Consider the following 128,599-nt stretch of genomic DNA (forward strand, 5'->3'; position numbering starts at 1 on the left):
GCTACCAACCAATCAGAAAACAGAATTGCTTCATAAATATTAAACCTTTTCTGGAGCAATTTCATTTGTCCCCCCCCCCGTCTCGACACGGTAAGAATATTTTGCTCTGTGGAACTGTCTACTGCAAACAAGTCACCTCTCAAAACTTGTTTAGAACAACAAACCATCGGAAACTGTTCTGTCTACTGCAAACCAGTCACCTCTCAAGACTTGTTTAAAACAACGAACCATCTGAAACTTTTATGAAACTAAACATGGCTTACACTTCTAGAATATGGTTTTAAGCAAGCCCGTTCAACAGCAGATATCTTAACTTTATATACCATTCACTGGACAAAACAGGGGAGGATAGAGCAGTAGCCCTTCATATATCTAAGGTTTTTGACAGGGTGTGGCACGATGGTCTTCTAAGGAAAATTAGATCATATTCATTGGAAGAACACATAATATAATTAAATCCTTCTTAAGTAAGAGAAAAATCCATCTTGTCCTTGACAGTCGTACATCGCAACAATATGATATAAATGCAGGAGTACCTCAGGGGTCTATCCTTGGACCTTTATTATTCCTGATATTCATAAATGACCTCCCTGATAAAATTGTTTCGGAAATGGGTATATTTGCCGATGACACCACTCTCTATAACAGGCATGAGGGGGAAACAAATGAACACATATCTAAGGAAATGGCAGAAACACTAGAGGATAACCTCCAATCTGTAGTGGAATGGGGACAGAAATGGATGGTTACATTCAAGGCTGCCAAGACTAAGCTTGTTTCCTTCAATAACTACAAGAAACCTTCTCTACCACCAATAGCAATGGCCAAGAACACATTACCTGAAAGTACTTCTTTTAAACTCCTTGGTCTAACATTTACAGGGAACATGAACTGGAATAGATACATTGAGAGCATTGCCAAGGCTGCTGTAAAGAAGGTGGGCTCTCTCTAACATGCTAGAAAATTACTTACACCTGAAAGTATCCTGTACCTCTATAAGGCCACCATTCGCCCATGTATGAAGTACTGTTGTCACATTTGGGCTGGTGCATCTGCTGCTTGTCTCTCACTCATGGACAGGGTTCAAAAGAGAGTCGCCAACCTGATAGGTCCTGAACAGTCATCTAGGCTTCAGCCTCTGTTGCATCGACGAAATGTTGCATCCCTCGGCCTGTTCTACAAATACTTTAATGGTGAATGCTCTGACGAACTGCAAGCACTTGTACCTCCTTGACGTGACTACCCCGACAAACCCGACAAGCAACTAAGTCCCACCCCTTTACAGTAGAGAGCCCTAGGTGTAAGAAAGCCTTTTACTCCAATAGTTTCTTCCCCAGAACTGCAAATCTTTGGAACTCCATTCCGGAATTCTGCTTTCCCAACTGTACTGATATGCAGAAGTTCAAGTGTAATGTGAACAAACATCTTGCTACTCATCTCCCTTCATAATGCCCCCACAAATTATATCCTCGATAGTAGTCCCCTACTTCAAAGTGGCACTGTGCCTTGTTTGGGGTGAAAATTGATTAAAAATAAAAAAATTAAAAAATATATATATCTGATACAGTAAGACAGAGTTAATCTATCGAGAACCACATCACTCTATGAAATATAACTGATATATACTCGAGAGTCAAAATAATGAAAAGAATATTCTCTTTTCATAGCACTAGTAATCAGTGACTCCTGCTCAGTTTGTGGAAATAGAATTGGGTGCAATTCAATTTTTTATAATACCTGTAAACATTCAGCACAAAAAAAGTGTGATGGATTTTTGGGTCGAGAGAAGATAAACAGTTTGTGTTCAAAAGATGAAAGGTAATGAAGATGGATTAAAACGCAGGTATAAACCAAGCATATCTGGATGGCAAGGCTATTGAGGTTGTTGACAAGTTTGGTTCTCTTAGTGATATTATTGGAGCAGATCGATAATTCTAAAATATAGAAAATATAAAGTTTAAGAATTTTATTGGTATGTTTTTTTTAATTCTTTTTTTCTATTTTTATTTTTTTATTTTTATTTTATTTATTTATTTATTTATTTTTTTATTTATTTTTTTTTATTTATTTTTTTTATTTTTTGTTGTTGTTGTTGTTGTTGTTGTTGTTGTTGTTGTTGTTGTTGTTGTTGTTGTTGTTGTTGTTGTTGTTGTTGTTGTTGTTCTTCTTCTTCTTCTTCTTCTTCTTCTTCTTCTTCTTCTTCTTCAGCCCCCCCCCCCCAGAGAGTTCCATATAAGTTGTCTAAAAGAGATGCTGTATGCTGATGATTTAGTATGTGACTGGAATAATGGATGACCTTTTTCTTTTTTTTTTTTACACAGGTATCACCACATTATCAAGGCCAATAGGCCACTCAAGGATAAGGGTTAAAGAGTGTACAGTAGAAATTGGAAAATATAGTAATCATTAGTAATGAAAATTCGGTAAATTTGTTAACTTATATGGAACGGCTCATCAAGAACTTATTTACGTTAGACTTGAGGACAACCATATTGTACTCAGCCGGAAAGCAGGAAAACGGAAGACAATTCCACAGGCGTACAGTTCTAAGAAAGAAGCTTTGTTCATGGAATCTACGTTTAGGTTTAGGCACAGATAAAGAGTGGGGGAATTATTGATAGTGTTTTCAGCCAGACGAGTGTTTCTTGTGAAAGTTTGGCGAGGGGGGACCATAGACTGAAGCTCAGTCGAACACTTTCCATGAAAATAACGATACATCAGAGACAAGCTCGCAACATCTCTTCTGTGAGATAAAGGTTGCAGGGAAGAGAAAGGACATCTCCTACGAGGAATTTTATGGAAAGTAAAGGCCTGACAGTGAATTTTACCAAGACCAAAGTGATGATCGGTTGTTGTAGTATTGCAAAACCAACATAAAGAGTAAAGGTCCTCTAATCAGAATAAGAAAAGGCTGTGAGTGCAGCTCAATTTTTCCATGATACTTGTAAGCATTGTGTACTCAAGAAGAAATGCAGTGAAACTAGTTGAAAGATGATGACTAGCGTGTGTGCAGGAAGTGTAAGACAATGGAGATGGATGAGCGTATTTTTAGATGGTGAATGTAACGAGGTTGTTCAGAAGTTTTGTTATCTTGGTGATACCATTGGAGCACGGGGTGGAGCTGATGGTAGGGTGATTGCAAGAGTTAGGATTGGATGGTATAAGTTCAAGAAACTTTTGCCATTACTGACCATCAGAGCGTTATCACTGTTGACCAAAGAAAGACTATCACACAATGTGATGGTGCATGAAGTGAAACATGGTCGATGAGGGTTGAGGATATGCTTTGCATGGACAGAAATGATGTGAGAATGAGACGATGAATGTGTAATGTAAGTCTTAAAGACAGACTCATATCTGATAACTTCAGAGGAAGATTAAATCTGGACAGTGTAGGGAAATGTCTGCAGAAAGGAGACTTTGATGGTATGGCCACATTGAAAGAATGCATGAGAGTTCTTGGGTTAGTAGATGCAGAACAGTTGGGATAGCAAGTTCAGATTACAGGAGAAAGGCCAAGGAAACCATAGAAGAGTGTGATAAAAACTGACTTGAAAAAAAAAAGATGAATAAATAGAGATCTGGCCAATGATAGGCTGGTTTAAAAGTATGTAAAACTGACATTAAACTGATGATGATGATGATGATGATGAAGAGTCAACCACATTGATTGAGGTGGTCCTCATCTGCTACAGAGCCGATGATTCACTATTATTGCAGATTAGTCTCTTTACTATACGTTTAACGACTGTAAAAAAATCAAAAATTATAAATAAAAAAATTCCTCCTTCTGATGCTGAATAATGTACCTCTTCATCTGTTATCAAGATAGTTCTATGGATCAGTTTCTTCATCCTTTGTGATATTTACGAGGAAGGAAGGTGTCACGTAGGAGAAGTCAGAACTTCCTATTTTTTTTCTTATGATTTCAAAATGATTTCATGAACTTGTTGGATATGCCCTTAAATTAAACTATTTTACTGACTTCTACAATTTACCAACCAAGGCAAAGAAAAAATAACAATTTCAGTGTTTCCATTGCATTTCAAATGATTAATAAAATATACAAATTTATACATGTGCATGAATATTCTATATACAGCAGTCACATACTTTAATGTACTATTTTCTAACAGTCACTTATTTTCTAGCAGTCACTTATTTTCTAGCAGTCACTTATTTTTTAACAGTCACTTATTTTCTAGCAGTCATTTATTTTTTAGCAGTCACTTATTTTCTAACAATCACTTATTTTTTAGCAGTCACTTATTTTCTAGCAGTCACTTATTTTCTAACAGTCACTTATTTTCTAGCAGTCACTTATTTTTTAGTGGTCACTTATTTTCTAGCAGTCACTTATTTTTTAGCAGTCACTTATTTTCTAGCAGTCACTTATTTTCTAACAGTCACTTATTTTCTAGCAATCACTTATTTTCTAACAGTTACTTATTTTCTAACAGTCACTTATTTTCTAACAGTCACTTATTTTCTAGCAGTCACTTATTTTCTCCGTCTAACCCGATAAGCAGCAAAATCCCACCCCTACACAGTAGAGATCCGTAGGTATAAGAAAGCCTTCTACTCTAATAGTTTCTATCCCAGAACTGCTAGACTTTGGAACTCCCTTCCGAGATTCTGCTTTCCCAACATTTAGAAGTTCAAGTGCAATGCGAACAGACATCTTGCTGCTCATCTCCCTTCATAATGTCGCTGCAACTTATGTCCCCGATAGCAGCCCCCTACTTCAAAGTAGCACTGTGCCTTGTTTAGGGTGAAAGTTGAATTAAAAAATAAAAAAAATGTGTAAACCGACAAACAATCAACCAAACTCTACTTCTTTTTGGAGCTGAGACCAAATCGAACCATTATAATAAGCAGAAGGTAATTAACATTGTTTTATTTTTTACATTCCTCCTCTCTTTGCAACAAGATTAGACATGAATTTGTTTAGGTAGCACCCTCAGCTAAATCACCCAACCCCTACAATATGAGATTCTACTTTTTGTTGGTGATTACGTGTTAACACACTGAAAATCTTGTCAGAAAATAAAAGAAAAATAGAAATATTTTAAATTTAGGTCGTGAGATTAGTTTTGCATATAAATGTAATGTAAAATGATCACCCATTTATAGTAATTGTCGAACTGGATAGCGTTTTAGAGCAGTTGACCTTTTTTCTTTTTTTTTTATTTAGTTATTTATTTATTTTCATTTATTTATTTTTTTCGCTAAGAGAGATCAATTCTGTACGTTTTTGTGTGGGTGAAGTGGATGAAAAAACTCCTTAGTCCTATCACCAACCCTAATTTCAAAATCTTATCGCATTTTGCCCCGTGTCCGAGTAGTAATGCCCCTCCCCCCACCCAAGATCTGATTAGCTGCCCTAAAACGCTATATCCGATGCGAGAATAATGGCCTGGGCTGGATAAAGATTCTACGTTGAATTTATATGCGAAACTGATCCCCCCTCTAAATTATAAAATAATAATTTTTTTGATTTATTTTTTCTGACGATTAGAATTTCATTTTAGGAAGCAGGGGTAACGGAGGGTGCTCATCAACAATAATACCGTGATAGCACTCGTTGATATCCTCCATCAATTAATAAAAATAATTTCTTTTCTTTTTTTTTCTTTTCAAGAAAAACAAAAAAGTTGGGCCTAATTACCTCCCCTTAATTTCTCGACTTCTCCACTACGTGTCGCAGCGATCAGCCGGCGTCATTAAAAAAAAATTTAAAAAAAGGGCGAAAAGGAAATCTCATGGCGTTTATTTTGATTCTTGACTTTTTCTCTCTCCCTCCAAAAATAAATAAATAACACACACAACAGCATAAAAAAACGGACTATCGCACCCTTTTTCTTCACTATTACCATTGTTAACAACCTTCATCATGATTTAAGAGATTTATTTGGTAAGTATGTAAATATTAATCAAAACAATAAAACGCAATGTTCGTTTTTTCTCTTTCTTTTCGATATTTATTTCTCATTTATATTTTTAAATGAAAAAGCATTTAATATTAAATTATTTTAATTCTGCAAGTTTTATTAGTTAATTATTAATACGTTATTTAACCAGCAGTTTCTATGCTCTTCTGTAATTTTATTTTTTTGAAACCTATTAGTTTACACCGTTTTGTTTTTTAAGGTAAAAAACAAAACAAAACAAAAACACCCTGAAATGGACATGTTGCTTTGTTTACGTAAAATTTCAAGTGAAATTCGTTTCGGTTGTTCAATTATACGATAGGGACTGTTAGAATATCACGCCCATTTTGTTTTCTATCTACTCGAAGTTGCCCAGTAGTCTTTTCGGTGCTTATGCATCTATGTTACGCGCTATTTTTTTAAAATAGTATTTTCAAGTTAAGTTCAATTTTTACGATATTTTTGTTCATTAAATTGTTAGGTGAAAGTACAGAATAGCGAGAAAACACATTTCCTTCCCATGTCAAGAATGACTTTTTAAATAATATTATTTTAGCGTGGCAGCATCATAGATGCACGAGTACCGTCTTAACTTTCATTTTTATTTTATTTACGTTACCGTGCTATTTTAAAAAATCTTATTTTCAAGTTAAATTCGAGTTTTTAGTTACAAAACTTCCTCTACTCGGGCATCTCTCCATATTAAGAATGTCTTTCTAAATAATTTTAGCACGGTAACAAAAGGTAAATTTTTAGATTAGGTCCACCTCCACAAATTTCTTTCAAATAACGACTTGGATAGGTTTTCGACTATGCTAAATACGGAAATCGCATTGAGATTTTGCAAAAATAAGTAATTATCGATATAAAAAGTTGTATTATGCATTGTATTCTTTGGCGGCCATCTTTTTTTACGCGCGTTCGCGCGCGCCATAAACAAATCTACGCGCGTAACAAAGATGGCCGACAAAGAATACAATGCATAAAACAACTTTTTATCTCGATAACTACTTATTTCTGCAAAATTTCAATCCGATTTCCGTATTCAGCATAGTCGAAAACCTTTAAAAGTCGTCATTTAAAAGAAAATTGTGGAGGTGTATCTAATCTAAAAAAAAATACCATTTATTTTTGTAATTGTAAAAAAAAAATGGGATAAATGTGTACTCAGAGACGATGGGTTTGTTTTACTGTACACATAGATTCGAAAAAGTTGTCACAAAACAAATATATAACATCAAAGGTAAGATACTTTTCTAACTAACTGGATATGTTTTTAGTGTTTATATTTAATGTAACATGTTTATTCAGCTCGAAAAACATAGTGTTTACCGATGTATTCGAAAATTTAAAATGGCAGCCGACTCTGTCTTTGAGGCGGTAAGTTTGGGAAAATTAGTTATAAATAAAAAAAAAACCTACAAAATACTGTTAGAAACTCGCTCAATATATGTTACCGTGACATAGGCTGAAATATATTCGGCGGGTTTTTAACAGTATTTTGACTGTTTTTTTTATTTATAACTCCTTTTCCCAAACTTACCGTCTCCGAGAGAGAGAGAATCGGTCGCCATTTTGAATTTTCCCATGTATCGGTAAACACTGTATGTTTTTCGAGCTGAATAAACATGTTACATTAAATATAAACACTAAAAACATATCCAGTTAGTTAGAAATGTAACTTATCTTGCCTTTGATAACATTTATTGTTCTATATTTGTTTTTTGACAACTTTTTCGAATCTGTGTACAGTAAAACAAACCCGCAGCAGCTACGTTTCAAAAACCACATTTTTATGAATTTTTTTTTTTGTTGCGTTTTTCTATAACTAAAAAAAAAGTAGTCTCATCTTTCTTTCCTTGCCATTCTTTGAAGTTGTGTTGGTTTCAGCGTCCTAAATTCTCGTATGAAAAAAAAAAAAAAAAAAATGAACGGTTATCTTCAAATTTCGTCTCCCATTGTTTACAAATGATTTCTGCTGCACGGTGAATACTCTAAGAAATCCCTCCCTAAATATTTTGGTAAATGTGAGGTGCAAGTGTGCACTGTTGGTGTTGTTGCAGCAGTATCTTTCTACCTTCAAAAAATCCTTTAAAATTACCACTGCTACAAGTTTTCGAGGGTGCTGAAAACGAAAATAACGTTTAAAATTCTGGGAAACTAATAGTTTTCAAAATATGAAGGAATTATAGTTTCAAAAGGTGGGGGATCACTTTTCTATATTTTTTTAACGTAAAATGAACACCCACTTTATGGCCACCTTATTTGGCGGGGGGGGCGTCTTTTTTCTTTTTTTTTTTTTAAAAGGGTGGTGTTTATTGTGGTCTGGTAGACCAACACAAAACCTACCTTAAAAAAACTTGTTTTATATTCGTTTTTGGGTGTGCTGAAAATGATTATTGCATTTAATTTTTCTGCAAATAAGTAGTTTTTCTATTATTAAGCAATGTAATTCTTTGTTATAAGTGGTAGTCATTGTTGTACGCGCAAGCGCGGCAAAATATGCGCGTACAACAATGGCCACCACTTATAAAGTAGGTATCTTTTTTACAAGAGTACCCAGCGTAGTATAAACACCCCCAACCTCCCCATATTAAGAACGGCTCTCGAGATTGGGGGTGTTTATTCCGAAAGCCGAGCATGAAGAGATCGAGGGTGTTTATACTACGTTTAATATCCCCATAAAAAAAAAAAAAATACCAAGAATTACATTGCTAATATACACGGAAAACTACTTTATGCGATATTCGTTTTCAGCATACCCGAAAACCTGTAAAAAAAAAAAAAGAAAAAAAAAAGAAAAAAAAAGTGGGTTTTGTGTTGGTCTACCAGCCACAATTACCAAATAAACACCAACACCACTCCTAAAAAAAAAAATAACAGACGCCCCCCCCCCCCCCCGCCAAAGATGGCAATAAAATGGGTGCTCATTTTACTTTAAATTAATATAGAAAAGTGATCTCCCACATTTTAAAACTATAATTTCTTTATACCTTGGAAACTACTCGTTTCCTAGAATTTTAAACGTTATTTTCGTTACAAGCACCTTTGAAAACTTATACAACTAATAAGTTTTCAATTTTAAAAGATTTTTGAGGGTGGAAAGATATTGTGCCTTTACCAATGTTTTTTATGGACACAGAAAAACTGATTTTTTTTTTTTTTTTTTTTTTTTTTTTTTTTACTTGGGAGTCACCACTTATCAAGACCCGAAGGCCACTCGAGGATAAGGGTTAATTAATGTAAGTAATCACTTATGGTGTAAAATGGATAGTTTGATTATTTATGAGGACGGCTCAACAAAAACTTGTTTACATTGGATTTGAAGGCTACCATGTTGTATTCAACCAGAAAGCATGCCAGTGGAACAGTGTTCCAAAGATGGGCAGTTCTGGGAAAGAAACTTTGTTCATGGATTCTGCATTTACATTTAGGCACAGATAGATATAGTCGAGTGTTTTTTGTGAAAGTTTGCCAAGGGGGGGACCATAGATTGGAGTTCAGTCGAGCACTTGCCATGAAAATAGCGATAGAACAGAGATAGGCCATGATCTCTTCTGTGGGGAAGAGGTTGCAGGGAATAGAAAAGGGGCATCACCTACTAGGTTTTGAAGCCAGTTTTGAACTCTGTGAAGGCAGTATAGGGCGTGCCGAACAGCTCCTGCCCAAATGTGGCAACAGTATTCCATTTTAGGATGTATCTGGCTCTTATACAGATTGCATTGGCAGTGGGATACTTACAGGAGTTATCCAACCATTTTTCCAGCGACCTTGGCAACAGATTTGATGTATGTGTTCCATTTCAAATCAGGAGTGAAGGTCAGTTCCAGAAGCTTCTCAAGACATGGGGCTTCGCCAAGATGAGTCGTTCATTTCAATTGGGGCGTCGTGGATTATGATGAAAGGAAAGAAGCTTGGTTTTCGATGCATTAAAAAGCAAAATAATATACATTTTAATTTTTTTTATAGAATGAAAAATTTTTCCAAAAAACGGGCAAGTGCCAATTTTCTGTTCTAAAAAACAAACAAAACTTTAAATATTTAAAAAAGAAAATGTTTTTGAATCCATTAAACTAATTTGTTATGTCTAAATAAGATTTAGGATGATTGAGATTTCTGGACTTAGACCAGATGAGGACTTATAATTAAAAAGTTGATTTTCAGGAGCATTTGGGTCGGTTTTGAATTTTTTTTTTTTTTTTTTTTTTTTTTTTTTAATTACATTTTCACCCCAAACAAGGTACTTTGCCATTTTGATGTAGGGGGCTACTATCAGGAATATAAGCAACAGGGGTACTATGAAGGGAGTTGGGCAGCAAGATGTCTGTTTATGTTACACTTGAACTTCTGCATGTCAGTACAGTTAGGGAAGCAGGGACTCGGAAGGGAATTCCAAAGTCTAGCAGTTCTGGGGAAGAAACTACCGGAGTAGAAAGCTGTCTTACATCTAGGGATCTCTACTGTGAAGGGGTGGGATTTAGCTGCTTGTCGGGTTTGTTGGGGGTATTTATGTCGAGGGGGTACAAGTGCTTGTAGTTCGTCAGAACATTCACCATTAAATACTTGTAGAACAGGCAGAGGGATGCAACATTTGGTACTTGTGCATTTAAACGAACCAGACGTAACTCAGCATTTGCTCGGCTTTGTCCGACGCATGACGTCAACAGCCGGATAAAACCGAGCGTTGCCGATTAAGCAGACGAGAATTTCGCTATCAATTGGAAGAGTGTCACAACTCAAGAAACGCTTATTTGAAGAGAGTTAAAAAAAAAAAAATTTTTGTTTTAAAAAGATAACTGACGAAATAATAATGTATATTACAAACCTTGCGGACCAGCTCCAGACCCCAGAGGCTGCACTAAACTTTTGCCAGCAACGGAAATTGTTGGCAGAAGAGAAAAGGTGTTTACATTTTGGCCAGGATTGTGTACTTGCAAAGAGAACAAGCCTTTCCGACGTTTACGGTTGGAGGTGTAGAAGTGTAACATGTCGTCAATGGACCTTCAATTGGGACCTTCTTCTCAAAATCCCGACTAACCATCGCATGTATAATAAAAATAATATATTTATGGGCGTTCGAGATGGTATCTACAAAAAATCTCCATCGCGAATGTGGGTTACGTTCTCGCCACACAATTGTGGATTGGAAAAATTTCCTGCGTGATATATGCAGGGACTATTTTCTTAGGAATCCCCGGCAGATTGGAGGCCCAGCAGGCCATACAGTAGAAACCGCCGAGTCCGTTTTTAACCGCAGAAAACACAACGTCGGCAGACTTCTGACACCGGTCTGGATACGACCCTGCCGAAAAGGAGGGTTTCTTGGTCACTGTACCAAATAGGAACGCCGAAACCCTCCTTTCACTAATGAATAAAAAGAAATCCTTGTTTCTGGTGAAAAAAAAATTTACAAATAATCCTTGTTCCCCCCCCCCCCTCCCAATGGTTTTTATTGCCCTTTTTTTTTTTTTTTTAGACTTTTTCCATTTATTTGACATAAAGAGTTGCAAAAAAAAAAAAAAATAAATAACTTTTACGTGTTTAAGACATAGACAATGTTTTATGTTAAAAATTGAAAAAAAAACAAAAAACAGTTTCCTATTATTTAACAAAAAAAACTTGTTTTATATGTATTTATTTTGAAAACAGAAAACAATTTCAAACAATAATAATAAAAAAACAAATGAACGGTAGGTTTCTGCTTTTTACTTATTTTTTTTTATGTTTCTACATTTTACAATTTCATTGTACAGTTATTTTGTTGTAGCATTGTTTTTATTTTATCGCCAACGCTCGGTTTTATCCGGCTGTTGACGTCATGCGCCGGACAAAGCCGAGCAAATGCTGAGTTACGTCTGGTTCGTTAAATGCACAAGTACCCAACATTTTGTCGATGGGATAGAGGCTGAAGCTTAGATGACACTTCAGGACCTATCAGGTTGGCGACTCCCTTTTGAACCTTGTTTAGGAGGGACCAGCCCAAATATGACAACAATACCCCATACATTGACGAATGGTGGCCTTGTAGAGGTACAGGATATTTTCGGGCGTTAGTAGCTTTCTAGCATGTTAGAGAGAGCTCACTTTCTTTGCAGCAGCCTTAGCAATACTCTCAATGTAATTGTTCCAACTTGTGTTTCCTGTGAACGTTAGGCCGAGGAGTTTAAAAGAAGTACTTTCAGATAATGAGTCTTGGGCCATTGCTATTGGTGGTAGAGAAGGTTTCTTGTAATTATTGAAGGAAACAAGTTTAGTCTTGGCAGCATTGAATGTGACCATCCATTTTTGTCCCCATTCCACTACACTTTGGAGGTCATCCTCTAGTGTTTCTGCCATTTCTTTAAATATGTGTTCATTTGTTTTCCTGTTGTGCCTGTTATAGAGCGTGGTATCATCAGCATATATACTCATGTCAGGGAAGTCATTTATGACTATCAGGAATAATAAAGGTCCAAGGATAGAGCCCTGAGGCACTCTCGCGTTTATATCATATTGTTTATATGTACGACCACAAAGCACAACCTGGATTTTTCTCTTATCTAAGAAGGATTTAATTATGTTAAGTATTCGTCCAGTGATACTGTATGATCTGATTTTCCTGAGCAGACCTTCATAACATACTCTGTCAAAAGCCTTAGATATATCTAGAGCTACCGCTCTACCCTCCCATGCTGCGTCCAGTGAATGATGTATACGTTCAGAGATTACAGTTAGGATATCTGCTGTGGAACGGGCTTGCCTAAATCCATGTTGTTGGTCGGTCAGAAGTTTAGCATCTGTAAGATGATGAACTAGAGCTTGGTTAATTATGGACTCAAATATTTTGGCGAAAAATGGGAGGAAGCTAATGGGGTGATAATTTACTGGGTAAGTTCTTTCGCCAGAATTCTTGAAAATTGGTACCACAGAAGCAGTTTTCCAGCAGTCAGGAAAGCAAGATTCATTAAGGCATTTGCTGTAAAGTTTGGAGAGAATTGGGGCTACTTTGGCAGAGTATTTTTTTTTAATAGCACAGCCGGGATGAGATCAGGTCCACATGCTTTTGAAGTGTCAAGGTTTTTTATGATAGCATGAGAAGGGGTGATTTTCAGATCGTCTAGTGTGACGTCTGTCTGCAAAAGAAAGTCAGGGATAGGGTGGTTAGCAGGGTCCAGTGTGGAGTTGGAGGCAGATCGACTGGCAAGCATGTTAGCCTTCTTGCTTGCTGTGCAAACAACCTCATGATTGTTGGATAGTGGGGGGGATTGTTGATTTCCCATTATTTATTACACTGTAGTAGATTTTCCAGAAATCATGAGTTCCTAATTTTGTGGGTCAATGCGTTTTTTGGTGGTTTCAGTAAATTCTCTCTTAGCTGTCGCTATTTCTTTCTTACAGTTACTTCTGCTTTCTATATACTTCTGTCTGTTTGAACTGGACTTATGTCGGTTGAATCTGCGGTACACATGCTGCCTTTACGCAATGGCAGTTGCACAACAAGTAGAAGTAAACCATTGGGGAGAGTGAGGCTTGCTATAAAATTTCTGCATGGGAACATGAGCTTCAGTTGCCATTTTGAATCATTCAGTGGTCTCGTTTGCACACTGTTCAGCAGAAAGAGAAAAGATATTTCCCCATGGGGCATCTCTGATGAGATTCCTGATGGCTTTTTATAATGTCAGCCTTTTTATAATATCTCTTTGTTTTGAGCAATGCCTTTTCAGGTTTGGCTCTAGAGTTTAAGGCGATTTCAACCATTATCATTGCATGATCAGCGTTCCAACGTGGGCTGTCGGCATTCGTTATACAATCATCGGGAACTGTGGTCAGAAACAGATCTAGAAGTGATGCATGTTGTTCTTGCTGGTTTGCGAAATGAGTTGGAAACGTAACCATCTGTAACGTAACCATAATGAATATCACATTTAAAATTGTTGCTGGCAAGTAGTTCTTATGATATTAAAGCCTTTATTTTCTGATGTTTCGCTCTATATATTACTTGGTTGCCATTTTGAATAATGTTGTTTACAAGTAAAATAAGTTAATACAGCCTCGTTTTCAAAAACAAGTCAACCCAGTTTTGTTTTCGATTTTCCAAAATTTTATTTTAGGAGGTGGTGAAATGCCATTGAAGAGTACTGTCCGCACTGGGAAAGTTTTTATTTATTAATTATTTTTTTTTTTCTTTTAGATGAAGGAGGGGGCATTTCTATTTTGCACTTTTTTTTGGGGGGGGGGGAGATTCAAATCTGCCTTTTTCTTTTGCTCTCATTTATGATTTAATTGGGGGGGGATGCACGGGGGAGGGGTACTTATGCATTTATGTGACCGTGCTGAAATTATAACATTATTTAGAAAGCCATTCTTAACATGGCGAGAATGTTTTGTAAGCATTCTGTATTTTCACTTAACAATTTAATAAAGAAAAATATAAAAATTAAATTTAACGCAAAAATACTTTTTCAAAAATAGTGCAGCAACATAGATGCATTAGCACCAAAAATATATTTATGAAGTGAGCTGTTAAATTTAAAAAAAAAAAATCAAACATTATAAAAAGTGGTATCCAACAAAATTTCTAAAATAGTTGTCTTTGATTCCCTGCCGCCAGAGAAATTCTTGTGTAAAATTATCAAAGTTTGCATCAGTAGTTCCTGTCATGGCCCTGAATTTAACTTTACAAAGATTTTGCTTATTTTAAAAATATTTTTAAAGTAAAAATAAAAAATATTTTTTATTACAATATGAAAAAGTCTCATTTCGTTTTAATATTGAGAAAAACAAAACTTGCAGTAAAAAAACAAAACATTTCAAATGGAGGGATTTGTCTTCACTGTGCAACTGAAAGTTCTGCAGAAATCGTTTGTAAACAATGGGAAGATTAAACTTAAAAATAACCAAACGAACGAATCTCAGTAAAATGGGATTACCTCCTGATTACCAATGATGAGTTATAAAAAAGCACCCTTTATATATTTTGAAGGCATTTTTAAGCACTTGTGCATTACTGTTTTTGAACAATTTTCTTGTTTTCATTTTTTAAGAACTCCCTTCAGAACAATTCAAGACCCTACGACTTTGACTTTTACCAGCAGTCACTGAAAATGGATTAAGCTGTTAACACAGAGCGTCCTGAATGAACAGACCATGCATGTCGGTCTGCAGTGGGCAAGATAGTTATGGACAATCAGTCCCAAGACCAGCGGCAAAGACTTGTGGACCGGAGATAATTTCAACATCATCTTTGATAGTGTGTAACCATATCCTCAGCTGGTCTTGTGGGAGTCTTCATCAGTCTTGGAGTGGTTCTGGGGTTTTTGCTTTGTGGATGAACTCTCCTGTGTTGTGGCTTAAAAAGCACTTGAGTAAGGGGAATGATCCTGCATTGCATTAAAATTTGTGTATTAGGGTACAAAATGATGCCAGCATGCCTGCAGAATTTGGTGAAGGCAGTATAGATCAAATACTACCAGTCTTTTGAGATCTGCTGCTCTCATTGGCTAGGTCTCTCAGCTGTAGAGAAAAATTGTCCAAGCAAGGGCCCTATAAATTCAGACTTTTGTGCCTATTGAAATCTTGGGACAAGACTACAGATGGGTTTGTATGTGACTGAAAGCATGCCGGGCATTGTTGATTCAAATGTTGATGTCCTCGTACCATTGACCTGTGGCGAGAAACATTGAACTCATTCATTTGAGGTGATCGATCTCTTTTAGGGTTTTTCCATTGAGAAGAATCATGATTTTTCTCAGAGGGTAGGAATCTTGCGGGGAGGATTTTTTTTTTTTTTTTTTTGTAGCATTTACATCCATGCCAAGCTTAGATGCAAAATTGTGCATTTTGTTTATAGTTGATAATGTCAGCAAAGTTTTCTTCACAATCATTAGTATACTCAAGGTCGATCAGGACAAAATTGAGGCCAACAGAGACACCAAGAGACTTGGCAAGTGATCCAGTCAATGGAATAATTAAACAGTGTGGGCGAAGAACACAACCATGTCTAATCCCAAATGGAAGTCAAAGAATTCCTATTCCCAAGTTTTTGTGCTTGTAGAGCAGTAATACACTTTGAGGAGGTCAAACAGATTGGGTGGAAATTCATCTGCATGCATTATCTCCCATAATATACCTTGGATCACAGGGTCAAATATTGCAATAAAATCTACAAAGCAAATGACTGTGCACAGTTGGTAGCACCAGCGTTGTTCAAGGGTTCTCTGTAGTGTAAAAATTTGATCCATGCAGCCTCTTCTAGGCTGAAAACCATATTGATTTAAAAAGGTCCTATAGTTACATTTGAGTTGAAATCTTAGTAGTACGGACGTGAACACCTTTGTTGTGATATTAATGCAACCGATGCCTTGTAATTATTTCACAGGCATCGAGCCCTTTTTTTTTTTTTTTTTTTTTTTTTTTAAAGGGGAAGGAGAACTGTATCACTGCAGTCATTACTCCATACTCATGCAATGTCATGATACAACCAGGGAGCAATGGTGTCTTGACACTGTTTAAAGATTTCCACAGGAAGACTATCTTTTCCGGGTGCTTTGCCATCCTTCAATTTGGTAATCATATTGCTTCTTTCATTGATAATGGAAGTATCTGTGTGACACTCTGATATAGATGAAGAGATATCCAATATCCAGGTGGACATAAACTTGTGTTTAAGGATGGTTATGGTTAAGTAGGGTCATGAAATGACCTTTCCAATGGTCTATATAGTCCTTAAGGTCAGTGATAACATTGCCAGTCAGAGTGAGGATCATTTTGCTGATGGCTGAGTTGTTTCCTGTGCACAATTTTAAAAGGTTGCAGATCTTGTGGAAGTTGCCAATTGATGCTGCTCATTCCATGTCCTGCAACTGAACACCAGTATTGTTGTGATCCGCCCAGGCTAAATGAATGGTGTCTCAACATAGGCATTTGTATTCTTCAGAGTTGACACCGCAAGCTTTCTTTATTTTATTTGTCAGTTCAATAGTCCTACTGAAAATCCAGTCTTTGAATGTTGCTTTGGTGTGTCGGTATTGCAGCCTCATATATATTGCATTTGAGAGATTATAAAACCTCCTTGGAGGCATTGCTCATCTGTATTGAAGTCAGCAAGACCTTGAAACCTATTTGATAGGCTGATGCTGAATCATTCGGATGTTGGTAGGAGCATAAGCTTTGAAATATTAAACTGTGCAGGGTTAGTTTGTTTTTTGGTTTTGAATTTAAAGCATAACTTTGCATGAACCATGACATGGTCGGAGCCATTTATGTTGCCGGTTTCAGCACCTTTATAAGCACAACAGTTAATGACACAGGAAGACCATTAGATTTTCACACGGATATGGTCAATCTGGTTAGTGCTCACATCATCATTTGAGTGCCAGTTTAGAAGATGTTATTTCTGATGTTGGAAATGAATGTTTGAGATTACCAACCTGTTAGTCTCATCAACTTCACTTTTACTATCTCCATTAGTGCATCGGTTACCTATTGCGAATGGGCCAACTATGTGGTTAGTGGAAGGGTATCTAGTGCCAGTACAAGCATTCCAGTCATCAACGATGAGAAGGAAATCAGAAGATGGATTACAGTAGACTGCTGACTGGAAGGTATTGTAAAAAGAGTCCTTGAACTAATTGTCAAAGTCAAGAGTTAGGGCATACACTGTGATGACAGATGTGAGCCATGCCCTTTAGATGAATCAAAACCAATAAAGTAGAGATGAGCTCCATGGAAAGTAAAGTCGCATTAGCTAGTCAGTCTGTGTGAGGCTTACATCGTGTTTAAAATTATTTATAGTTACATCGTGTTCAAAATTATGTATAAAGTTATATCGTGTTCAAAATTATTTATAAAGTTACATCGTGTTCAAAATTATTTATAAAGTTACATCGTGTCCAAAATTATTTATAAAGTTACATCGTGTCCAAAATTATTTATAAAGTTACATCGTGTCCAAAATTATTTATAAAGTTACATCGTGTCCAAAATTATTTATAAAGTTACATCGTGTTCAAAATTATTTATAAAGTTACATCGTGTCCAAAATTATTTATAAAGTTACATAGTGTCCAAAATTATTTATAAAGTTACATCGTGTCCAAAATTATTTATAAAGTTACATCGTGTCCAAAATTATTTATAAAGTTACATCGTGTCCAAAATTATTTATAAAGTTACATCGTGTCCAAAATTATTTATAAAGTTACATCGTGTCCAAAATTATTTATAAAGTTACATCGTGTCCAAAATTATTTATAAAGTTACATCGTGTCCAAAATTATTTATAAAGTTACATCGTGTCCAAAATTATTTATAAAGTTACATCGTGTCCAAAATTATTTATAAAGTTACATAGTGTCCAAAATTATTTATAAAGTTACATAGTGTCCAAAATTATTTATAAAGTTACATAGTGTCCAAAATTATTTATAAAGTTACATCGTGTCCAAAATTATTTATAAAGTTACATCGTGTCCAAAATTATTTATAAAGTTACATCGTGTCCAAAATTATGTATAAAGTTACATCGTGTCCAAAATTATTTATAAAGTTACATCGTGTCCAAAATTATTTATAAAGTTACATCGTGTCCAAAATTATTTATAAAGTTACATCGTGTCCAAAATTATTTATAAAGTTACATCGTGTCCAAAATTATTTATAAAGTTACATCGTGTCCAAAATTATTTATAAAGTTACATCGTGTCCAAAATTATTTATAAAGTTACATCGTGTCCAAAATTATTTATAAAGTTACATCGTGTCCAAAATTATTTATAAAGTTACATCGTGTCCAAAATTATTTATAAAGTTACATCGTGTCCAAAATTATTTATAAAGTTACATCGTGTCCAAAATTATTTATAAAGTTACATCGTGTCCAAAATTATTTATAAAGTTACATAGTGTCCAAAATTATTTATAAAGTTACATAGTGTCCAAAATTATTTATAAAGTTACATCGTGTCCAAAATTATTTATAAAGTTACATCGTGTCCAAAATTATTTATAAAGTTACATCGTGTCCAAAATTATTTATAAAGTTACATCGTGTCCAAAATTATTTATAAAGTTACATCGTGTCCAAAATTATGTATAAAGTTACATCGTGTCCAAAATTATGTATAAAGTTACATCGTGTCCAAAATTATTTATAAAGTTACATAGTGTCCAAAATTATTTATAAAGTTACATAGTGTCCAAAATTATTTATAAAGTTACATAGTGTCCAAAATTATTTATAAAGTTACATAGTGTCCAAAATTATTTATAAAGTTACATCGTGTCCAAAATTATTTATAAAGTTACATCGTGTCCAAAATTATGTATAAAGTTACATCGTGTCCAAAATTATGTATAAAGTTACATCGTGTCCAAAATTATGTATAAAGTTACATCGTGTCCAAAATTATGTATAAAGTTACATCGTGTCCAAAATTATGTATAAAGTTACATCGTGTCCAAAATTATGTATAAAGTTACATCGTGTCCAAAATTATGCATAAAGTTACATCGTGTCCAAAATTATTTATAAAGTTACATAGTGTCCAAAATTATTTATAAAGTTACATCGTGTCCAAAATTATTTATAAAGTTACATAGTGTCCAAAATTATTTATAAAGTTACATCGTGTCCAAAATTATTTATAAAGTTACATAGTGTCCAAAATTATTTATAAAGTTACATCGTGTCCAAAATTATGTATAAAGTTACATCGTGTCCAAAATTATGTATAAAGTTACATCGTGTCCAAAATTATGTATAAAGTTACATCGTGTCCAAAATTATTTATAAAGTTACATCGTGTCCAAAATTATGCATAAAGTTACATCGTGTCCAAAATTATGCATAAAGTTACATCGTGTCCAAAATTATGTATAAAGTTACATCGTGTCCAAAATTATGTATAAAGTTACATCGTGTCCAAAATTATGTATAAAGTTACATCGTGTCCAAAATTATGCATAAAGTTACATCGTGTCCAAAATTATGCATAAAGTTACATCGTGTCCAAAATTATTTATAAAGTTACATCGTGTCCAAAATTATGTATAAAGTTACATCGTGTCCAAAATTATGTATAAAGTTACATCGTGTCCAAAATTATTTATAAAGTTACATCGTGTCCAAAATTATGTATAAAGTTACATCGTGTCCAAAATTATGTATAAAGTTACATCGTGTCCAAAATACTTTATAAAGTTACGCAAAACTTTGACATTTTCGAATAAGGTCTTCTTGAGTCGTCTCCCCCGTTCTGAAGGAATTTCTTAAAAAAATGAAAACGAAACAATTGTCTAAAAAGCATTAATGCACAAAAGTGCCAAAAAATCATTAAGATTTAAATTGGCTTTCCTTTTCTTCTACTTGAATTCTTCAGAAAAAAATATTTCCGATATTCATAGTGCCAAAACTTTGTTTATTTGTGTTAGAAGAATGTTAAAAATGTATTTTCATGCCAAACTGTTTGATCCCCCCCCCCCAAAAAAAATTATCTATCTCATAATTATATACTATTCTTACAACTCTGAGTAAATTGTTTTTGGTATATTGTATGTTTGTTTATTTTCATGCACAATGGATAACATCACCTACTAAGATACATGGAAGACCTTAGCGAGAGAATTTTTATGTTGTGAAAAATAAATGCTGAAGAATGAGATCATTCATCAAATTAAAACAAAAAAATCATGTATTAGTATAGTATTAAATACTTGTAATGAATATCCAGGGGATATCTTAACAAACCATGAGTCAGCGAGTCCATCTTGGAGGTGGCTGAAGCAATTTATGATTTAAAAGCAGTGAAAAGGAATGCAAGAAAAAAAAGGGCAGATGACATTAAGCATGCGAAGAGTTAGAATATTTTAAAAATTTCTTGGACCTTGAAAAGTTGAAATTTCTTTAAAAAAAACAAAAGAGGAGGGTTTTTGAATCATGAATTGCTTCAGCCATTTCCGGGACAGGCTCTGGATTTTCTAATATACTGAAATTCTCTGGTTACCTCCTTCATTACAAGTACCTACTATTAAAACTGAATCTTGTCACCATACACAATGGATGACGTCATAAGCAGATGGATTTTCAATTATACACATCTCTTATTAGAGTTGCGTTACTCAACATTTGTTGTCCTAAGGCTTTTTGGTTCCCCAATAAAAGGAAGGTGGACTTGTAAATTCACCTTTGTTCGTTTGTCTGTTCGTCTGTCCTCACTTTTCTCAATAACTACACCTTGAATTTTTTTTAAAATTTTGCACAAGCATTAAACATATGAGGAAAAAAGTAACAGAACAGATTTTCCAGGAAAACTCCGGTTGCCCCCCCCCCTCCCCCACCCGGGGTGCCTTTCAGATTAAAATGGCGCAAAATTTACACTTTTGTGCTTCTTAAAAAAAAATTGAACCCTTGGATTTTTAATTTTGTTTGTCTATACTTCGCGATAACCCTTGAGTGTGCCCCAGGGGCTCTTTTTGGGCTAATAAAAACACTCCATTTTTGGGACAATTTTAACATATTTGTTCAAAATTTTCTGTGTATGTCTATTTAGCAGCTTTGCATGGTGCTGAACTCAAATTTAAATATGCTAAGGCCTTGGGGACTTTTGGGAGTCGGGGCAAATGATGGACTTGGTCATTTCTTTTTGCATGGTGCAGGACTCAAATTTACATATGTTAAGGCCTAAAACTGCACTGTTTGTTTATTTTACTTTTGGGGCTAAATGGTGGGAGGAGGGGGCAAATGTTGAACTTAGTCATTTTTTTTATGCCTTGTTCACTGTGCACTAACAGGGAACCATGCATGTTTCATTTGTTTTTAATATATTTCAATCACACGAAATACTATTGGTATTTTGTGTTGAGTTATATTTTAGGAGTTTTAATGCTTTTAGGGCACAACCTAAGAAAATAATTCTACACAAGCTTTTGAAATGACGAATGCAACAACTTAATAAAAGGTAACACAGAAAAGGTTTATTAATGACTAGCGGGGGTACCCGGCGTTGCCCGAGTGTTTGTTTCCGGGACGGTGGGTGGGGGGTTAAAAAATGTTATGGTAGGTAAGTAGGAAGGATCAAACCCGGAGTCATGAGTAAAAGTAGGAAAATAAAGTATGAAAAAAAAACATCTGCAATATATATATATATATATATATATACTAGCGGGGGTACCCGGCGTTGCCCGAGTGTTTGTTTCCGAGACGGGTGGGGGGGGGAGTTTTAAAAAATGTTATGGTAGGTAAGTAGGAAGGATCAAACCAGGAGTCATGAGTAAAAGTAGGAAAATAAAGTGTGAAAAAAAAAACAAACATCTGCAACGTTAACAGTTCGGCCACCAAGAAAAGTCCATTCCAGTTGTTTAGAAAAAAAAAAAAAAAAAAAAAAAAACGACTGCGGTAGGTCGGCGCGAACGTGAAAATATAATGTGAATTGTCCAGCACGCTAACCACTACGCCACAGAGCACTGCAGCTTAGTTTAGTGATTTTAAATAACTTCACATGAAAGAACTACGAAGCCAAACCGGTGTTCTCTTCTCAACTGTTCCTTGTGAACGATCCCCAAACGGTGTTAAGTGGTGGCAGGGGGAGGAGGAATTTATTAGAGAGAAAATATTTTACCACTTCCATTGATCTTAACCGATTTTGGCCGTGACTTCTCAGCAGAAAAAGTATAGAAATCTAAGATTATCGAGGAATTTGAGAAATAATAAGCCTATAACACACCTCAGATATTGTTCTGCGGTTTGTGCATATTATATTTGCATGAAATATCTTGATTTTTAATCCTATTAAGGTCAAAATCAGACGGGAAAAAATGAGTTCATTTTATTTATATAGAGATAATGTTCACCGGGTTATATGTTCCTAGTCAAAAGCTGGACTCCGGCTACCTGGTGCTATCACGGTAGTTATTCCCAGCGGAATCATCAATACCAGATGAAATAACACTGAGGTGGAGAGAGCGAAGAAAAAGGGGTCCATTCTGTCTGATGTCTCTCTCAGTAAGGAAGAGTTCTTATCCTTCAAACCGGATGCTGGCCGATTTCCTTAGGGGATAGAAAGGATCAATGCGCCGCACCTAAACATAAAAAAAATTGAAATGGCTTAAAATAGCTCAATTACATTACATAAAAATAGCTTGATAAGCTAAGAAAAAATCTTTTTAAATTTTTAAAATCTGCTTAAAATTAAGGAAGTTATAACTATTTTGTGCCTTTAATGTTTGGATATTTTCCCTTCTTTAACATCTTATGCATTTTGCCACATTTTTTACACTACTTTTTCAGTAAAAATGTTATATATTTGTTAAAATACAAGATTAAGCAATGAAATTTGCTATGCAAGTGTATTTCTGTGTAAGGAATTAGAATACACCACTGAAAATTGCAAGAAATTAATAGTTTCCAAATACTCTACTGTAAATTAGTTCTCGCGCGAAAGAGCAGGATACAAAATGTTTTAAATAATAATAGAACAATAACAAAGACTTTCACTGGTGAGAACTACTATTGACCGTAACCAGTTATACATTCCTTTTGAAATTTTCATCTATTTTTCTCATTATGTACTGAATATTTGTTAATGAAACCTATATGAAATATGTTCCTTATTAAATTTTAAAGATTTTCTATTCTGAAAGAAGTTTAAAAAAATGTAATCTAAAAAAGTTATTTTAAAGTTTTTGTTAAAAAAATCAAATTTTCTCATTATTCAGACCTGTATTACAAAGAGGGGGTTTCAAAAATGAGTTGTGGTGTGAGGAGAAATACAAACTGAAACAGAATATTCAGACCTGTAATAATACAAAGAGGGGGGTTGCAAAAATGAGTTGTGGTGTGAGGAGAAATACAAACTGAAATAGAGAGAAGGAGAGTTTTAAAATATAATCTTAAAAAGATAAGATACAAGTTAGAAAAGCATTTCATCCAAGGGATGAAAATTGTTAAACAAAATGTTTTTACTATAAGCTTTAAAAATAAAGGTACAAGATTCAATTTGAAATTTACTTATCTTCAAAGTGCACTTTTATAAATTTTACAACGTAAGGTATAAAAATTTAATTTAAATTGAATCAAAAAATTACCTTGGATTTATTTTATGTAATGTACATTTTGTTGCAATTTAAAAACATTATCTTTCATCTAGCAATTAATGATATATAGATATAAAATTTTCAATGATTTTTTTTTAAAACGTGCAACAGAATGTACATTACAGAAAATAAATCCAAGGTAATTTTTACAAAACCTTACCAGAAATGTTGTTTTATGATAACATTTTTATCACTTTATTTGCTTATTTGCTTTCAAGATATATAATGTACATTATTATTTATTAATTCATTTGAAAGTAAACGGTGGTATTTTGAGGAAGTGCTTTGGTTATGACTATTTTTAGCAGAACACCATTGAAATCTGTGATTATCCAAAGCGTTTTATCGTCAATGTGTATTGGTAAATGGATGTCAGCTCTACTATATAATCAAGTTACCTGAATTTATTTTTTTTTCAATAAAAATTTTAAAACAAAGCTGTAGTGTTGGTTTCTTTAGGATGACAACTTTTATCGTTCCACCCTTTAGAAAAAAAAAAAAATTCCAGACAAAGCTTCGATTAAATATTTTGAATTTTTTTTTTTTTTTTTTTTTTTCCAGCTGATGATCTACTTCCAATTGTTCCAACCTTGTCTGGATTGAATTCAGAAGAAGGGCTAACCCCAAGTTTTTGTTCACGTTTACTGTAACCACATGCTCCATGACGTTTACGTGTGGCGTGTGTGGTCGTAAACTTGCGTCATTGTTCAGTCTTATGGAACACAAACGCATTCACACAGGTGAACGCCCATATGCATGTCAAGTGTGTGCAAAACGTTTCACGCAGAAAGCGCATCTCGTCATCCATCGACGCACACACACAGGTGAGAAACCATATGCATGTCACGTTTGCCATAAACGATTTGCACAGTCGTCGCATCTCAACAACCACAAACGCATTCACACGGGTGAAAAGCCGTATTTTTGCAATGTGTGCAATCTCGGATTCAGTCGAAAGCAGCGTCTTGAGTTGCACGTCTTGCAACATGCAGCACAACAACAGCACGTGGCTAACAGCAGTGTGAATGCCGGCACGGGCGGCACTAACAACGGTGGGCAATCAAATGTTGATGACGTCAACAGTACCGTCACGGTTAATGCGAAGACGTCGTTTACATCGGAGGCTGAATATTCGCAATCTCAGGTTAGTTCCATTATTTTATAAAATCCTTTCTTTCTTCGTACAGCTAATATTCGTAAATAACCTCCCTGATGAAATTGTCTCTGAGATGGGTATATTTGCTGATGACACTACGCTCTATAACAGGCACGAGAGGAAAACAAATGATTTGAGGAAATGGCAGAAACACTAGAGGAAGACCTCCAATCCATAGTGGAATAGGGACAAAAATGGATTGTCACATTCAATGCTGCCAAGACTAAGCTTGTTTCCTTCAATAATTACAAAAACCTTAACCACCAATAGCAATGGCCAAAAACACATTACTTGAAAGTACTTTTAAACTCTTCGGCCTAACATTTACAGGGAACATGAGTTGGAACAGATACATTGAGAGCATTGTCAAGGCTGCTGCAAAGAAAGTGGGCTCTCTCTCTACCGTACTAGAAAATTACTTACATATGAAAGTATCCTGTACCTCTATAAGGCTACCATTCGTCCGTGTATGGAGTACTGTTGTCACATTTGGGCTGGTGCATCTGCTACTAGTCTCTCACTCCTGGACAGGGTTTAAAAGAGAGTCGCCAACCTGATAGGTCCTGAACTGTCATCTAAGCTTCAGCCTCTGTTCCAGCAATGAAATGTTGCATCCCTCTATCTGTTCTACAAGTATTTTAATGGTGAATGCTCTTCAAGTGAATTGCTCAAGCACTTGTACCCCCTCGACGTAAATACCCCCAACAAACCCGAGAAGCAGCTAAATCCCACCCCTACACAGTAGAGATCCCTAGATCTCTACTGTGTAAGTGTGCGAAAGCCTTCTACTCTAATAGTTTCTACCCCAGAACTGCTAGACTTTGGAACTCCCTTCTGGGATTCTACTTTCCCAATGGTACTGACATGCAGAAGTTCAAGTGTAACGTGAACAGACATCTTGCTAATCATCTCCCTTCATAATATCCCTGCGACTTATGTCCCCGATAGTAGCCCCCTACTTCAAAGTGGCACTGTGCCTTGTTTGGGGTGAAAATTGAATTTAAAAAAAAATAATTTCAGAATCCAAAAAAGTTAGAAAGTATAAAGTTGGACTCTGACTCAGTTTTACCTACCTTTCTGTTCTTATTTGAATTCTATTTTATTTATTACAAATCCACACAACACCTTACTTTTTCGTATAGTAACATCAGAGGTCTCAATCATTTCTCTTGTGCAAATTTCCTCACATCTTTGCACCATTAATGCCAAGAGAGCATTTACATCCAAAGCTGAATATTTGCAATCCTAGGTTTGTTCGTTCATTCGTTTTATATAATTTCTTTTCTCCCTTTTGTATAGCTAAATTAATAACAGGTTGTGCAATCAGAAAGTATAAGCCCTGACTCTAACTTCTAGCATTTTTACAAGTCGAGCTCTGACACTGCAACCCTGATTAATTGACTTTGTTTTCAAAATAGCAACATGTGGTTCTTTGTTTCCAAACTTAAATCTCCTCATCTCGGTTGCATTGGCTGCTGTTGTACATTTTATGAAGCCTTGAATGAACCGTTCCGACTTGAGACAACATTCACCCAGGATGAGTTGAACTAGCTACTCTCGTAGGACACACAGCATCCTAGATGAACACAGACCCTTTACAAAGGTCTGCAGTGGTTATGATAGTTATGGGCGACCAATCCCAGAATCGGCAGCGAACACTGTAGACCAGAGTTAGATTCGACATCTGCTTCGATATGTAACCACGTCTTCAGCTAGCACCCAGGCATTTTCACAAACCCTGGTGTGATTCTGGAGCTATTGCTTCATGGCTAAACTCTTCTGAGTTGCGGCCCGCAGCATGGCTGAACCAACAAAGTCTCTTCCTTAAAAGCATTTACTTAACGGCAATGACCCTACATTGTGCCTGATTTGGGTATTGGAGACAAAATGGTGCAAGGAGACCTGAAGAATTAATGTTTTTAGCCATTTTTTTGATATTTGTCGTTCAAAGGATCGAGCTTCAAAATGATACCGATCTTGTGAAAATCCCTCACCTCTGTCGAAAGTTTTAGGCTTTTAGGCATACATACATACATACATACATACATTTAAACAGACAGGTGAGATTTATATTATAGATATTCAGAGTCACTTCTCACTGGTAACTAGCTTCTTACTTAACCAAAATGCCTCTATGACATCATTCCTTATTCAGCACATTGGCTCTAATACGATCTCGCAAATCACACTCTTAGACCATTCATAGACATTTATGAAAACAATACCACAATCTGTGGTAACATTTCAAAGGCCAGCACTAACGAAGATCTTTTTGATTTTCTCTCTCTTCTGATCTTGAGAATGTGGTGCAATGGAGAAAAAGGTGGCTGGTTAATTTTTATGCATCGAAAACCAAGTCTCTCACCTTTCATCATCATCGTTCTGACCCCCATCAGGCCCCAATTGAAACTTGGAGAAGCTGCCCGTTTTGACAAGCTTCTGAGACTGACCCTCATTCCTCATCTGAAATGGAACACAGACATCAAATCTGTTACCAATATCGCTGGAAAAATAGTTGGATCACTATATCATTCCAGTAGATTCCATGAACAAGTTTCTTTCCTAGAACTGCCCATCTGTGGAACACTGTTCTGCTGTCCTGCTTCCTAGTTGAATACAACATAGCCTTCAGATCCAATGTAAACAAGTTCTTGTTGAGCTATCCTTATAATCAAATTCTACTCAATTTACACCATTAACGATTACTATGCTATCATATATTCATTAACCCTTATCCTCTAGTGGCCATTAGGCTTTGATAAGTGGTGACTCCCTAGTAAAACAAAAAACAAAAACTCCAGTTCCCATACTCTTTTTTAGACCTTTTAACTGTGCTAGACAGTTTCCTCTTCGAACATGTCAGCATAGTTGAACTAAATATTACCCATTAATCAAAACTGGCTAATTTACTCACCTTGATATCTTGTACGTGTAAACAAATGACATGATGAAAACAATGCTTTATAAAGCTTTATGTGAAGGCAACAACACAAGGTGAGAAGAAATTTTCTAATATTATCAATTCCATGTATAAATATCAGCATCCAGCACTTGAAATGAAAAAAATTAAAATGATAGTTTTTAAAATTAATTTTATTAAATTTGTTGCTTTTATTTATTAAAATTGTTTGTTTTATCTATATACTGTTAAGTTGTGAAGTGTGTCTGTGCAATGCCGATAGAAATGTGATTGGTTGGAAAAAAAGGACTAGGCAGAGTACACATTACTTAAATAGTAGATTTTGTGATGCGAATATCTGAGTTTGAACCTTATGTAAATCCAAGAACTTTTTGAAACTGGATACATGTCTTGTAAATTTAAAGAAATAAAGATAACATGATATAATTTTTTAAACTGTTTTTTTTTTGTTTTGTTTTATAATCTGAAAAAAAGAGGACATATAAGATATTTGGAATAAGTTAAGAGTGAATTATTTTTGCTTAAATATTTTTGTTCTTATATTTTAGCCAATAAAAACAATACTTGGATACATTCATTGTAGTTAATTACTCTCATATAAATATTTTTTCCTTCATGCTATCTATAAAGTGATAGAAGCTCGATAAAGATAGAAATTGATATACCAGATACTGTCACAAAACTGCTCAAGGTGCAGGTCTAAACTAGTTGAAAAATAGTTTCAACACTCAATAAAAAAAATGTTCAAGTTTAACTTAAAAATTAACATTATTTTCAGTATGTCATCATTTAAAGATGCTATTTTGAAACTGCTTATTGTTAATTCACTTTTTTTTTTTAATATTATTTGTGACTGTTTTTCATTTATCTTTTTTCTTGATCTTTATTTTTAATTTTCTTTATTTTTCTTATTGTTTGAAATTTTTTATTGATCTTTTGATTTTCTTGACTCTTTATATTTTTAATTTTTTTTTTTTTTTTTTTTTGGTACTCATGCAGAATATGAACTGTGCTATTTTTAAGATAGAATTTTCAAGTTAAATTTAATTTTTATGGTATCTTTTTTTTATTAATTTTTTAGGTAAAAGTCTAGAGTAGTTAAAAAAAGAAAAGGCAGCATACTCCCTATGTTAAAAACTGGTTTCTAAATAATATTATTTTAGCCCAATCCATATTCTGCATAAATACCATTTATTCTTATTGTTCTTTGTTTATTTTCTTCTATCTTCCCCACACTAATTATTAAAAATGTCTATAAAAAAATTGTCCAATGCTTCAAAAGCTTTTCTTGAAATATTTCAGGCACAAATCAACCAAAGTGACCCTAGCTTGCAGAATCTAAATTTCCCCCATCGTCGAAAACCAGTTTATGTGACAAGGCTGAATAATGATGAATACGACAATATGCAGACGCATTTTGACCCCCAGACTATGACGGACCAAGATGACGGCAACAGTTATGGCCTGTCCAACATCACATCAGGCCATCATATTACACTGATGAAGGCTGAACCAAAAGACTTTGAAGAATTTGAGGTGATGACACAAAAATTAGACACAATCAGTCATTCTAATATCAGCAACGTCCTGAGCTCAGAAGTTGTGCTCAATAATATTGATTGTGACATCCAAGGAGAGCCAAAAAATCTTGAAGATTCATTGGCAATGAATGTGGACGGGTCTAGTCACCAAGAAATAATCAGAGATGTACATTCCAGTTCCGACGCAGATGTAGGGGGTATGTGTGCGGTAAGTACAACAGATGGCCACCATGTTGCATCAGGGGATGACGGAGACGGTGCTAGCGTCACAAGTGAAAGCAACAACTCAAATAGTGAACAGATCGTCTCTAGTCGGATGGTACCGAAACGTCCAATGCTCGGACATCCGCTTGTAAAAATGTCCAAATCACCACTCTCTCAAATGCATGGGCACGTAAACCAACAACAGTTAGTGGTGCCGCATAAAGTAACGGTGGCTACAAGTTCGTCAGCCACATCATCATCTGCGTTCACCAGAATTAACAATCGTATGTGCTTGGTGGATTTTTCGACAGAGGAGCTCCTGGCACACCTGATGGCACGGGACGATGTCTACCGGTGTGATTTCTGTTGCCTCCTCTTTCAGGATGCCGCCATGTACCATTTGCACAGGAGCATGCATGACAAGATGGATTGCCGCTGCTGTAATATATGCGGAAAACTTTCCAAGGACAAGTACGACTTCATTGCTCATTTTCTGACGGAACACAAGTGACAGACAAAATAAAAAAAAATCAACAAAATAAAAACAAGTTTATCATTTATTCATTTCTTTTTAGTAGGGTTTCACAAACTAAAGCAATACAAGTATTTATTCTTAATGGGGAGATTACTGGTTCATGTCTTCATACTCTCTGCATCCATCCCTTTGTGTTTGATTCTTCAGCATTCGTTTATACACTGTATCGTATATATTAGAAAAAGGGGTGACCCATTTAGTCACCCATTGAATTCAGGTTGGTTGTTTGAATTGGAGTAAAGGTGAGTTTGCAAAGCCAGTTGATTAATAAAAAATAAATGAATGAAGGCAAAATTCAAAATTATTCTTTCTTTTCACTTTATTTCCTGTTTTCTCCTTCCAGCTATGGGTTAAATAGTATTGTTTCTTGTGGTGATATTTAGTGTTTATAGATTATTACAATCTTTTGTTTTATAGTTTTATTATGTGTAATCGATAGTGACAGAAACGAGTGGATAAATATTGTATAAAATAAGAGTGAGGGGGGGGGGCGATCAAACAACAGTGATAGAGGATGAGAGTAATAGATAGAAACAGTAGTAAATGTTCACTTGATGAGTAAATTGAAAATTATGGCTAATTAGAACAACTGAAATGGATTAAAAAAAATTATAACTCAATCCCAAAACCAAGGCCTATTTTAGCATGTATTTTATGAGATAAAAATATATAAGAAAGAAGCCTTAGGAAAACAAATTTTGATTAAGTCTGCTATAGTATATACTAGCAAAATCATGCATATTTTTATTAGTCTTGGAAATTTTTATCATGGTAAACAAACCTATAATGCACTGATGTCCTCAAAGGAGGAGGTTATAACTGGAAGGATTGTACGCTGATTAAGCCCCCCCCCCCTCCAAAAAAAAAAAAAAGGATGAGTTAATGCCTGGAAAAATTATATTACCCCCCCCCCACCGCACCCATTCAAAAGAGAAGATAATCATGGAAGAATGGTATCGTGTGGCCTTCCCCTCCTCAAAAAAAAAAGAGGTAGTAATACCTGGGAGGATTGCTCCATAAAAGGAGACACTGTTTGAATATGGTATCATAGCAAAAGAACCAGCTCTCTCCACCCCAGAAAAAAAGGACAAGTAACTTGGTCTCATGATAACAGAACAGATACTACATTATTCCTTGCCCAAGGGAGGATGCAATGCCTGCGAAGATTAACCTCATACTCTTAAAAAATAAAAAGGAGGTAATTCCTAGGTAGTAGATTTTATGACAACAAACCCATTACCACATTATCGGCCTTGACTAACTAAACAATGATATATATAATCCCTACAATTATATAAATGCAACTTTGTGTGTGAGTTTGTTCCTTATAGACTCCGAAATAGCTGAACAGATTTTCTTTAAAATTTACAGAACTTTAGTGTATCAAGTCTGGAAGTGAGCTTAGTTAAGTTTTGTCTCAGAATATCTCCGATAATTATTGATAATTGAAACCGTTATTTTAATTTATCTATCATCAGTAAAGCCATTTTTTCCACGTTGTCGCTTAGTAATGATGATAGAACAACAGGCCGTGAAAATTCGACTATGGATAAGTTGATAGCATGTTTTTTTATTTTTTTGCATAACTTGGTCTGTAGGTTCAAACCCCGCACATAAATTTCTTAATGTTTTTTTTTTTTTTTTTTAACTGGGAAGAAGTTTATATAAAATAATTTCATAAAAGAAACAGTAGGTTGCAATGTAGAATAACATATTTTGGACTAAGTTATTACATGTAGGCGATTTCATGGATTTTGATGTAGTAAAAATATAGGAGTGTGAAATATTTGTTGATTATCATTCAATCCCAGGCAACGTCGGGTCTCTTTGTTAGTATAATAAAGAATAGATTTTTTTAATTCATTATGCCTAGCTAGTCTTTCTTATACTTTCATTCCTTTTTTCTTGTCTTATTCTGTTTCTTTCATCAAGAGATTTTGTCTGATAAGCATTGTATGAATCGGATGCAAGTGATGAAGGTTGTTTAAATAATGTATAAAAATGCTCAGTTTAATTAACAGCACGTTAACTGCTTTACTATTAAATTAGTTGTATATCAGGAATCTCTACTAAGTCTGTTGCTTTTCATTTTTGTTTTCAAAGTCTTTTTGTATAGTTTATCCAGAAGACATGCTTTAATATTTGTGTTATGGTCTTGTCTGACAACATATAGTAGTTATAAAACAACAGATAAAAAATAGCAATAATGTATAATTCAAAGATATTTTTCTGTCTGTGTGCATGAGGTTGTAGTCACGAGAATGTGTGTGTGTGTGCAAACTTACAAGTTGCAGTAGAAAGATAAGTTTTTGCTGTTAATGTTTTGTAAAGAGGAACCAGAGAGTGGGGCCGAGTCAAGCATCTTCCATGCTATAGTTTGAAATGTAGTACACACCAGCGAGAAAGTTGGCTGAATTCATCCAGGATGAATACCACCACAAATACATCCAAATGGATGATCCCAGTTTCCCAATCAGATTCTATCCATCAAGTTAATTTATTAAGTTATGGGAGGCTCTAACATTTATGTTTTCCAGATCTTAACATTATTCCAGTTTAATAATACAAAACCAGCAGTAACATTAACTTATACTCTCAATGTTGTACCCTAGTCTATTTTTCTTATTTTCTTCCACACTTTTTATTGTCTTCTACTGGCGGCTTCTTCTAGTCATATTATGAGTCAGGATGCTGGTTTTAGAACTTGGATCACCTGCAAACCAGTTTGAGGTTAAAATAAAGAATTATTTTTTGAAAAAAAAATGAAGAAACGAAAACGTTCCTTGTCCATGACATAAGTAGCTTAAAGAGAACAACCAATAAAAGACTATTATCCGAGAAAACAGTGAGTCGAGAATTGGGTTGCAATTGTTGACCCTAGAGATGATGTAAACAAGTTATTCAACACATGCACTGTTGATGCCAGGAAAAACAAAGGGTCTGAGAACAAAGCTGTCTGGTAGAGAAAGGCATGGGATTGGTGTAACAATAGTTCGGGATTTGTGAATGAATTTAGATAAGAAATGAAAGCATTGTTTTTTGGGGGTTTTTTTTTAATGGGGGTGAGTACCATCAATCCAGTCCTAAAAGCCACTCAATGATAAGGGTAATTGAGTGTCAGTTAGTCGGTGAGCCAACATCGTGATTATCAAAATGATGGAACTTGTTCACATTAGATTTGAAAACAGCCATGATATAGTCAGCTGGGAAGCAGTTCTGCAATATTGTGTCTCACAGATGAGCAATTCTAGGAAAAAACATTGCTCATGGAATTTTGTTAGCTTTAAGCATAGATAGATAACAAGAGGAATTGTTAGTAGTTGTAATTAGACCAGCATCTACTGAAACTGTTCTACAGAGCAGGGAAGGAGGACCATACGTAGAAGCTCAGTTAAGCAACTGGCATGAAAATAATGATCGAGCAGAGAAAAACTGTATTGTAGAAAAACTGTATTTTATTTATTTATTTATTTATTTTATTTTTTTTTTTTTTTAAACCAACACATATGCAAATGCATGTTTTTAGCACCACATTTTAAAATATATATTCAATATCCTACACTTGTATTCTCATTGTCACAATTAGTATACTGTTATTAGGTAAGGGTAATGTTCATAAAATATGGAGAAAAATTTCAATAAGTACTTATAATATGATGAATATTTTTGAGATGAGGATTTACAATTATTTTTTTGTATTATTTGGACTATTATTCTCTTTTTTTTTTTTTTTTTTTTTTTTTTTTTCACGTTTCAATCGATGTAACCTCCGACCATTTTCACGTGTATTCACACTGGATGTTATTGGTGAATAGTGAAAAATGCTTGTTTTTTGCTTTCCCAACGAACATAGCCGTTATAAATTCAAAACACAAATAGTGCCAAATCTTTTTTTTTTATTACTTAATAACTCCGGGTCCATTTCGTTTTTTTAATGTGATGAATGAATATTTTTGAGATGAGGATTGATAATTACTTTTTTGTATTCACCAATAACATCCAGTGTGAATGCCCCTGAAGATGGTCGGAGGTTACATCGGCTGTAACATTATGAAAAAAAACAAAAAAACAACCAAGATGAGAATAATAATGCAAAAAAATAAGTACTTGTAATGTTGTCTAAGGAAAATCAAATGTTTCAGCATCCAAAAATGCCAAAGCTGATTCCAATTGAGTCTGTGAATTATACCTAATAACCTATTGCATTTAGCAATTTTAAAAGTACATGAGACCTGTGCAGAACTCTTTCCACAATACTTTGTCAGGGTCACCACTCTTGTAGAGGATGGATCATGTTAGCCATCCTTGTAGCGGGCGATAGGTGCTGCTATTAAGTAGGGGAATTAAGAAAGGTTGCATGTCCCCTATGCCATGAAATGAAGACACAAAATATGCCGGTATCACAAACATCACAAAATAAATTTATTTACGACAGATACAAAATAAATTTATTTACAACTGATACAAAATAAATCATAGTAAGAGTTTAGTGAGAAGAGATTATAAGTAACGTCACTTGCGTTTATAGTCTTTGATGAGAGGTCAGGGGCAGACTGGCATTCACCAGACTGGAGGGCGTTTATCGTCACATCTGTACTCTTTGATGTCCAACGAAGAAAAAGAATGAATAATACAAACCAGAAGTGAAGATGACTGTATCGCCCCCTGGTGACACAGCATAGTGTTACCAGAGTTGAAGGGTGATAATTGTGTTTACCTTAAAGTCATCCGTTTATGTGAGTTCGCTTGTGTAAAGAACTCGATTCCCACAGACCACCCATGATCCATTGAGTAAGTATTATTTATGTATATATATTCTAAACTCTTTAGCCCGTTAAAAAACAGGGAACATTGACTTAGAATGAGTGCTTTGTATCAAATTAATGGTTGAATATAGTTAAATTTGTGCTCATTTGGCATCAAATAGTAATCCCTATTAATCCTTCACTGTGGATCAAGCAGATACCATTATACTTAGTTTGCTGCACCTTATCATGACAAAGGTCCATACAAAATTTTAGCCCAGTAATTTCTGAGAAAAAGTGTAACAGATGGACAGATAAAGAGAAATAAAATATAGATCATTAAATATCTTCCCTCTTTCTTTTTCTTCTTTCTCTTCTCATCTTCCTTATTTCTTTCTTTCCCTTTGATTTTCCTCTCTTCCCTCTTTTCTGAATCTTTATTATCAGGAAAGAAATATATGTTGAAAATATGATGAAAATTATGGCAGTAATAATCCAACCTGATAGAAAATGAGACAAGGAAAAAACGAAAATTGTTTATATTCATCAACATTTTGTTTTTATTTTAAGACTTTCTCAAGATGATCGAGCTGAAGAAAAACAGAAGTCAGTATTTGAAAACAACACAATCATTCAACTTCATAAACAAAACACATTTTTTTGAATTTTAACATGTTTCATTTAAAATAAATTTTTTTCAGGTCATAGATGCACTATGTATTTTCTTCAAATCAACTTTGTGTGTGAGTTCCTGCCTCATAGATTCCAAAATGGCTGAGTCTATCTTTTTCAAATTTCACACAAAGCTAATTTATGTCTGGCAGTGTTCTTAGATGTTTTGTACAGAACTTCATCCGATAAGTATCGAAAATCGAATAAGTCCGATCTTAAAAATAACTTTTCTCGCTTATAGATAAAAAAGGGGAGTATTTTACATTACACGGCAAAGGGAAATAATTCAATTTCAGCAAATCATTTCTTCTTAAAAAAGAACAAAAAAATAACAAAAAAACAGTAGAGCATTTGACTACAGATCAAATGATTCCCTATACTTCACCATTTTATTTTATTGTTTTTTATTAATGAGTTCAATTTACAATAAAAGAGGTATCATCTAAAATTGGCGCAAATTATTTCATTGTTTGCAGGTTTTTAAAACTAAATATTAATCAGAAGTGACTTTTCCAGGGCATTCATCATTAAGCCCAAATATCAGCTGACAGAACACAGACAGAATTTGATGAACAACAGCATCATTATTATTTTAAAAAATTTTTTTGCAAATTAATCTACTAGGCAAATTATTCCTCGTGATATATAATAATCAATAGAGGATTGATTCTATAATACATATGCAATCTGCATAAATTAAAATATCATGTTTAAGCGTATTGTATGACAGAGCAATGCTGGACTGCTAGCTAGTATATAGATATGTGCGTGTGTACGAATTACCATTAGTGTATAAGCGATGCTCTTTGTGTAAACAAATCAAGCAGAGGTAGTTCGGACGATATCAAAACATCGTTAAACTCATGACTCATGCAGCAGCCGCCAATAGCGTAGTGGTTAGGAGTCTTGACTGTCATACAGACGGTCGGGTTTCAATCCTGGCTTGAGGTAGTTGCCTGTCTAGCCACACTGATGAGCTGTAAAACAGCGAAACAGTACTGTATGTGGATGACTATATATATATAAGAGCAAATAGTTAATAAAACCTTAAAAAACACTTTGAAAAAGAGTTAAAAACATAATTTGAAAAGGAAACACTAAATAAGTGGATAGTCCTTAATCCGCGGAGTTTCAAAGAAATACTTTCCTTCTTATCAGAGGGTAGGAATTAGCAAAATGTGGGATCGGATTTTGCATGCAAAAGTATTTGATGAAACTGCAATTAAGTCAAAGATCTTACTTGATAAAAAAAAGTGAAGCAGAGGGAATCGGGTGAAGAAAAAGGTGATTTCACGTGAATGGATAGTCTGGTGCAAGTTAAAGTATCCAATGATGGTAAAATCCAAAAATGTAAATCCAAGAAAGTTAGTTAAATTTCCATTCGCACAAGTAAAATCCAAGGAAATCACATAATTGGAAGATGGTTCAAAATAATCCAAAAGGCCGAAATCCGTGGAATAATTCACAAATAGGTACAAGGAAAAATGGGAAAGAATTCCAATAATATTATTAAAAGAAAAATAAGATATGCGTTAAACTCGGCTGCCGAGACAAAGTGTAATTAAGAAAAGTGAGTGAAGAAGAAGAGTAATGTGTGTGTTTGTATGTATATTAATGGTCTAGCAAGGCCACAGGAGAGACAACCAAGCAAATAAAAATTCAAAGCAAATTCATCCCATAGCAGCAAAACTAAAACTGGCTTGCTAGAACACTCTCTCTCTTATATATATATATATATATATACACACACACGCTCACTTTTTTTTTCTCTTCAAAAAAACTATAAAAGTTGCAAGTTCTCTAAAAAAGAAAAGAAAAAATGGAGAAATCGCATTTCAACTTTGTTAAAAAATTACCACAGCTGGATTTATAGAGAATATAAATTTAAAATGATTAAAGTGGGTCGTATTTTACTAGAACAGTGGATTGTGTTAGTGGGTGGAAGTGGGGGAAATTAAACTAGTCTGTTTATAAGCTAATTTTTGTATGTTGAAAAAAGGGGTTTGTAAATGTGTTCGTTAACACAAATCGCGTGTCAGAAAACGTTGAAGGTAAGGGAGAGAGAGTTTAATAATAAAACAAAAACTCGATATGATGAATAAAACTTCAGCGTTTCTAGACATATTCACAACGAGACATATCTATATTCGTGTGTGTGTGTATATATATATACATATATATATATATACACAAACACCTATATACATAAACAGCTGACGAGAGAAATTCTTCTTGCCTTTTATATTTCTTTAGAGGCTTGCAAAAAATAAGTTTTTTAAATCGAGCCCTGATTAGTAAAAAATTCATATTTTTTAATGAAAAAAAACGTGTTTTCAACTATGTTGGCTATTTCTCAAGCGTCCTGCTTTTTGACTCAAGAGGTTTGGTGTTGGTGAATGCTGTAATTCCCATGCAAATGAATTTATAAATTGTAATGTGTGTCTTAGAAAAATAAAATAAGAAACAGCACACATTCCACATTAGTATTTATAGAAAAGACAAACTAGTAACATCACGTCTATGAGAGAGAGGTGCTGAGAGGAAAGGATGGGGCCAATCAAATTACAAATATATTTTTGCACTTTATCAAGAACCCTCATATAGGACAGAGATTCATAAGCCCAATTGTGACAACAGTACTTCATATATGGTGTGACAGTAGATTTTAGAGATGGTGAATAGCCTCATGTGTGAGAAAATGTTTAGGGCAATAAAGTGAACCTAATTTAAGAGAAGCAGAAATGGTGCTGGATTTAATATATGAACTCTTAAAAAGATTTAATGAGAAAGAAAAACCAAGAAATTTCAGAATCGATTCATCAAGAGCAGTCATTCATGAGAATTCCAGAAAAACAAAAAAAAAAGGACACACGTATGATTGAAAGACACATGCTTAATAGGATTAAATGAAACAGGTCGTTTTTGTATCCCAATTCAGAACTGAAGCTAAGTCAATTTTTAGATTAGCTGCATTATTTCAATTGATGGAGGTGGGTGAGAAGCAACATCAGAATAGGGAGGAGTATCATGATTTTTTTTTTTTTTTTTTTTTTTTTTTAATAATATTTTCTGGAATAAACAGTGTTGAGCCTAGAATAGAGCCCTGAGGAAGACTGGCATTGATAGGAAAAGATAAGGAAGAGACACCATACAGAGTTACTTGCAAGTTTTGATCAGAAAGAAAAATCCTCATAATGTCAAGAGATCAATAACCTTAAAACCAATACCATAATCCTGAAGTTTGGTGAATGCTGAGAAATTTCTCCGAAATTAACTATAAACAGACAGATCTGCTCAATTACAACAGTTAAAACATCAGCTGTAGAACGAACATCACTAAAGAGGCCCAGACTTTCTAGAAAATGAATGAGCTGGCCATTGATTTATCTTTCAAAAGCTTTACTCATAACAGCAAGGAGACTAACAAGATGATACTTAGTTGGATGAGACTGATCACAACATCTATAATATAAATCTCACCTGTTTGTTTAAATGTATGTCTGCCTAAAACTTGCGACAGATTTTCACAAGAACGGAATCGTTTTGAACGTATTAGACAACAAATATTGAAAAATTGGCCAAAAACATTAATTCCTTCACCCTCAGCAGTTTTCTTTCACTTTCTTTTCCGCCTTCACATCACGGGTTCAAGTCTGCCTACTATCACTTGTTTTGCTCAGCACACACCTCCAAACACCTGGGCAAGCTAGGCACCCAGGCTAGTTTTTTTAATAAGGTCAACAGAGGACGCCTAACAAGAAGAGAAACAGGACTGAGACAAACAGAGACTGAATAATTTCAAGAGGAGGATAGAAAAAAAGTTCAAGAACACAATGTTTGAGAGGAATTGAATCGAGGACGGAAGTCTTAGACTTGTCAAAACTAGAAAAATTTTAGTAACCATCTTTGAGTGATAATTACAGAATCAAGAAATCAATCAGTTTTTAAAGGAAAATTCAGAAAGAACAGGACTAGAATCATCAATAGAATTGTCAGCAAAAAGACGAGCAAAGAAATTACCTTTATTCTTAGAAGATGAAGATCTTCAAAGTCTTTATCTGACCAAAAAAACAAAACCAAAAAACTTGTAGCTGTTAAATGGCAAAAGGCCCCAACAAATCAAAACAAATGACTTTTTTTTTTGTAAATCTTAAAAATACTAATAAAAATATTTAAATGTTTAAACAATTTTTAACTACATTCTTGAAAATGAAAAAAAAAAATATTAAAAAAATCGAATTTCGTTTCTATAGGCTCTTATATATTTCAGTTATGGGCCTAACCAATAATTGCCCTGAACGACTTTAGATGCAATTGAAGGAAAATTTCAACAGTGTCTTTTGAAAGAAAAGTTAAAACTAACATTTCTAATATGAAATCAAGAAATAAAAATGTCAACGCAGTAAGGGTTACTAAAAAAATGTTTCTTATGGACAGCTGTAAAGCAACAAATTTATTCTTTTTTTTTTAATTCATATATATATATATATATATATATATATATATAAAAAAAAAAAGAAGAATTTTATTTCTTTTCTTAAAATGAATGTCAGACAGATTATTTATTTTTTATTGTTTTTTATTAGATTGGAACAAATTCTTTCTTTCCGATCGTTTGATATTCGGTTGTGTAGAATCGCGGAACAGTCGTAATTGATTCGGCACTTGGTTCTGCAAAATAAACAAAAGTCATTAAACAATTTTAATAATATTTAATCAACAATAACAAAATTGGCAGTGAATGTTATTGTTACATATCGATTTTCAATGGTAGTTTCTTTCAACCAATCACAACACAAGGATTATTCAGTCTTGAAATCTTACACATACAAACACACAGCTTTCTTCCTCTCTTTCCTATTTATTTTCAACTGGTGGGGAGTACCCAGCGTTGCCTGGGTGGAGGATATTGGCACAAGGTCGAAGCGATGTTAAGAATGGCTTCCACATGGTTAAAATAAAAAAAAGATAGAGAGAGATGGGATCGAACTCGAAAATGTAGGGTTATTAGTCTTCCTCACTAACCATTAGGCCAAAGATGATAGTGAATTCAATGAGTTGGCAATTAACTTAAGAATCATAGGAGTTGCCACGCATGTACAGAAATGAACATTACTTTTAAACCTGGCCGGGGTCCAGGGAAGCTTCCCGCTTTATTAAATGCTGTTTTTAAACCTGCCCGGAGGCTAGGTAAGCTTCCCGCTTTCTGTCGTTTGCATTTGAATAGTTTCATTTTATTATATTAAAAAGACAAACAAACACTCAAGACAACGGCACGGTGGGAATTTTTTTAACCTGATACAAAAAAGAAACGGTGTCCGTTTGCAAATGTCAGATATTATGATCTCAGAAGTATAGGAAAACTTCTCGCAGAATTTAACCGACAGCGAAACCCCGATCTGAATAGTCTTTTGCGGACATATACATATACTCATGCCCATTTTGACGTTTATATGTATAGAAGAAGATGAAAAATCAACATTTTAGAAATGACCTTTTCCCTGTTGATTGCAGTAAGATGCTGGTCCTGTGCAATTCTATGAATTCCACTCTCCCAGGCTTTGACTTTTCTCTTTGAGAAGGAATTAGTTCATTGCTAGTCGCCTGAGGCGTCCATACTGGGGAATGCTGACGGGGCTGTCCAGGTATTTTTGCAGATCCAAATGCTTCTCCATAGGGGGCACTGCCTTTCTTATAATACCATGTTGCTATCACCTGTATCATGGTAAGGGAGGGTTGAATTTTAGTTAAAACACCAATAGCTATGATAGCTACTGCCAAGAGGCATCACTTTCCACTGAGCAGCAACTTACAATGTGTCCTTGAGAGAACAGCAATTTCTGCTGGCAAAAAGATGACCGACCATCCAGTGGAATCCAAAAGATTTCTGCATTAAGTCTTATTAATGTCTCGTAACGTTATTCCATTCCATTGCTGATTCCAGTTCATAAAGAGAGACACAATATCAAAAAAAAAAAAAAGAACAGCATCTATCCATGTTTTGGAATTTTTGAGATGAGAATAATTAAGTTGGATTATTCGGACTACTCCTCTATTATTTAGTGTCAATTTCACGTTTCAGTTAATGTAACCTTCGACCTTCTTCAGATGTATCTTGTCAAACTTGGGAATGTTTCTGTCAAACTTTAGAATTTGGATGGAATTTTGAATGGAACCCTTTATTTACTTCATGATCTCATTCCATAAGCCATGCCTGGATAAAATTCCTAAGTAATTCGCATTTATATTTTTCAGTCGCCCACACTGAGAATTGAACCTTCAACCTTCAAGAGAATATCACTTTTACAATTGATTTTTCCAAGTACTCTAACCACTGTGCCAGGGGTCCTTGCGGATGTTTTGACCATCTTGTCAAACTCCGGAGTCTACATGGAATTAAAATGTAAAATAAAAAAAAAAAACATATTCAAGATGGCATGACCACGTGTTCCCTCATATGAAGTAAAATCTGGCATCATCCTTATTTTAACAAACTTCCAAAATAATATTATAAAATCTGACTAAAACAATGACAAAAGGATTGAACCTGAAAAGCTTTGCAAGTCGATAGATTAATTTGTTTTGTGTTTGGTAAAAATTTGTTTTGTATTTGGTAAAAATTTGTTTTGTGCTTGGTAAAAATTTGTTTTGTGTTTGGTAAAAACTTGTTTTGCATTTGGTAAAAATTTGTTTTGTGTTTGGTAAAAATTTGTTTTGCATTTGGTAAAAATTTGTATTGCGTTTGGTAAAAATTTGTATTGTGTTTGGTAAAAATTTGTTTTGTGTTTGGTAAAAATTTGTTTTGCATTTGGTAAAAATTTGTATTGTGTTTGGTAAAAATTTGTTTTGCATTTGGTAAAAATTTGTTTTGTGTTTGGTAAAAATTTGTTTTGCATTTGGTAAAAATTTGTTTTGTGCTTGGTAAAAATTTGTTTTGCATTTGGTAAAAATTTGTTTTGTGTTTGGTAAAAATTTGTTTTGCATTTGGTAAAAATTTGTATTGTGTTTGGTAAAAATTTGTTTTGCATTTGGTAAAAATTATTTGTTCTACATTTATTCATTTCTTCATCATTGTTTTGTTGTTAACTATAATGCACCATTGCATAAGAATTTCTAATTAGAATAAAAAATAAAAATAAATATTTGTGTTTATTATCGACAAAAAAAGAATAAGTTGTATAATCACCCGAATTTGCTTAAAACTGAATATTTGTTTGTTGGGTGAGTGATAAATAATATAATAGCATTTATGTGGGTGGGTAGGGGCAATGGCAATTTGTCGTTTAATGAGGTTCACTCTGAAGTTCTGAGTATAAGTTTCATTTTATACGGCTACATCATGCAATTTGAATATTGTGTATTTAGGCAGCATGTGTTCATTCAGACAAGTATTGTTGAAAACCAAGCCTATAATTCTAAAAAATTATTACTAATATGTACAACCGAGGTCTCCTTTTATGATCATAAAGGCAACATTTACACCCAAATCGATGGGTCAGCAATGGGGTCCGTATTGGGACCCACCTTTAGCAATTTTTATATGTCTAACCTGAAAAATAAAATATTTAATACTATTAAAAAACCGTCAATTTACATTAGGTATGTCAATGATATTTTTATTCTTGCTGACAATAATAACGAAATAGGGAAACTAAAAGATCATTTTCAAACAAACTCTGTACTTGCTTTCACTTATGAATTAAATTCAAACAATAGTATTCTATTTCTTGACGTTTTCATAGACTCCAGCAAAGATGAATTCATTACTTTTCCGTATAAAAAAACTATTGCAACCAATTCCTATATCTAAACTTCAAAAGTGAATGTCCCTACTGATACAAGACCGCAATTATAAAAAAAACTTATTAATCGAACCAAATTTATCTCCTCAAATAAAAAAATATTGTACAGTGAATTAAAGAATTAGACCCTAAACCAAACTAATAATAACCACGTTAACAATCCCCATCTTATCAATATATTCTATCGCAACCAGTTATACCACAACTTTAAATCAGATGAAAACGTACTAAGAAATATAATACATCGATATATATCCCCAATCAATAATAATAAGATACGATTTGTCATCTACTACAAGAAATTAACTGCTAACCTAATAATTTAAAACAACACTTCCCTGACAACAAAATCAGTCGATGAAACCAATATAATCTACGAATTCAAATGCCCCTTGGGAGAATGCATCCTCAACACCAATAGCTACATTGGACACACGACCAATACATTGTCCAGACGATTGACCGTACACCTTTCCAATACAAGCTCAATTTGCGAACACCTAAAACAACATGGCTGCTCACATTCCCAGTTTTGAAAGGTTTTAGTTGAAAACACAAAAATCATCCATATGGATTCAAACGTTAAAAGATTAAAATTACTGGAAGTACTATATATAAGAGCTAAATAAATAAAAATAAACAATGTAAATTTTGAAAATTTAAGTAACATTTTGAAGTACCTGAGTACGTAACCGTTCAATATATATATATATACCAAAATTGGTTAAAGAGAAAATTATTCCCAACTTGTATTTAGGTAAAAATGCACTTTCGTATATATACTTGCATTCATTCAAAAAGTATCGCAAAACAAAAATAAACAACATCTACATATATATATATATATATATATATATATAAATTTTCAATGTTAAATCAATTTTCTACACAATACTATATATATATATATATATATATATACATATATATATATATATATATATATATATATATATATATACACACACACATATACATACTAGCTGTACCCTGCCACGTGTTGCAGTGGCTCAATTTGGTGTAATGGAAAAATTTAATAAAAATAGAAAATGCATGTTTCTTATATTAGTACTGCAATCCACTGCAAAAATTGAAAAAGAAGGCGAAAATAAAAAAAAATGGTACTCTTGCAGAATTTGATCTGGATCCTCGGGAGTTTCTGTCAATCATTCATGGTTTGGACTTGACCAACAATCAGTGGATGAAGCCGAACGTAGCAAAAATGTTGAAACGCTAAATGTTTTTTTTTTGTTGTTGTTTTACAAAAATGTGAGATAGAAATTAATATTTGGTTGATGGTGGGGGGAGGGGGGTTACTATACACAGATTCGAAAAAGTTGTCCAAAAACAAATAAATGAAAGCAAAGGTAAGGTAAGTTACGTTTCTACCTAATTGGATAATTGTTTAGTGTTTTTATGTAATGTAAAATGTTTAATTGGCTCAAAAAACAGAAATGGTCGCGGACTCTGTTGAATACGTTAAGTTTGGGAAAGTAAGTTGAAAACTAAAAACTATACAAAACAGTGTCTGAAACTCACCGAATATATGTTACCATGACATAGGCTGGAATAATCGGTGGGTTTCTGACAGAATTTTGTATAGTTTTTTTAGTTTTAACTCACTTTCTCTAACTTAAAATAATCAACAGTGTCCACCACCAGTTGTAGCTTTCAAATACCCTGATAAACACTGTTTTTCGAGCTGACTAAACGTTACATTAAATGAAAAGGGTTTTTATTACTAAACACAGATACAAAGAAGTTGTCAAAAAATAAATATATAACAAACAAATGTTATCAAAGGCAAGAAAAGTAAATGTTCTACCTAACTGGATAAGATTTTAGTGTTTTTATGTAATGTATAATCGATTCAAAAACATTCAATGTTTATTGGTATATCTGAAAAATACAAATGGTAGCAGACTATCGAACACGTTAAGTTTGGGGAAATTTTGGGAAAATGAGTTTAAACTAAAAAACTATACAAAATACTGTTAGGAACTCACTCAATATATGTTACCATGACGTAGGCTGGCATATAATCGGTGGTTTTAAACTTTTGCTCGATACAGGTGACGACTTTTAAAAGTCCCTTTTAGTGATTACCTGGTTTGAGGATATTTGTACAACTAAACGGCAAATCTGCTCCAAAAAATCCGGTATTATTTTACTTTAAGGCCCGTTTCACGTTCATATATAACGAAATATTTTATTGTAGATTTCGGTGTGCTAAAAACGAATCTGCAAACCGTTTCCGTAGCAAAAAGAAAGTTTTCATGATATTAAGGAAATTACTTTTTCGAAAAGTGGGTGATCACTTTGCAATGTAAATTTAACTTAAAATGAGCACCCACTTTCTGGCCACCTGAGAGAGGGGCATTTTTCTGTGTTTCTTGGCTAAAAAGTTTTTTTGTTTGATTTCTTTTGCATGGTAATAACCCCTGAACTCTAGGACTATTTTCCATTTCACAGCCGTAGCCTTCGTTTACGCTATGCGTGAGCATAAACGAAAGCTGTTTAGCCAATAAACATGGGAAAAAATCCCCCCTCTCTCAGGTGGCTAGAAAGTGGGTGCTCATTTTAAGTTAAATTTACATGGAAAAGTGATCGCCACTTTTTCGAAAAAGTAATTTCTTCATATCATAAAAACTATTTTTTTGCGACGGAAACGGTTTGCAGATTCGTTTTTAGCACACCAAAATCTACAAAAAAAATTTTGTTATTTACGAACGTGAGACGCACGGCCCTTAATGGAAAATTATATCAAAAATCCGGGGGAAAATAGTTTTCAATAAAAACAGCAAATGAATTCGATAGAAAAAAAAATGGATGCTATTTTTTTTTTCTTTTTTCTGTGTGTTTCTTGGCTAAAAAGTTTTTTGTTTGATTTCTTTTGCATGGTATTAACCCCTGAACTCTGGGACTATTTTCCATTTCACAGACGTAGCCTTTGTTTATGCTATGCGTGAGCATAAATGAAAACTGTTAAATATGCATTCGCGTACCAAACTGCCTTGTCAAAAAACCTTTAAGCCAATAAACACGAAAATAAATGCCCCTTCCTCAGGTGGCCAGAAAATGGGTGCTCATTTTAAGTTAAATTTACATGGAAAAGTGATCACCCACTTTTCGAAAAAAAATTTCTTCAGATCATGAAAACTATTTTGGTACTCCTTGGGCGTTGAGTTTCATGGCGACCCGCAGAATTATTTAATGGTTGTTCCCTTAGTACCCCCCCTAGTCAAGGCTAACGCATGTGCACGTAACATTTTTTATTTATTTACTTACGTGGTGGAGTTTCTAAACTGATAGGTTTTTTGAAATTTTTTCACTGGATTATTATTATTGATTGAACACTAACCAGATTATGAAAAAAAATTGAAAAAAAAAAAAAATCATTTCAACATTTGAAAGGGGTACTCACTTTTTAGTTACCACGTTCTGGTAAATCGGTCACTCATTTTTTTTTTTTTTTCTAAATACGGAAGGGTAAATTTTTAGATTAGGTCCACCTCCTTAATTTTCTTTTAAATGATGACTTGAAATGGTTTTCGACTATGCTGAATACGAAAATCGCATTGAAATTTTGCAAAAATAAGTAGTTATCAAGATATAAAAAGTTTTATTATGCATTGTAATCTTTGGTGGCCATCTTTTTTACGTGTGTGTATTTGTTTATGGCGCATGTGCACATAAAAAGATGGCCGCCGAAGAATACAATGCATAATACAACTATTTATTTCCGCAAAATTTCAATGTGATTTGCGTGTTCAGCATACTCGGAAACCTGTAAATGTCGTCATTGAAAGGAAAATTGTGGAGATGGACCTAATCTAAAAAAATACCAACTTATTAAACATTTCTCCAGCATGTTAGTGAAATTTATAATACTTTTAAAAAAACTTAAAAAAAAACAAAAGTTTTGAAAAAAAAACAAAAAACTCACCTTTCATAAAAACAATTTAAAAAAAAACACCCACAAACTGACTTTTAACTAAATAAGTAAAAAAAAAAAATTTTTTAACTCAAAACTTTATTTTCATAAAAACAATAAAAAAAGTCATGTTCAATCTATTTTCTTTTTCTTTGAGAAACAAATATATTTCTGACTTACAAATGCGCTAGAGGCTCATATTATTTTTACTTTCTATGGTTTTGATATACCGCATTTTTATTGCTTACAAAATGGGTGACTGATTTATCAGAACATTGTAACTAAAAAGTGAGCACCACTTTCAAATGTCGAAATAATGATTTATTTTTAATTTTTTTTTTTAATAATCTATTTAATTAGTGTCCAATCAATAATAATCCAGTGAAAAAAAATTCCAAAAACCTATAAGTATAGAAATTAAGCATGTTAACTCTTTTCATAAATAATTTAAAAAAAAAGTAACTAAACCATTTATTGATAATTTGTCACATGTACATACATTTATTTATTTACATAGGCTTAACTCTTTTCATGAATAAGAAAAGTTTTACTCTTTAAGAATAATAAAAGGAAAAAGTTACTGAACATTTATAAAAGGAAAAAATAATTTCTCACGTACTTACTTCTTTTCATGAAGGCCAGAGGAATAGTTGGCCGAAAAGTCGTGAAACAACAACTAATAAAGATGAGAATAATAGTCCGCAATAAATAAAAATGATGCTAATGCAGAGAGCGATCCGCGCTATTTTTTAAATCATATTTCCACGTTTAATTAAAGTTTTACGATATGTTTTTTTTTATTCAATTGTAAGGTTAAAGTACAGAATAGGTACAAAACATCCTCCCCTCCCCATGTTAAGAATGACTTTTTAAATAATAACATTATTTCAGCACGGATCACTCTCTGCATGAGTATCATAAAAATTAATACAAATAATACTTATCTCAATAAGTGAAAGGCTAATTTCTACCGGAAATAAAATGGCGATAATCTCGCAGTTACAAAAAATATTTTTTATTTAATTTAATATTTTTATAATTCGCAATGTTAAATTATTTTAATAACATGCAAACATTCCTTGACTTTAAAAATAGAATTTCTGAAAATTTAAATTAAATTGGTAACGTAGAAATATGGTTTATTCGCTTATAACGAACCAGGAATTACATTTTTATATATATATATAGATATATGTGTGTAGATGTTGTTTGTTTTTATTTGGCGATACTTTTTGAATGAATGCAAGTATATATACGAAAGTGCATTTTTACCTAAATAGAAGTTGGGAATAATTTTCTCTTTATATATATATACAGTGATGATCATATTTATTGGCACGGTAAAATAAAAGTTAAATTTTGTCTAATAAATTCTAAAAAAGGGATTAAATTAAAGAAAATAACAAAGTATATTATGTATTTTTAACTGGCCTTTCCGATGCAGCAATCGGATTTTAGAAAAAATAAATAACAAAGGAACAACAAACATAATTGCAAAAAACCCTTGTTCAAAATTATTGGCACGGCTTTGTTTTTCTTTTAGTATCAGTATAATATCAATCAATTTCCGGTTTACGTGCTTTCTGAACTTTTTTATAGCCATATTATGCTTGTTTAACGCTAATTCAGTGAATAATTTTTTTCAGATAATTTTTAGATAGCGATTTATTTAAACTATTATAAGTGACTAAATTATAATTTTCAATCGCCATGGTTAAAACTAAGGAACACAGCGAAGACGTCAGGAAGCTTGTTGTAGCATGCCATACCAATGGGGAGGGCTATGATAAGATTTCAAAGAAGCTAAACCTTCCCAAATCCACTGTTAGAGCCATAATAAACAAGTTCAAATCGCAAGGCCACGTTATGAGTTTAGAGGGTAGAGGGAGAAAAAGGATTCTTTCCCCAAGAGATGAACGGAAAATTGTTCGACAAGTAAAACAAAACCCAAGGATCTCTGTTGGGGAGATTGTTGATGAACAGAGCACCTCTGGAGTGAATGTATCTCGACATACAGTTGGTAGAGTTTTGAAGAGAGTTGGTTTAAAAGCATGTCGTCCGAGAAAGACTCCCTTATTGAAGCCTATGCACCTGAAAGCAAGGCTAGCCTTTGCAAAACGTCATATTGATAAAGATGTTGCATTCTGGAAACGTGTTCTATGGACTGACGAAACGAAAATAGAGTTATTTGGCCATAATAAAGTGTCTTATATTTACAGAAAATCTGGCGAAGCTTTCCTGCCTAAGAACACCATACCCACAGTGAAGCACGGTGGAGGCAGTTTGATGTTTTGGGGATCCTTTGCTGCCTCTGGACCAGGGCGACTTGTTAAGGTCACAGGTAGCATAAAAAAGGAAGATTATGTTAAAATATTGGATGAAAACCTGAAAGACTCTGCTAAAGAGCTCTCACTTGGTCGTCGTTGGTGGTTCATGCAAGATAATGACCCAAAGCATTCGGCTAAACTGACTAAGAAATGGCTTGAGGACAATACTATTAATGTTTTGGAGTGGCCATCACAAAGCCCAGACCTTAATCCAATTGAAAATTTATGGAGAACATTAAAATTGAGGGTAATGCAAAGGAAGCCTAAGAATCTTATTCAATTGGAGGATTATTGTCAGGAAGAGTGGGCTAAAATTACTACTGAAGAGTGCAACAACTCGGTTGTAAACTATGAAAAGCGACTGAGGAAGGTAATCAAGGCCAAAGACTATACAATTGATTATTAAATAAATCGTGCCAATAATTTTGAACAAGGGTTTTTTGCAATTATGTTTGTTGTTCCTTTGTTATTTATTTTTTCTAAAATCCGATTGCTGCATCGGAAAGGCCAGTTAAAAATACATAATATACTTTGTTATTTTCTTTAATTTAATCCCTTTTTTAGAATTTATTAGACAAAATTTAACTTTATAATACCGTGCCAATAAATATGATCATCACTGTATATATATATATATATATATAAATTTTCAATCTTAAATAAATTTTCTACACAATACTATATATATATATATATATATATATATATACTAGCATGTCAACCCGGTGTTGCCCGGGTGTTTGGAGATGTATGTTGAGCAAAAAAAAAAAAAAGCGGTCGATTTTTTAAACTTTGACCTCTATTGTGACCCCTTGACAGTTATTGTTTTGGGCTCAAATCAAGTTATTAAGTTAGATCAATGTCCAAGAAATCTATATCTAAAATTTCAAGTGTTTAGACCCAAAATTGGCTGAGGAGTTTTGTAGAGTTCTCAAAGGTCAAATCGTTGAACTTTGGCCCCTTAACAGACAAATTTCTGCCCGAAAACGGATTACAAACATTTTCCCAAATCTCAGTACCCTGTATATCAAATTTCGAGTCTGTAGACTGAAAATTAACAGAGTTATTGCGTTGGAAAATTTACACACACAGACACACAAACATGTTCACTTTTATATATATACTAGCAGTTCCGCCTGGCTTTGCTTGGGCCCGATGTACTGTTCATAAGGTTATGTGCATATGTATATATTAAATAGTGTGAATGCAAAATAATGCCTTTCTGTATAATAGTCTTCCTTAACTACCATAGAAAAAAGACAGACATTTTCACTTTTATAGATATATAAATAGATAGATAGATAGATTGGATGCAATATATAGTAATGATTTAAAAAATATTAAAAAAAAAGACTCATGCGCCACCACCGAGGATCGAAACCAAAACATTCAGCTCACAATTTATTTGCCTCCGCAGTCAATGACTGGGCTATGAAAACATGTTTACTGCAAGGCTAAAAATTAAAACATGAACCAATAGCTACTATATTAGTCGTTCGTAATGCCGCCGTTCGACCTTCACCTGGCAAATTTCATTTTTTTTTAATTTTCACACTTTTGCGCCGATTTTTCCGGGCTAAAACCCAAATATAAAGTTTTCATGGATTCAAATATCTTATATATGAAGTTTCATGTCTGTAGACCAAAAACTCTAGGAGGAGTTTGGTAGGCAAAATTTGTTAAACAAAAATATATATGTATACATAAATATATATAGAAACAATTTTGTGTTTACTATAAACTTTTTATGCAAATATTATGCAAGTATAAATCATGTAGAATATCTGCATGAATATAATTACACGTAATAGTTAACTAAAGATGATTATCCCATTAGAAAACTAATACGGAATTATTTACGAAAATGAATGTTTAAAAGAATATGCAAATTAGCTAGATCTTTTGCTAGTGAATGCAATTCCACAACCCATATATAAGAAAAGTGTATTTTCTTTTTAAATAAATAGAGGGTTTTAATATGAATATCAATACACACAAAAGAAAAAAGAATTTATAGGAGTATACATATATATATATATGTGTATATATATATATATATATATATATATATATATAAATATAAAAGCGAAAATGTATGTATGTATGTGTGTTCGCTTTTTCTGTATGTCTACAAAAGGCTTTTTTCAGAGAAGCGGTCGGTCGCTTCACAACTTTTTAAAACTTTTTATATCACATATAAATCGTAATATATCAGAGTTAACAATGAAGCTCGCCTGTCTATTTAATTTGCTCGATTTCAGGAAGATAAATATTCAACATTTGTCGCTCGCCGCATGTGGGTTAGTCTTTTTCCTATAACATCTTGGGGAAAAAAAAAAAAAAAAAAGCGTTCCGCAGTCAAACTTGACCTCATTAACTCATTAAGACGGGCACCTGCCAAATCCAAGTAATCAAATAAATTCAAACGTATTTCCGTTAGCATCTCGCGGTGGGGCAATGGTTAACGTTGCACATTTTTTTTTTTTCACACTTTAATTTACAACTTTGCCTCAAGGGTTTGGGTTCGATCCTCATACTTACTTTTTGTTTTTTAACCCCCACCCCCCACCCCGGAGTTTTCACACACACCTCCAAACACCCGGGCAACACCAGGTACCCCTTGCTAGTATATATATATATATATATATATATATATATATATATATATATATATATATAGTATTGATTTAACAAATTTTAAAAGGCAGAACAAACGTGTAAAACTAACTCGGTAATGTCCAAGGTGTATCTTCTGGGCAGTAAACATCCTGAGTATATTTCACATCTGATGGTCTTTGATATATTTCTTGATATTCTGTCAATTGGCCCCTGCAAAAAAATTGAACTGATTATTAAGCAAGAGTCAACAATTTAAAATAATCATCTTATACACTTATTATTTACTTCCTGGCACATTAGACACAAGGTCAGATGGAATTTTGAAAAGCCAATGCACAAGGTGAAGCGCACTCTAACCTGAAAAAATGCCTGCACAACCCCGTCGTCATTCTTTAAAAGAAGTGCCTCAGATGATTAGCTATAAACTAACTCTTCTAAAAGAGAAAGTAAAATCTGAGAGAGTGGACCTTCTAGGACTGAACAGAATCATAACTATCCAACAGAAGCAGAGATACCTTCAACTGATTGTCAAAGATTTATCCTTGACTGGTTTTTAAAGCTTGCAAAGGAAATAACTCTGTATTAATGTATACAGAGTTACTTCTATTTTTTTCTTAAGATGACATAATTTGAAAATTATTATATACTAGCACACTGCCCGGCATTACCCAGTTGTAAAATATGATTAAATATATTTAATTTATGCAGATTTCGTATTTATTATTTTAGAGCGAATTCTCTACTGATTATTATATTGTACCCAATAGTAGTGATTTCATGAGTTTAAAATAAAAATATAACTTGGGTGTCATTAGCTAGAATCAAAAGTAAAACATTTAGCTTTCCAGCGTGATTTGCTACAATAAAAGCTAAAGTCAGATGGACATCAAAACTTTATAAATTAATGCAGTGTAAGAGATATAAATGTACATTTGTGCATGTATAGAGGAGTACTTTAAGTCGACTTATGCCTGCCAAGTTCCAATTTTTCAATTCTGACTCCTTAACAGCTATTTTTACCGGCTAAAAACCAAATTTGTTCCACAGGTCTGAATACCCTATACATCAAATGTCTTTAAAATTGATCACACTCTCTTGTACTGATTGTTAAGGACGTTTCTTTGACTACAGCATGTTTTTCTAACGCTAATACTGTTATGGATCACTATTCATTTTGTATGAATCATGATTTTGTGGTACGTGTGCAGATTTTGAACCAGACATATCTAAGCTTCATTCGGTTTTGCCCAGAACATGACGTCCACCAACGGATTATGCTAAGTGTCGCCAATGATCAAATCTTCAGAATGATACAAAACAAAAAGCTTTGTCATTGTTTTCATAGCGAGTGCTCATCTGAGCGCCAGTCTATGGTCACCCCCCCCCCGTCCTGACTTCCATGAAAAACGCTCATCTATCTGAAACCACTATCAATAATTTCCCCCCACTCTTTATTTGTGCCTAAACCTAAATGTAGATTCCATGAACAAAGCTTCTTTCTGAGAACTGCACGCCTGTGAAACTCTCTTCCACTTTCCTGCTTTCCAACTGACTACGATATGGTTGTTTTCAAGTCCAATGTGAACAAATTCTTGATGAGCCATCCCCTTAAGTAATCAAATTTCCCAAATTTCCACTACTAACGATGATTATGACATGTTCTCCTTGACCACTGTACACTCATTAACACTTATTCTCGAGTGGCCTCCAGACCTTGATAAGTGGTCATGTTATAAAAAAAAAAAAATTAATAAATAAAAAAGATGGGGGCGGGGTTGTACTATAACCATTTTTTTTTTTTTCATTTTTATAGATAATGTTTTTTCAAATTTTTTGTCAAGAAAATTTGAAGTAAACATTTGTACACTTCCAGCCACACCCGTCACTTACAGAGCAATGATGCATCTAACACTGCATGTAATGCAGTTCTTTTAGGAATCCGATTAATTTCTTATTTAACAAAAAAAAAAAACTACTTCTTCGAACATCTGCAACTGTTTGTCCAACATTAATAAATTCATAGTGCTGTTAGTCTCGATGCTTTCTATGTAACATCTAGTTTTATTTTATTTTTTTTTTTCTTCCTCCAATATTTATTTGAAAGTTGTCTGCTTATTGCCCCACATTGTGATTGGCTGATCAGTATCTTACATCAGATTATAGGCAAACTAGAGTGGTTGACGTCATGTTCCAGGCAATAGCGAGCGGACGGTTAGATATGTTCAGTTTAAAATCTGCACTGTTATTGAGCATCATTCATTTCATATGAATCAGATGATTTTGTTGGCATTCATTTCCTCTATATCTTTTAAGTTAGAATTATTTCTAGAATGACATTAAGAGATATAACATGAAGGTTGCCAACATCCTTAAGTGAACGTGTTTGTTTGGAATGAACTGGATTCAGACTTGGCACACTCAGATTGTCAGTCTGTGTCATTAACCACTTAGCCATGGTCACTTCCCCGCTGCTAATGCAAACTGCATGACACACCCATAGTTAATTCTGAACTATTATTGCAGTTAAAAGTCACTTTGCAAACATCTGTGTTTGTAATCTTTCCTTGCTATTGCCGTATTTGTCATGTGTTTCTAATCAGTCATAGGATCAACCATCATCGATGTTTGCAACAAGCATTTTGGAATTATATGTTGAGCATTTTTCTGTAGTTTTTTTTTTTTTTTAATTTTTATTTTAAGTTGCAATGTTTTAATTAATTGGACGTTAAAAAATAGTGTAGCAAACATTAGAATTTTGTTTCCCATCAGTAAAGTTTTAAAATAAAATAAAAAAAAAAAGGAAAAACGACAAAAGAACTTACTTGTGAGGCACGTGTTTTATGGTTTTTGGTAATCTGGGTATTACTGTACGAAATTTGAATTGGGTGGTATCTCTCATTGGTTGTAGAGTCTTGGCAACTGGGCTGTGAAACAATTCCCTGAAGAAAAAAAGAGATCCATGGAGATTTATCAGTTAGAATATAAATTATCATTTAGATATCCATGAAGATTTATTGGTTAGAATATCTTATTTCACAGCTGATGTGCTAAACATATGTCCTATTCATATCTCTGGTGATGGAAGATCAGGCTGTCTGAAGATATCAGCTTCCTAACTTTAAGGCGCCAAACACTGATGCTAGTGTTTTATCCTTTCCCTTTGAAAAAGTCGATCATGTTCTGCAAAGCCAAAACAAAAAGAACAATTTTTCTCTACAAAACAACCAAACTAAAAATCATGAATAAATATTTGAAGATATAAAGAACTTCAAGCATAAAAAAACTTTTGCTAAAATGATTGAACCTGAAAAAGAGTTTTTCCTCTTCCTTTTAAGACATGAATATAGATATGCAGAGAACTCAGATATTCTTCATTCGGATCTTCATCAGAAATGTCCAGCATCATGAAGTCTTGATAATCAAATAAGCCGGCAGTGATCAGAACTAGTGGACCACCAGAATCAGTTTCTTACATCTATATTAAAAAACTGAACATCCTCTAGGTCACATTTTAACCAAAATATTTTATTTATTCATTTATTTTGCTTGGTAGGTCACCACTTATCAAGGCACAAAGGCCACTATAGGATAAGTCTAAGGTTGATGACAAGAAGGTCAGTCATAGACAGTTAGGTTATCTAAGAGAACAGCTTAATAGAATTTATTCACATTAAAGTTGAAAACTGTCATGTTATAGTAAGCCGAGAAGCAGACATACGGTATTGTGTTCCACAAATGGACAATTCTAGGAAAGAAACTCTTCTCATGGAATTTTCGTTTAGTTTTAGGTGCAGATAAGGAACGAAGGAAGTAGTTGGCAGTTGTTACAGCTAGACAAGTATTTGTTGAGCGATGAACAGTGAAGAACCAGAGATTGGAGCTCAGTCAAGTACATACCATAAAAGTAATGATAGAGCAGAGATAGACTGACAACATTCCTTCTGTGAGAAAGAAATAGGGAGGCAAAAAGGTCATCGTCCACTAAATTTTATTAGTTTTATTTAAAGTACGTGTGTGTATTTTGGGAAGAAGTGGTACGAATGGAATTGAGAGGAAGTGGAATAAAGACTTCTCATGGAAATTTTACGGAAAGCGTATATTTTTATGCAGGATACCTGCATACTAGGATTTAGCTTTAGGTCAAAGTTAATTGTAATGCATCTAAGACCAAGCTTCTATCTTTCCATCATCAACACTCTGATCCCCGTCTGGCATCAATGGAAATGAATGGCTATCGTCTTGGGGAGGTTCGATGTTTTGACAAGCTTCTGGGTCTGATCTTTACTCCTGATCTGAGATGGAACACGTTGCAGCTTGGGGGGGGGGGGATTGTTTTGCCGCTCAAGTGGATGTCTCGCTATGCTGTTATCATGCTAGGGGCAGCTTATCCTGCCTTGACAGAGTTCAAAGTGGACTTTGTAGCCTGGTGGACTGGACCTGTTACCTTAACTGCTCTACATCTATTAAACAAAGACCTCTCATCAATTCTTTCAATATCGTCATACCATTAATGTTTCCTATTTCGCATACATCTCCCTATACAATCCAGATTTAATCTTTCTTGGGGGTCATCAGAGCTAAGCCTGTTTTCAAGACTCATATTACACATTCATTGCATGATTCTTATATCATTTTCTCTCCATACAACGCATTTTCTCAACCCCCACTGGCTATGTTTCACTTTCAGTCATCGTCACATTGCATACATATGTCTGATAGACTCTTCCCTTTGTTTACCATGGTAAGAAACTGCTGGTTAGTAGTTCCTTGAATTTAATCCATCCACTCCCTAACTTTTGCAATCACACTAGAACCTGCTTCTCACTGTGCTACAATGTTGTCCACCACACCCTGATTAACAATCCTATTTTAGTTTTCTTTGTGTGCCCCGGTGAACAACTTCCTATACTTTTGTTCTGCTGATAAACTTATTTCTTCTTTTTCTGTTATATTTTTTCCCTCTATTTTTACTTCTCAACACTTGAGGTTGGGGCAACATTGACAGTATCACATTGGATCCAAGATAGCAAAACTTATGAACAAACTTCTTGATGAGGAAAAATCATTTAACTGTGTTTCACATGAAGACATCTTGTATGCTATACATATGTATGGTGTACTAGAAGAAATAGAGAACTGGTGTGGGACCATGTGCTCGCCTGTTCAACAACAAACACTGTTTCTGTACTTTTCTTCTCTTTCATCTTCTCTTCCAGCCATGTTATTGTCTCTCATATTAGGGATTGCTGAGGGAGTGCATACGAGTTCATAAGTATAAAATAATGAAACAACTCAAAAGAAAACATATTCTGTACATGTCAGTTGGGCTCTGGGTGCGTGTGTGACACCATCTCAGGAAACCACACTCTGAACGCTAGCATACACATTTATGTCTGTCAAGACTGTCAAGGCTGTGTTTATCAGTTGCTCTCAGCACATTTCGATCTGTTCTGAGCCACAACTTGCCTTCTACTGTATTAAACTGTCCTCAACTGTTTCAAATTCAAGATTGTCCATAAACTGTCCCTAACTGTTGTAAACTTTTGCAAAACTTACTCATTCTGTAAAAGAACTCAAATTTATCTACCTGTATGTTCAGTCTGTTGTCTACCACACCTTGATTAACAATCCTATTTTAGTTTTCTTTGTGTACCTCGGTGAACAACTTCCTATACCTTTGCACTGCTGATAAACTTATTTCCTCTTTTTTTGTTATATTTTTCCCTTTATTTTTACTCCCCACCATTTGGGGGTGGGGCAACATCGATAGTATCACATTGCATCCAAATCTATAATGAACTGAAGAATGAGATGTGATCGTTCACTGAAATGTGAAAGGTTACCTTGTTATGAATATTGTACTTCAGAGATCAATCTTTTTTATTTAATGTCGCCATGGATGCTGTTATCGCAGATCTTCAGTTGCCTGTTCCTTGGATGTTTCTGCGAACAATATCATACTGGTTTCTATTTTATTTCCTTCTTTTTCTTCTATTGATTTAACATCATTTTTCCAGGTTCAAAGCTCAGCCGTTTTCTGATCTTATGTAAGCACACTCTACAGTTCTCATGGTCGATTGTTTCCAGATTCCACTCTGTGGAGTCTTGCCTAATTGCTTGCTTCCAAATATTCCTAGTTCTTCCTGCAATTTAAGGCATTCATGTTTCTATAGCGGTTTATTCAAACACATGACCAGACCAGTAAATATATTTGGGGGATTAGCTGTCAAGAGGAGGTCGGTTTGGGAAGATCACTGAGAGAGTCAGAGAGTTAAGGATTCAGTTTTGAACAAAGAAGATTATCATAGAGGCTAATACAACAGTATTTTGGGTCACGGTATAATAGATACACACACACACCATTTAGCGCACGCACACACCATTTAGCGCGCGCACACACACACACACACACACGCACGCACCATTTAGTACAACTTGTCTTTTGTTGTTCTTATAGTGTAATCACTTCCACTCATTTAATGCTACTTTTCTCTTGTTCAGAGGTCAGGCTGTTAAATATTGGCAGGTAACCCTGGGAATGGGTTGCACACACACAAATGGATTCAATGTGAAGAATTTGGGACTTTCCACTATTGTCTAACGAGATACATAATTTGACTCAGAAATATGTGAGAGGATATCTGCCAAAAATTGAAACAATAGACAAAGGAAATACTAAACATTCCAATCGGAAAACAATGTTTTTATAAGTAAAATTGTCACAGAGAAAAAAGCAGTCAGTCGGTCAGAGAGAGAGCCAGATTGTGCCACTATTTCTTCACTGCCTGACATCCGACACAACCATCCACTCCACTCCACATGCCTTTCAGAAATGTCAAAACACAGAGCTGATTTATCAGTGTGAAATAAAAGCAATATATTTTTTGTGGATTAACTGTGTTGTGATTTTTACTTTGCTGTCAGTGTGTGTATATATTTGTACCAGCAACAAAAGTAGATGTTAACATTTATATAGACTGGACAAACACATTTTGAACAACCGGCCAAGATGTTTTCTGATCTTATTCAAATGCACTGTACAGTTTTCATGATTCAGTCAGTTAATTGTGTCCAGATTCCATTCTGTGGAGTCTTGCCTGATCACTTGTTTCTAAGTTTTCCTTGACCAGCGAATCTTCCTGCGATTTAAAGAATCCATGCTTCTCTGGTTCATTCATTTTCCAAAAAAAAACAAAAAAAAAAAACACTTGATCTGCAACAGAAAATGCAATCCTGAAATAATCACTTTGTAAAAGTTTATTTGAGATTGAACATAAAGAATAAGTATTTCACCAGGATCATTCTAGGAGTAGTGATTTCAGCTTTGACTCAGCAGTATACTCAGTGAAATCACCACTGAAACCAATGCTGTATGGTTGAAATGACATACTGTGATTGGTTTCACCTGTGGTGCATGCATTGTAGTATGACCTGTTTACATTGTATGTCTCCATGTGTTGACAATAGAATCAGAACGAAAACTATTGGTCATAGAAACGAAGATGTGCATTGGACTTTCAGGTTTGATCAGTCTTGGGTTCATTATCACATTATTGTTTTGATTGATGGCCTCCAGTTTTTCACTTTTGACTTTTATATTATTGCTGATGCCAATGAGGTTGTTGGTCGTCATTGATCTCCATGCCATAGGTTTTCATTGTCATTTATAGGTTTTCATAGTCTTTTATAGGCCTTCTATTAGGTTGAGCAGTTCTTGTTTAATAGCTGCAAGTCCATTGATTCAAAATGTAATTGTCCTGCCTCCAATGCTGAGTTATACTTTTATGTTCTTCTACTGCATCAGCCATGATTCCATGTAAGAAATTTTGATATTTGTCATCATTGTGATATGACACTAATCTCAGACAAAATAAAGGAAAATTATCTTTCCTCGTATGGACAAGTACCTAGACGAAATGGACAACGCTGCTCTGAAAATGGGATTCAGGCTGGAGGTCTCTGACAAAAAGCCAAAAACACGGCCAAAGCGAAAATGATTAGATTATCGGACTTCATCATAAGCTTTTGACCAGTAATGAGAGAAATCTGCTATGAACCCTGTGGTTTGGGATTCCCAAAGAATAGAGATAATTATGACAAATCTAATGGAAAATTTCGAATTTGCCATTTTCTTAGCAATTTATTATGGGAAGAGAGACTTTGCTTAATTATTATATTAGCTAAGACTAACCTTAACCGCATGACAAAAAAATAACATGACCGAAAAATACCCCTGTTTTGCTTAGTCAAAGTAACAATAACAATCAACACATGAACCGAATGGTTTCTTTTTTTAATTTATATTCTAAAATAACCAAAAACTAAATCAATTCTAAAATAACCAAAAACTAAATCAATTCTAAAATAACCAAAAACTAAATCAATTCTAAAATAACCAAAAACTAAATTAATTCTAAAATAACCAAAAACTAAATCAATTCTAAAATAACCAAAAACTAAATCAATTCTAAAATAACCAAAAACTAAATCAATTCTAAAATAACCAAAAACTAAATCAATTCTAAAATAACCAAAAACTAAATCAATTCTAAAATAACCAAAAACTAAATCAATTCTAAAATAACCAAAAACTAAATTAATTCTAAAATAACCAAAAACTAAATCAATTCTAAAATAACCAAAAACTAAATCAATTCTAAAATAACCAAAAACTAAATCAATTCTAAAATAACCAAAAACTAAATCAATTCTAAAATAACCAAAAACTAAATCAATTCTAAAATAACCAAAAACTAAGTTAATTCTAACATAACCAAAAACTAAATTAATTCTAAAATAACCAAAAACTAAATCAATTCTAAAATAACCAAAAACTAAATCAATTCTAAAATAACCAAAAACTAAATTAATTCTAACATAACCAAAAACTAAATTAATTCTAAAATAACCAAAAACTAAATCAATTCTAAAATAACCAAAAACTAAATTAATTCTAAAATAACCAAAAACTAAATCAATTCTAAAATAACCAAAAACTAAATCAATTCTAAAATAACCAAAAACTAAATCAATTCTAAAATAACCAAAAACTAAATCAATTCTAAAATAACCAAAAACTAAATCAATTCTAAAATAACCAAAAACTAAATCAATTCTAAAATAACCAAAAACTAAATCAATTCTAACATAACCAAAAACTAAATCAATTCTAAAATAACCAAAAACTAAATCAATTCTAAAATAACCAAAAACTAAATCAATTCTAAAATAACCAAAAACTAAATCAATTCTAAAATAACCAAAAACTAAATCAATTCTAAAATAACCAAAAACTAAATTAATTCTAAAATAACCAAAAACTAAATTAATTCTAAAATAACCAAAAACTAAATCAATTCTAAAATAACCAAAAACTAAATCAATTCTAAAATAACCAAAAACTAAATCAATTCTAAAATAACCAAAAACTAAATCAATTCTAAAATAACCAAAAACTAAATCAATTCTAAAATAACCAAAAACTAAATTAATTCTAAAATAACCAAAAACTAAATTAATTCTAAAATAACCAAAAACTAAATCAATTCTAAAATAACCAAAAACTAAATTAATTCTAAAATAACCAAAAACTAAATCAATTCTAAAATAACCAAAAACTAAATCAATTCTAAAATAACCAAAAACTAAATTAATTCTAAAATAACCAAAAACTAAATCAATTCTAAAATAACCAAAAACTAAATTAATTCTAAAATAACCAAAAACTAAATTAATTCTAAAATAACCAAAAACTAAATTAATTCTAACATAACCTTAACATAACACGAAACTAACATTAAAATAAGTTTTACTTTACAAAGACTTTTTACTTATGTTCTTATTATGAAGAAGCATCAAAACAAAACAAAAAATCTCACAAAAAATATAAATCCAGACAATCCATCCTAAAATATTTTACAAATATTTTTTATACTTAAATCAATGTTTTATATTCCATCCTGAGCAACGCCATGGACATATCTTGCTAGTAAAGAATATTTGGTAGCTATTAGGCACAGTTGGAATCTCAATTGCCACCTTTGCATATGAAGTAATACTAAATTTAAGGCTTTTAGTTCTAGTGTTTATATTGGTGCATATCTTACCTAGTATAAGTATTAGTTTAAAATATATTTCTTCAAGTAGATCTAGCTTCATGCGTAAGCAAGATATATGTTAGAAAAAAGGGTCATAACGGGATTACCGGGTTGACCTGCCAAGAAATAAACCAAATTTGTGAGAATTAGAAGCAATGACGTTTGGCTAGATATAATGTCAGACATGATTGGAGTGTGATCAATAATGTGAATATTATGTAGAAATTCGACACACAAAAATAAAAACGCATTTTGAGATTAGTTAAATTGACAGAGAATAATAAAGCCATGAGCTTATCAAATAAGTCTCTCTCTCTCTCTCTCTCTCTCTCTCTCTCTCTCTCTCTCTCTCTCTCTCTCTTTCTGTTTATCTGTTCTTTTCACCCTTTTTTGAACTTTCAGCACTAGACGACCAACATACTAATGCAATAGAATCTGCCGAATCAGGATAGGCTTGCATCATCAGCAACATACTGATCTGAGGTGTAGAACGCCAATGTTTCTCAACATAGACAAATGCCAAAATAAGCTGAACAATCGACAATGATAAAAAGGAGCTTGTGAGTGTATAAAATGATGAGGAAACAAGAAATAAAAAAAAAAGGCTGCTTACTTATTGACTGCGGCATTTTTGCTGAGTTCCTTTTCACGTGGCTTAAAACGGCGATGATAGACCTGGTTTGTGGTCAAGTAAGGCTCGTTAACATCAAAAATGCCCATATCCGATAGGTCGACGATTCTACTTTTCAGTTTTGGATTTATAGTTGATGCAGTTCCATGCTGTAAAAAAGTAAATCTGTTATGAAATCTGTTTCATAAAATAACAGATGTTCGGTACTTCTTTTATCAGAATATTCAGGGTGGTCACCCTCCCGCCAAATTTTAAATCACTTCACAGACAAATAATTTTGTCAATGTCTTAAAATAGAATACTGTTACTAAATCTGAGAAGGAACTGCTCAGAACACCCTTTCCTACCTTGACAGAATTATAAGCAGCTTTGAAACCTAGTAGGTGATGTCCTTTTTTCTCACAGAAGAGACGTTATGTATCTATTTCTGCTCTATCATTATTTTCATGGCAATCTATGCCTCCCTTCCTACAAAACTTTCCCGACAAGCACTTGTCTATTTATAACCACTGTCAACAATTTCCTCACTCTATATCTGTGCTTAAACCTAAATGCAAATTTCATGAACAAAGTTTCTTTCTTAGAACTACCCGCCTGTGAAATGCTGTTCAACTCATGCTCTCTACTGATCCAAGTTATGACAACAGGACTATTGCCAGCACCCTCAAAATCCAAATCTGGACGGTTCAACACTTGAGGGCACAGCTCAATGCATCTGACGGCCCTTTGGAGGTGGTGGGGGGAAGCCTAAGGTTGAGGATACCGTCAGGAAGTCCTGGATCAAGGTGTTCATCAAAAAGGACCAGGCAATCATTGATGAAACTCTCCAGCGGCCTATTTGGTAGATTGCCAGCGATTTCAACGTCTCACACACAACTGTGAATGCATATGTGAAGGAGGACTTCAGGTGCCAGACAAGTAAGATCTTGACTGAGAGGACAAAGAATGCCAGGTTAATCAAGTCCGTCAGGTTGCTAAACAAACTGAAGCATCCCAAGAAACCAAACATGCTCTGGTTCTTTTCAGCCGAAAAAACTTCTGCCAGATCCAGATGCACAACAGCCAGAACCATCGCTGGATTGCCATGAATAACAGGGGCGTGCCCAATGTGATGAAAACAAAGTTTCCAGACATAGTTATCATCTTTCAAGTGAGGGCCACATCATGCTACCTCACATTTTCGAAATCGGCTTGAAAGTCAACACCAAAGTGTACCTGGATGTGCTGAAGAGTGTGGTGATCCCATGGTGCAATCAGGTGGCCACTGGTAGAACCTGGATGTGGCAGCAGGACACAGCACCAGCCCACGTCCAAAGAGACCCGGGCTTGGCTTCAGGAGTGCTACGACTTTGTACTCTTGTTTCATCAATACCCATAGACGGATCAAGGTAGACACATAAAAGGACTGATTTTTGGATATTAACTGAAGTGAAAAATATGGGTCTTGCTTGCAGAGATGTGGAAAAGAAAAGTCGATCTTCTGATCTACCACTGGATTACTTAATGGTGAACAATAGACATAATATTGATAAGGAGGAAAAATGAGAAGAAAAATGTGAATTAATGTCAAGACTATAAGGTCGTCAACTCACTTTTCAAAATCTTAGAATATATATATATATATATATATATATATATATATATATATATATATATATATAATAATAATAATAATAATAATAATAGTAGAGATGTAAAGTAAAAATTTACAAAAAGTTTTTATTATTCAGCAGAATACTCCAAAGCTGGTAGCTATATATATATATATATATATATATATATATATATATATATATATATATATATAGTAGAAATGGTAATTAATAAAAACCCGAAGAAAGTGCTCAATACTGTTGTATGTAGAGTAAATATGTGTTTTATTTTTATTACCGTTTTTTTTCTGTTCAGTTACATTTTTGTTTCAGCTACGCGACCTTTTTTTGGCCATTATGTAGCCTCCTCAGACTTTACAGAAAAGTTCGTTTATGGTGGAATATCACCATAAACGAACTTTTCTGTAAACAATATAATATGTGCATATATTTTTGTATATTTTTAAGATTATCATAAAAACAACAATATAATATATGCATATATTTTTGTATATTATTAAGATTATCATAAAAACAACAATATAATATGTGCATATATTTTTGTATATTTTTAAGATTATCATAAAAACAACAATATAATATGTGCATATATTTTTGTATATTTTTAAGATTATCATAAAAACAACAATATAATATGTGCATATATTTTTGTATATTTTTAAGATTATCATAAAAACAACAATATAATATGTGCATATATTTTTGTATATTTTTAAGATTATCATAAAAACAACAATATAATATGTGTATATATTTTTGTATATTTTTAAGATCATCATAAAAACAACAATATAATATGTGTATATATTTTTGTACATTTTTAAGATTACCATAAAAACAACAATATAATATGTGTATATATTTTTGTACATTTTTAAGATTACCATAAAAACAACAATATGATATGTGTAGATATTTTTGTAAACGTAAAAATACACTTATCGGTGATATATAAATTTTAATTTGATTGGTAGTTTAAAATCAATAAAAATTTATTTTTTTTATTCATACCAAGAATGGAAAACTGTTTTAAACAAAAATAAGTATAAAAAAGAAAAGAAAAAAAGAGCAGTTAAAAAATCGTTTTTTGGAATTGGAAAATTAGCACAATTTGGTTCTTGGTTAGAGATAACCTAGGTATATTAATTAAAGGTGTGATTGTTTTTGGGAGCATCTTACCTTTGTTGAACTCGCTTGAAGACCATCATTCGGAAGAAATTGACCCTTTATGGAGATGTCATCAAAAAGATAATGGTCTTTGATTCCTTCTTTGGCATCAAATTCATCCTGTGTTTCTGTCTTCTGATAGCCCATAGATAATGGTTGTCGCCAGCTGCCGGGACCCAGCTATGTTCAAAATAATTAAGTGGAGACAAATTTGAGATAAATAAAATAAAAAAAAAATATTAAAAAAAAATCATCAACATCGTCGTCGTCGTCGTCGTCGTCGTCGTCATTGTTGTTGTCATCGTCATCCTCGTAGTTAAAAATTCTGATATTCTGAGCTTGCAATATTTCATCCTTTTATTGGTTTTAGCATTTATTTTACATCTGATGGTCAGCTTTTAATCCATTTGACTTCCAAAGTTACCCATCTCTAGCCACGTCTTTATTTATCCTTCTTTCTCTCAAATTCATCCTTATCACTTCTTCCTCTGTCCCTTGGGCTTCTTCTTCAAACTGATCCTGCTACCACAACTGTTCTACATCTACTAACCCAAGCACTCTTACCTATTCTTTCAATGTATAAACAATACCCTGATGCTAATAAAATTAATTCAATTAAAATCTTAAAGTAAAAAAATCTTATTGTAAAAATAAATAATTAAAATATTAAATCAGAATATTAACAATTTCTCTTATCCTTGTGTGGCCCCGGAACTTGATAAGTGGTGACCCATCAGAAAAAAAATTGATAATTGGTATTGTGCGTATATGTTACAGTGCTGAAATAATAACATCATTATTTAGAAACCCGTTCTTAACATAGGGAAGAGAGGGTGTTTTATAACTATTCTGTACTTTCACCTAACAATTTAATAAATAAAGATATCGTAAAAGGCCTTTTATCTGGTAGGTTGAGGTATTCATTCAAGTCTGGGAGGGTGGACCTTTTAGAGTCCTAAAAGGTCCACCTCTCAGACTTTATCTTCCGTCTTTCAGGTGGAGTAATATTGCTGGCTGCCTGAGACGCCCTAACTAAGAAATGCCAATGGAGCTGCCCAAATAATTTTTAAAAGGTCAGAGTGCTCCTCTTTTAGGAGTGCTGGCTTAACTCTTTCCATTTTCGGACCTTCTGTCATATCTTCCTGCAGTGGGAAGGAAGTAAATAATAGAAATTTATGGTAGTTATGGCTCCAGAATCATGATATGTACTTCATTAACATACCTTTGCTAATGCATAAAAAAGATGTGTTTGAAGGCGTGTTTATGCAGGAATTATTCAGTTGTTGGAAACAGATAAATAAATAAATAAATAAATAAATAATGATAAATAATTCAAAGAGTTCAATAATTTTCAGTAAATATTTATTTACCTTGACTATAGATGGTATACTTCCTCAAATATTTGGGGGGGGGGCATCCCCCATTTTCAAGAGGTAAGAAATTTTGATCAACTCTCCGTGCTTTTGTTTTTCATTTGATTTAAATTGGCTGTTATATTTTTTGTTTTGTTTTGAAACGCTTTTTTGAAAAATTATGCTAATTGTTGAGAGGAAATAATTCTGTTATTTTTTTATAATCTAAGTAATTCTGTCCAAGGAAGATAATTAATTCGTTTGTGTTGTATAAGGAAAATGTTGGAAATCTCTCCTCTATTGTTAATTTGTAGTTTTAATTTTTCTATCAGTAATGATTCTTTTATTCTCAGGTTTCCTTGATCTCTCTCGATTGCTAATACTTTAAAAATTATATTTCTATTGGGATCACGGGTGTGTGATATGTGTTTATAAAAAGACAAGGTCTTGGTGGTGATGTGTTCTTTGATTCTGATATGCAACGGCCTAATTGTACTTCCAATATGAGACATATTGCATATGGTGCGTTGGATTTGATACACTGAATATGGGCGTTTGCACAGTCCTGTGTTATTTATGGGACAGTTAGAGAATGAACATGGTTTGTTCCTAGGTGTAGATTTGGTTTTAGGTAGGTGTTGTTTTAACCTTGGATCGGTGTGTGTGAGCTGTATGCCCAATTGTTCTTTGCGAATGACTTTACGTATGGCTGTTGTTATCCTATCATTGAAATGTGGTATTTTGAGAAAGCATGTGTTAGATGGTGTGTGTGGGTGGTTTTCAGCTAGATGTCCAAATATGTTGTAAAGTTTAAAAGATTGAATGAATAATCTAATTTATAAAATATAATAAAAATATTTACATAAAATATAAGAAAGAGCATAACATTAATAATGGTGAGAAAAGTTACTGAAAAATCTTACTTTAAAAATACATAGCAAAAATATTAACAATGCCATTGTGATACTATCGACATCCCTCCAACCAAGTGTTGAGAAGTAAAAAGAAGAAAAAAAAATAGCAAAAATGAGGAAATAGGTTTGTCAGCAGAACAAAGGTATAAGAAGTTGTTCACAAACGAGCACAAAAGGAAGCTGAATAGAAGTGTTACTGAAGCTGTAGCAGTGATTAGAAAAAAGGACCGGACAATAAAAGAAGATATATTTAAAATTAGTTTGTAGGCATTTTTTGTTTTTTTAGTTTTGCCACAGTTTACAACAGTTGGAGACAGTTTTGGGTTGTGGTGGTTGATGACAGTGACAGTGAAGGGCAGTTGCAAGTTGGACATGGTAGAACACAGGTTGTGGCTCGGAACAAATGGGGAAAGGATTAGATTAATTGATGACAAAAAGGCCTGGACAAACAACTACTAAAATGTAAATCTTTGTGTGTAGAGGATCGATGGTGTCACACACATATCCAGGATTGTAATTTCATGTTAAGACCATCCTTAATGCTTTGCATTTGAAGAGGGACGTATTTAACAGATAAGTGGTTGAATTTGCGATATTTTTTATTGATGCAAATATTAATTTTATCTTTATTTCAGTTTGTAATTCATATATATATATATATGTATATATATATATATTTTGATTGTTTTATTAAATGTATACTAGATTTTAGGAGTGCGACTGATATTTGTAAAATTTATCAGAGTTTGTATTTTATTTGTTTGTTTTTTTACTTGTGAGCGCATGTAGCTGTCAATGTGTAAGGTAACGACATGGCCAGAAGAGAAGATGAAAGAAAAGAAATCCATAGCACACAATGTTTGGGTCGATGTTTGCTGTTAAGCGTGAGTACATGTGGTCTTACACCATTACATATATGAGGTGCGTCAAGTCATGAATTAAATGAAAATTCTTATTCAAAAAATACAACACATGCAAGTTATTGAACAGGTGTAAAACTTTTATTCTGGCCATCATTAATGGAGTAAATTGATTTCCTTAGCATGTGAACATGCACCGTGCTGCATGTTTATAATGCATGAGAATGGATGCGAGTGAAAAGTATTTAACCAAGGGAAGAGAAAACACACAAGAAATTGGAAATATATCTGGTTTAGGATTTGACTACTCAGAATTCCATTTGACCACTTGAAAAAAAGTAATCACGCTCTACAGATAGGCGGTCTCTTGTTGTACTTGTGATCCATTTGAGATTTTTCAAAATTAATGGTAGTAGACGTTGCGAGCCTGTCTTTATTTTATTTTCATAGCAAATGCTCATCTGAGCTCCAATCTACGGTCCCCCCCTCGCCAAACATTCACGAGAAACACTCGTTAGGCTGTAAACACCATCAATAATTTCCCCCACTCTTTATCTGTGCCTAAACCTAAACATAGATTCCATGAATAAAGCTTCTTTCTTAAAAACTGCACACCTGTGGAACTTCACGAGAAACACTCGTTAGGCTGTAAACACCATCAATAATTTCCCCCACTTTTTATCTGTGCCTAAACCTAAACGTAGATTCCATGAATAAAGCTTCTTTCTTAAAAACTGCACACCTGTGGAACTTTCTTCCGTTTACCTGCTTTTCAGCTGACTACCATATGGCCGTTTCAAGTCCAATGTAAACAAATTCTTGATGAGCAGTTCCTCTTAAGTAATCCAATTCACCAAATTTACGCTTCTAACGATTACTATGATATTGTCCTTTTGGCCACTGTACACTCTTTAACCCTTATCCTCGAGTGGCCTCTGGGCCTTGATAAGTGGTAATTCCTTTGTGGAAAAAAAGCATAAAATTGAAATACAAACAAAGCCATTACATAAATAAAGATGCACCCAGATAAAAAAAAAAACTATTGTTTTATTTAAAAACTATAATGTAAATATTAAATATAAACGAGCTCATGGCACTAATATTGCTGTGCCCATTTAAAAGGTTGAGTCAATAATCTTATTTAAATATCTGATGAAATTATCAAATTAGAATATTAAGCAATCCATAACACCAGTAAAGATGCGTCCAGTTGGAAACTTAAATGAAAAATCTAATTTAAATAAATTTGAATATAAATGAGGCACTAATGTGTCCAGTTAAACAGTTTGATGGAAAATCTGATTTCAAAAATATATTAGAATATAAACAATGTCATCTATTATATAAATCTCACCTGTCTGTTTAAATGTATGTATGTATGTATGTATGTATGTATGCCTTTTCAAAATTATAATAATCTCATTCTAACTGAACTTATTAATAAATACAAGAAAGCAACTGAAGCGGATCTATTTAGAATCAACTGTTAGCATTAAAAATATGTGAGAAAATGAACATTCAGGACAAAATAGAGGTTTAAACTCCACTTAACCCTCGATTTCTATTGAAGGACCATAAACCGGACTTCAATAATAAACCCAGTATTAGACTTATAGCCCCATGCGCATCCGACATAGGAAATAAAGGAATTTAGGAACCCAACAAGTGGGATATATATAAAAAATTTTTTTAAATGGCTTAGGGCTCTCTGTAGAAACTTCCCATAACTCTGTTCTTAAATAAGGATACGAAAATTAGGCGATACATTAATATTTAAATGGGCTTTTCTGTAACCACAACTAAGGTAAATGTTTCTCGCATGTTTTCCCGTTAGGGATTCCCCCCCCCCTTTTTCTTTCTCTTCAAAAAATGCTCCATTGCCAAAAATGTGTTTATTCATAAAGTCTGAAGAAATGCTGGGTTTTGAAAATTTTCAAACGATATAATGCTTGAAATTGTCGAACTAGACATTGAAACAATTGTAACGTAAAATGAAGTACACTTTTTGTTGCCATCAACACCTTGTTTTGAAGTCTTGATTTTGCATACACAGTATATTAATGCTCAATTGTGAAATGTTATAATTTTGTAGCTTACTCCTTAAGTCAACCACTTTTGGCTTTAAAACTATTGGTATATGAAAATTTACTGAATTACACGAACTCAGTATATTACATATAAGCATATATATATATATATATATATATATATATATATATATATATATAGGCTTATATGTAATATACTGAGTTCGTGTAATTCATATATATATATATATATATATATATATTTTGTGTACAGAAAGTTGTTAGTTGAGACAGGTCATTGGTACCGTCGGTTTCAAGCCCGATAATAAGGCCCGTTTAAGGTATCCTTATCGAGCTCTCTTCAGCCAATATTCGTCTGAAGAGAGCTCGAATATTGGCTGAAGAGAGCTCGATAAGGATACCTTAAACGGGCCTTATTATCGGGCTTGAAACCGACGGTACCAATGACCTGTCTCAACTAACAACTTTCTGTACACAAAATATAAGTACGCTCTTAAAATTTGGATTTTCCTTTTAATTGAGCACTCTGCTGGAATTCTTTTTCCAAAAAAACTAATCATATATATATATATATATATAGGCTTATATGTAATATACTGAGTTCGTGTAATTCAGTAAATTTTCATATACCAATAGTTTTAAAGCCAAAAGTGGTTGACTTAAGGAGTAAGCTACAAAATTATAACATTTCACAATTGAGCATTAATATACTGTGTATGCAAAATCAAGACTTCAAAACAAGGTGTTGATGGCAACAAAAAGTGTATTTCATTTTATGTTACAATTGTTTCAATGTCCAGTTCGACAATTTCAAGCATTATATCGATTGAAAATTATATATATATATATATATATATATATATATATATATATATATATATATATATATATATATATATACCTCTCTCTCTATGTGCATGTGGAAAGTACATATGTGTTTATTTATATAAATTTTAGGAACAGGTGCTTGGCTCCTGTCTAAGAGGTTAAAGTTCGATATAAGCAAACATTCTGATTTAATCAGTCCTAAACATTTAAATCAAGTAAAAAACGAATGATAAAATATCGTTTATCAACTGTTGTTTTTGTTGTTCTTAGGACACCATGACAATAATAATAAAACATCAAGTTAGAAAGTCAAAAGAAAACTCTAATGTAAACTCAAAATAGAAAATTAGGATTGCAATGTTGTGAGAGACCTATAACAGATTGGGGTCTTATGATAATGAAAACCGAGTACATTAACTAGTTAAATATGCAATTTATACAGCTATGATTGAGGAATTTAAAAATATACAGTTTTGAAACAAACAGATATAAATTAAATATTTGACAGACAACTAGATTAAATATTTGACAAAATATTTTGTCTAAATCCATAACAATCGAAACAATCACAAACATTCAAATGTCAAAGATGATGCAATTGTCTAGTATTGTTATAAGGAAAGCTCCCCTTTTCTTGTGAGTAAGAAAAACATTAGATAAGTAAAAAAAAAAAAAATGAGATTAGATAGACTGAGATACGAACTTTATAAGCAATGTTTGGAAATAGGTTCAAAAATAGGGTTAGAAATGGAATGTGGAATTTCGATTGTTCAGTTTTCACATAAAATAGTTTAGATATGTTGATTGTTCAATTCTTTTATGACAACGGAATTAAAATGAGGTCAATTAGAAGAACGAATAATAGAAAATTAAAAACATATTGAAAACAATGTTAGGTCGAAAAATAGGTTAGTAAGAATTCTTGTCTGCAGACATGTGCGAAGCACGAATGTTCAGGCCACGTGGGTCGTGCACGTTTTTGGACATGCATATGACGTCATAGCAGAAATGAATTCTCAATATAGGAGTGAGAGTCGAAGATGAGTTAGACAGATAGAAGACGGAGGCGAAGATAGGAGACAGAGCTGAGATTGGTCAAAAGGAGGGTCCCTTTGGAAGCGAGGGAGGAAGTTTTAATCATATAGTCAACTTTGAATTCCTGGATGTCATCATCATTGCGACCGGTCGAATGTAATAAAAGAACATCTCATATTTTGTAACTGCGTCTTTGTGTCATCAATTCTACCAAATTGAATGTAATGTGAAATAATCGTTAATATGAACTTTGTGTCCTCTCATCTTAATGAACTTTGTTCCCACTCATCGTTATAATGAACTTTGTGTATAACTCATCTAAGTAATGTGTCCCCCTCTCCATCTAAGTAATGACTGTCCCCTTCTTTGTCATAAGAACTGATAACCCTCCTCTCTAAATATATGTTATAAAAATCACAAACAGTAAAATGTATGAATGTCGTTCTCCTTCTCTCTTCTATGTCTTCCCCTCATCAATATGAATGTCCTCTATGCAACAAGTACAAATTTTAGAGAACAAGTCCAAATTTTAGAGAACAAAGAAAAACATTGTTATATAGTAGCTACAAATTGAGAGAAGTTAGTCAGAAAATCAGGGTAATTAACAACAGATGTTCAATCGTGTAGCCTGTCAAATAATCAGAAGAGTGAATTCTGGATACCAAAGTCAAAAAGTTATCAAAATGTAGCCGCAATGCAATCCAATCAGACGCAACATACATGTATTTGGAGATCAAAATAAAAATAGAACAAAAAGAAATTGTCTTACTGTTATTTTGCATGCATCGATATTGGAAAGAGCCACTTGTTCCAGATGAGAAAAAATTAGTGACAAGAAACGAAGATGGAGGAAATGCGACAAAAGGTGATAGAAGGTTGAGTCATTAAAAGAAATGAGTTTATACGTAATAAAACATACATAGGTAACAGTATACAAATGTCATTATTTGAATAGACACACATTGACACATTGTATATACACAGCATGCAACATATCATCATTTCATATCACCGAAAAAAAAAGATACATTTATATATACGTGATAACACGTGCGTTGATGGGTATATAATGCATTAATACACAACTCTTTCAATATCTATGAAGCCCATATGTTTATACATACATGCATAACACACAATGATGGGTATATAACAGACCAACGTGTTATCACTTGATTGGGTTGACAAGTATAAAATTAAAATAAAATAAAACACAAAAGAAAACACAGACTCCGACACTTCTTGTAAATATTGGTTGCATGCTGGTGTTTGCGTGACACCATTGATCCTCTACACACTAAAGTCCACATCTATATCCACTGTCAAAGCTGTATTCGTTAGTTAATCAATCCATTTCTTCATCGCCTCTGAGCCACGGTCTGTCTTTAACTGTGTCTGGCTCACAACTCTCGCCAACTGTGTTCCACTGGTAACTGCCCTCAACTAGACTGTTGTAAAATGTTGCAAACACACATTGAATGTTGACAAACTTCTCTAACGGTCATAAAACTCATTGTCACAAAACCTATCAAAACTGGCAAACTCTGTAACACTCATTGCCAATCTTAAAACAAATTCCATATATATCTCGGGGCCCTTTTGTTTCCATTCACGGCCATGCCTTAATTACAACAGCACTTCAGCTCTCCTTTGTCTACCTCGGTGAACAAATTCCTAACCATTGTCTTTACACCAACCACATTTTCCACACCTTTTTTCTATTTCCTCTTCTCTTGTTATATTTCTTTTTTCTTCTACTTCCTAGGGGAGGGCTCGATAGTATCACAGTTGCATCCCTGTGTATTTTCTAAATACTTTAATGGAATGTGCACTGATGAACTCATAGCACTTGTCCCTCCTCAACATACATACTCCCAACTAACTGAACAAGCGGCAAAATTCCACCCTTCACTGTTGAGGTTCCTGAATACGAGAAAGTCGTCTACTCTAATAATTTCTCCCCTTGCATTGCCAGACTTTGGAATTTGCTCACTGTTTCCTGCTTCCCTCACTGTACTGACACACAAAACTTTAAATATAATGTAAACAGACATGTTGGTACTCAACTCTCCACAATCTCCTGTTAAATATGATCCCAAATAGTATCCCTTTATCACCAATAACAATATGGCAATATTCCTTGTTTGTGGTGAAAAAGTAAACTAAACTATGCGTTAAACATTAATAATTATTTAGTTGAATTAAAAAATATGTCATATCCGAATCTAATAAGATTTCGAAAATTCAAGACTTACCTTCTCCATCAAATCTTTAACATAATGGCACTGCCTCAAGTTGGGCCCTTTCTCAAAGACTGGATGTGTCAGTTGACGTTGGATGAATTTTTTGTCATGGATGCTGCCCGTGGTGGTCGTGTACATCATGCTAGGTATCACTTGATTTGGTTTGACAAGAGACAAAGGTAATGGTTCGTGGATTGTCTGCAGGGAAAATCACAAGGAATTAGTCCATCTATTTAGGTTGAGAAGAAAGTGATTGTGGAATTTTTAATTTTGATTTCAAATAAGTTTTCGTTATAATACCTTGACTTTATATATCATTTTTAAGAACGTTTTTCACTCTATCTAATCGTTTAAATTACAATCATTTTAAAACAATTATGTCTTCTTTTCAGAACATTGAATACAAGATGGAGAAAAGAAAATTTGCACAATTTTCTTCTTTCAATTCAAGCTAGACCAAAAAGTTGCTAAAACAAGTTGTGATATCAACGAAGCATTTGGCCTAGGAACCACTACGGAACACATAGGGAAAAAAAAAACAAAAAAACAAATTCGCACCATTTTCTTATGTCAATTCAAGCTAGGCTGAAAAGCTGCTGAAACAGCTATCAACAAAGGTTTTGGCCAATGAACCACTACTGCACAATGGTGGTTTAAGAAATTTCATGGCGGCGATGAGGCTTGAAGATAATAAGCGTAGTAGTTGACCATCGGCTGTTGACAACAATCAATTAAGAGCCTTAGTCAAAGCCAATTCACACACAACTGTTTGAGAACTTGCTTCTGAATTAGATGTAACGTATACGACGATTTCCAACCATTTGAGAGAGATTGGAAAAACAAAAAAACTTGATAAATGGAGGCCTCATGGAATTGCATGACAACCAAATGAAACGCCATTATGAAGTGTCATCTTCCCTTTTTTTAATCAACAAGAATGACTAATTTCTTGACCAGTAATGAAATTTCTTGACCAATAATGAAATTTCTTGACTTGTAATGAAAACTGGGTTCTTTATGACAACCGGTGATTCTCAACTCATTGGTTAGAGGCCAATGATGCTCCACAAAACTTCCCGAAGCCAGAGTTGCACCAAAAGAAGGTCATGCTGACTGTTTGATGGTCTGTGACCGATCTCATCCATTACAATTTTTTGAATGCAGGCGAAACAATTACGGCAGAAAAGTACTATCGACAAATGGATAAAATGCATGAGAAACTTCGACAACAACACCCAGCATTAGTCAACAGAAAAGGCCCAATTCTCCTCTATGACAATGCCCAACTGCATGTTGCTAAACTGACCATGTAATGGATAAAATTGGTCGCAGACCACCAAACATTTGAACAAATCAGGCTATAAAGCTCTGCCTCATCCACCATATTCTTCAGACCTCTCACCTACCAACTACCAGTTTTTCAAACATCTCGACAACTTTCTGTATGAGAAATGCTTCAAAATCCCAAGCAATATCAAAAACGCCTTTTTACATTACTGTCATAAATACACTTGTTTTGCATTGGCGAAAGTGTGTAGATTCTAGTGATGCTTATTTTGATCGATAAATTTTTGTTTGAGCTGAGATATGTATATCTGAATTTAAAAGTCAAGAACTTTCTTGTCAACCTGATCAGTTCATTGTGGCGCAATGGCTAGAAAACTGGCAAGATAAATTCAAACTAACATCAGATCTGATAAAATTTCAGATAGACATGTGCATATAAAATGGAAATGAAACATTAAGAGAATAGAAGGGTCACCATTAGCAAGTGCTATCTAAAACAAACAGTTTCGTAAAATAAAAATGAAGAAAAACGAAATTTTACAACAAAATATTTTTTTACAAGAGATAAGAATATAAAAGTTCCTATTCTATAAACATGTGTTTAGTGAAGAAAGTTGAGTTAGTCACAGTCAGAATGTTCATAGTTTGAATATTTGTGAGTATTTGGCAGTGTCGCGTTATGTACATGTGTGTGTGTTAGTTATCGTTGTTCTTCTTAATGCTTGTATACGAGGGGCGTGCAATAAGTAATGCCCCTGACTCACTTCCAGTTGTCTGATCTAGCTAAAATTTTGCATGTGCAATGATTTTTATCTCTGGCAAATTACAGCTCTGAACTAATTCTGGTTTCTGTTTTACAGGTGTTTGAAGTGAGTCAGGTGTGAAATGGAGCCTGTTGAATGTCAAGCAGCGATCTGGTTTTTGTATTTGAAAGAGACGCACACCACAGGAGACTTTTAATGAAATTAAAGAAACTTATGGTGATAATGCCCCATCGTATGACCTTGTAAAACGCTGGCATCGTGAATTCAAACATGGCTGGAAGTCTGTGGAAACAGCTCCCAGACCTGGTCGACCCCCCCTTTCTGCCATTGATGAGGCATCTGTCCGTCAAGTTGAGGCTGCCATTTTGGAAGATCGGCGCATTACTATTCGCCAAATAGCTCAAGATGTCAAGATTAGTACAGGGTCTGTGGAAACTATCATTCATGACCATTTGCATATGCATAAGGTGTCTGCCAGATGGATTCCCAGGTTGCTCACACCATTCCAGAAGTGAGAATGTGTCGAGTGCTCGAGGATGTGCCAAGAAGATGAGTCAAATTTTTTCAAAAGACTGATTACACAGGATGAAACCTGAGTCCATCACTATGATCCAGAGACCAAAGCTCAGTCAATGCAATGGAAGCACTTGGACTCACCACCTCCAAAGAAGGCAAGAGTGCAGCCCTCCACTGGCAAGGTCATGCTCACAGTCTTCTGGGACCAGGACAGAGTAGTGATGACGGATTTGCTGGCAAAGGGTACCACAATTACAGGAACCTATTATGCTTCACTTTTGAGGAAATTAAGGGAAGCTATCAAAATCAAGAGGCAGGGCAAGATCAGCAAAGGTACTCTCCTCCTGCAGGACAACGCTCCGGTCCACAACTCGCATGTTGTCAGATCAGAAGCATGGGCGTGTGGTTATGAAATCCTCCCCCATCTTATCTACTCTCCTGACCTTGCACGCTCTGACTTTCACCTCTTCCCAGCCATCAAGTTGTTTTTGAAAGGAAAGCATTTCCCAGATGATGATTTCTGAAGTCACATGGTGGTTGGAGGACCAACCTGGGGTGTTCTAAAAAAACGGTCCCCAGAACTGCATTAAACGATGGGAGAAATGCATAACTTGCATAACTCTGGGTGGTTCCTATGTAGAGAAAGACTAATAACTGTGCCAAGTTTCGTTGCTCTACTGCTGTGGGTCAGGAGCATTACTTATTGCACACCCCTTGTAGATGTGAGTAACAGTTTATTTCTGTTCGCCTGACTTTATTAGTGTGTAGAAATGCATGTGCGAGATAAAGTAGGCTGGTAGGCGAGTCATTGAGTCTTTTTCATTTTTTTTCCTCTCCATGCCTTTGGTACGGGGGTAAGGGTTGAGCGACGTTCTTGTATTCTTTCATGTACAGCCCAATGATGGAGTCTCTGTTTTCCAAGCTTTTGGCTGTTTTTTTTTTATTTTATAGGAGTTATTTTTTGTATTGGCTTACTACTTTCACATGTATGTGTTACTTTTTAAGGTTTGAAAGGTTTCCATTTGTTGAAAATGCTTAGTTTTAGGAAGTGACATGGAGTGTGAATCGAAACGAAGCAGAGAAAGAAAGAGGGCAACTTATTAGAGTCATTTATGTTTTAGCATTCGTCGGAATCGCTTCTCAGTCTTATTACAACATTTTCATCCGAATGTCTACTCAGGACACTAGTACGACGATTTAAACAAGGATAAAATTTAAATTAAATTTCAACTTGAAAATCATTAGCCTACATGTCCCTCCTTAACACTCACCCTAAATACAAAAAATATACGTAATCTTTACTTATATGTAAAAGATACTCTGTGTGTGTGTGTGTGCGTTCATTCCCTATGAACTCTGAAACAGCTGGGCCGATTTTTATGTAAATTCCATACAAATATATTTTATGTGTCTGGAAGTGTTTTTAGATCCGATTTGTATCAAAATGCCCCTGATAAGTATCCAAAATGGTTAATCATCAATTGAAAACTAATTAAAGAAGTAACAGTCCGATTTTAAACAAAGTTAACAACTTATACAGCCTAACATCACAAGTGCATTTGATAAATTTTATCACCGCACAAGCAAAAGGGCTTGGCGTATAAAATCAATAGTAGACTCTTTGATAAGACAGGGGTGCATTCAAAATGAATGTTCTGTTTAGGGCACAACTGAAACATGATACTTGACTTTTAAATTTTAAACTTTAATTAAGCCATTATATAAAAATAATTTTATAAAATCAACAGTACGCTCTCTACATTGCAATGTAGATTATAATATATTATGGACTAAATCACTGCGGCAAGTCATGTGGAGTTTCCTCCGGATGTACGCAGTAGTGGATCCCCAACTAGAGCAGGCAATCAATTGATTTGATTGAAAAATGGACAATTTCACCAATTTTGATGACAATTAAAGTATGGTGTGGAACATTCGTTGATTCTCATTCAATCCCGGCAATGTCGGATCTCCCTGCTAATAATTAAAAACAAACAAAAAATGGAAAACGTGTGTCTAACAGGACCATTAAAAGTCAATTTTATAGTCTGTAAAACTCAATTTCGAGTGTCTTAAGAAACGTTTGCTGTTTGAATATACTTTGACGCATACGTATGTGTATATTTTCATTTATTTAAAGAAAGAGAGAAAAAAAATAAAACAATTTTTAAAAACTTGCATAATGACCTGATCTTTGGAATCGTAGAAATCGATTCCTGGTCGATACTGATGGCCAACCCCTGAGCTCGTGAGGTGCCAGTCTTGTCTGGGTGTCGAGTTCACTTCACTGAATAAAGTTGCCATTTTGTCGAAAAAGAATCTAATAAAAAAAATATATATATAAAATCTAAGAATCCGTTTGTTTTAAATTGATTTGTTCTGATTATTCGGCAAAGAAAATATTATTGCTTACCGTTGCTAAGCGACATAGTCATTTGTTATTTTCAAGGGAGGTTACTCTACATTGCTTAATATCGTGCAAGGGACGTCACTCATTATCACTGTGTTGAATAAATACCTAAAAATAATTTTGGCTACCCATTTCATACTTGACAAGGATTAATTGTCGGCACTCAATCCGACAGAACAGGGATCGCCGTCAGAATGAAATAGGATGCAGTCGGCGCTTTTGTATAAAAAGTCACCGATGCAAAGGAAATAACTGTTTGACTTAGAGATTTGTTGTTGTCTTCTTCTATCTATCTATCTATCTATCTATCTATCTATCTATCTATATATATATATATATATATATATATATATATATATATATATATATATATATATATAAGTAGCAGGAATGTGGAGGTGGTGTAGTAAGGAACCCCTGGAGGGAGGGACTCAAAACAACCGTAGCGAAGGTGCCTGGCGTTGGCTGGATGTGGGTAGGAGAACCCCGGGTTGAGGGTGGGGGGTAAAAAATGGTAGTAGCTGAGAGGGGGGGGATCAAAACAACAATAGGCAGTTTGAGTAGAGAGAGAGGTGCTAAAAAAAATGGTAGTAAGCAGGCAGTCTTGAACCTCTAAGGCAAAGGAGGAAAAGAAGGTTAAAAAAAAAAACGTGAAGTCTTAGCCGATGTCTCCATCGCGCAAAGGGGAAGTGCTGAGCGTTGAAATTGAGTGTAGTCAATCCAACCAAGACAATGTCTTTGCGAAAATGTCGATGCAAAAACCGACCCCTCCTTGTAGAGAACTGTCCAGCTGAGGGTGAAGAAATTAATGTTTTTGGCCAATTTTTCGATATTTGTCGTCCAAGACGTTGAGCTTCAAAAGGATACTGATCTTGTCAGGATCCGTTGTGTCTGTTGAAAGTTTTTGGCAGACATACAAACATACATACATACATACATACATTCACACAAACCGACGATTGAGATTTATATCATAGAAGGGCAAAATATGTGTGTGTATGTTTGTATGTCTTGCAAAAACTTCGGACTGAAAGTGAAGAAACCAGTATCGTTTTAAACCTCAATCTTTCGGACGACAAATATTAAAAAAATTGGCCAAAAATATTAATTCCTTCACCTTCAACTGGGCAGTTTTATACAAGGAGGGGTAAGTTTTTCGTAGACATTTTTGCAAAGTCATAATACGCACTTGCAATGACTAGCCTTAATCTGAACGGCAGTAAAGTTGCATGCCGCGGGGGGGGGTTAAGTGGTTTGCTTTTCTTTTCACCTTCTTTTCCTATTTTGCATTACAAGTTCGAGCCTGTCTGCCTACCTACTCCTTTTTTTCTTATTTCAAAGCTTACGTAATAGAACTTTTTCCTTTTAAAACAAAAGCTGAATTATTTTACTGTTTGCTTAAACTTTTTTTTTCACACCTCTCTCCACCCAGGCTGTGTCTTTTTTTTTTCTGGTTGTATTGACTCCTTGCTACACCACCTCTCCAATCATAAATAAAATAAGGACTTATTTTCTCTTAAATCAGCATCCATGCTAAGCGATTTGGCCACACACAGTGGAGGGCGCATTGATTTCATCTGGCCTCTAAAGGACTCTTTAGCCCCTTTGAGTCAGCAAAGAAAACCCAAGAAGCATCAAAGGAAGACATCTTTAGGAGCGTTTTCTTGTTAGCACCCCTAATAAAATAATTGGTACTCTTGTAGAATTTGACCCGGATCCTCAGAATTTTCTATCAATTATGGCTTGGGCTTGACCAGCAATTACCGGATTAAGCTGAGCATTGTTCAAATGTTGAAATGTTAAATCAACATTTTTTTGTTTGTATAAAAAATGTAATTTTTAAAAATTATATTTTGGGTGCTGGGGGATATTTTTGGTATTTTTTTCTGTTTATTTATTTTTTTAAACATTTGTTGACAAAAATAATTTGTAAATTTTCTTGAAAAAAACTTTTCTGTACTTTCACCTAACAATTTACGGTTGTAATAAAAATTCATTCATCTTTTCTTAACTTATGTTGACAAAAAAAAAATGTTTTCTTCGAATATTCTTAAAAAAAAAGGTAAATTTATACAAATACCGTGACAGCGAATTAGTAGAAAAAAATGTACCCTAACCCTAACCCTAACCCAGTTTTCAGATTCGTGTTCAGCACACCGAAACGTAACAGAATACTACGTAAAAGATTTTACTAATTCGCTGTCACGGTGTTTGTATAATAATACCAAAAAAAAAACCCAAAATGTAAGTTTAAAAAAAACAAAAAAAAAAAAAACTGTACTTTCATCTAATAATTTACGGCTTAAAAATAAACATTCATCTTTTCTTGAAAAAAACAAACAAAACTTTTGTTGATAAAAAAATTGCAAAGAGACCGAATTCCACTGATCGCAGTTGGATGTTACCTGGCGTTCAGGTTTCGAATTTCAGTATGCTACATCTTATTTCTAACCGGAAAATATAACCGTTTTTTTTTATTAACATGCCTTAGGACAATAAACTCATGTTCATTGTTTTTAGTTGAGAGCAGGTGACTATTTTTTTTTTAAATGTTTAATACAAAAGCAAAGAAAAACTAAATTTTATCATTTTGTTTTGATTGAATCAACCAAAAATATACTAAAATATTGTTTTACTTGAAAACAATGTTTTCAGTTTTTGTCCGAAATTTTTGCTGAAACAAAAATATCATATTCTAAAAATCACGTAAATTGATCAAGTGGTTTTATTTTTATAAAGAAAATCAAATTTTATGAATATCCAAGAAGTGATTATTGTCTTGTTTGCTGTTTTGAATATACTATAAAAAAAAAACAAAAAAAAAAAACAAACAAACAAACAAAAAACCCCCCAAAAAACAAAGAAAAAACAGAGGAGATAACTCAACAATAATTCATACTAGATTTTTGTTGTAATGCCTATGAATTCCTATTAATAGCTTTAAACGATTTTTTTTTTGTAAAAATAAACTATATGGTTAATTTATATGATTTTTGGAATATGATATTTCGTTTCGTCACGTACATTTCTCTCATGCTCTCAAGTCTTCACTTTCTTCCTCCCTTCCTTCTTTCATACAGATTGCCATCATGGCGCACACAAAAAAGTAATTTCTTTTCTTTTAACGAAAATAAACAAAAATTTATTTTACATTATTTCGTAGCGTATTTTTTAAATATTTATTTATTTCAGGGGATTTATGCAAGTCCCCAACAGGCTCAACAAACCATTCGCTTCCAAATTTGTCTGTGCTGACAGAAACCACACTCGATAATCTGAAAATCGCCCATCTCATGTTCAATCTCATCCATGCTATACTATTAAAATGTGCTATGCTCACTGTTTTCCTTCTATCTATAATCTTGGTCAGGTCAAGAAACATCTCCTGTCTTTTCGATAATCATCTTTCGTTCTTGTTAACTCCTTACATCAAGTGGCTTCATGCCTTGTCTTGATCAATTTCAATAAAAAATAATAAAATTCACACAATAATAAAAGAAACCCCTCAAAAAGATAGGAAAAGTCATTAAAAGAAAAAAAAAACGATTTTTTTTTACAAAGGAGTCACCACTTATCAAGGCCCGGAGGCCACTTGAGGATAAAGGTTAATGAGTGTACAATGCTTTGGAGGTCTTCATAATTTTATTTGGATGATTTCAGTAGTGCTCTAGAGACCTTAGTTTTATTTTTTCACTATATGTGTCTATTAGAAAGAAGGGGTTGAAAAGACAAGGGAAGGGGAAGAAAGATAGGACATTGAATAGAAAAATGTTATACATTTTAACCTCTTGCCGATTCTCCCATAACCATATTTTTGTTCAATTCGCTTAGACATTTATAAAGTGTAGCTACCCGGTGTTGCCCGGTGCTCTTTTTACTTTTATTTTAAAATTTTTTTTATTTCTTCTCTTTTTTCTTCAAACAGCTTTCAGAAATAGACTTCGAAAGTAACCTATCTCTGGCTAGGTTTTTGTTTATCCTTCTTTCTTTCAAGTACATCTTTATCACTCCTCCCCCTCTATGTTTTCCTTGGCAACCTTATGTGAACTGGACATGCTACCTCAACTGTTCTACATCTAACACAAGAACTCTCATTCATTTTTTCAACATGACCATGCAATCAGAATCTTTTCTTTGCACACAGTTCACTATATTATATAAATTTAATCTTCCTCTGTCATCAGATCTAAGTCTGTATTTAAGACTAATGGTTACACATCCATTGTATTATTTCTCTCGTTGTTTTTTTAAATTTTGAACAGTTTTTATTATTTAAATAGGATTTTTTTGGATTTGAATAAAATTATCACTTTATCATTAAATCATTAATGGAACCAAATTGTTTATACCTATTTGTTATTTAGCTAATATAGTTTTAACCTCTATTTATAAAATTATTGAATGTAAATATCTTCATAAACTGTTAATCTTTTAAATGTGCTAATAATTTTAAGGCCAGTTTTAATGACTTTTTATTTGGAGGTTTAAAGGTTTCCAAATTCTTTTTGTTTTAAAGGATCACAAAGTAATTTAGTTTATTTTTCATTGAGTAACAATTTAACAAAAGATTGAAAGTTAATGATGAGTTTGAAAAGTTAAATATTAAAAAAAAATTCGAATAAAATTAGTGCATGGTCGATAATATGGCTATCTTTACAATTACTGTTTTTAATTGATTTTTTATGGTAGCTTTATTTATTAAATTGTGAAGTGAAAGTACACAAGGAAGCCCCTTCACCCTATATTAAGTGTCATGGTCTCATGTTACTGCTCCTTTGTTTACAATTAAAACGAAGCAAACACAAACATGCCATTGGCAAAAACGTGACAATACCAGAAATACACCACGATCACATGTGTTAAAAATAGCAACAACTTTTTCTTCAACAGCAAAGAGAAAACAAAACTTCATCGTTCAAAGACTAAACAAAAAGAACTATTAATTTGAACCTAGATTAAATTAAATACAGTAAATAAACATCAAAGACACTTTTAACTGTAAGTAATATGGCATGAAATTAATTATAGTCATTCATTGTTTAGTGACACACATTACTAGCCGTGAAGCCTGTGGCATGAATGGCTCTCCATAAAGCTAGTAGTATTCACAGCAAATCACCAGTTCAGAAGCATTTCCATCCTAACTTAACTTTTGTTAAGTGGTGTTCCCAGTCGTTGTGGGGACCAGGGGTGGCAGAATGCGATGCACACTTCACTCTCTATTGCTGCATGCCTCCTAGAACTTCCCTTCACAGGCTGCCATTCCAGTTCCTGCTTCAACCCTGGCTCATTTCCAGCGACTCCAACTCATTCCTGTAGCTTCCAGTGACTCCAGCTTACTCCTGCTGCAACCTCAGCTCACTCCTATAGTTTCAACACTTCCATCCACCAGTTCTTATGGCTCAGCTACCTGTACCAGTGCCCCACTGATGTCCAGCTACCCGTTCACATGCCCACTAATATCCAGCTATCCTTACCAATACCCACTTATATCCAGCTACCAGCTATCTCAAGAACATAAAAATCTCAACCTTGCTCCAGTTGATCCTGAATCATTGCCATACACTTTACCTCTTTCTTGGTAAACAAGAAACCACGATACGCATCGTCTTTAACCTAACATCTGCATTTGTCATCCTTCTTTGCTATTGCAGTTACCTCTTCATAACTTTCAGCAGACTTCAACATAACAAGTGTTTTCGTAATCTTAACGTTATTATTATTACTCACTAGGAGTTTTCACACAGGTGATAAAAAATTTCTTTTTGAGAACAACTTGTGGTGTTTTCTTGAGTCTGAGTAACAAGTTTTCCCCATATTTCCAGTACTCTCCACCTCTTTTGATAACCTTTGAAAATGAATTTGCGTTATTGCAAAAGTTGGTTTCTCATATGTAGCAACTATTGGTCTTCCTTGGAATTTGGACAACAATAAACCTCCTTTGGCCTTCGGGTCAAGATCAAAGTGCAGTATCTATTCTTCAGATGCTACACTTCAAGTTCTTGTTCTCTGTCAGTGGAGGAGAAATCCTTCACAACTGAGACAATTTTTATTTTTGTTCCTTTTCTCCACGTTAAAAAACGACCCTTTTTTTTAAACCTTAATTTACTTGATTCCTCCAGCCTTGACAGACGTGTTTTAAATATTCTCTCCTGTGCTTTTTCTTTTAATGATTTGGAATTCATTCCATTTGCGCTTTTTTCCAAGGAACTCTGCCTTTTGGATCATTTTGGACCATTTGGAATTTACCCATTGGATTGGAGATTTTAAATTCCACCGTTTTGGATTTTACCATTCTTGGATTTTTACCCTTCACCGGACTACCAATTCATGTGAAATCTTTTTATCTTTTTTCTTTTACCTCCTATTCCCCTTACCTCACCCTTTTTTTTTTAACCAAGTAAGATCTGTGACTTACTTGTAGTTTCATTAAATACTTTTATATGCAAAATCCGATCTTGCATTTTGCTAATTCCTGCCCTCTGATGAGAAGGAGAGTATTTCTTCGAAACTCCGCGGATTAAGGACTATCCACTTATCTTGTGCTTCCTTTTTTAAAATTAAATATGTTTTTAACTCTTTTTCAAGACGTCTTTTAACATGTTTTATTAATCATTTGTTCATATATATATATATATATATATATATATATATATATATATATATATATATAAAAGCAAATAGTTAATAAAACACGTTAAAAAACACTTTGAAAAAGAGTTAAAAACATATTTAATCTAAAAAGGAAACACTTAATAAGTGGATAGTTTTGAAGAAATACTTTCCTTTTCATCAGAGGGTAGGAATTAGCAAAATGCGGGATCGGATTTTGCATACAAAAGTATTTAATGAAACTGAAAGTAAGTCAAAGATCTTATTTGATAACAAAAAGTGAAGCAGAGGGAATATGGTGAAGAAAAAGGTGAGTTCACGTGAATGGATAGTCTGGTGAAAGATAAACTATCCAATGACGGTAAAATCCAAATATATATATATATATATATATATATATATATATATATATATATATATATATATATATATATATATATATATATATATATATAAACAAACAAAAACATGGCAACATAAACAATACAACACTTCGGTTCTGTAAGACTCCGTTTAGCCCATTTACACAGTTTAAGCGTTTTTTCTTCGGATTGGTTTTACTAAATAGATTTTATGAAAAAATAGTTTCGAATTAAAAAATTAAGATTGACTTAAAAATAAAAAATTACACAAAATACTGTGAGAAACCCATCCACTATATATCATCGCGCCATATATTGGGTGACTGAGGTTCTGACAGTATTTTGTATATAATTTATTTTTTTATTTTTAAGTCATTTTCAAAACTGTAAACATTTAGGTGTCAACTCGCGGCCATTTTCTTGTTCTCACATAACGCTCGACACTGTTTTTCGGGCCGAATAAACGTTTTAAAGTGAGTTAAGCAAACCCAATTTTTTTATCACGTTAAATTAACCCTTTACAACAATAATTTTCTACATTAAAATGACTGACTGATTTACCACTAAATCGAAATGCATTGTGGTGGATTTAATTTTGCAAACAAATTATTTTTTGAAATAAAATGTTTTGAATCATTTTAATTTAGAATTATTTAAAAAAATTATTTTTAATATTTATATTTAACATTTATTTAAAAATAATAATTTTAAATTCTTTGCCGTTACGTTTAAAATAAAGTGCGAATTATCTGCCCTTGTTTATTTCTAGATTTTGTTTGCGATTTGACCAGACGACAGAAGCTGAAAAGTCGCGACAGGAAAATCGAGAAACGTTGAAGAAATTTAGTTCTTGGAGATTTGCCGATTGAAACGAATTCCAGAAAAATAATTCAATTTTGAATCCCCTTAGAAAGAACATTCACCCGACAATGCCAAAAGCCAAGAAAGCCCTTCCGAAAAAGTCGTCTCCTGTCGTTTGTAGCAGTAATGAAGATTCGCCGGTTGGTTCAATTGTAAACAGCCAGTCCCCGCCATTAAGAGGTTCGCATCGCCTATTTTTTTTTTTTTTTTTACTTTTTTTTGTTTTTTAAACTTTTTAAATTAATTTTTTATTATCATTTTAAACTTTTTCTTTAATTAATTTCATTGAAAATTATTCGATCTTTAATATAGTCGATATTTATTAAAACATTTCATTAAAAAATGTTTTTGCCGTTTTTTTTTTTAAATTTAATTAAAAACAGTTGCAGAAATTTGGATCTTGAAAAGGTGCTCTAGTGCACTTACTGATCCGCGCTATTTTTTAAAATAATATTTCCAAGTTTAATTAAAGTTTTATATATTTTTTTATTCAATTGTAAGGTTAAAGTATAGAATAGGTACAAAACAACCTCCTCTCCCCATGTTAAGAATGGCTTTTTAAATAATAACGTTATTATTTCAGCACGGATTGCATGAGTACCCTTGAAAAAAAAAATTTTTAATTTAATTAAAAAAACTATTTTTATTAAATTAAAAAAAATTATAATTTGTTTAATCGAATTCTAATTTGTTTAATGAAATTTATTCCGAAAAAATAATTTTTAAAGGAATTTTTATTAAAAATGTATAATTTATTAAATGTTTTATTTTAAAAGTTAAAAAGAATTTTAAACATTTTAAGATTTTAGGTTGATTAATTTAATAAAAATAATTTTATTTTGGATCTATTTAAAATTTAATCAAAATTATTTGTCAAAAAATTATTGAACCAAACACTTTGATTTAATAAATTTGTTTTATCTTTAAAAATTCAAAATTATTTATTTTAAATATTTTGATGAAATTTTTAATTTGATTCATATCATACAATGTAGTTTTTAAATCTATTCTAAATTAATTAAAAATATTTCTATAAAAATGATTGTAATTTGAAAAAAACAAAACAAATATAAAATTTTATCTAAAAGGTAAAAAAAACTGGGCTTTTTTTTTAGAATTTCACTTAAAATCAATTTCAAATAAATGAAAAAAAAATTAAATCATTTAAAAAAATAGCAAAATAATTGGCAAAAGATGATTAAATTATTTTAAAAAAAATTATAAAATTATTTCAAATAAAAAAAATTAGATTTAAAAGAAATATGAAATTTAAGTAAATATTTTCCATCTTAAAAAAACTTCTTTTCAAATTCATTTTTTGATATTGAAGAGAAAAATTGATTGAATTATTTCAAATAAATAAAAAATAATTATTTAGAAAAATTGATTTAAAATAGAATTAAATTAGTTTTTATAAATTAATAAAAAAATATTTACATTCAAAAAAAATTATACAATTAATCTGGAGAGAGTCTCACAACGAGAAATGAATTTAAAATGTATACGTAAAATAAATTGATTAAATTGAAATAATACATTTATTTTGATTAAATTATTTTAAATAAAATTGAAAAATTTGGAAAACTGATTTTAATCATATTTTGAAAAAAAATGTTGAAATTTATTTGGAAGTGAAATTATTTCAGATGATTTCACAAAATGGAAATCAATTTTTGAACTGAAAATTTTTTTCAAAATTGATTAAAATGTATTTAAAAATTAAATTATTTTTAATTTGTTTATAATTTCATTGAAAGGAAATGGAAATTAAAAAAATATTAAATTGAAATATCTGTTGTTACTCAGGAATTATTTAATTTTAATTGTTTAATGATTTTTATTAAAGAAAAAAATCGCTTGTGAAGTTTTAAAATACATTTCGCTGAGGGGGGGGGGGGGGCGGTGTGTTTTTCTTGCCACGGACGGAACTTTGCAAAAATGAAAAGAAAACGATTTTGCTGGGGATGTTAAACTGTATAAGCGATAAAAAATATTTTTATTATTATTATTTTTTTTTCAATCCTAAAGCTTTATTTTTTTATTTTTTAAATTCAAAATGTTTCGTCGATTTTTCATTAATTTAATTTTGATAAAAATCATAAAAATTCTTTTCACTTTCATGAGTTTTTTTTTTTTTACAATAAAAAGTATCGGCGCCCACCCCACCCCTAAAAATGATGTTGTTCACACTTTTTTTAAAATATTTTTTTTTTGTTAGTTTTTCCGACGATTATCGTAGATTACAGACTTAAGTATTATATTAGCAGAAAAAAAAAAAATGAAAAAAATAAAATAAAATAATGACTTTTAAGAAGGGTTTCTTATGACACGCCGGTAAAGAAATGGACATTAAGTCAGGTAGCAATGAATTAGAACGTTATAACGAGAAAGCGAACCCTCTTCTCAAAAGTCATAATTTTTTAACAAAAATTTTTTCTGCTATTATGATGCTTTAGTCTATAATCTATGATTATCGTTGGGAAAAAGTTTTTTAAAAATTGTAAAACATGCATTTTTAGGGGGTGGGCACTCTTGTACAAGTCCGCCAAATCTTTTTGTTAAACTTGTGCAGTTTACCGACCGTGCTATTTTTTTTCGTGTCGATTTGCAGTTGATTTGCAATTCAACTTTAAAATGATCTAAAAGTTTTCGATTTTGCTGAAAACGAATTTCACATTTTTAAAATTGGCGCCGACTAGTTTTTCTGATATTAAGACATTTTTTTTTTTTTTTTTTCAATATTTTTCGGTATTTTTACTACGGCGCATATAAATAAATAGCGTTATTTCGAAAGCCATTCTTAACATGGGGAGGGGGTGTTTTGTGACTATTCTGTGCTTCCACCTAATAGTTTTATATAAAAAAAGGTAAATATCCAGATCCGCTACTACAGAACACCGACCACTCTAATTTGTTTTTTATAGGTAATTGAGGTCGCTGACAACGAACTGGTTTATTAATTGTAGAAAACAAAAACAAACGGGAGGAAAAAGGAGCTCAAAATGAAAGAAAAATAAAACAAATTATTTTTACAATTGTAGCTATCCGTATTATAAGATTTGTGTGACGTCACTTCCGAGGTAAACAAAGGAGTGCGGAGCGTCAGGATAACCCTTTTTATAATAATTTAACGTAAAATGAGCACCCACTTTGTGGCCACGATATTTTTGGGGAGTGGGGGGGGCTTTGTTTCCACCCTCGGAAAATCATTTAAAATTACCACTAACGGTTAAAATTCCAAGAAACAAGTAGTTTCCAAGATATGAAGAAATGAATGCACTCACTTTATGGTCACTTTTTTTTTTGGGGGGGGGGCTGCCGGTTTGTTTTTCGTTCCTTTTTTGGAGGGGGATATTCAATTATAGAACTTGTATAGTTTTTAACAGGTGCTTATGCAGTTTAACATAAGTAACGCGCTGACATTATCCGAGCAGAACTATTTAATATTTCATAAAAATTCTTGTTTACATTTGGTGGGAGGCGGTGGAGCGGCTGGGGCGGGGGGTAGTGTGGCGGTGGAGCGGCTGGGGCGGGGGGGTAGTGTTGCGGGCCACAAATGAATGACACACATGGACAGAGACTGAGGCAACATTCTGTTTAGATTATTTTTTTATATTATTAGTGGGATTTCATTTGCACGACTTCTATGGAGAGTCTGATTTAAAAAGCTTCTTTTTTTTTTTCACTCAAAAAACATGTCATTCATTATATCCTATTTTGTTTATAGAGTTTGAACTGTTGCCCTCTGCTCCAACTTTATCTCACTCGTATCTGCGAACAATTCCTTTCTGCAAATCTGGGTTATCATTATGCACTCACTGTGGTCCTTGTCAAAATTTACACTGACTTAATCTATATTTGCATAGGATCCCTAGTATATGACATGTCTTTTGATTTCATTTCTTTCATACAATAATCCATCTAGAAACTAATTTCAAATAGACACCATCACAATGATATAAAATAGCAGCAGAAGAGGTCTTAGTGAATTTAAAAGGATTAGAATTAGAAACCATGGCCTGCCTAAATAGTTCAGTTGTTAGGGAAATATTCATCTTTCAAACTCCTCGGCCAAACATTAGTAGGCAATATGAATTGGAACAAATACATTGAGGATATTGCCAAACCTGCTGCAAAGAAGGTGGGTTCCCTCTACCATACTAGAAAATTACTCTCACCAGAGAGCATCCTATATCTTTACAAAGCCACAATTCGCCTATGGACTGATGCATCTACCACTAATTTCTCTCTGTTAGTGTTCAAAAAAGTGTCTCTGTTAGTGTTCAAAAAAGTGTCTCTGTTAGTGTTCAAAAAAGTGTCTCTGTTAGTGTTCAAAAAAGTGTCTCTGTTAGTGTTCAAAAAAGTGTCTCTGTTAGTGTTCAAAAAACAGTCTCTGTTAGTGTTCAAAAAACAGTCTCTGTTAGTGTTCAAAAAACAGTCTCTGTTAGTGTTCAAAAAAATGTCTCTCTTAGTGTTCTCCAATCTAATAGCTTGCACATTATCAGCCAAGCTCCACCCTTTGTTCCATCACTACAATGTCACATCTGTTTCTATTTTATAAGTAGTTTAATGGAATGTGCTCTGATGAACTCATAGCACTTGTGTCCCTTCAACGTACATACTCCTAACTAACCTGACAAGCAGTAAAATCCCACCTCTTCACTGTAGATGACGGAAAGGTTTTCTCTTCAATAATTTCTTACTTTGAGCAGCTCGAATTTGAAATTCCTTCTTTGTTTCCTGCTTCCTTGACTATACTAACCTGCAGAAGTTTAAATGTAATGTGAACAGATATCTTGCTGCTCAACTCCCCACAGTACTCTATAAGACACAATCCCAAATAGTAGCCCTTTACGATCTAAGATATATTGCTAGATATGAAAAAGAGAAAAAAAAAAAAGAAAATTATATCACTAGTTTTAAAATTCTTAGATCCTCATGTAATTATGATTTAAAAAACCAGTTCAATTTCCTGAAGAAGGAGGTAATGGCCGGGAAGATGGTCTCCAGTGAAGTTTCAAAATATATTCAAAACTGGCTTTGGAACCTAGTAAGTAATGCACTTTTTTCTTTCCTGTGGCCTCTTTCTCACAGAAGAGACATTGAGAGCCTGTCTCTGCTCTATCGTTATTTTCATAGCAAGTGCTCGCCTGTGCTCCAATCTATGGTCTCCCTTTGTCAAACTTTAAAAAAAAAATCATCCGACTAGCTACAATCACTATCAACAGTTCCCCACTATATATCTGTGCCTAAATCTAAATGCAGATTTCACAAACGCAGCTTCTTTTCTAGAATCCTCGCCTGTTGAACACTGTTTCATTGGCCTGCTTCCCAGTTGACTACAGCATGGTAGCCTTCAAATTAATTTCTTGTCGAACCATCCCCTTAAATAATCAAATTCTACCCAATGTACACCATTAGCGATTACTACACTACTACCTTACATTCACTAACCCTTATCCTTGAGTGGCCTTCAGACCTTGATAAGTGGTGACTCCCTTGTAAAAAAAAAAGAAAAAAAGTGATTATGAGTCTCTATCTCCATTTCCAAGTTAGAAATACAATATAATAAAATTGTTTGACATGAACGTAAGTCACCAAATACTCTTTTCTCCTTTGATCAAAATAAAACCTTCAAGTATCCTGGTTAATGGGAGCAGTCCATCTCCAAAATCTATAAAGAAAGTATAGAAGTAAAGAGTCCTATTATTTTTCTATCTAATTTACATGTGCACAAACATACTATGTAAATTAGTTGAAAAAAAAAAAGTGATAATCAAACTTTCTCTTATTGCCCACAGAAACCTCAAACCTATTAAATACTAGTTTAAGCAGCATAGAAAAGGTGAAAGAAACACATAGTGACTTGTTTAGTTCATTACAAATTACAGTTAATTTGAAGCATTGAAATAGACTTTTTTCCAAAACAAAGATGTTTTAGAATGTATTTTGTGTAATTAAAGTGTAGAAGAAAAAAAAGACTTAAGGAAACAAATGTTGATTAACTCTGTTTCAGTATAATAGAATTACTTGAAAATAGATAACATCATCATTCAAACATGCTAGTGTAGTGATTGAATATATGGTTAAGTGGCAGGTTTAGTCATTTAGAACTGCTTTAAAGCTTCACCGCTCACTCATTTTTCGACCAAATTTCAAACAATTATTACAGTTTATAGATCACCTTCTTGGCTATATTGGGAAAAAAGATTTTCAATTTTCATTCAGTAAAACAAAAGTTATGAATTTTCTAGTGTTCAAAATCGTAAAAATATGTAAGGAGTTGAGCAACACTTTTTATGACTTGTTTCCATAGCAACCATATTGTTCAGCGACTACTGTTGTTACTTATTCGAAAAGAGAAGTAACAAGTGAAACAAAAAGAATGAAAGAGAGATAACTGGGGGGGGGGGGTTATTGAAAGTAGGTTAAAAACCAACCTTGTGTTGAACTTTACCTTGGTGGTAAATAAGAACTCAGTCCACAGAATTTTCGTATTCTAAAGCTAAGCACATATTTTTTTATTGATTATTATTGTATGTATACTTTCTTTTGTGAAAAGACTTTAAAAATTATTTTTCGTATTCAGATAATGAGACTCCAGTTGTATCGCGTGGGATCAAAAGGCGAGACAATGAAGATGTTAAAGAAGAAGAATTTGGGTAAAATCTTTTTGAAACTCTTTTAAATTCACAGATTGAACACTGCCATTATTGTAGCTATTAACTTTCTGTAAATTGCATCCTCATCTAAAGATTTAAACAATAATAGCTTTGTACCATAGATAAGTTTAACCTGAGTACAAGTATAACTTTCAGTTAGCATATGCAAGGCATTATAAGATGTGCAGCTCCTTGAAAAGTTTAGAAAGATAATTTCAATGACTCATTAGTATAAACTGTTTCTGACTCTTACAATACCACATTGTCTTTGGAGCCGTTGGACAAGGTGTTTGTCTCTCACTCCACCAACACCTGAAATTTATATTTCTCAACTCTTTCTACTTTATTTCTTCTGCCCATCTTATTTCCCAACCTTATTAGCTATTCTCTGCCTCCCTCCCTCCACCTACAACCATCCTAAGTATGACACAAAATAGCATTCATTAGTGAGGCTCTAAGTGAAACTCTTGGTAGTGTGGAATCACCTGTGAGTTACCATTACCCCAACAAAGTCATTTTATTGTTTTGAATTTTAGAGATAAGGAATGATTGCTTGTATTATTCGGATTAATCAGACTAATGTTCTCATATTGAGTGTTATTTGCACACCATTTCAATGTAACCTCTGACCTTCTTCAGGTGTCTTTGTTAAAAAAGTAAGTCTATCCTATGTTATTTGCATAATGTTTTGGTTGATGTAACCTCTGACTTTCTTCAGGTGTATAAGTCACCATGTTGACATATAGAATAGGGAAGGGGGGTAATTCTACACTTTTAAGGTTTCGTATTTAGGTTTCAGTTGAAAATAAATTTTAAAAAACTATAAAGATTATTAAATCAAACTATGAGATATTTTATATTAAAGTCTTTTAGTTTTGTTTTTTTGTTTGCACATTAAAAAAATTTCTACAGAAAAAAAATAGAATTTTAGTTGTAATGTAGACAACTATTCATTTAAAATAAGTTATTACTAATTTTTGTTTTTAGGTACTTTATTAAAAATGTTTTGTATTTACTATCATTTGATCTAAACTAATTTTTGTAATTAAATTGTGATGAAGTATGTTTTCTTTCCAATAACATGGTACACCAATGACAAATAAAAATTGACTACTCAGGAGCAAAGTTTAATTTGTCAGCTTAAACGCTCCTTTCAAAAATAAATTAAGCATAAACTTTTATGTCTGTTTTAAATATTATATCTCAAGTATTTTTTCTTCCTGTGGATGTGCAGACTCACATAAAGATAATCATCTTTATTAAATGACAAGAATTCCTTTATTATTGCAATACAACACAAAAATAAAGTCAGTTTAATATGGGGAAGTAATCCAGTTTCACCAAAGATGCACTTTAAAAGAGGGCGAAAATAATGGTGAACAAACTCTTGGCATTCATCAGAAGGCGGTGTCTCAGACGATGAGCAATGATCCAACCCGTCCTATTGAAGGAGGTAATGTCTGGAAGGAAGCATCTTATATGATCAAACCAGACCATATCTCATCTTGACCTTGGCTTAATTTCATTTATAAATTGTTTTGTATATAAAAAATGTATATTTGATTGAAATATTTGTTTCATTATGTCCATCTTTCTATCTCCCACCCCATCACATGAAGACTTTTTTGTGTAAAAAAAGTAAATCTGTTTTTCTTATATGCAATAAACTTTATGCCAAGCTTATGAGTTATACCCCTTTGACCGTACAATAAAACGGGGGAGGGTATTTTTATTTTTGCTTCACAAAATACAATAATTATTATTTTATTTTACTTTTTTTGAAAGATGCTCTTACCTTACACAAGGTTTCAAGATCAATTTTTAAATTTTTTTCTCTCATACTTCATTTTCTGTTTTTTATTTAGTATCCATTTTATAGGGAAGCCATTCACACTCTCGTGTTTCAAGGAAAAGAATTAATTTTTGTTCAAATTTGCCAATTTTTCCTTGTCTAGTAATTTCAGTGTAGGAGTCGGAATGAATACACTTCCCTAATAATGTCCTAATAAACTAACGTAAATCACTATCAACGACATACAGTATAGATCTAATATACATATATATACATATAAAAGTGACCTTGTCTGAGGAACAGTCTCTACCAAACTCTTCTGTCAATTTTTGGTCTACAGACTTGAGATAGGGGATTTGGAACTGTGGAACAAATTGGATTTAGTCTTTAGCTGGTAAAAATAGCTGCTAAGAGTTCAAAATTGAAAGAAAATTGGAACTTGACAGGCATAAGTCAATTTAAAGTGTTTCTATGCATGCACAAATATACATTTATGTTAAAGTTGGTTCATTTTTAACTATTTTTTCTTATCCATATGATAACTCAAATGGTAACGATTAAGGCTGTTGTACTATTTTGGTTTGGATTCTACCTGATCCAAGTCATATTTTTTTAAAACTTAAAATAACTACTATATATTAGGTACAATATAATAACCAGTAACGTATTGACTCTATAATAATAAATATGAAATTTGCATAAATATCATATTGAAGCATATTTTATGTCTGAGCAATGTTGAAAAGACTGCTAGTTAGGGTTATAATTATTAATAAAATAAATGACTTTTAACAAAATATTATGTTTGTATGTTTATTTATTACCATGTTTAACAAACTGGCAGACAGTTAACGAGTTTTGAAAGAATAAAAAAAAAAAACGTTTAAAAAAAAAGGATTAGTTTGTTATTTCTTATTGAAAATGCATACAAAAATAGACCTTCTGTTATTCTGCAATTTGATTCAAATGGAAAATTGATCCTCCCACTATTGGATTCATCACCTCCAAAATTGGTCTATTTTAAAAAAAATATTTCTTTAATGAGGCAGTAATTCTAAATAAACACCTTAACTGCAGATACTGTTTTAATTTGCATAAGAAAATAGAAAAGTGTCGTCTCTGTTCTGATACTCCACTACATTTTTGTTGTTGGTCTATAAGAGAAATTGTTCTAGATTGTGGCGATTTCTATTTTTGCCCATTTTTTGGAGAGCTAGATTTTCCCCAAATTAAAAACCGACATATACAAGCAAGTAAATCAGGACACATTTTAATAATTCATATTGAAAATGTATTATCTTATTAATTCAGATTAAAATAGCAATGTTTACTGCTTGTAAAACTTCATTAAAAAAAGGCATTTTGAATCGAGTCTATTGAAAAAAAACTCATAAAAGCACTACAAACCCATAAAATCCTGTCAAACCAAAAGAAATTGAGGTTTAACAGTTAAAAAGGGAAGACTAGTGTGAAATTGTTTTTTAATAAGTATTGCTATTTATTAAAATAAAATTGAATTTTTTTTTTTTTTTTTTTCAAATAAAATATTCATCTTCAAGACTTACCACCACCATCTATAATATAAATCTCACCTGTCTCTTTAAATGTACGTATGCTTGTATGTCTGCCTAAAGCTTTCAACAGAGGAAATGGATTTTCACAATCAGTATCGTTTTGAACCTCGAGCCTTTGGACAACAAATATCGAAAAATTGGCTAAAAACATTAATTCCTTCACCTTCAACTGGGCACTTTTCTATGGGGAAGGGTTGCTTTTTTTGCCGATATTTTCGAAAGTCATTGCCTCTTTTCGATTGACGTTACTTCCGATTTGGCGATGGGTGCAACAGCAAAGACGTCACATTTTTTTTTTTTTTCACATTCTTTTTCCTCCTTCACGGTACGGTTTTCAGCCTGCTTGCCTACTACTACTTTTTTTTTTTTGCTCAACACACACCTCCCAAAACCCAGGCAACGCCAGGCACCCTGGCTAGTAGAGAAAGAAATAGAAAAAAAAAACGAAAAACAAAAGAACTGTCCAATTTCCTGAAGATAAATATTTTATTATTTGAAAAAAAATTTCAATTTTATTTTTAATAAATAGCAATATTTATTAAAAATAATTCCACACATCTTGTCTTTCCAACTGTTAAATTTTAAATTATCGAATGTTTCCAACAGTGTATCCATTTTAAAAAGAAATTGATTTATCTATAAGTTTATCAATGTTATGTGTATTTTGCTTTTCGTTTTATTGCAGATGTGAAATGAAGAAATTACTGGAATCATTTGAAGGTAATTTTCAATCTTGTTAATTTCTTTATATTTAAAACATTTGCTGCAATTTTTATTGTCCTTTGATAACAATAAAGCAAAAATTTAATGAATGGTTTCGCTCTTGCTATTCTGTCAAATCACTATAATTTATTTTTTTCCTTATTTGGCTGTATTTTATTTCTCTCTCTCTTTCTTCCTCTCTTTCAATTCAATTGAATCCAATAAATTTGGCAAAAAATAAATCCAACATGCTTCAGTTGCTATGTAGGGAAAGGGTGGTTGAAATTTATGCAGAAGAACCATCATCCGTCTAATTTCACCTTGAATAGCTGTGACATTGGCAAATTTACTACATTTCCTGAAAGTTAGTTCCAAGTTTCAGAAATTCTGAGTGAGAAAGCATCTCTCTCCTCGGGTTCGATTGAAATCGGCGGTGAAACAATTTGGGTCAAGATCAAAGTGTAGTATCTGTTCAGATGTTACACTTCAATTTCTTGTTCTCTGTTAGTGGAAGAGAAATCCTTCATAACTGAGGCAATTTTTTATTTTTTTGTTCCTTTTCTCCACATTAAAAAACGACCCTGGTGTCTAACTCAGTCCCATGGGGAGGCATTGTAAATAGGAACAATTTCTGGTGATGTCCATGTAGATCTCTATCTGATACAGAAATTAAAGATTCTGAGGGATATTTTAGTACTGCTTCTGACTACATGTAGTGTGTGCTTTGGAAAGTGCTAACAATTAATAAGTCATGTACTTAAGATGGATAAAGACCTGAATTGATCACCAGTTAGCAAGTGCCAACGTAACAAGATTTTTGGAATGCGATTAAAAAAACCTGAATTAACAAACAAAATATAATTATGTCAAGTTTTACAGAAAGACCAAAGTTTGTTTTAAGTTTTAAAGTTCTTGAATAGAAAAAAAGTTTGTTTAAAAGTTCCATTGTGGGTATGTGTGTGTGTGTGTTTGAGCGAGTTTATCTTCTGGGTGACATGTGTTCACTGGAGATCAAACATCAGACTTAGAGTGTCTCTTATTCCAATCTTGGGATGGGCATTTGGAAAGTTGAGGCAGGCGTCATAGGTATCCAGGTAGAACTCAATTTCTGTTCATCAAGTCACTGTTTTATAGGATTTCACACTAGATTGTTAAGTTTGGAGTTTGAAACAATTTTTATTGGTTCAAAAATATTTTAAGTTCACATGTTTCTGTGAAAATTTCTTGTTTTTGGGAGTGACAGAAAAACTCAATGAATCGGAGAAAGAAAAAGGTAGCAATTAAAGCCATTTGCATCCGAATCGCATTTCAATGTAAAAATCTGATAAAAGAAGTGAAAAGAAAAGAAGGAAGAAAAGTGACAGCTTATAATGCTCATTCATTTTGTCTTGCACATAAATTTTCAATCTATGTAATGGTCATTGTGAAGATTGTAGACCAAAATGAGATTACCATTTGATCATTGGCACTCAAAGGAGAAAAGATGAAACTTCTTGTGTCGGCTTTTGCAGAGCAATCTGAATTCTCTTCATATGCTAAATATAACATAGATAATGAAGCAGAGGGCTGGACGATACTTTAACAGTGGTTTGATAAGGGAGACCTGAAGTAGAGAAAATTAGTGAGTTTACAGAAGGAGGATCAGATGAGAAATCATATTACATGAATGACCTTTGTTGTAAATTTATGTTTTTTGTTGTTGTTTTTTTTTATCAAGATTGGTATTTCACTAATTTAATATTTTAAAAATTTATGTTTGTAGTTTTTTTTTGTTTTTATTTGTGCAAGTCCAGAGTTCAACCTAATTGAAAAAGAAAACAAATACAGAAAAATCTTTGATATACTTATCCGTCACATAATAAAACTGTCATATTCCAAAAATAATGTAAATTTATCAAATAGATTTTTTATAAGTACAATTTTTTACAACTTTTAGCAATTTTTAATCGTAAATTGTAGCCATCATGAGGCTGATTTTGATCTTGGGAGTTCAAATTGAGTTATCTCTCTTTATATATTAAACAGGGCAGATCAAAACATGCCTTGCTTCCTCATAAAATTTGATTTTTTTTCTTTAAAAATTTACTTCATCAATTTACGTGATTCTTGGAATATAACATTTTTATTCTGTACCGCCTACGTACATCATACAGATTTTTGTTTTAATTAGTTTGAACTCGGGATTTACACCTTTTATTTATCATCCAGGTTAATTTTAGTTGCTTTTGCTTTATCTTCTCCACATGCACATTAGGGCAGGTCGATTTTGGAATCCTGGTGAGGCAATGGTGATGATAGTTGGGGTTTGACATAGAAAAGACCTATACGAAATATTTTTCTCAAAATCGTTATCTTTGCTTGAGGAAATGACTTTAAAAGTTGAAAAATTGAAGCGATTAAAAGTTTTTCGGTGAATTGTCAAGAACGTCCCGTCATCAAAACAATCCGTACTGTTAAGAAAACAGAATCATTATTTAGAATATGTTTTAAATAACATTTTTAAATAAAACGAGTGAGGATAATGAATTAATAAAATAAATATTAAGTGTAAAGGCAAAATTATGTTGTTTAAATAATAACGACTAAAGTTCACTTTTTCATTTCAGGAACTTTTTTGGGTGGAAACATTTTAGATTTCACCGTCGCAAAATACGCTCGTTATTGATATTGAAAATTAACGTCTGTTTATTATTTAATTTGAAAACATTACAATTTAGGCTTAATTATTTCGAAAGGAAAAATGAAAAAGACTTGTTTAAAATATATATTATTATATTTCAAGTGTCTGCAGTGAATTTAAACATATTTGTTTTATCTTTTTTAATTTGTTTTTCTATTAGGTTGACACAAAAACAATATCAGTTTTTGATGTTCAGATGAACGTCAAAAGCATTATTTTTGCACCAACCTAATATTTCACATCAAATTCTATTTGAAATTTTTATTAAAATCTGGTAATACTGCAGTTTTATATTAAAACAACAACAAAAATATAGTCCATACAATTTTATTCTACACATTCTTTACGAAACATAACCACGTAAATTTTCAAGTTTTTCTACTTAAAAAATACTTTGCAGAAAATTAGTGTCAAATTTTTATTTTTTCATTTTTATGGAGTAATTGTTTTTAAGCAGTGTTTTTCTTTCAAAATTATAGTTTTAAAATCAGATAACCCACAAAGATTAATACAAGTAAATAAGGAAACTCCTTTAAAGGTTTTTCGTTATGTGTGCATCTATGTTATTGTGCTAAAATAACTGTTATTTAGAAAGCCATTCTTAATATGGGAAGGAGGTTGTATTGTAACTATTCTGTACTTTCACCTTAAAATTTAATAAACAAAAATTTCATAAAAATTAAATTTAACTTGAAAATACTATTAAAAATAGCATAGTAACAGATGCACAAGCACTGGTTTTTTCAAACTTTAAACACTCGTTTAAAATGGCACAGCTACAGCAAGAATGAATCACTTTATGGATAAATTCATGTTATCGAAGGCGGAGCTTAAATCTGCTAAAAATGTCTAAACTAAACGCTACTATGCCTCTGATTTGGTTTGGTCCTCTCTCTTCAATACATCTAATTCAACTCTACAAAGTTTTTCATTATTTCTTATAACTAGCACTTATGTATGAAACTGGAAGATAGCCTAATACAGTTTCCTGCAGTTATAATCCATTTATTTATTTTACTTTTCAGATTAGAATATCAATAAAAGCACGGCGTTCAGTTTTAACTCGTGGTTCACAAAATTTGCTGGTCCACCTTGTCATTTGGATGAAACAGCACCCCCAACTTCACAACAAGTCATCCAGTTTAGTCATTTTCTCGAAAACAGTTATCCCCACTTAAAAAAAAATAGTGAGATTTCTAAGTTAATTGCCAGCCCTTGTTAAGGAAACGTTACATAGGACAGAAGGTCAATATATTTTGCTATAAGAGGGCCAAACAAATTGACAGGAAATCTCTTGCAGCAATCAAAGTGTAAAGAATGAAGGAACAGCTAGACAGACTGTTTGATATATTTTCTTGCAGCTGTAAACTTTCTGTCTTGAGATATGATGACTTTGCTGTAAAGTGCAAGATAGAAAATTATCAAACAAGGCACATAATCTGCACTTGTCCTCCTAACAAGGAGGTAAAATTAATTCTATAGATTCACCTGCAATTATGTTCCTTTTTTGTGGAAAATAAAATAATATATTGCTATTTATTATGTAATCTGGCTCTATTATTAAACATGCAAATTTTCCAATTTTCAGGTTCCACTAGAAGAACTGCCATTTACAGCAATTTTTAAATTAATTAATGGAACAACAAAAAGCCTAACAACATTTACTGGTCCTTTGGGGAAACTTTGTATCAATAATTATCAAGATTTGCCTCAAGTAGAATTCTAAATTAGTGTCCCTCCCGATCATCATTATCTGACAGCAGAACAAACAAATAATTTAAGTGTGAAGACCAGAGGCTACTTTTTGAGTATGCTGTTATCATTTCTTGTGGAGAAGTTAACTTAGAAAATTGGGCCCTTGAATCAAGGAAGATGACTAACATAAGCCACAAGATTAATGTGTTTATGGACTAGAGTTGTCTATCCTCAAACACTATGATAAATTAAACATTTTGGTCAAATTTATCATCCAAGTGTTTGGGATCAAAATCAACAATATTTTTTTTAAACCAACAACAGTATATTTTAATATGATTCAGAGAACAAAACAGTTAACTGAAATCCAAATTACTGTTTTAAACAGTTAAAAATATAGCGCTTTTGCACTACTTCTGGAAAATATAATATTGATGATAAACTCAGATGAATTGGATGTGAGAGAAGAGGGCATTAAAACGATTTTGTTCATTAGGTAAATATATTTATCCATTAAATTTTATTAGGTTTCTTAATTTATCCAAACAATAGTTAGTTTTATTCATATTACATCGCAAAAATATGAAAAAAAAATAAGTGTTTTCAAATTTTTTTTTGTGTTGTTTTTTCCAGATATAGTGAACAACTCAAAAAAAAAAAAAAAAATGGAAAGGTTACTGCTATCAATTTTGCAGCCACACACTGGTCAAATTTGATTGATTTTTCTCAAAAAAATTGTATATGGGCAGGAAGCAAGACAGACACATTATTACAAAGTCATCATGCTAGCAAATTAAACCTTCATTTTCCTCGAAAGGAAAGTATACAGAACAATTTAGTTCTATAACAGTTTATATTATTGCATTTAATAAAAAATTAAAATACATGGTTCTGTAACTTGTATCAAGTTGTTATATTGTGTAATACATCTCCACATATCTTTTTGAATTGTGAAATTTAAAAGACTTAGTTGCTAATTAGCTTTCTTTACAATTTTTGTTTAATCAATGCAGTAAAAGTTTAGATATTTAGCTAGTTGTGATTCATAATTAAAATTATAATTCATGTATTTATTTTTCTTTCAATGTATTTCATATAAATATATCAATTTTAATTGAATATTTTATAAAAATAGTGAAATTTCAAAGTCAGTGTTGTGAAAAATGCTATGAAAATGAAGGATTTTTCAGCATTTTTCTACACGATTTTTAAAATTAAATACTCAATTTTCTGTTCAAGATAGGAATCTAATTTTTGGTATATGTTCTTATCACATCAAATCCCAACTATCATCACCAGTACCATGTTGATTTTCTGAAAAAAGTTGCAAATCGACCTGCCCTAATGCACATATGAGGGGGATGGGACTCCCCAGGTTTCATCAATTCATCTTGATTTATTTATTTATTTATTTTTTTGCTATTGATTACTCACCTCCCTGATAATTTTTGTTATTTCTTACATTTCTTTTTCTTTTGCGGCTAATGACTGTGCAGCTGACATCACAAAAACGTTGGCATGTAAACGTAAGCGTCTGGAATCGTTCACGCAGAGTAAAATGAAGAACAGCAACAAGAAAGTAGAAGAAATCTGGAAAGTACAACAGGTGGAAAGGTAAGAGAAACATTTTTTTTTTCTCAAAGCATATAAAATGCATATTTTTGGAATTAGAATATGAATTATGAGCAATTTGTTGTATACAAGTTGCTAATTTATGTATATGTGAAAGGAAATTGTCATTTCATCTCGTTAACTGTTAACAAGCAAAACGCAAATTACTGAAAAAATGAGTTCCAATTGTTTAAAAAATTATTTGCTGACAAGGTTCGTACAGACTTGAAAAGTCTTTGAATTTTAACTTTTGCCTTGAAAAGGTCTTACTTCTATTATTACTTTGAAAATATGGAAAATGTTTTGAAAGGCTTTGAAAATTGTATTCTTCATGTTCAATAAAAATGTGTTGAAAGAAATGCTTTTAAGGGTTGTAAGTTTAAATCTCATTTGAGGCATGATTACTTTTACTCTGATTTATTTCTCAAACAAACTTTAACAATTGAAAATTATAACAGTAAGCAGATTGTTTACTTTTATCTTTTTCTATAATCTATGTAATTACGTAAATTAGGACCCCCTGCATTACACCAAGTAGTTCTACTAGTAACATATAAAACAAATGACTTGATTTAACTTGAGAATGAGGAAACTTTTGACTAGGCGCAAAGTGTAGTATTTGTACTGATAGTATATTTAATCTTTTCTGTCCTTGGTCAGTGAAGGAGAAATCCTTCTAGACTTGGGTAATTTCTATTTTTGTCTCACTTCAGAGTACCCCTTTTTGGGAAACTTGATTTTGTGTCTAACTCTGCCCTCGTGGGGAGGCAAGTAAATAGGAACTAGAAAACAAACAAGAGTCAGAATATGAATGCATATGCTGATAACATTGTATAATTTAATAAGTATATACATGAAGAACTCGAGGGCATTGCCTAAATTTAACAGATACATTCAAACTTTTCATATGTACCCCCACTTCCCGAAGAGGTCCAGCAAGCGATGCAACCCGGCTTGTCTGCTCTGGTCATGAGTGGCTGCTGGAACTATGCTATCTCTATGGCGAAGGTCCTGGCTGATAAGACAATTTGGTTGCATAGGTTGCCACTCTCCTCACGTTGCTTTTGATAGTGTGCAATCCGTTCAGCTCTGGTCTCCCAAGTCAGCATCACTGGAAAGTAGAGGTCCTTTCAAAACAAAGGAAGAGAAGAAAGACAACTCTGCTTGTTGTATAACAAAAACAGATAATTATTCAGGGGTACTTACAAATTCTGACTGTTTCTGACTCCAGATACAAATACTCGGAGACTGATGGCTTTTGTTAATAAAGTTGGAGCGACCAACACTAAGTCTGAGGGGCCTGTCTCTTCACAGAGAGAGACCCAAGTGAAATGTGTTTTCTCTCAGAGGTCTGGGTCTCCTGGTAGTCGGGCAGAGGTGTCTCTGAGGCTAATGTTGCCTCTCATTATATTCAGAACCAGGTAGCTTAGCCCCACTTCCCTGATCAACAGAACTTTATTTCATGGACCAATCTCAAAAAGGATTATTTCTCAAGTTTTTGAGGGACTTTTTCTTTTTTCTCCTCCTCCCTCCATCACTAAAGTGGGAGAGCCCCAGTGCCTTCACCCCTCACTCCTGTTGTTTTTACTTTTTCTTTTACCATCAGTCGTGGAATGCTCTTCCTATATAAGGCACCATGACAAAATTGGTTATCTAGATGACCACTTTTCCAAAAAGGGCTTCACGGCCAATTACAAATTAACTGACCACTTGACAGCTACCTACTTAACTTGATTTATTTTTAATTGTATTCACTTTCACTGATATTAAACACTTACACCTCAAAGCGTTTCTATTTTTGTGCGCAGGCAGAAATTATATGATGAATACTGCATCCAGGTGAACAACATTTTGCAACTTTGGGACAGTGACATGAATAAAAGCAAGGAACAAGAAGAGAAATTCATGGTGAGTGAAGGTCAAGAGTATTCACTTGGAAGGAGAGGAGAGTTATACTTTGGGAATTTGTGAAACATTTTGAACCGTATATGGTATGTTGAACTAGTGTAATATGATGGGCTTGGGTTTACTATTTGTCTGTGTAATCTGAAATGTCATATATACAAGAAATAATTCAATTAACTTTTTCATTTATTGTCAGTGCAAAGGTGCTTCATTTCGTATAAAACATGAGAAAGATGAAACAAAGTTTTACTACTTTAACTCTATAAAAGCTTTTCTTTCTTAGTTAAATTCATTTACAAATTGACAAACGGGTCTTTGACTCTAGTAGTTGTAGCACACTTACCCTTACAAGAAGACTTTCTGTCAGGCTCATTGTTCTCATAGCAGCAAGAGTGCACATGTTAAAAAACACTTCTGTCAGGTAAACAACTGTGATCCAATTCCCAATCACTGCTTTCTCGAACGATACCATTCTTTTGCTGATTGTATTATTCAATCTCGTGATGCCATGGACAAAAAAAGTTTTCATTTCTTTCCAAAATAATTCTCTCTTTTGGTACTTATGTAGAAAACGACCTATTTTTCCATGTTGCCTTGGCAGATTATGTAAACTGCCAGCATATGGCAAAAACACTCAGCCAATCCAGAAGATGCCACTTAAAAGAAAGTATTAGTTTTAAATTATTAAAAATAAATAATTTCAGTAAAACTGTCACAATGAATCTAGCAGATTTGTGCTGGAGAAAAGTTCTTTCATTTTGTCAAAAAGAGATAATCGGAAGCAGTATGAGATGTCGAACATGTGCCAGAAAATTTCATAAAAAAGATTCACTTAGACGTGTGCAAATGGCCAATGTAGGCAGTGAACCTTATGGGACATTTTTCCAAGTCGCATTCTGAAAATGGAAAAAATAAAGATTATATACATATGGTCCCATGACATTGCAACAGTTTGAAATTTACAATGTGGTCATTGGTTTGGAACACACCATGGCCAATTTGAAAAATTTCCCATGAGACATTTGCCAAGAGTACTTCTTTAGGAATCTCTGGTAGATAATCAAAAATCTTAAAAAAAAAAAAAAAAAAAAAATTAAATAAATAAAAAGCATACCTTCTAGCCTTAACGGATAAAAAACAAAATAGACCAAAAAACTATTTAGTCATAAAAATTTAAAAAAACAAAAAAAACTTGCAACAAACTTTTTTTTACAAAAAAACAAAACCATTTTCATTTGTTGCTACACCTTATTTTACCCCCAAAATATTTATCCATTAAACTTAGCATAGATTGATTTAAAAAAAAAAAAAACTTTTTTCCGTATTTCCATTTTTCTTCATTGAAATTACTCTATGATAAATGTTTTAATCATGGTTTTTATTTTCTAATGTTTTAAAATTTGATCAGTGCTTGGCATATTCCGGCAATTTATGCAACCTGCTGGAACATGTCAGCGCAACATCTACAGAAAAACGGGTCATTCTCTACATAAGTACCCTTTTTTCTTTTTATTTTGACCCTAAATTCATCTGCAGATGATTCACATTAAAAACTTGCACCTTGCCCAATAACATAACTAGTGTTTATGATATTAACATCTTGCCCTTCCCACTCAGAGACGATGTTATCCATCTCCAAGCCTTCTAATTCTGGCAACATATGTAAATATAATTTCCTCTTGTTGTCCATGGCGAGTTTGTTGACATTATGGTGTGGTTGAGTTTAAATGTGGTTGTGACTACGCTTGCTACATTTGCCCACGCTGATCCGACAATGAAACTGCGATCTGTGGGTGATATATATAATATGTATAGGCATGTGTGTATATATATATATATATATATATATATATATATATATATATATAATGCCTATCTGGTAGAGAAAATAATTTCTACTTGGTGTAAAGTAATAATCTTCTGTAAAGAATAGATTTTTGCAGTTACTGATAACATGGTAAAAAGTGATGTAAACAATGTATAATATAATGCTATAATTTCTACTGATGGTGGCAAGCTTGTTAGCACAGTGGATTAGGTACTTGACATTTGATTGTGACTGAATGTTTATGCTTTGAATGTTAGTACGGATATACTTGCTACGTCTAGCCACACACTAATGAGTCTAACTGTCTATTGATGACTATATATATATATATATATATATATGATGTGTACAAATACTCAGTCACACACTCCCCGAAGAGAAAATATTAATACTATAAATATGTATTTCTTCTATTTTTAGGATGTCCATATAACTTTATATTTTACTATTTCATAGAAAAAGTTTCATGTTTTGTTGTAATCATCAGAAGTCTTGGTAGCAAAATTAGAGAAATTGCAAATTTGTTGTTTAGCATCCTTGTCTTTGAGTTGTTTGCATTTCTATAACCTGACCAGAATACTTTGCAGGAAAATAAGTTTCAATGTTTTTTGAATCCCTAAAAATGAAAAGTGAAAAAAACATAAAACTGAGCTTTTTTGCTTTATTTTTCAACCTCCATATTCGTTACTAACGTAGAACCATTTAAAAGTATAGATATTACAAAAATTGAAGAGATGATTTTAATAAGGGTGAAAAATGTATATTATCTAAAAATGATTATAAATCAAAACTTTTCTTAAAGACTATTCCAGAATCTTAAAAAGTCAATGTGGAATAATTCAACAATATTTCAAAGAAGAAAAACCTCTTCATTAAACAAAAACATCAGTGAAATTTACAAGCAAATATTTAACTTCATTGAAACAAGGCTCTTAACAATTGAAAAATTGTATAAAAAATAATTTGCTGCTGTGTGTAGTCACAAAGGACAGTTACATGGGAAATGATCAAGCAATTGCATTAAAGATAGAAATGAGATACAAGTTAAGCAGATGCAAGTTATCCCTCTCCACCCTTAGATCTAAAAGAGTAAATAAGCCCTATTCAACTAGACTAGATACAGCCAATGATAAGTGCTGTCTTTTAATCCAGAATCTTTGTCTTGTACAGCCTTCAAATTTGTCCCTATCATTTTCAAGATGCATCTCAGAATGCTATTAAAAAAGAACCAGCATTCTAACAAATAAAAAAACTCCAACTTTTCTTAAAGCAAAATAAAAAAGGAACTCTGCTAAGTTGAACATGCAACTTCACTGTGGTTTATAAGAACTCATTTTGTTATTGTGTTGTTTTATACAAATGCTGTTTTGCAATTATTGTTTGGTGTTTCAGTGTTTTGTTGGTGTCAATAACACCTGCCACTTCATTGTGTCATTTGAATACATTGATGCATCTTCATTTTGCCTTTTAGATGCTGTTTCGGCAGCAGCAGAAACTTTTCCAACAAAACGTGGTGATCCAACAACAGAGAATGAAGACTCTAAAAGAATTACAGGAACATTTCAATAAGGTAAATGTTATATTAATCTTTATTTTCTTTGTTTAAGTAAACACATCGCTGCAATTAATTAAGCTTCTCTCTGTATTTATTAGTATTGGAAAAATTTCAACCCAATTTTCTATATAAAAACAATTCTCTTTAATATTATTTAATTAGGATTCATTATTGAGATGAGTTTTATTAATTTATTTCTGGTGCTACCAGATCAGGCTGTCTTTTGGCTCCCCGAGACAAAATACACTTACATTGAATTTGTTTTTGTTTTCTATCCTCTTTTGTAAAATGCAATATCTTCTGCAAAAGCAAAAACAGCTCCCCCGACTTCCTTACTTCGCCCTGTCGGTGGGGCTTTAGAATACACCATCTACCCCCCTGCAGAGAGTAAAAGTCCCTCAATGGGGCCACCTGTTTGCGTGGCGACCCATGAGACCTTGGAACGGAATCCTGGTGGTTGAGGGTTGCGAAGGATAGAAATGAGTTCCTCCCCTTCCCAACACACCACTTTGGCCCTTACCTTGGCTAGACAGGCGGTCGGAGAGGCCTGCTCCGATCAATTGGCTGGTCACGCCTAGCCCTAAATCAGACAAACATAACAAGAAAATACGCTCGCGCTCCCCACATTAGACAATAAACTGATTTGGTAAGCGGTGGCTGAAGCGTCAATCAACTTGCTGAGTACGGACGAAACATGGCTGGAAAACCCACATCCCTTCCAAAAATAAGGCTCTTGGAGGGGATGAATGAAACACAGGTGCTGGAATCCAACAGTAAGCTGTATCCCTGTTGTGTTGGGGCAAATGCCCCCCCCCCAAAAAAAAAAAACCCTTCCCACATAGGGCTCTGAGGCGGGTGGGGAGCAGCAGAAATGAAAAATAATCAAAAATAGAAATGTAAAAAAAGAAAAAGCCTCCCAAAAGATATCATGCAGAAATATAGGATATTTCCAGCTCAGAGGAAGAAGAACTACAAAATCCAAACTTTCCAAGATTTATTATCCTGGAAGCTGAAGATGACAACCTCCTGACAAGACTGTCCCCATTCTTGATACAGAAAGAAATCGCTGCAAGAATATCACCCAAAGCAGTTAAGAATTTAAGAAATGGAACAATTCTAGTAGAAGTGAATAAAAAAAAAAGATGCCAATATCCTTCTAAAAATGGAAAAATTCCATAATAAAAAGATCAAAGCATATCCCCATGGTAAAATGAATTCATCAAAGGGTCTTATAAGAAGCAAAGAACTATCATACTGTTCAATTGATGAAATAAAAACCGAACTAAGATTCCAAGGACTAACAGACATAAAAAGAATATCCATTAAAAAAAATGGAAACTCAATTTTAACTAACACATATATCATAACGTTTAACACCCCAAAGACCCCAAAAGAAATAAAAATTGGTTATGCAATTTGTTGCAATATTTTTGATTCATAATGGGGTATGATCCCACACAGTCGGGCGATTCTATTTATAAACAATGCTGCTAGGAACTGACGAATCGAATTAATTCACGTTCTGCTTCCAACCAATCAGAAACCAGAATTGCTCCATAATATTAAACCTTTTCTGTAGCAATTTTGCATGTTTTTTTCCGCCTCGACACAGTAAAAATCTTTTGCTCTGTGGAAACCAGTCACCTCTCAAGACTTGTTTAGAACAACAAACCATTGGAAACTGTTCTGAAACTAAACATGTCTTACACTTCTAGAGGAGCCCAGCGTGGTCTTTATTTTGATGGATCCGAATCAAAATTCGAATTCTGGCAATTTAAATTTCTAGGATATCTACAAATCCAAAAGCTACACAAAGTACTTCAAACACAACCTGGAAACAGAAACGACCCCGATTTCATTGAAAAGAACGCAACTGTCTTTGCGGAATTAATACAGTGTTTAGATGACCAAAGTCATCTAAACACTGTAATGAGAGAAGTAATGAGAGAAGCCCTGGACGTTGGCTGCAAAGCATTGAACATATTGAGAGAGCATTAATTATCGAAAGGAAAACCCAAAATTATTTCTTTATACACTGAACTGACCTCTCTAAAACGAATGGAAGCCGAAACTATTACTGATTATAAGAGCCGAAACGACTGCAAATTCTTTAAAAATGTCTGGTGAAGTTATAAATGGCAGTCTGTTAATTTCTATGGTCCTTAAGGGATTACCGAGTGATTTCAAGCCATTTACCACTGTGATAACCCAGAAAGAAAAACCCATGACTTTTAGCCAATTCAAGGTAGCACTCAGAAGTTACCAGGAAACTGAAAAAATGATCACAGAAAAAAACGAATACACAAATATCATAATTTAAAAATACACACATAAAAACACCAAAATTAAATTATATTCATGCCAGGAATAAAAACCGCAACTTTGCCAAAAACAATTTTTCTCCTAAGAAAAGTACAAAAATTATATGCTATAATTGTGGACGACCTAATCACAAGAGTTTCCAATGTAGATACAGGACCCAAAATGGCGACTCCATTAAAAATGTGGAGAGCTCTGTTAGCGAACATACATTTTTATTTTTGTGTACGTTTAATGTTTCAACAAATAATAATTTTTTTGTCAATTGTGGTGCCATGGCACATGTGATTACAAAGGAATCTGATTTTATCAATTTTGATCCCAACTTTAAGCCACAAAATCATTTTGTAGAACTATCTGACGGGAGTCGAGTAAATGATATCGTTTTGAAAAGAGGCGATGCTAAAATCTCGCTAAGGAACAATAAAGGTGACTTATGTTTCTTGTATTCTAGAAAACGCTCTTCTAATCCCAAAATTTAAACAAAATATATTTTCTGTACAAGCTGCCACTAAACAAGGTGCAAATATAAACTTTAGCCCCAATAAATCAAAACTGGTGTACCCGAATGGAACTGTATTCGACATTAAAGAAAATGGACGACTATATTATTTAAATAGCGTAGTCCCATCAAAAACCGCTTGCCATGATCTACAGACATGGCATAAAATTCTTGGACATTGCAATATTCCTGATATCAAAAAGTTGCTGACTGTAGTTGATAGAGTGAAAATACAAACATCAAAAAGCTTCAACTGCGATGTCTGTATGCCAGGGAAAATAACAAACTATTAAAGCAAGATACCAGACAAGAAGGCTAAAAAAAATCCTATCAATGGTGCATTGTGACTTGAACGGTCCCGTGGAACCGATGACCAGAGAACATTATAGATATGTGTTGAATTTCGTAGACGACCATTCAGGTTTAATAATGGTTTACTTTTTAAAGAACAAATCTGATACCCTGCTAGCAACTAAAAAATATTTAGCCGACATGGATCCCTACGATGAAGTAAAGTGTATTCGATCTGACAACGGTACGGAATTCACCCATAAAGACTTTGAACTTTTACTAATTAACCATCATATCAAGCATGAAAAATCAGCTCCTAGATCGCCACACCAAAACGGGACTGCTGAAAGAGTGTGACGAACACTTTTTGAAATGGCAAGATGCCTACTCATTGAATCAAAACTCCCCCAAAACCTCTGGACGTACGCACTTATGGCGGCAGCCTATATACGCAACAGGTGCTTTAACAAAACACTATCTAAAACTCTATATGAATCTTTCTGTGGTAAAAAAACAAATTTAAGCAGAACGCATATATTTGGTTCAACTTGCTTCGCATATATAGATAAAGAGTAAATTGAATATTAAAGCCGACAGAGGTATATTTCTTGGATACGATGAAAACAGTCCAGCCAATTTAGTATTTTTTCCAGAGAAAAATAAAATAAAAAGAATCCGATGTGTAAAATTTTAAAGACAAAAACCCATCATATGAAGAGGATGAAATTATATTTCCTCAAATTATTAAAACAAACAAGATAATAAAAATGATGGAGACAAGAGTATCCATGATGATGATGATAAAGTCGAAAGATATCCCAAAAGAAATAGAAGGCGATCCGATTTTTTTGTGGTCGACAATATAAAAGATTATCAAATCGACTATTGCTATTCAATGGAAAATGTGCCAAAAAGCTTTCAATGAAGCAATTAATTCAGAAAATTGTGATGAATGGAAAATTGCCATGAAAAAAGAAATAGATGCTTTAATTGAAAATGATAACTATACGGTAGTGCCTCTCCCAAAAGATAAACATATTATTTCTACAAGATGGGTCGTTACAAAAAAGACTACAGCATCAGGCGTAGAACAGTACAAAGCTAGATTTGTTGCTAAAGGATACTCTCAGATTTACGGTATAGAATATTTTTTTACGTTTTCACCGACCACAAACCTAACGACAATCAGAATTTTATTGCATATCGCATCGCAATATGACATAAACATCCATCAAATGAACATAAAAAATGCTTATTTGAATGCCCCAATAGATTGTGAAATTTATATTACCCCTCCAGAGGGATTTATAATGAAAAATAAAAATAGCGTGTGGCAACTTAACAAGTTATTATATGGTCTAAAGCAGAGTGCTCAGTGTTGGAATACAGTATTTCATGATTACATTATTAAACAACAATTTAGGCAATGCACTGCAGAGGGGTCTGCGTTATTTAAAAGGAACTAAAGAACAGAAGTTAGTATTTAGAAAGTTGGCCGAAACGTTGTGAAACAACAACTAAGAAAGATGAAAATAAGAATCCGCAATAAATTAATTCTCTTGAAGTTTTTAACGTAATTTTCTATTGTTTGTATTAATGATAAATATTTAAAGATTTTAACTATCAGTAAAAAATATTTAAAGATTTTAACTATCAGTAAAAAATATTTAAAGATTTTAACTATCAGTAAAAAATATTTAAAAATTTAAACTTTCAGTAAAAAATATTTAAAGATTTAAACTTTCAGTAAAAAATATTTAAAGATTTAAACTTTCAGTAAAAAATATTTAAAAATTTAAACTTTCAGTAAAAAATATTTAAAGATTTAAACTTTCAGTAAAAAATATTTAAAGATTTAAACTTTCAGTAAAAAATATTTAAAGATTTAAACTTTCAGTAAAAAATATTTAAAAATTTAAACTTTCAGTAAAAAATATTTAAAAATTTAAACTTTCAGTAAAAAATATTTAAAGATTTAAACTTTCAGTAAAAAATATTTAAAGATTTAAACTTTCAGTAAAAAATATTTAAAGATTTAAACTTTCAGTAAAAAATATTTAAAGATTTAAACTTTCAGTAAAAAATATTTAAAGATTTAAACTTTCAGTAAAAAATATTTAAAGATTTAAACTTTCAGTAAAAAATATTTAAAGATTTAAACTTTCAGTAAAAAATATTTAAAAATTTAAACTTTCAGTAAAAAATATTTAAAGATTTTAACTTTCAGTAAAAAATATTTAAAGATTTAAACTTTCAGTAAAAAATATTTAAAGATTTAAACTTTCAGTAAAAAATATTTAAAGATTTAAACTTTCAGTAAAAAATATTTAAAGATTTAAACTTTCAGTAAAAAATGCCATCATGTATTTCTACTATTTTATTAAATGGTTTTAGAATTGGAATCGTATCTGAATCAAGGACAATATTAGAATTGTCCCATCACTAGTAGATATGACCTCTAATTCAGAGTAGCCCTTACATCTCAGTAGCAATTCGTGCTTTGTTTGGGGTGAACCAAAATCGAAAGAAAAATATGCTCAAAAACTCATTGTAAAATCTTAATGTAGGGTACATTCAATCACATTTGTTCCAGCTATTGTGTTAACCTTTTACCAGAGGTCTTAATCGTGAATCCCGGTTTCATGACTTACATGTAGTACATGTGTAAACAATTTACACTTTGTTTAAGATTGACATAATAATGCTAAATATTAACATTCCAAACCTGATTGAATCTGGTCAGATCTGAAATTCAATGCAATATCTACCCCGTCACTAACATAGTCTTGTTTTGCTTCCTTTGTTGATGTCCAACACTTTGAGCCATACAAAGCAGTAGTTTGTATCAGTTTGATAGATTTTAGACTTCAGTCAAACACTGATCCATGAATCACAGAGGATATGGCAGTGTACTATTTCAATAATAGTGATTTGTTGAGAATGCTGCAGCTGATGCCATGCAAATTGTGTAGAGAAAAGTGGATTCATAAAGACAAATCAACTTAATTTTCTTTTCTGATCATTTTTTTCGTTTCCAGAATTTAATGTAAGATTTATGAAGATTAGCTTCACAAATATCAGAATACTGAATGTTTTAAGTGCATATATTTCAAGGATGTGAGTTCTCTTTTTTTTTTTTTTTTTTTTTTTTACGGAAATCCTCTTTATGAAAAATATGTGAAATTCCACTTAAATTGCTCAAGCCTTTCATTTATGCGAGTTTTTAGTTTTTCTTTTTTTTATTGAAATCCATTTTTTTTTCTTTTTAAACTAAGAAGCTGATATGGCAGTTAATAAGAAACTCTTATAACAGTTCTCACTGAAAACTGAAATTTAATTTTACCATGAATCAAATGATTCTCAATAGGAATAAAGGAAGTTAAATGGAGTTTTCATCAAACAATGACTTCCTGTTCCTTTTTCTTCCACATACAAATTTGGTGGCTTTCAATTAATTTTGACTTTTAGTTGAAACTGATTAGAGATGCTTAGGAAAATAAGTTTTTTTTTTTTTTTGCTGCCCTCTCTTTTCCGCACGCACGCACGTTGAGAAATTCATCTTAATTTCAGTTTTTTTTTTTTTTTTTTTTTTTTGCAATTGGCTACTCACATCCATGAAATGTATGAATTGAATAAAAAGTCCATCTATAATGTATATGCAAACACTGGGGTTGTAATTGAAAACAAAACCCTATACCAAGAGTAAACAGCAAATTTTCTCAAGTAAATATAATTTTATATTTGATTTTTTTTTCAACAATATCATTTATATATCATTTATATATCATATATTTATTTTATGTTGGCATTCATAAATAACAAAGAGGTTTTACTATATTTTATTTATAACTTGAAAATGATAAAAATTAAAAAGAATAAAACTGGTAATATGAGGTTTCCTAGCCATGGTGATGGGGCAGAGATTAGGTCTGTTATGAAGAGATAACTGATGAAAAGTAAGCGTTAGGTGATTCAACTATTTTTTTTTTATTTGTGTAGGGTCTGAAGGATTTGGAAAAATGTCATCAGGATCAGCAAACCTGTGTCCAGACGGAACTCCGAAAGGAAATGGCTTTGTTACAAAAAAAAATCCTAATGGATACTGTAAGTACATTTCTCCATTATTTTTTTAAAATTATACTTTTATGAAATTTTCTTATCAAACATTTCAAACATTTCCAAGATGCCAAACATTCACTCGCTATCTCATATTCCAACCAAGAGATCTTTTTAAGATTCTGACCATCCCTTTAATTGCAATTGGTTGAATTTCTTTTGCACTTGGTTCACTGAGTATATTTGCCAGGTAGTTTTTGAAATTCTGTTTCATGAGTCTAGTTGCTCCTATAATTACTGGAATGATAGAGATCTTCCTAAGATTTCAGTTTCTTTTTATGTCATACATAAGATTTTGGTATTTCCTTATCTTTTCCCTCTCAGCTCTGTTTAACCCAGCATAATTGAAGACACTAACTTTTAAGGTTGTTACTTTCTCCTTCTTATCCCATATCATGTCAGGTTTTATAGTTTCATTTTCTATCTATGTAGCTGTGAAAATTGTATAGTCATAGTGGATGGTGTATGACTTTCTTCCAACTGTTTTTTCTGATGCATGTTCCCAGGATTTGTTGTTGCATGTTCCCAGGATTTGCTGTTTGTTCCCAGGATTTGCTGTTGCATGTTCCCAGGATTTGCTGTTGCATTCGATATTCAACTTTTTACAGATTGTCCAGTGGAGATATTTACATACTCCATTGTGTCGCATCATATAGTAGACGTCTCCCAGCAGTACTTACCTCTACTTTTGTGTGGCAGAACCTGCACTTGTCATTGCTTAGATCACATGTGTGTTATATGAATTTATAGTTGGATTACTTTGTGTTACTGATATTATGTGACTGAGTACTACTAACATTACAAGTTGATTTTTTTCTTTTTAGATAATTATTTTATCAACTTGCATGAAAAGAGCTATGTAAAAGATGCTTAAAATCGTTTGAATTATGCAAATACCATCAGTAGTTCAAACGTTATGAGAATTTTAAGTGTCAAAATTTATGCTTTTCTGTGGACATTTTTCTTTAGAAAAAGTGGGTAAATTACGGACCTCAACATTTCAAGAAATTCGGTAATTTTGCCACCTTTTATTTCTTTTTCCAGCTATTCTCATGAAACTTGACACTCTTATGTAAAATTGTGTGCTCTTTTTGATTATGCAGTCAAATCTGATGTATCTCTTTATCATAAGCCATGAATTATAAATTAAGATGTACAAATTTCAATTTTTTTTAAACTGGCGCATGAATTTTGTTTTTATTTTGTGTTCTGCTATCAACTTTAATTACAGTTTTTAAATGTGTATCAATCCTGGCAATATATTGTTTTTTTTTTGTTTTTTTTTTACTTTCTCCCTAACCTAATTCTTTGTTTTCTTGATCAGTGCATTTCATAATTCTTTGATCTATATTTTGGATTAAATTCCTCAGTTCTAAAAATTGTGTCAGATTTTATTTTCAAAGTTTGAAATTTCTAGCATCACCATTGCATTTAAGTTTTCCTCATTTTTCTTGTCTCACTTTATAATGTTACTTTCCAAACACATCTGTAGAGTCAGAAAAATATTGTATTTGACAGTAAATGATTAGAGATTAAAGTAGTTTGCTCAAAGCATTATTTAATATGTGTATATATAGAGGAAATTTACATTTATAGAAGACAATACAATGCAGATGTGTAACAGATCGACACAAACTGAATCAAGACATAATAGTGGAACAAGTTACGCAGTTTCACCTTTATCGATCCAATATACATGTGTGTATAAATCAATAAATATTTTTTAAAACTTATACACATATATTGCGTTTTACTTGCATTTTAAAACATCTACACATGTATTGCGTTTTACTTGCATCAGGTGGTCATGTGGAGTATCTATGCTGCAATATTTCGGGAAATACTCTCTTCGTCACATGGATGTTTGACTTTCAGACGTGCATGTTGGATCTATACAAATATGAGCTATGGCTGTCTGGCCATCTTTTTGTATAACTGTTAACTACTTTTAATTTATTAGAGTTAAGACATTAAACTATTTGTGCAGATTGTCTTAGCATTTTTATTATAAAAGCCTCTTTGAGGAATTATTAAGCTTCCTTAAATTTGTTATTTACTTCCGATTTTAATGACATTTCAATAATAATAAAAAATACAATTTTATTGACTTGTTGCGATAATTCTAGTTATGCATTTGTATTACATAGCATTTTTAGAATTCTGCATTAAAAGTGATCATGATAATACATAAAGTATTCCGCCACCTGCTTTAATTAAATTCCTCTCACAAGGAGAAGTCTCTGCTACATTGACTTTCAAACGTTATTATTTATAATGCTTCCTCAAATTCAAGGGGAGTAACTCCATACATCTTAACTTATCTTTATCGATTTTACAACCTCTAATAATTGTCTTAAATTTCTTTTTCCAGCAACAACAAGAGATGGCAAATGTGCGCAAATCCCTGCAGTCCATGTTGTACTGAAGAAAGGCACAATAAAACGCATCATGGTTCTTTTATAGAATAGTGTGTCCTTTGTTTAGCAGCATAAATGAAAAATGAACCATAATATTTGACTTTGACCTGAAACTACTTCCAAATTTGCATTTTAAAGGCTTTCAGATCACTTTAAATTTTCCATAGTAAACATTGTCAGAATTTTTTCATTATGTATAAAAAGTAACTGTTTCACAGATTTCTTTGTAGATTCTATTCGATTCTTAACAGTATCCAGTTTCCTATGGCATCTACCTTACCTTTAGCTTAAGATGGACACTAGACGAGGCTATACTGTAATGTACATACATATATATATATATATATATATATATATATATATATATATATATAGGTCTTTGTGAAAATGTATGTTTTTGCTTATATTTTCTAGTCTTTGTGTATACCAATTCTTTTTAAATCAAAAGCTCGATGTTTAAGATATAGCACACATATATAAAAAAAATAATAATTTTGCTATGTTCCAAAGTTCAAGGTTTTATTCATCTTATTTTCTTTTCTTTTTTTTTTTTCAAAATCAAAACTTTGGTACATTTTACATATTGGTTCATGGAGAGCAATTAATATTTGTATTTCTTCTGTGGACTCCTCAGAAAAAACCAAATTCTCAGAGAAAAATACATATTGTAATAGATAAAATTCAGAAGGAACCAAAATAACTCGCATAGATCCATTTTTAGTGGACTGCCATATTGTCATATGAAGAAAAGCTATCACATTTACTACTATTGTATTCAATTCTGTATGATTTATTTTGGGTTGCAGGTTTTAAATGTTTTATATAAAATGCATTTATTGATTTTCTTTTAATTTTTTTTTCATATATCATATGCAATTTGGTGTTTAAATATATGTAAAATAAGTAAATATAACTGAAAAGCACATTGTAAAAAGGCATTTAGCTTAACACATTTTAGAAACAAACCAGCAAGAATTTTTCAACACAAAGAAATCAGTGGTACTGCCATTTTTGATATCTATAATAATAGAAACAAATATATCAATGTTTACTGTGGTTATGGAAAAATCCAAAGTGATTTGTAAGCCTTTTACATTGGAGAATAAAAAATAGTGACTGGCTATAAGGAGTATTAGGGTTCATTGGTGACTGAAGACGCTGATGAAAGACATTATTTCTCAGTAGAGCTGCTATTCAAGAAAAGAATTGGCTTCAAAATGACGCACATATTCCTGGCTATATTTGTATGTTGTCACATTTTTATTCTTTCATTAAACATTCATATTTTTTATGGATATTTTAAAAAAACAAAAACTAAATTATTTTTTTTTTAATTTATGAATTAAAATAAAATTTTTTCATTCAAATGAAGTGTTATTATTTATAATTTGTAGAGTTGTTATGCATATAAGATTCGCAATTCCCTGAAGGCAATGCAGGTGATTGATAAAACTATGAAGTTACTTTCATATATGCAATTTAAAGAAAAAAGAAATTCACTCTTTGATCTTAGATGCGTTTTTTACTAAGTGCCCTAGAAAGATTCTAAGTATCAAATGGAGCAATCAAACTACCAACCAACTAACCAACATGTAGCATTGTAAATAATCTATAAAGATGGCTAGATTTGTGCGAAAATTTTTTGTTTGTTTCTGTCTGTCAGAGAGTATAAAAATGAAATGTTTTTAGGCAATAAGTTTTGGAAGGAGAAAAGAAAAGAAATATCACGTTTTTTATAGTCGATGGTATCCTGGAAATTCTCTCCTTATTGTTAAAATAGCACCTGAAGGGTGTGGGGTAATCAGTATGCAGTTCAACTCTGAGAACAAGCTGCAACATAGTGTTTTTGTTCCAATCCTCAACTTCCCGTGTCGCTATTCAGAAACTACAACGTATAGTTAAAATCTCAATAAAAGATATGAGGGGTGGGGTATGTACATCAGACATAGAAGGTAAAACATTAACAAAACGTATAATAATTAACAGATGTATAAAGATTGTTGCGGTGGGTCGAAAGGTGTAATGGTACCACTCGACTGTACAACTAATAAAGCAGACACAAGGCAAAGAAAGGTGACAAACACAGATAAACATGGTTAAAGATGATAGGCTATCATATTTTATTTTTGCCAAGAAATATGACAAAAATGTATGGCAATGGATTCAGGATCAGCCGGAGGGAGAACGGACGTCTTGAAATGTTTGTGTCCTTGAGGTAGGAACTGGTAGCTGGCGTCAGTAGGCACTGGCACGAGTACCCGGACGTCAGTGGGCACTGGAACGAGCAGCTGGGTGTCAGTGGGCTCTGGAGCTGGTAGCTAGGCGTCAGTGGGCACTGGTCCGGGTAGTTGAACGTCAATGGGCATTGGGACAGGTAACTGGACATCAGTTGGTACTGGTACGAGTAACTTGACATCAGTGGGCCGCAGGAGTTAGTGGTTGGAAACGTTGGAGTTGCAGGAGGGAGTTGGGGAGTCGCTGGAGTAAACTGGAGTCGCCAGAATTGAAGCAGGTGCAAGAATTCAGGAACTGAAACGGCAGGCTGTGAGAGGAGACACAGGAGGCAGGCAGCAGTAGAGCATGCCCTTAGTCCCCACGGCGACAACGCAGACTTGACTCTCATCAAGTGGAGATGGGAGCACTCCTAGCCCCCAAGTTGAACTGAAGATTTACTGTGAAGGCCGCTAGCTCTGTAGACAGCCATTTGTGATACAGACTCCACAGCCAGTGATGGTGTCGTTAAACAATGAATAACTATAATTAATTTTACACCATATTGCTTACAGTTAAAAGTGTCTTCAGTGTTTATTAATTGTATTTATTTTAATTTAGGTTTGAAAAAGTAGCCTTTTGTTTTTGTTTAGTTTGTGAAAGATAAAATTTTTGTGCTTTCTCTTTGTTGTTTGAAAACGGTCGTTGCTTCACATTTCTCCCTACAGTGACTTACTCGACCCTACTGTAAATAAATAAACCCTACTTTAAATAATTAAACCCTACTTAAAACAATCAAACACTTCTTTCAAAAAATTAAACCTATTATAAATAATAAACCCTACTTTAAATAATTATACATACTAAAACTAATAAAACCTACTTTAAATAATTAAACCTTACTTAAAAAAAACAAACCGACTTTAATAAATTATACCTAATTTAAAAATAAAACCGTACTTTAAATAATTAAACCCATTATAAATATTTAAACTCTACTTAAAATAATAAAATCTACTATAAAAAATTAAATCTACTACAAATAATTAAACACTAATTAAAAGAATTAAGTGCTAGTTTAATTACTTAAACACTACATTAAATAATTAAACCCTACTTTAAAACATTGGAGAATAGTTTAAATAATTAAACCTACTATAAATAATGAAACCCTACTTTTAATAACAAAACCTACTTGAAATAATTATAGTTTCTTTAGATAATTTCACCTATTTTAAATAATAGACTCCACTTTAAATAATTTAACCATAATTCAAATAATAAAACCCACTTTAAATAATTAAAATGCTTTTAATAATTATACCTACTTTAAATAATTAAACCCTACTTATATCTACTTAAAATGTAAAACCTTATTTTGAATATTAAATAATGAAACCACATTTTAATAACAAAATCTACTTTAAATAAATATAGGTTCTTTAAATAATTTAACCTATTTTAAATAATAAAACCTTATTTACATAATTAAACCTACCTTAAATAATTAAGTCATACTTAAAAAAATTCGACCTACTTTACATAATTAAACCCAATTTAAAGATTTTAGTCAACTTTGAATAATTAAACCTACTTTATAAAATTAAACCCTACTTTGAAAATAATTAAACCTACATTAAATAATTTTATTTACTTTTAATAATTAAACCGTACATTAAATAATTATACCTACTTTAATAGTTAACCCTACTTTAAATAATTGTGTCTACTTTAAATAAACACTATTTGAAATAATTAAACTCACCTTTAATAATAAACCTTCTTTAGATAATAAAGCGTACTTTACATAATTTAACCCTACTATATATTATTAAACCCTCCTTTAAATAATACTTAAAAATAATTAAATCTACTTTAATTTATTACACCTACTTTAAATAATTAATCCCTATTTTAAGTTATTAAACCATACTTTAAATAATTGATCTTACTTTAAATAATTAAACACTACTTAAAATAATTCAACCTTCTTTTAATAATTAAACCAAACTAAAGATAATTATACATACTTTAAATAATTAAACCCGACTTTAAATTATAATACATAATTTCAATAGTAAAACCCTACTGTAAACAATGCTTTTCTTTAAAATAATTGAACTCTACTAAAAATAATTATACTTACTTTTAATAATCGAAACCTACTTAAAATAATAAAACTTTACTTTAAATAATTAAACCTACTTTTAATAATTACACATTCTTTTAATAATTGCCCCTTCTTTTAATAATTACACTCTACTTTAAATAATTAAATCTACTTTTAATAATTGCACCCTACTAACCATTAAACCCTATTTTTCAAATTAAATAAAGAAAATAATTATACCTATTTTTAATAATTAATCCTTCTTTAAATAATTACACTCTCTTATTTAATGATTAAACTCTACTTTAAAATCATTACACCTACTTTAAACAATAAAACTCTTTAAATAACTAAACTCTTTACATAATAAAATTATACTTTAAATAATTGAATCCTATTTACATTATTTTTTACCACACTTTAAATAATTAAACCTTACTTAAATACGCAAAACTTATATTAATTAATTAAATCATACTTTAATTATTTAAATTTTAATCTTAATGATTAAATCTTCTCTAAATAATAAAAACGTACCGTAAGTAATTGTACCTACTTCCAATAATTTTTCCTTCTTTTAATAATTAAACCTATTAAAAAAAATTTAACTTACTTTTAATTAAGAAAACCTACTTTAAAATATATGTACATAATGTAAATAATAATAATAATACCTACTTTAAATAATTCAACCCTACTTTAATGAGCCCATTTTAAAGAGTTATACCTTCTTTAATAAATTGAACTATACTTTTAATAATTAAACCTACTTTAGTTATAAAACATACGTTAAATAATTAAACAATACCTTGAATAATAAACCATACTTAAAAAATTTAACCTATTTAAATAAATTTCCCTACTTTAAATAATTATACCTACTTTAAATACTAAAAACCTACTTCAAATAATTAAACCTACTATCAAAACACTACTTTAATTTTTTTTACCATAGTTAAATAATTAAACCTTACTTTTTATTATTGAACCCATTTTGATAATTAAACCTACTTCAAATACTTAAACCCTACTTAAAAAATTATACCTACTTTAGATTATTATATATATTTAAATAATTAAACATACTTAAAATAATTATATCTACTTTAAAAATAAAACTCTTCTTTTAAAAATTTATACCTACTTTAATAATTAAATCTTTTAACTCTACTTTAAAAATGAAAACTTAAAATAATTAAAGCCTACTTTAAATAATTTCACCTCGCATTAAAAATTCTAACATACTTTAATCAATTAAACCCTACTTTAAATAGTAAACCTTACTTCAAATAATTATACCTACTTAAAAAATTAAACCGTACTTTAATTAATAAAATTTACTTTTATGAATTATACGTAATTAAATTAATTATACATAATTTAAAGGAAAACCTACTTAAAAAATTAAACTTACTTTAAATGATAAAAAACCCATATATATAATAAAACCGACTTCAAATAATTAAATCCTACCTTAAATACTTATACCTATTTTCGATAATTAAACAATACTCAAAATAATTAAACTTAGCTTTAATAATAAAACAATACTTTAAATAATAAAACCAACTTAAAATAATTATCCCTACTTTGAATAATAAAACTTTACTTATATAATTTAACCCATTTACATAATAAAACTGTCTTTTTAATAATTAAACCCTACTTTAAATAATAAAACTAACTTATAGTATTCAAACATACTTTAAATAATTAAACCTACTTTAAAAAATAACCTCGTTTAAAAAAATTTAACCTACTTTAAATAATTAAACCCACTTTTAATAATGAAACCTAAATAAATATTGGGACCTAATTCAAATATTTAAACCTACTTTAAATAAAATACCTACTTTAAATGATAAAACCATACTTTAAATAATAGGATCTACTTTAATTAATTATACTTTCTTTAAAAAGTAAAAACCTACTTTAAATGGTTAAACCCACTTTTAATAATTATACATACTTAAAATAATGAAACCTACTTTAAATATTTATACCGGCTTTACATAATAAAATCATACTTTAAGTAATTAAACTATATTTTAAATAATTAAGCGTACTTTAAATAATATAACCCCAATTTAAATAATTAAACCTACTTTTAATAATTAAACATTGTTTTAATAATTTAAATTACTTTCAATAATTAAACCGTACTTTAAAGTATTATACTTTAAATAATTTAACCTTTCTTTAAATAATTAAACCCTACTGTAAATAATTAATCTTATTTCAATGATTAAACTCTTTTTTAATGGTAAAACCCTACTTTAAAAAATAAATCTACTTTGAAAAATGTAATCCTACTTGTAATAATTAAACCCTACTTAAAATAATTAAACATACTTTTACTAATTTTACCCTATATTTAATTATAACCCTACTTTAATTATTTATACCCACTTAAAATAATTATAACCTACTTAAAATAATTAAACCCTATTAAAATAATTAAAACATACTATAAATAACTAAAATAAATTTAAATTATTAAACCATACTTTCAATGATTATACCTTCTTTTAATAATTAAACCCTATTTTCAATAATTAAACCCACTTTTAATAATTAAGAATATATTAAAACCTACTTTTAATAATGCATACTTTAAATAATATGAATATAATTAACCTAATTTTAATAATGCCTACTCTAAAGAATTCTACCTTCTTTAAATAATTACACCTACTTTTAAAAATTAAAAAAAGTATTAAAATACTTCTAAAAATTAAACCCCACTATAAATAGTTAAACCCACTATTAATAATTATACATACTTTTATAAATAAACCTACTTTAAATAATTAAACCTACTTTCAACAACTAAACCCTACTTTAATTAATTACACTTTACTTTAAATAATTAAAACCTACATTAAATAAGTAAACCCACTTTTAATAATCTAACCTTGCTTTTAATAATTAACCTTTACTTTTAATAATCATACCCACCTTAAAAATTAAACCCTGCTTTAAAAAAATTAAACTCTATTTAAATGTTTTTACTCTAAGTAAAATAATTATGCCTACTTTAACTAATGAAACCTCTTTTAAAATAATCAAACCTACTTTAAATAATCAAACCTACTTAAAACAATTACGCATACTTCAAATAATTAAACTCTTTAAATAATTCAGCTATACAAAGAATTAAACTCTAATTTTAATAATTCAACCCTACTTTAAATAACTAAAACCTATATTTAATAATTAAACTTACTTGAAATACTTAAACCTACTTGAAGTAATTAAACTCTATTTAAAAAATTAAACCGTACTTCTATATATAAAACGCTACTTTAAATAATTAAACTTGGTATGAATAATTAAACCTCTACTTTAAATAAATAATTAAACTTACTTTAAATAACTCTCCATACTTCAAATAATTATACTTACTTTAAATAATTAAACTCAACTGTAAATGATAAAAACTACTTTAAATAATTAAACCCCCTAGTAAATAATTAAACGTACTTTTAATAATTTAACCCTACTTTAAATAATTCAACCCTACTTTAAATAATTAAATCATACTTTAAATAATTAAACCTACTGCATATAATTACACCTTAGTTTTTTTAAAATAAACATTACTTTAAATAATTCAACCCTACTTTAAATAATTAAATCATACTTTAAATAATTAAACCTACTGCATATAATTACACCTTAGTTTTTTTAAAATAAACATTACTTTAAATAATTAAATCTACTTTAAATAATTAAACCTACTATAAATCTTAAATCCTAATCGAAATAATTAAACATACTTTAAATATTTAAACCTGCTTTTATTAATTAAACTCTATTTTAAATAATTAAACCTGCTTTAAATATTTAAATGCTACCCAAGTTCTACAATTACTTGTCATTTCAATCATTTGTCTTACCATCTACCTTACAGTCATGAAACCGTATCCATGAGTAGCTGCTTGATCTCGATAAGATGTGACCCAAAGTAAAAAATATTGCCACTTTGATGATATTTGATGTCAAGGTCTAGAAGGGCATTATGTAAGAAGTTGAGCAGCAAGAACTTTGTTCACATTACATTTAAATTTCTCTATGTTAGTGCAGATAGGGAAACAGAAAAGGGTGGGGGGCAGTTCAATGAAATAAACTAATAGAGCAGAAAACTCTTCGGATTTTAGTTAAAACCGTATGGCATGTACATATATTTTTGCAATGGGAAAAATACACTTGAGGTGCTTTATATATATTTTAATTTTTTTTTAGTTTAAAATTAATAAATATTCATCATTTTATCATCTATACTTTAACATTAGCTTTCCTATAAACAATCTGGGTCCTGGATATGACCTTAAACTATATCCGATGGTGAGGGCCCCAGCTTGCAGGCCTTAGAGAGTGTGGAGCCATCCTTTAATTGCCATTGCTCCCAGGTCCACTCTGACCCGGAGTGGTAGCACCTGTTAGGGTCCCAACTATGGGTTAAATAGAATACGACTTAAAAAACAAATATACTATATTAAAAAATCGTTCTTCAAAATCACCAGATTCGGCATTAAATAACCTGAAAAGGGTTGATATGCCGTAAAACAAAAC

General features: G+C 32.4%; 3 protein-coding genes across 4 annotated transcripts; 2 read left to right on the plus strand and 1 right to left on the minus strand.

Annotated features, from left to right (window-relative positions):
- Positions 1–5,670: 5,670 nt before the first annotated feature.
- On the plus strand, positions 5,671–30,659 carry LOC145266431 (uncharacterized). Its single transcript, XM_080122101.1, has 3 exons — positions 5,671–5,914; positions 24,561–25,143; positions 29,378–30,659. Exons 2-3 carry the CDS (start codon positions 24,661–24,663, stop codon positions 30,329–30,331), a joined length of 1,437 nt encoding a protein of 478 aa, XP_079978227.1. The 5' UTR covers positions 5,671–5,914; positions 24,561–24,660; the 3' UTR covers positions 30,332–30,659.
- Positions 30,660–40,330: 9,671 nt separating this feature from the next.
- Positions 40,331–106,219, minus strand: LOC145266434 (stabilizer of axonemal microtubules 3-like). Of its 2 annotated transcripts, none has more exons than XM_080122106.1 (7): positions 105,977–106,219; positions 75,255–75,440; positions 65,975–66,142; positions 63,165–63,331; positions 55,277–55,393; positions 52,564–52,664; positions 40,331–40,443 (listed from the first exon to the last, which is right to left on the minus strand). In XM_080122106.1, the coding sequence occupies exons 2-7, from the start codon at positions 75,381–75,383 to the stop codon at positions 40,355–40,357; spliced, it is 771 nt and encodes a 256-aa protein (XP_079978232.1). In that variant the 5' UTR covers positions 75,384–75,440; positions 105,977–106,219; the 3' UTR covers positions 40,331–40,354. The 2 variants fall into 2 exon arrangements, with proteins under 2 accessions (XP_079978232.1, XP_079978230.1); XM_080122104.1 differs by lacking the exon at positions 105,977–106,219 and adding an exon at positions 79,997–80,239.
- On the plus strand, positions 87,955–120,251 carry LOC145266435 (synaptonemal complex protein 3-like). The gene is made up of 8 exons (XM_080122107.1): positions 87,955–88,234; positions 94,644–94,716; positions 98,768–98,802; positions 104,656–104,773; positions 106,579–106,678; positions 109,975–110,073; positions 117,170–117,274; positions 119,658–120,251. Exons 1-8 carry the CDS (start codon positions 88,123–88,125, stop codon positions 119,709–119,711), a joined length of 696 nt encoding a protein of 231 aa, XP_079978233.1. The 5' UTR covers positions 87,955–88,122; the 3' UTR covers positions 119,712–120,251.
- Positions 120,252–128,599: the final 8,348 nt, after the last annotated feature.

The sequence above is a fragment of the Euprymna scolopes genome, chromosome 41 (assembly GCF_053919585.1).
Source record: "Euprymna scolopes isolate OS-2025 chromosome 41, ASM5391958v1, whole genome shotgun sequence".
NCBI classification, from domain to species: domain Eukaryota; kingdom Metazoa; phylum Mollusca; class Cephalopoda; order Sepiida; family Sepiolidae; genus Euprymna; species Euprymna scolopes.

What these genes read in the sequence shown, in the direction of transcription:
- LOC145266431 (XM_080122101.1), top strand. Translation starts at nt 24,661, where the DNA reads ATGACGTTTACGTGTGGCGTGTGTGGTCGTAAACTTGCGTCATTGTTC. An exon ending in CTGAATATTCGCAATCTCAG is followed by an intron (nt 25,144 to 29,377) that starts GTTAGTTCCATT and finishes GAAATATTTCAG; the next exon opens with GCACAAATCAACCAAAGTGA.
- LOC145266434 (XM_080122104.1), bottom strand. Translation starts at nt 80,113, where the DNA reads ATGGCAACTTTATTCAGTGAAGTGAACTCGACACCCAGACAAGACTGG. An exon ending in TCTACGATTCCAAAGATCAG is followed by an intron (nt 75,441 to 79,996) that starts GTCATTATGCAA and finishes TTTTCCCTGCAG; the next exon opens with ACAATCCACGAACCATTACC. An exon ending in TACACCTTGGACATTACCGA is followed by an intron (nt 40,444 to 52,563) that starts GTTAGTTTTACA and finishes TTTATTTTGCAG; the next exon opens with AACCAAGTGCCGAATCAATT.
- LOC145266435 (XM_080122107.1), top strand. Translation starts at nt 88,123, where the DNA reads ATGCCAAAAGCCAAGAAAGCCCTTCCGAAAAAGTCGTCTCCTGTCGTT. An exon ending in CCAGTCCCCGCCATTAAGAG is followed by an intron (nt 88,235 to 94,643) that starts GTTCGCATCGCC and finishes TTTCGTATTCAG; the next exon opens with ATAATGAGACTCCAGTTGTA. An exon ending in ATTACTGGAATCATTTGAAG is followed by an intron (nt 98,803 to 104,655) that starts GTAATTTTCAAT and finishes ATGACTGTGCAG; the next exon opens with CTGACATCACAAAAACGTTG.